This window comes from Puma concolor, chromosome D1 (genome assembly GCF_028749965.1).
Source record: "Puma concolor isolate L17-30 chromosome D1, mPumCon1.1.hap2, whole genome shotgun sequence".
Classification (NCBI taxonomy): domain Eukaryota; kingdom Metazoa; phylum Chordata; class Mammalia; order Carnivora; family Felidae; genus Puma; species Puma concolor.
Genome location: NC_141676.1, coordinates 15,282,168 through 15,426,346, shown reverse-complemented (window position 1 = coordinate 15,426,346; position 144,179 = coordinate 15,282,168). Strand labels below are relative to the sequence as shown.

The following is a 144,179-nucleotide window of genomic DNA, read 5'->3' as shown; positions in this document are numbered from 1 at the left end:
TCAAACACATCAATTCTGACAAAAGACCAAGTTGTTTTGTTTGTATATTTATTTCCACATGGTATGAAACACAAAGGGGCAGAGGAACATTGTAAAAGGGAATCATTTAAAATATATGCTCAAATTCAAGATCTGCAAGAAACAAATAATAAGGGAAATAGTGATAATGAATGAGTCAAATTTGGAGTTTTCTGTCTGATTTTGATCATAAAACCCAACTTTTGGCCTAGACCTTCAGGAAGCTATCAGAACATATTAGTTCTTGGTTCTCCCGAAGGCCATCTACTCTAGAGAAGAGTTGGCAATTAGAAGCACACTTAACTTTCTTCTCAAGGGTTCTTGTCCCTGGAAGGATTCTCTGATGCATTGGGCTTCCAGAAGGGAGACTACTATCTTGGGGCTTGGAACTCTAAGGCTAGTGAATGCATTTGTGGGATCGTATGGAAGAGGTATCCTTTCCATATATCTTATTATGAACCTTGCCCAATGTGTAACAGGGACAATGTGTCTTACCCTTCACTGCCTTTGTGGTTTAAGAATACATTAAAATACAGAGGATAAAGCAATCTGAAGTCCAGGAATAAGTGAGGATTAATAATAGCAAAACTTAGATTTAAATACTATATTGAAGTTTAATTGAGTGCCCACTAAGAGCATTTTTTTAAAAAGTTTGTTTGTTTGTTTATTTATTTATTTTGGTGTGTGTATGTGTGTGCGTGTGTGTGTGTGTGTGTGTGTGTGTGTGTGTGAGAGAGAGAGAGAGAGAGAGGCGCAGAGAGAGAGGCGCAGAGAGAGAGGGAGAGAAAAAATCTCAAGCAGGCTCCATACTGTCAGTGCAGAGCCCAACACGGGGCTTAATCTCATGAACTGTGAGATCATGACCTGAGCCAAAATCAAGACCCAGATGCTTAACCCACTGAGCCACCCAGGCATGCCAAAAGAAGTTTTGAAGTACCTATTCCTAGAGAAGAAAGAGAAGGAATCACTGTGAGATTGTCAGAGTACTGCTAAAAGTCAGAGTTTTGGACTCTTATGATTTTATGGTTCCTTTTCTCTTTCTTTTTATCCCAAAGGTAAAGCATTTATTCCTGGAGTTTTTATCATCCACACCACAGAGATGGAGAATAAAAGAAATGTGACTGAATTTGTTTTAATAGGTCTTACACAGAACCCCAAGATGCAGAATATAGTGTTTCTGGGATTTTTGATTCTATACATGGTAACACTCTCAGGCAACCTGCTCATTGTGGTTACCATTACCACCACCCAGACTCTGAACTCCCCCATGTATTTCTTCCTGACTCATCTTTCCTTGATAGACACAATTTATTCTTCTTCTTCAGCTCCTAAGCTGATTGTGGACTCCCTTCACGAGAAGAAAATTATCTCCTTTAATGGGTGTATGGCTCAGGTTTATGCAGAACACATTTTTGGTGCTACTGAGATCATCCTGCTGACAGTGATGGCCTATGATCGCTATGTGGCCATCTGCAGACCTCTGCACTATGCGACTGTCATGAGCCACAGGCTGTGCTTTCTTCTGCTGGGAGTGGCCTGGACTGGAGGATTTCTCCACGCGACCATTCAGATACTCTTTACAGTCTGGCTGCCCTTCTGTGGTCCCAATGTCATAGATCATTTCATGTGTGATTTGTACCCTTTGTTGAAACTTGTCTGCATGGACACTCACACCCTTGGTCTCTTTGTTGCTGTCAACAGTGGGTTCATCTGTCTTTTAAACTTCCTCCTCTTGGTGGTCTCCTACGTAGTCATTCTATGGTCCCTAAAGAGCTATAGCTTGGAAGGGAGGCGCAAAGCCCTTTCCACCTGTGTCTCTCACATCACAGTAGTTGTCTTATTTTTTGTGCCCTGTATATTTGTGTATCTGCGCCCAGTGACCACTCTGCCCATTGATAAAGCTGTTGCTATCTTTTATACTATGGTGGTTCCAATGTTAAATCCCTTAATCTATACCCTCAGAAATGCTGAGGTAAAAAATGCTATGAGGAAGCTCTGGAGAAAAAAAGTGACTTCAGATAATGATTAAAGAGAATCTTTGAGCATTACCTATAGAAATAATAGAGGTAACCTAGCTCAAGCCTCTTGATTTATAATTGAAGACATCAACTCTGATAAGGAGTTGGATAACACTTGCAGATAGCCACTTAAGTGCAGAGCTAAGACTAGGACTGGAATCCAGACTTACTGTCTCCCATCCCACACTCTTGTCATCACGACATACTGCTTCTTAATCCATAAATATTTACCTATTACTTGGAAATCTCAAATATCTGTAGTAGCTAAAGGATATGAATCTAGAATATTGGATTGGATTAAAATAATCTGATGTGACATGGAGATATTGGTTACTACTGATTTTTGCAAATAACAAGTTTAATGATACTCCTTTACTTTGGACTTTGGCATCAGTATAAATTCTTTTGTGAATTTTTTTGTTCATTAAGTCTTGGTTGTACGGCAAAAAGAGATACTATTTATGAAATGTCTATAAAACTGGTGTCGTATTAGGTATTTTCCATATTGTATCACTCAGGGTTCAATTAGGACACAGATCACACAGTAATTTGAACAGGAAAGTTTATGTACAATTATTCATTGTATCAGAGCATTAACTGGAAAGGGCTAGTGAGTACACTAAAGAATGCCCTGGTACTGGTAAATGAGTATCAATGGAAGGAATACATTTAGAAGGTGGAATCCCTCCCCAAGGCTGGGATTCCAGTCTTTTGGAGAATGATTACTTGTTGCCCATTGGACGGTGAAGTTCACTAGGTTGCCTTGGTCCAGAACTAGTTCATGGTAGCTGGAGAATGAAAGGCAAAAAAAGGGACTGGCAAGCTGGAGCCTCCCACTGGGAATTGGTAGCTTGAGGCAGGCGAACAAGGGACTATGGTCTGGACTGGCAAGTAGGAAACAACAAACAACCCTCTAAAGTGAAAATGGACCAAGATTGGTGGAAAACACCCCACTGTGGTGCAGATCAACTGACTTGAGAACCTGATCTCTGGGGTACCTATGAGACTCACTGGAATCTGCCTGCAGAGGTTGCACTGAAACTCATTTGGATTCCGTCCATGGAGGTGGCCGTGTCAGCACCACTAGATGTCTCTCCAGCCCCCTCCCCCAAGCACACACTGTTGGAAGCTATATAGTCAGAGCAAGGTGAGATGAGAAGCATACCCAAGGACTCATTACCCAGAACAATGCCAATAAGCTTTTCCCCTATGTTTTCTCCTAGCAGTTTTGTGGTTTCAGGTCTTATGTATAAGTCTTTAATCCCTTTTGAGTTGGTTTGTGTGTATGGCACAAGATAAAGGTTCAATTTCATTCTTTGGCATGTGAATACCTAGTTAAAAAAAAACTTTAAAAAAATGTTTATTTCTTTTTGAAAGAGAGCACAAGTGGGGGAGGGGCAGAGAGCCAAAGCAGGCTCCATGCTGTCAGCACAAAGCCTGCTGTGGGGCTTGAACCCACCAGCTGTGAGATCATGACCTGAGTTGAAGTTCAATGTTTAACTGACTGACCCACCTAGACACCCCTCCTAGTACCACTGTTTGAAGGACTGTCCTTTCCCCAATGAGTAGTCTTTTTTTTTTTTTTAATTTAATGTTTATTTTTGAGAGGGAGAGAGAGACAGAGCATTAATGGGGGAGGGGCAGAGAGAGAGAGGGAGAGGCAGAGAGAAAGGGAGGGATAAGTAGGCTCCAAGCTCTGAGCTATCAGCACAGAGCATGATGTGGAGCTAGAAACCATGAACCATGAGATCGTGACCTGAGCCGAAGTCAGACGCTTAACTGACTGAGCCATCCAGGCGCCCCTTTAATGAATAGTCTTGATACCCTTGCCAAATATTAATTGGCTATATATGTAAGGGTTTATTTCTGGGCACTCAATTCTATTCCATTTATCTAGGTGTCTGTTTTTATTCCAGTATCATACTGTTTAGAGTACTAGAGATATGAAACAGAGTAGTTGAAATCAGGAAGTGGAAGTGTGATGCCTCTAGCTTTGTCTTCTTTCTCAGGATTGCTTTGGCTATTTAGGGTCTTTGGTGGTTCCAGATATATTTTAGGATTGTTTTTTTCTACTTCTGTGACAAATGCCATTTGACTTTTGATAGACATTTTTATTGAACCTATGGATGACTTTGGGTAAATAAACATTTTATTATTACTTTTTCCAATCTATGAACATGGGATATCTTTCCATTTACTTCTGTCTTTTTCAGTTTCTTTAATCAGTATCTTATAGTTCTCAATATGGAGATTTTTCACTTACTAATTACATTTATTCCGAAGTATTTTATTCTTTTTGATGCTATTGTAAATGGAATTATTTTCTTCATTTCCTTTTTGTATAGTTTATTGTTAGTGTAAAGAAATGTAAATAATTTTTGTGTGTATCTTGCATCTTTAGTGAATTCACTTTTTAGTTGTTTTTTTTGTGCTTTTTTTTTATTTATATATGAAATTTATTGTCAAATTGGTTTCACTTTTTAGTTTTAATTTGTGTGTGTGTGTGTGTGTGTGTGTGTGTGTGTGTGTGTGTGTGTGTGTGGAAGTTTTAGGGTTTTCTCTATATATGACCATGTCATTTACAAAGAGATAATTTTACTTCTTTCTTTCCAATTTGGATGCCTTTATTTATTTATTTATTTAGTCTGATGGTTCTTGCTAATACTTTTAGTACTATGTTAAATAGAAGTGGCATAGGCTTCCTTGCCTTGTACTGGATCTTAGAGGAAAAGCTGTCAGTTTCCCCCCATTGATTATCATATTAGCTGTGGGCTTTTTGTAAATGGCCTTTTTGTGTATATGTTGAGGAAATTTCCTTCTAAATCTATTTTGTTGAGATCAACTTTTTAGCATGAAACATTGTTGAACATAATGACAGATATGTTGAATATAAATACATTTTGTGTCTCTATTGAGATCATCATGTGGTTTTAATGTGGTATCACATTGATTTATTTGCATATTTTAAACTAAACTTGCATCCCAGGGGTTAATCCCACTTGGTCATCATGTGTAATCTTTTGAATGTGTTGAGTTCATTTTGCTGAGATATAATTTTTGACTGATAAAATTTATGAGTCTTGGCATGTCTGAGAATGTATTTCTTTTATTCTTACTTTTGCATTCTATATTGCATGATACAGAATTAGTGGTTTTAGTTTTTCCCTTGAGAACATTAAAGATTTTTTTCATTAACTCCCAATTTCTAGTTTTGCTAACAAAATTCTGTTGCTAGTCTGATTTTTTATTTCTTTGATAGCCTGTTTTTATTTTATAGATTTGTATCCTATTGAATTTCTAATACACCAATTGACATTATTAGAGTTCTATTTTAGAATGTGTTTTTTTTTTGTTTGTTTTCTTTCTAAGAATCAAAATGGCTATTTGATAGACCATGAAGACCACCCATGGGTGAAGTAACACTCTCCATAGATGATATCTAATACTTTTATGGCTTTAATTGCCATCTGTATGCTCATGGTTCCTACATTTCTGTGGCCTACATCTTTCTGATATCAGAAACATATACAGTATTTAATTGTACATTGTTACTTAAACGTCATTCAACACATTAAAAAACATTCATCTTTTCTCTGTTCCACCCATCTGGTAATCTACACTAGAAACTGGGGGTCATCCATGACTTCTCTCTCAAATCTTCATCCTAAATCAAGTCCTTTTGTTTATAGTCCTAAATAGGTCTTGAACCCTTTTCTATCTCTCTGTGTTAGTCTGGGTTCCCTAGATGCAGACTCTGAGATGGGGACTTTTATGAAAATGACTCATATGGTGAAGGGTTGAGGGAAACTGACTATAGTAGGGGAAGAAAGAATGTGGTCCCAACTGGAGCTTGGCTTCAGGCTGGAGCCATGGGAGCTCTGGGGTGTATGTTGTAAGACAGGACTGGTTCTACCTTGAGTCAAAAGAACCAGCCTTTTTTTTTTTTTTTTTTTTTTTTAATACCCTTGTTCCTATCATTCATTGGAATAGAATGGACCCACTGGTGGGTCCTGGAATGATGACTCTGTGGACTGTTAGCAACCCCACCACACAGCATCAGGGGCACGGGTGCACAGGCCCAGTGCAGGGGAGTGGAGATGGACACAGTCGTGTCTGCCATCTTCATCCTCACTGGCACCACCAGTGTTCAGGCTTCCATCCTTTCATAACCAAATCATCTCTGTTACCTCTAACTGCTCTCCCGTTGCCAGTCTTATCTCCTTCAGCCCATTTCCCACACTCTAGCTAGAGTAACCATTCTAAAACTCAAATCTAACTGCACCACTCGCTGGCTTCCAAGAACTTCCGATGTTTTTGAATTGATTAGCCATATTGAATTGATCAGGTTTCCTGTGTATTCTTTTCCACGTCCTAGCCTTTGTTATGTATTCTGTCTTCTAGGACACTCTGCCAACCCCATGCCTAGTCACTCTACTGACTGACTTTTTTCCATCCATTGGGTTCTAATTTTAGGTCTTATCTGTCCGCTGGGTTCTAGTTTTGTGTCTTTTCACTAGGAACCTTCTCCGGACTCTGAAGGTCTTTGTTGTATGTCCCTCCATTGTGGTTTCATAGCACCCTGTGATCCCACTGTCTTACCATTTATAACACTTGTAATTTTCTGCTTCCTCCTGGGAGTCTTTCATTGGATGCTAAGCTCTGTGGAGGCAGAAACTTGTTCTTCTTTTATTCACCACTGAAGTGCCAGCTGCTATCAACTTGCCTGATACATTTCTTGGGCTCAAAAATATTTGATGATTAATGAAGGGAGGACAAAAGAATGAAGGGAATATGTTTTTCCTGAGATCGCTTTTTGCATAGAAAGAGCCACATATTAAAAAAAAAAAAAGCTTTTAATGATGAAATGGTACCAAAAAGTATACTGATTAACAGAGAAACATAACATAAGCAGGCCACACTCAAAAGATAATAAAATATCACTGAAAGCAGGAGAATATCAAGGTAAACTATTTGCTCATATGCTGAGAACTGTAGTTTCCATTCCTTTCTCATCCTTAGCAGAAGCAGGAGTGAAAACAAATCGAAATTTCCCCAAGAGGTTTAGCCAGAATTCTCCTTAGAGTTGAATCAGATAAAAGCGGGAAAGAATTCCCTAGCCTCTAGTACTACTTTCTTTTTATTTTTGAATTTTTTCATCTTCCTTTATACTCTCATTCATTCATTCATTCATTTGTTCATTCAATATTTATGGTGCATGAGACATTGTGCTATCTTGTAGAAACTATTGTTATATAGTAGGCAAGTGCTTTACAGAATATGACTGTATAATAAACAGAAGTTTCTGTCTAACATCAACATAGTCTTTGAGTCATTACTCTTTCTGATGGGGTATTAGCATATGAGTGATATGAGCAGTACAAAATTGTTCTGAAGCTTACAAGGGAACTTGGAAACATGGTCTAATCTTCATTACCTACTCCTCAGAGGTTAAATGGCCAATGCTTTTATGGCCCTAAATGTTAAATACCATAATGCTACAGGCAAGACGTGCAAGCAGTTATTAATGAAAAATTATTAGCTTTTTGCTATAGCTAATGAACTTATGTATATATTGTGTCCAGCGCAGTCTCTGGTTCAGTAAATGGTAACTAGTATATTCATCTGATGTTTTGATTATCATTGCCTGTTAACAGCAGTTAAGGACATGATCTGGGAAGTCAGTCAATTCTGATTACTGGCTTTCCAATGTATCCATTTTGGTAACTTCCCCTTTCTATTAGTTTGTTTACCTGTAAAATGGTGATAATAGCCTATACCTCCTTAGACTGTTATAGAGATAATTGCTCAATAACAATACTATTATTTCTTTATTATTGGAAGAAAAGCTTACAAATCCATATATATGGTTGAAGCTAGTAAAACTAAACCCCAAATTGGTAGAATTTTCTGTATATTCAAAGTGGTCCTGGGTTACATTTTTTCTCTTTTCTTGCATCCATTTCAGCTATGCTTAATGCGGATTTTATGATTCATAGTGGGTAATTTATTTCTCCATCCCTTAGGTATTCTTTGCCAAGATCATCCAAAATGTCCTTTTAACCTTTGCTTCCATTGAATCACTGTTGAGCTCCAGGCACATTTATTTCTCCCCTGAAATAGCTTTCCTGCGGCACAATTTACTAATGGCATTTTTCATCTGGGCATTTCTCAAAGTATAGATTAGCGGGTTTAGCATGGGAGTTATAATAGTGTAGAACACTGCCACTGCTTTATCAATAGATAAAGTAGCTGCAGGCCTCATATACACAAATATGCAGGGCACAAAGAATAAGACGACCACCGTGATGTGGGAGGCACAGGTGGAGAGGGCTTTGCGCCTTGCCTCCAAGCTGTGGTTCCTTAGGGAGCGCAGAATGACCACATAGGAGACCATCAAGAGGAGGAAGTTTAACAGACAGATGAATCCACTGTTGGCAGCAACGAAGAGCCCTAGAGTGTGGGTATCAGTGCAGGCAAGATTGAGCAAAGGGTTCAGATCACACATAAAGTGGTCTATGACGTTAGGGCCACAGAAGGGTAATTGGAAGATGAAGAGTATCTGTATAGTTGCATGAAGAAAGCCTCCCACCCACACCACTCCCATTAACAGGCCACACACCCGCCGATTCATGATGGTCATGTAGTGCAATGGCTTGCAGATGGCCACATAGCGGTCATAGGCCATCACAGTAAGCAGGATGCCTTCAGCACCTCCAAAGAAATGTTCTCCAAATATTTGAGTCATGCATCCATTGTATAGGGTAGTCTTCTTTTTATGGAGGGAATCTATGATCAGTTTAGGAGTATTAACAGAGGAATAGCAGGCATCAATAAAGGAGAGATAGGCCAGGAAAAAGTACATGGGAGACCCCAACAATGGGCTGGCAGTGATAGTGACCACAATGAGCATATTACCTACTACAGTGATGGTGTAGATGACAAAAAACACGACAAATATAATTTTTTGCATCTTTGGATTCTCTGTGAGTCCCAGTAGAACAAACTCTGTCACATTGTTCCTCTTCTCCATGCGCTTCACCTGACAGTCACATTACCTGAAGAGAAAACAATTTTTATTAATGCAACCTTGAATTTCTTAAACTTTCCACTCTAATATATAAAAACTTATTGGATTCTATTCAGTTGTGAGTTCTTTTGAGGTTGTGTATGTGTTGGAAATAAAGATTCTGGGTTCTTGAGAATTAATTCAGATTGCCTCCCAGCTGAACTCTTTGTTAAGATCGTGGACCTGGGGAACATTTGTAAACACACAGGCAGGAGACCACATGTGCACACTTAAATCATCCCAGATGACTGAGAGTCTAAGTCGAAATAGTAGCTTGTACACATTGTAGTAGCCGAGCCTGAAACAGTGGTAGTAGATGGATGTAGTCTACAAATGCAAGCTTTGGAATGTTCCCTTTATCTCTAGGAAATGGGGAACCATGGAAGGTAATTGAGAATATGAGTGGGAGGATGAAGAAGAATGTGAAGGGGGGGTCTTGGATATTATTCTCATAAAGATCTTTGTGTGCTTTGGGTGAAATGGACTGAGGTTCGGAGAAGAGGTGGAAGGAAGACACAGGAATCCCAATAGCAGACTATTCACAGTAGTTGAAGAAAGAGTAACAGGGCATTGGTTATGGGAATGTCAAGATTGGATACAAGAGCTATTTAAAAGTAGTCACAATGCATGTTTCCTGAGTTCAATGAATTTATCATAGCCAATAATATATACTTTTGAATGATTGATTGCTTTGTCCATGGCTTATAGTAGATGCTTTGCCTACATGGTCCGTTTTCATAGTGTAACCTGTGTGTTTGGTATTTTTTCATTCATTTTGAAGATGAGGAAACAATCTCAGAGACTAATGTTAATAATTATCCCAATGATGGTAGTATTAACTAAAGCTTACTGAGCACTTAGTATGCTCTAAGTGCTTTTGCAGACCCCTTTCATTTTTAATCCTCACTGCAAACCTACAAGAGGGGCGCTACTATCATTTTTATCCCTATTTTACATGTTAGGGAATAGAATCATAGAGAAGTTAAGGATCTTGCCCAGGATTGAGTAGCTATTAAGGGCTGGAGCCAAGATTAGGTCGGGTTATACCTGTTAATTGTTTTCCCTCCCAATTTTTAATCCACGCCCTCTATTGTTACTTTATAATAAACAATGTCGAACTAGTAATCTCTTTTTGATATGACCATGATACTTATAATTACCTCAAGGCTACTCTGGGGAAAGCTTATGTGGAGCAGTTTCATCAGCAGGCACAGACACAGCACACACAGTGACATATTGGAACTCGCAAATGTTAAGAAAAATGTGGTACTGCTTTCACTGAACATCCCTTTTATAGGGGCCTCTCCGCTAACCCTAAGTGTTTCTTACTGGGTCCCCTTCCAAAAAAATGGGCCCCCAGACTCTGTTGCAAAATATCAAAAATAATTATTGCAGTGGTTAATTGTATTGGTTTGAAAATCAGAAAGACCAGAGTAGAAGCCTTGTTCTTCCACTTGCAATTTCTTTTATCTGGGGTACATTACTTTCATACCTTATGTCCTTGTTTCCTCATCCATAAAGCAAGAATAATAATGTCCACCTCACAGGTTGCTATGGAAATTATTTGAGACACCGACCACACCGTTGGGGACACACATAGGACTTTCATTTAATTTTATGATGGTGAATGCCCCTAGGAGATAGGAAGAGTTGACAGTTTGGGCAATGAAACAGAGAAGCATTTAACTACATAACGAATTTAGGAAGGATCATTACCAATTTTACTCTCAAAGAAGCAACAGAGACTCACGTCATTCATAGCAGTTGATCCCAGCAACTGTTCTCCATGCCTGTGCTTAGATGAAACAGCTGATCTATATCATTTATTTTTCATATTTGTGTGTTTGAAATATAGTAAAATTTTGTTTTCGTTCTCGTGATTTTTCTTCATTATGAGCAGGTATCTCATGGCCAAACCATGGTGCCTGGTGTCAGAGAGCTGGGTCCTACCATTTGCTCAGTCTCTCTGAACCTAAAAAATTTTTTTGATTTTTTAAAATTTTATTTCTTTTAATTCACATCCAAATTAGTTAGCATATAGTGCAACAGTGATTTCAGGAGTAGATTCCTTAATGCCCTTTACCCATTTAGCCATCTCCCTTCCCACAACCCCTCCAGTAACCTTCTGTTTGTTCTCCATATTTAAGAGTCTCTTATGTTTTGTCCCCTCCCTGTACCAAAAATGTTTTAACTGTAAATTTAGCAAGTGATATTCATGAATTATCTTTTGAAGCATTGAGATAAGGATAAATTATTCTATTACTATGTCTTAAAAGGGTTGAAAAATAATGAGAAGTATATGTGGAAAGGAACAACCTTTAATAAAGCATCAGCACTATTAGAAAACTTACCTTATCTGTCTTAGATGATCTTAATGATATTTGGGGGTATTCAGGAACAGTCCCGTCTTCAAACTGACCTCTTCTTGTAATAAGTAACTTTCAATATGAAAAATATGTCTTTGGACACTTTGGAAGAGCCTATTCAGACAATTCACTATCAACTCAACAGTTATGAAGAAATTATATACATTGAATGTATACCATTTTTGGGGATATATCATTTATACCTCAGCGAGCCTACTAAAATAAAAGAAAGTGTTCATACGGGTCTAAATCTTTCCATCTAGCCTAAAGCCTTAAAACTTTTCCATAGAAAATCTGTTCAGTGTTTCTGGTTTTGAATTTAGAACGGACTCACTTGAACCACTATGGAGAAATGATCTATCTATGGCTTTGGTTCTGCAGGGCAAGAGGCAGACACTGTGGAGAAAACGCAGTCAAATGGTACACTCCATCCATGATGAATCTTGTCTGGGGAGGTGAATGACAACAAAAAAACGTTTTCACCTTGCCCTGTATGGGTATTTAAAGAGGTTTCCAGCAAGGTTCAGGGACCTTGCCTGGTGGCTCCTGCTTCATCTCCCAGGAATTAATTATCCTCTTTGATGGAAAGGCTTTGTCTGAGAAACAGGTATTCTAAGGAGACATGTTAAGAAACACTCATTCTTAAGTGGGCAATTGCATTCTTAAGTGGGAAATTGTAAACCTAAGCCTGTGAGTCTCCTCCTTGTCTGTATCCTGGGTTGTTATGAAAGCAGAATGGCATATAAATAGTAAGGTGCCGTAATTCCAGTGGAGCTGTGATGTAGGTTCCCTGTAGGCTCATGTCACATAGTTTCTATTTTCTTATCAATATTACACCTTTATTGGAAAACCACTACTGATTGTTTGAGAGCTAGAGCAGTGAGGGCATAAAGTCATTTTAAAGTTCTTGGCTCTAAAAGCTGTTTTTCTTTGATCTATGAAAGTATCATGAACTAATAAGATTGTGTGTATTTAGATTTATAATTTGAGGGGCACCTGGGAGGCTCAGTTGGTTAAGCACCTGACTCTTGATTTTGGCTCAAGTCATGATCTCATGGTTCAAGGGTTCGAGCCCCACGTTGGGCTGTGCACTGACAGCGTGGAGCCTGTTTGGGATTCTCTCTTTCCCTCTCTCTCTGCCTCTCTCTGTCTCTCTCAAAATAAATAAATAAATGTAAAAAAAAGATGTATAACTTGTTATGTTGACAAAATTGTGAAATAATCACCACAAGCAAGCTATTTACCATTTTCATCACTCACCGTTACTACTTTTGTGTATGTGTATGTGTGGAGTGAACACTTAAGATCTACTCTCTTAGGAAATTTCAAATATACAATACTACAGTATTGTTAACTACAATCACATTGCTGTACAATTACACATCTTGCATGACTGAAACTTTGTTCCCTCTGATCAATACCTCTCTATTTCTTACTCTTCCAGCCTCTGGCAACCCACATTCTACTCTCTGCTTCTGTAAGTTTGACTATTCCTAGTATAAGTAAGGTCATGTAGTATTTCTCTTTCTCTCTCTGGCTTATTTCGGTTAGCATAATGCTCTTCAGGTTCATCAATGTTGTCAAGAGGCAAGTTTCCTTATATTTAGACTATATAATCCACTATGTGTGTGTGTATCACATATTCTTTATCCATTCCTCTATCAAAGGACATATAGGTTATTTCCATCTCTTGGTCATCATGAAAAATGCTTCAAAATACATGAGTGCAGATACCTCTTTTAGATACTGATTTCAATTCCTTTGGTTCCATACCCAGAAATGGGATTGCTGAATAAAAAAAAAAAAAACAGTACTTTTTCAATGTTTTTGAGGAATCTTCATAGTTTTCCATAATGGCTGTGCCAATTTACATTCCCAATAGCAGTGCACAAGGGTTTCCTTTTCCACACTTGTTATCTTGTCTTTTTGATAAGTACCATTCTTACAAATGTAAGGTGATATTTTTGGTGTGCATTTTTCTGATGATTAGTGACGTTGAAGACTTTTTCACATACCTGTTGGTTATTTGTAGATCTTCTTTTGAGAAATGTCTATTCAGATCCTTTGCCCATTTTAAAATCAGGTTGTTTGTGTTTTGTTATTGAGTTATGTAAGTTCCTTCTCTATTTTGGATACTAACTGCTTATCACATATATGATTTGCAAATAATGTGTGACTTTCTCACATTTGTTGGTTATCTTTCCCGCTTGATTGTTTTCTTTGCTGTGCAGAGGTTTCTTAGTTTGATGAAATCCCACTTGTCTGTTTTTGCTTTTGGTATCATACCTAACAAAAATCATTGCCTAAAATAATGTCAACAAGCTTTTCCCCTGTTTGCTTTGAAGAGTTTTATGGTTTCAGATCTTATGTTTAAGTCCTTTTGAGTTGATTTCTGTATGTGATGTGAGATAAGGGTCTAATTTCTTCCTTCTGTGCGTGGTTATCCAGAATTCCCAAAGCACTTATTGAAGAGAATCTCATTTCCGCATTTGGAACTCTTGCCAAAGTTCAGCTGAATGTATATGAGTGTGTTTATATCTGAGCTCTCTATTCTGTTCCATTGATCTGTATGTCTGTATTTTTGCCAGCACTTACTGTTTTGGGATAGTAGCTTTGCAGTATTTTTGGAAATCAGGAATTGCAATGGCTCGAATTCTATTCTTCTTGCTTGAAATGGCATTACATATTTGGATTTTTTTTGTTTTATGTGAATTTTTATGCAAAAGCTGTTTTTTCGCTTTTCTGAGAAGGCTGATATCAAAGTAGCCAGAAATTTTAGAAGGCTCTAGATTCCAGGTATTTCTGGAACTTCAGGGCTGGTCAGAATGGAATGCTGGTCCATGCACTGTGCTTTTATTTTTAGAAATGACAACATCTGGGGTACCTGGCTGGCTCAGTTGGAAGAGCATGCCATTCTCTATCTCTCTGTTTTTAAATTTTTATTTATTTATTTTGAGACAGAGAGAGAGCGCACAAGCAGAAGAGGGGCAGAGAACCAGAGGGAGAGAGAGAATCCCAAGCAGGCTCCACATTCAGCGTGGAGCTCGATCTCAGGAACTGTGAGATCATGACCTGAGCCAAAATCAAGAGTTTGTTGCTTAACTGACTGAGCTACTCAGGTGCCTCAGAGAATGGCCTTCTTGACCTCAGGGTCATGAGTTCAAGCCCCATGTTGGGCAGAGAGATTACTAAAAAATAAGTAAATGGCAACATCTGATGAGAAGATTTAAAATTTTGATGAAGTCAAATTTTTCATTTTTTTCTTATGTTTCATGCTATTGGGTCACATCTGATAAAAGTCAACCCCAATTTTTAAGTATACATTATTATTTTTAGGTTTATCTTTGACATGTAGGTTTCTGACTCATTTTGAGTTATTTTTTGTGTATAGTGTGAGGTAGTGGTTAGTGTTTATTTTTTTATATAGATATCCAATTGATACAGCTTTATGTATGTATGCATGTATGTATGTTTGCATGTATGTAAATATGTTTATTTATTTTTGAGAGAAAGAGAGACAGAGTGCAAGTGGGGGAGGGGCAGAGAGAGGGGGAGACACAGGGTCTGAAGCAGACTTCAGGCTCCAAGCTGTCAGCACAGAGCCGGACATGGGGCTCAAATTCATGAACTGTGAGATCATGACCTGAGCTGAAGTCGGATGCTTAAGAGACTGAGCCATCCAGGTGCCCCAAGCATAGTTTATTTAAAAGTCTATTCTTTATCCATGTCAATGAAAATGGGAAGATTTCATTCTTTTTGTGGCTGAGTTCTAGTAATATTCCATTCCACACACACACACACACACACACACACACACACCACATCTTCTTTATCCATTCATCAGTCGATGGACATTTGGGCTCTTGCCATAATTTGGCTATTGTTGATAATGTTGCTATAAACACCAGGGGGCATATGTCCCTTCAAATCAGTAATTTTGTATCTTTTGGGTAAATACCTAGTAATGCAGTTGCTGGATTGTAGGGTAATTCTGTTTTTAATTTTTTGAGGAACCTCCATGCTGTTTCTCCGAGTGGCCACACTAGTTTGCCTTCCCACTAATAGTGTAGCAGAGTTCTCCTTTCTCCGCATCCTTGCCAACATCTGTTTCCTATGTTGTTCATTTTAGCCATTCTAACTGGTGTGAGGTGGCATCTCATTGTAGTTTTGATTTGTATTTCCTAGAGCGTATTATGCTAAGTGAAATAAGTCAGTCAGAGAAAGACATATGCCATATGATTTCACTCATGCATGGGATTTAAGAAACAAAGCAGATGAACATGGGAAAAAAAGCAGAGAGATAGGCAAACCATAAAATAGACTCTTAACTATAGAGGACAAACTGAGGGCTGCTGGAGGAGAGGTGGGCAGGGGGATGGGCTAAATGAGTGATGGGTATTAAGGAGGCACTTGTGATGAACACTGGGTGTTATATGTAAATGACGAATCTCTACATTCAACTCATGAAACTAATATTACACTATATATCAACCAACTAGAATTTAGATAAAAACTTGAAGCAACAACAAAAATATAAAATCTTTAGGGCAGAGATAATTTCCTGTAGTTATTTGTACATTTCGTATATTTAGCTCTTATTCTTCAAAGGCTGGCATAGTGCTTAATAGATGTTTGCATTTTGAATAGAAAAAAAAACATTCTTAACCTGTTTTCAGATAAATGCCACAAGATCAAGAAATTTTCCATAAAAGTCTATTCTTTAACCATTAAATTACCTTGATATCTTTGTAAAAAATTAATACATTTAGTTTATTTCTTAACATTCTATTATGTTTCTGGACATATCTATATGCTTGTCCTAATGCCTGTAAGAACACAATGTTGATTATAAGAGTTTAAGTGTAAGCCTTGAAATTAGTTGTAGAGTAAGTTCCCCAAGTGTGTTATTTTTTTGAGAGTGATTTGCTATTCTAGGCATTGTCAAATTTCTACATTTCTGTTTAAATTTCAGAACAGGTTTATCAGTTTCTCCAATAATCCTGTTGGGTTTTGGTTGAAATTGCATTTTGCAATGACATGGATGGAGCTCAAATGTATTATGCTCAGTGAAATAAGTTAATCAGAGAAAGACAAATGCCATATGATTTCACTCATATGTAGAATTTGAGAAAAAACAGATAAGCATATGGGAAGGGGAGGAAAAAAAAGAGAAGAGAGGGAAACAAACCACAAGAGATTCTTAAAGATAGAATACAAATTATGGACTAATGGAGGTGCATGGGAGATGGGCTAGATGGGTGATGGGTACTAAGGAGGGCACTTGTGATGAGCACTGGGTGTTGTATGTAAGTGATGAATCTCTGAATTCTACTCCTGAAACCAATATTGCACTATATGTTAACTAACTAAAATCTAAATTAAAAAAAAAGAAAAAAAATTGCACTGAAAATTGAGAAATTATATGGTAAAAATATTGAGTTTTCTATTCCATCAACATGATACATCTCTCAGTTTATGTATTTAATTTTCTTAGTGGTGTTTTCTACTTTTCATGCACAGATGTTGAATATATTCTTAAAGTGTAATTCCAATATTTCATCTTTAAAAACAGTATTAGACATAATATTTTGTTTCTAATTTCAATTTCTAATTGTTTAATGCTATTGCTGAAATATAGTTGATTTTTAAAATATAGACATGTATAACTGTGACTTGGCTAAATTCACTGATTAGGTCAATTATTTATGTTATTGCCCTTAACATTTTCTCTGTGTACAAAATGATGCCATTTGCACAAAAATGTATTTTTACAATTTTGCTTCTCCCTTCCTAATCTCTGTGTCTTTTATTTCTTTTTGTTTTCCTGTTGCAATGGCTAGGACCTAGACTACAATACATAATAGTAATGGTGAGTGGATATCTCTATCTTGCCCCCAATCTTCGAGAGAGAGTATTCATCATTAATATGATGGCCATTATAGATTTTATATATAGATGCTCTTTGTCAGGTTGAAGAAATAATTTTCTATTGCATTTGCTAACATGTAAAAAATCTTAAATCTGGGTCAAAATTTTTCGTTTTTTTAATGCATCTTTTCACGTGATCAAGTGATTCTTCTCCTTTATGCTGTAGTGACTCATATTGAGTTACATTTGAATGTCAAACCAACCTTTTATTCTTAGGACAAACTCCACATAGTTATGGTACATTATTATTTTTAGAAATTACTGATGGATTTGATTTACTGGTATTTTGTTAAAAGTCTGTTGCTCAAGGGGCGCCTGGGTGGCGCAGTCGGTTAAGCGTCCGACTTCAGCCAGGTCACGATCTCGCGGTCCGTGAGTTCGAGCCCCGCGTCAGGCTCTGGGCTGATGGCTCGGAGCCTGGAGCCTGTTTCGGATTCTGTGTCTCCCTCTCTCTCTGCCCCTCCCCCGTTCATGCTCTGTCTCTCTCTGTCCCAAAAATAAAAAATAAAAAACGTTGAAAAAAAAAATTTAAAAAAAAAAAAAAAAAAAAGTCTGTTGCTCATGTTCAAAAAGGATATTTGTCCAATTTTTCTTGTAATCTCATTTGGTATTTAGGCGCAGTGCAGGGTTCATATAATGAGTTGCATAGTGTTTTCTCCTCTATGTTTTGAAAGAGTGTGTATAGGATGTTTGTTTATTTATTTATTTAGTCAGTCAGTCAGTTTCTTATTGAACGTGTTACAAAAGAGGTTTAGTTAAAAAGACCAAAGCTCATGCATCATCACACTCCTCAGATTCTTCTCTCCTTGTACTTTCTTCTCCTCAGCTGGGGCAGTGATGGCAGAGGGAGCAGAACCTCCTGCTGGTGCAGCAGGACCTGCTGGGCAGGCTCACCAGCCCCTGTGTGTTGCAGGTGAGCCTCCTGATGTTGACATTGGCCAGGGCCTTTACAAATAAGCCTGGCCAGAAAGGTTCTATATTTACACTGACTGCTTTAATGATGGCATTGATCTTATCCTCCGTAACATTCACCTCACTGGGTGCAGGATGAAGGCTGAGGAGATACAGGTGGGCTTGGGAACCAAGGTGAGGGTGTGGGCAAGTGCTGGGCAGGCCCTGCTGGGCTTGGTGCTAGTTGCTGGATGAACTTAGGGCCTCACCCCAATGTGGCCTTACCTTCTTTGGAAGGACTGAGAACCTTAGTGGCAGCTGAGGAAAAGCAGTATTATTTATTTTTAGTGAGAAGTGAAGCCATTGGGCCTGGAGTTACTTTTGAGAAGGATTTTAACCACAAATTTAATTTTTATTTTTTTTATTTTTTTTATTTTTATTTTTTTTTTAAATTTTTTTTTTTTTTCAACATTTATTTATTTTTCGGACAGAGAGAGACAGAGCATGAACGGGTGAGGGGCAGAGAGAGAGGGAGACACAGAATCGGAAACAGGCTCCAGGCTCTGAGCCATCAGCCCAGAGCCCGACGCGGGGCTCGAACTCCCGGACCGCGAGATCGTGACCTGGCTGAAGTCGGACGCTCAACCGACTGCGCCACCCAGGCGCCCCAAATTTAATTTTTAAAACTGATATAGGACTATTCTGGTTTTCTATTTCTTCTTCTGTCAGATTTTGTAATGCTTTTCCCCAAATAATTGGGGAGTATTCTTTTCCCCAAATAATTGGCTTTTAAGTTGTCAAATTTATTGGCTTTAATTTGTCATAATATTTCGTACTATCCTGTTAATGTCTGTAGAATTTGTAATGCTGTGTTATCTTTTACTCTTGATATGAGTGATTTGGCTCTTTTTTTCTTTCTTATCCTTTCTCACCCTCCCTTCTTTCTTGTCCCCCTCCTCCTTATTATTCTAGCTAAGGCTTTGTAAATTTTATTCAAGTTTTTCAAAGAACCAGCTTTTTGTTTCATTATTTCATTTTGGTTTTCATCTTCTGTTTCATTGATTTTTGTCCTTATCCTTATTATTTCCTATCTTTCATTTTATTCATTTCCTCTTATTTCTCTACCTCTGTAGGTCAAAATCTTTGATAATGGATTTTATACATTATTTCTTTTCTAATATATACCTTTTATGGTTCAAATCTTCTTCTAAGGACTTTTAGTGCTTTTAGATATTCTGATATGCAGTGCTTTAAATTTCATTTGTTTCAAAGTATTTTTTGTTTTGTGATTTCCTTTTTTAATTGAGGTAAAACTCACATAAGATGGAAGCTACCACTTTAATCATTCAAATATTTATAATACATTGTAAATTTAGTACATTTACAGTGTTGTGCAATCATGACAACTACCAGACCAGCACAACCACCCATTCCAAGGCACCATCAGACAACAGTCCGGCGGTTTTGCATTTTCTGATTTGATTTTTGGTCAATATTTACTAGATAGATAGATAGATAGATAGATAGATAGATAGATATTACATAAATAGATAGATTTTTTTTCTTTTCTTCTTATTTCTTCCCTCCTCTACTCTGGTTTTTGGTTTGTTTAAGCAAGCATTTTTAATCTATTCTTTTAACACCTCTTCTGTATCTCCTTATTCTTTAATTTCCCCCCCCCCCTCTCTCTCTGGATTAAGCCATACAGTTTCTCTGAATCTCTGCCTGGCCATTTTCCCCCCCACTCCTGTCATTTCTCTCTTTGTATGAGATAAGACTTCTTCTACCACCACCCCCCTCTTTTAAATTTTTTCTAGGGTTACTTCAATGAAAAGATAAAAGCACACCTGGTGGAAGGTCCAAACCACCACTATGAGTAGGGAGATAAAACATCAGAGTCACAACAACAGAGAGCACACAACGCACTCCAAAAACACCTCCTGAAGCATCAGGCCCTGGACAGTGTATGACTGCTTTTTAATATAGTAGTGCTCACAGGTGCAGGACACATAAAAAAGCTATTACAACACATAAATGACAAAAACTAGCAGACCTGATCACTGAAACTTGGCACTTCAGAAGGGAGTGGCAGGAAATATTCAGTGTGCTGAATAGGAAAAATATGCAGCCAAGAATCCTTTATCGAGCAAAGCTGTCATTCAGAATAGAAGGAGAGATAAAGGCTTTTCCAGACAAACAAAAACTGAAGGAGTTTATGACCACCAAACCAGCCCTGCAAGAGATCATAAGTGGAGGACTTTGTGAGTAGAATGTTGCAAAGACTACAAAGGACCAGAGACATTACTACAAGCATGAAACCTACAGATAACACAATGACACTAAATTCATATATTTCAATAACCACTCTGAATGTAAATGGACTAAATACCCCAATAAAAAGACATAAGGTATCAGAATGGATAAAAAAACCAAGATCCTTCTATATGCTGTCTATAAGAGACTCATTTTAGACCTGAGGACACCTGAAGATTGAAAGTGAGGAGATGGAGAACCATCTATCATGCTACTGCAAGTCAAAACAAAGCTGGAGTAGCCATACTTATATCAGACAAACTAGATTTTAAACTAAAGGCTGTAACAAGAGATGAAGAAGGGTATTATATCGTAATTATGGGATCTATCCTTTAAGAAGAGCCAGCAGTTGTAAATCTTTATGCCCCCAACTTGATGGAACCCAAATATATGAATCAATGAATCACAAACATAAGCAATCTTATTGATAAGAATGTGGTAATTGCAGGGGATTTTAATACTCCACTTACAAAAATGGACAGATCATCTAGGCAGAAAACCAATAAAGAAACAATAGCCTTGAATGATAGACTAGACCAGATGGATATGACAGATATAGTCAGAGCTTTTCATCGAAAAGCAGCAAAATACACATTCTTCTCGAGTGCACATGGAACATTCTCCAAGATAGATCACATACTGAATCACAAAACAGCTGTCAACAAATATAAAAGAATTGAGATAATACCATGCATATTTTCAGATCCCAATGCTATGAAACTTGAAATAAACCACAAGAAAAAATTTGGAAAGACTCCAAATACAAGGGTTAAAGAACATCCTACTAAAGAATGAATGGATCAATCAGGTAATTAAAGAAGAAATTAAAAAAATATATGGGAACAAATGAAAATGGAAACATGGCAGTCCAAAACCTTTGGGATGGAGCAGAGGCAGTCATAAGAGGAAAATACATTGCAATCCAGGCCTAGCTCAAGAAACAAGAAAAATACCAAATAAAAAACCTAACCTTACACCTAAAGGAACTATAAGCAGAGCAGCAAGGAAACCCCAAAACCAGTAGAAGAAGAGAAATAATAAAGACTAGATCAGAAATAAACAATATAGAATTCCCACAAAAAACTAAAACAAACAAACAAACAAACAAAAAACAACCATATCAATGAATCTAAGAGCTGTTTTTTTGAAAGAATAAACAAAATTGATAAACACCTAGCCAGATTTCTCAAAAATAAAAGAGAGCACCCGAACAGATACAATCATGAATGAAAGAGGAGAGATCGCAACCAACACCACAGAAATACAAAACATTACTAGAGAATACTATGAAAAACTATATGCCAACAAACTGTGCAATATGTAAGAAATGGACAAATTCCTAGACACCCACACACTACCAAACCTCAAATGGGAAGAAATGAAAAATTTGAACAGACCCATAACTGGTGAAGAAATTGAATTCGTTATCAAAAATTTCCCAACAAATAAGAGTCCTGGGCCAGATGGCTTCCCAGGGGAATTCTGCCAGACATTTAAAACAGAGTTAATACCTATTCTTTTCAAGCTGTTCCAAAAATAGAAATGGAAGGAAGGCTTCCAGACTCATTCTGTGAAGTCAGCATTACCTTGACTCCAAAACCAGACAAGACCCCACTAAGAAGGAGAATTACAGGCCAATATCCCTGATGAGCATAGATGCAAAAATTCTCAACAAGATACTAGCAAATTGAATTCAACAGTATATTAAAAGAATTGTTCACCATGATCAAGTGGGATGCATTCCTGGGCTGCAGGGCTGGTTCAGTATTTGCAAATCAATCAATGTGAGACATCACATTAATAAAAGAGAGGGTAAGAACCATATGATCCTATTCATAGATTCAGAAAAAGTATTTGACAAAATACAGGATCCTTTCTTAATAAAAACCCTCAAGAAAGTTGGGATAGAAGAAACCTACCTTGACATCGTAAAAGCCATATATGAAGGGTCCACAGCTAATATCATCCTGAATGAAGAAAAACAGAGCTTTCCTCCTAAGGTCAGGAACACGTCAGGGATGTCCACTCTCACCACTGTTGTTCAACATGGTGTTGGAAGTCCTAGCCTCAGCGATCAGACAACAAAATGAAATAAAAGACATCCAAATTGGCAAACAAGAAGTCACACTTTTTCACTTTTTGCAGATGACATGATACTCTATGTGGAAAACCCAAAAGACTCCACCAAAAAACTGCTAGAGCTGATACATTAATTCCACAAAGTCCCAGGATATAAAATCAATATCCAGGAATTGGTTGCATTTCTATACACCAATAATTAAGCAACAGAATGAGAAATCAAGAAATTAATCCCACTTAAAATTGCACCAGGAACCATGAAATACCTAGGAATAAACCTAACCAAAGAGGTGAAAGGTCTGTATGCTGAGAACTACAGAAAACTTATGAAAGGAATTGAAACATTCTATGCTCATGGATTGGAAGAAAAAATATTGTGAAAATGTCGATACTACCCAAGGCAATCTACACAATTTATGCAATCCCAATCAAAATTGCACCAGCATTCTTCTCAGTGCTAGAACAAACAATCCTAAAATTTGTATGGTACCACAAAAGACCCGAATAGCAAAGTAACGTTGATAAAAACAAACAAACAAACAAACAAACAAACAAAAAACAAAAAAACAAAGTGGGAGGCATCACAATCCTGACTTTAGCCTGTACTACAAAGCTGTAATCATCAAGTCAGTATGGTATTGGCACAAAAACAGACACATAGACCACTGGAATAGAATAGAGAACCCAGAATTGGATCCACAAATATATGGTCAACTCATCTTTGACAAAGCAGGAAAGAATAGCAAATGGAAAAAATACAGTCTGTCTAGCAAATGGTGCTTGGAGAGCTGGACAGCAATATGCAGAAGAATGAAACTGGATTACTTTCTTACACCATGAACAAAAATAAACTCAAAATGGATGAAAGACCTAAATGTTAAACAGGAAACCATCAAAACCTTAGAGGAGAAAACAGGCAACAACCTCTTTGACCTCAGTCACAGCAACTTCTTACTTGACACATCTCCATAGGCAAGGGAAATAAAAGAGAAAATGAGCTATTGGGACTTCATCGAGATAAAAAGCTTCTGCACAGCAAAGGAAACAATCAATGAAATTAAAATGCAACCAATAAAATGGGAGAAGATATTTGGTAAAAAGATATCAAAGGTTAGCATCCAAAATCTATAAAGAACTTACCAAACTCAACACCTGAAAAACAAATAATTCAGTGAAGAAACGGGAAGAATACAGGAATAGACAGTTTTCCAAAGGAGACATCCAGATGGCCACCAGACACCTGAAAAGATGCTCAACATTGCTCATCATCAGGGAAATACAAATCAAAACCACTCTGAGATACCACCTCACGCTGGTCAGAGTGGCTAAAATTAACAACTCAGGAAACAATGGATGTTGGTGCGGATGTGGAGAAATGGGAACCCTCTTGCACTGTTGTGGGAATGCAAACTGGTGCAGCCACTCTGGAAAATAGTGTGGAGGTTCCTCAAAAAATTAAAAATAGGAGTGCCTGGATGCTTCAGTTGGTTAAGCTCCAACTTTGGCTCAGGTCATGATGTAGCAGGTTTGTGAATTTGAGCCCTGCATTGGGCACTGTGCTGACAGCTCAGAGCCTGGAGCCTGCTTGGGATTGTGTGTTTCCCTCTCTGTCTGCCCCCCCCCACCAGGGCTCTGTCTCTCAAAAATGAGTAAAACGTTAAAAACAGTTTTTTAAATAAAAAAGAATAAAAATAGAATTACCCTATGACCCAGCAGTAGCATTGCTAGGAATTTATCCAAAGGATACAGGAGTGCTGATTCATAGGGACACATGGACCCCAGTGTTTATAGCAGCGCTATCAACAATAGCTATTATGGAAAGAGCCCAAATGTCCATCAACTGATGAATGGATAAAGAAGATGTGGTTTATATATATAATGGAATACTACTTGGCAATGAGAAAGAATGAAATCATGCCATTTGCAGCAATGTGGATGGAACTGGAAGTATTATGCTGAGTTAAATAAGTCAGTCAGAGAAAGACAGATATCATATCTTTTCATTCATATGTGGAATTTGAGAAGCTTAACAGAAGACCATGGGGGAAATGAAGGGGAAAAAATAGTTTCAAACAGAGAGGGAAGTCTCTTTTTAAAGAGACTCTTAAATACAGAGAACAAACAGAGGGTTGATAGGGGGGTGGAGGGGAGGGGAAAATGGGTGATGGACATTGAGGACAGAACCTATTGGGATGAGCACTGGGTGTTGTATGTAAGTGATGAATCATGGGAATCTACTCCTGAAGCCAAGAGCACACTGTATACACTGTATATTAACTAACTTGATAATAAATTATACTTACAAATAAGATAAAAACACAACAAGAAACAAGCAAAAAGAAGAAAAACTTCAGAAAATTAAATTGAAAAACACTGTTGACATTAGATAAAAAATAAAAATACTCAGGAGTAAATCTAACAGATTATGTGCAAGAGCTCTGGAAAGTTTATACTACCTGATTTTAAGACTTCATATAAAAATACAGTAACTGACATAAGATAAACATATAGTTATGTGGAACAGAATAGAGAGTCCAAAAATAAGCTAGCATGTACAGAATTAATTGATTTTCACAAAACATTGTCAAAGCAATAATGGAGAAAGGAAAGTTTTTTTCAACAAAAGGAGCTAGAATAAGTGGATATTCATATGGATAAAAATGAATCTCAGCTTGTAAGTCACATCACATAAAAATTAGTTTGAGATAAATCCTATACCTAAAGGTAAGAGTAAAAAATATAAGTCTTCTAGAAGAAACTGGAGCATATTTTTGAAGACTTGGGTTTAACAAAGATTTCATAGTTAACATCAGTTAGTTTTAACTTAAATATCAACAAACAAACATCAAATATTTAGAAGAAAATATAGTTGAATATTTTTGTGACTTTGAGGCATGCAATTATTAAAGGAAACAGAAAAATCTTTTTTTCCATAAATAAAAGCTATATGAACACCAATATTTGAATTATGAAGTGCTGTTAATGAGAAGAACTTTAGTATAAATGCAAAGACTAGAATACATTTGCAAAAGATATGTTAGGATTATTGCTTACAATACATAATGAACTTCTACAAATTGAAAATAGAGTCAATAGAAAGTGAGCCAAATTTCAACCAAAAAAAAGATGTGGTGAATAAATATGTGGAGTGATAATCAGCTTATTATCATTTTGCAATGCCAAGGAAACCCGCAATGAGATAACATTCTACAGTCATTTAATTTGCAAAAATGAAGAAATTTGGGACTAGTATGCGATGTAGAAGATATGATTCAATGGGATGTATGTTGTATTGTTGTGGGAAGTGTATATTAGTACAACTACTTTGGAAAATAATTTGGCCTTATCTAGTAATCTTGAAGATTCACATAACCTCAATTCATAGTTTCAACTCCTAGATACATACTCAGCAATGGTGGGCATGTGTACATCTGGAATTGTGTACCAGTCTTTGTGGCAGACTTTCAGTAATACTGAAAATGTGGAAATACCCATAAATCTATCAACAACATCAGCTGTGAAGCACCAGCGGGAGCACTGCCTGAGCCCAAAGAATGTACCTCAATACACAGGAGCTATAGACTTGAATACTGGAGTTCTAGAACAAGCAGTTCCAGAGAGAGAAGGTGAGCATTTTAGTTATTCTGTGATGGGAAATAATTCACGAAGAATGTCTGAGAAGGTAGATTTCTCTAGTAACTTGAAAACAGATTCTTAAAAATTTTGGTGAAAATTTCATCTCAAGTTTGAGATCTTGTATTTTTTTTTTTTAGTTAGTAGAAATATGGCTGCCATTTATTATTCATTTGTTCATTCCTTCATTATTTCTCGTGGGTCAGTTTAATTCTCAAAACAATGATATGTAGTCCTTTTTTGAAGATAAGAAAAATTGAGTCTGAGGACGGTAAATAAGTTATTTCAAGGTAGGAAAACATATTCCTGGTACTGCTTAGATTGGAGGCTGAGTCTGTGTTTATGTGATGTCTAGGTGCTTTAAGTTGTCTTTGCTCCTCTTTCTTTTAAAAAAATTTTTTTAAAGTTTATTTCTTTATTTGGAGAGAGAGAGAGGTGGGGAGGGGGGAGAGAGAGAGAGAGAGAGAGAGAGAGTGAGAGAGAGAGTTCTAAGCAGACTCCAAGCTGTCAGTGCAGAACTGATGTGGGGCTCAATCCCATGAACTGTGAGATCATGACCTGAGAGGAAATCAAGTCAGACACTTAACCAACTGAGCCACCCAGGCACCCCATCCTTTTTTAGTCAGTTATAACTGTTTTTTTTTCAGTTGCTCAATGCATTTTTACTATTCTGCTCGAGTAATTTCCACCTACTTGATCATGACAATGAAAGCATACAGTCAATTTGTCTTATACATTTGGAAAAATAATTGATTGTACAGAACCACAAATACTCTCACTGAGATCTTGTTCATTGTTCATGTTCACCCAATGATATAGTCTGGCCCAATCTTCTCTCTTATGTATCTAGTCTAGACCTTGGGTAATGTTTTTCTGGCTTCAACTTCAACATCACTTCCTTGAGAATACCTTCCCTGAGCATTCCACCTCCATCCCAGTTTAAAGCATGTTCCCATTACACAGGCATATGGCACTGTGTTCTTTTTTATAATGCTCACCACTCTCTCCCTCTCTTCATTTTTTAATAGTTGAATTCTTGCATATGAGAGCAGATACACTAGCTGGGCTGTGAAGGCAGATTTGTCTTCTGCCACTACTCACATCTGATCCTGTGTAAATTACCTATACTCATAATACCTCAGTTTCCTCATTTGTAGAATTAAAATAATAATAGTGCCCATCACAAAGGGTACCTTGTGTAATGTGTTGGATACAGGACCTGGCATATAGCATTCAATAGTTAGTTATTGTCATTATTATTATTGAACAATACTGTGCCTGGTATATTTTAGCTGTTCCACGAACATTTACTGGACAAAAAAAAAAAACAAACAAAACAAAAAAGGAAATGTAGAATCCACCTTCTGCCTGTAGCCTGATAATTATCCTATTCCTGTAGATGAATTCTAACCCTTGTCAAAAATGTCATTCTGTAGTCAGAGGGACTATAGGAGGAAGGGAGAAGCATTTAGCTGCCGTTTTGGCAAGGACTCCTAAAATTAACTACTCTTCCCTAGGGGAAATAGCGTAGAGGTTGAGTCACTACTTAAATCAAACTGGTGCCTGTCTTGTGAGAACTGAAGGAGTTGAGAAGCAGGGCATTTCTTAGCAGAGCGAACCACAAAGGCAGTGCCTCTCCCTGACTACATCTGTGGTTAGCCACGGGGAGCTGGTGAAATGATGTGAGAAAGTGGATGCGTCCCAAAGACCAAAGTATGTGTGGCTCAGCACTGAGTATAGATGCTCTGAAAAAAAGGCTCAGAAGACTAGGCTTCAAGAGATTCCTCATCTCAGAGACTTCTAGTCAACTGCTGATGTTTTGGTAATTGGATTTACTTTTCTGGCTTTAAAAATGGCTGCCATGTTCTTAGGGCCTGTAAGTCTCACACCAAGTTCTATAGAAAAAACTTAAAACAAACCCTAAAGATAGATTTATGTGAATCCCACAGAAATAGAAATGTGCTAAGCTGCTGAAAATCTCCTCTCCAAAATCCAAATTCCTCTCAAATACAAAGTGAGTGTGTCTACTATCTGAGATAGTTTGTTTTCTGAACAAGTCAGGCCATGGGGAGAAATCCCAGTCATACACTACATGGGGAGTGTTGGTATGTAAGAGAAGCACATTTTCTTCTTTTTGATTTTACTTCAAGATTTTCTTTTCTGGAAACACTGTGCTTGTTTGTTCGTTTTTTCAAACAGTAAATTTACATAAATTAACATGACCATTACTATGGTTTCTTACATCTCTGTTTGAAGAAAGCCCTTCAGTTTAAGTATTGTTGAGTCTGCAAAGGACCAGCTCTTGACAAGACTGTAGTTTACAACCCTCAGCACTGAGTTAGGCAAAAATAACTTTTTTTTCTGACCAGTTTGTATGTCAGGACTTACTGATTTGTTGGCATTTTTCTCTGATGTTGATCCTAAGGGCCATAATCAGCAGATGAGTTTGATAAAAAGTTCAGATTTCAAGTGCAGTACTTGTTGGAAATATTACAATATACTTACCAAAGTCTTTCTTAGATGACTTTGTAGTGTGTCCGCTTTTCTCCTCTTGCCTTTTTTCCTCTTTTCCTTTTTGGTTTTATATTTTCTCCTCTTTATTTCTCTTCCCTTTCTCTCTCTACTTCCCCTTTGTTGCTCTCTCTCAAATGCTTTATAATACCTAATATTAGCTATCACTGTGGGTATAAACTTGAATAGGTCCTAAGACAAGTAAGACACAACAGTGTGCAAGGTATTTATTTCAATAGTGAACAACGTTTACATAAAGTTTCCTATTTCCTGGCAAAATCCATACTTGGTTGTAGAGTCAAGTTTGAGAGGAGTACATTATTTTAAGCTTAGAATATATCTTTAGCAAATCAATTAGTGAATAGACAATAAATCCCACAAATAAAGCAAGCCAACTAAACCAATAGTTGAAAATTTGTGTTAAAGTTTCTTCTAATCACTTGCTTTAAAATTGTTCTTTTTTAAATCTGATGGCCTTTCTTTTTGACACTTATCATGGTTTTGCTTAGTCTCCTGTTTCCTCTCACTTGGTTAGCTTACATTTTCAGAATCTTTGCCCTTTAGAGACGTTCAGAGACAATTTTGAAAGTTTTCTTTAGTGATACTCCCACGAGAACAATAAAACAATATTAACAACAATAGTAAATTTGAACTGATTGTATCTTCACAACACTCCTAAATATAGGTATATTTATTCCCTGCTTTAACAGATGAAAAAACTGAAGCACAGAGAGATGAAATAAATTGATGTTATGTAGTTAATAGGGGTGCATTCCAGTTTCCAATCTAAGTCTTTGGATTTTATTTCATTTCATTTTATTTATTTTTTTATTTGAGAGAGAGGGAACATGAGTAGGGGAGAGGGGCGGAGGGAGAGGGAGAAGGAGGGAGGGAAGGAGGGAGGTAGAGAGAGAGAGAGAGAGAGGGAGAGAGGATCTTAAGTAGGCTCCATGCTCTGTGCAGAGCCTGATGTGGGGCTCGATCCCATGGCCCTGAGATGGCAGCCTGAGCTGAAATCAAGAGTTGGATGCTCAACCAGCTGAGCCACCCAGATACCCCTATGTCTGGATTTTAAACCCATTTCTCTTTGCTCTTTAATGCATTTCTACTTTGTCCTTTCTCATTTATTTCTCCCTCTCTTTCTTTTGCCTCTCTTTTTTTTTCCTTCTGCCTCTCTCAGTGAATGCTTTATGAGTGTTTACTTTTTAGCCAGCATTGGGAATACAAAAATGAGAATAAGATTACAATTGTGAAGGCACATTTTTGCCTTCAAAGACAATTTGCCTGTTGAAGAATGAGAGAAGAGTATGAGACAATGTGGCTAGTGCCGTAATGACCATTTACTAGCTTCTCTGAGATTGGGAGAAGGTAGCAATGCCATTTTTAGTCTTGAGGAAGCTGAAAAGTTTCCAGACAGGTAAAGTAGGATAAAGTATGGCTTGTGAAAGAATCTTTACGTGTCTTTGAGTCTTTTTTTGTAAACTCAATTAGAACAAATTGGATTTTCACTGGTAAACGGGTGCAGCCATTTTGGGGATAAAATACCTATATCTTTGGGTATTTTGAATGTGCCTCATGTATGGCTACATCATGGATTGGCTCTTCCAAATTAATGCATGGTATTTTTTCTTTTCTGATTTTAAAGGTTACACAATCTTGTAGAAAATTAAAACAAATCAGGAAATTATAAAGAACAAAAAATACCACCTATATTGTCACTTGTAAGAATATATAAAACGAAATCATTGACATGGTCTTGTGCTTGTTTTTGCCTTCTGTAAAACTAGAAAAAATAAGGCATTCCATGAATATTCATTAGAAGAAGGCATCATTATTGAGGATGACTTTGAGTATGAGTATGACTTTCTTTTCAGGGAAGTCACTTGTCACCTGAACTGAACTGATGAAGAAGATGAATAATGTGACAGAATTCATCCTCCTGGGCTTGACTCAAAACGTGGAACTTCAGAAATTCTCCTTTTTTGTGTTTTTAATTGTCTACTTGGTCACCTTGGCGGGCAACTTGCTCATCATGATCACCATCAGTACCAGTAGTGCCCTCGAAACCCCCATGTACTTCTTCCTGTCTTACTTGGCCCTTATAGATGGCTGTTGTTCTTCCTCCATGACCCCTAAAATGCTCGCTGACACTCTTACTGTGAGAAAAATCATCTCTTTTACGGGATGTATGACTCAAGTCTTTGCTGAACATTTTTTTGGTGCTGCTGAGATTATCCTTCTCACAGTAATGGCCTATGACCGTTATGTGGCCATCTGCAAACCCTTGCATTACACAACCATCATGAGTCACCAGGCGTGTGGCCTCCTTGTAGGAGTGGCCTGGGCTGGAGCCTTTGTCCATGCAACCATTCAGATCCTCTTCACAGTCTGGCTGCCTTTCTGTGGCCCCAATGTCATAGATCATTTCATGTGTGATTTGTACCCTTTATTGAAACTTGTCTGCATGGACACTCATACCCTTGGTCTCTTTGTTGCTGCCAATAGTGGGTTCATCTGTTTGTTAAACTTCCTTCTTTTGGTGGTTTCCTATGTGGTCATCTTGCTCTCCCTAAAGACCTATAGCTTGGAGGGGAGACGCAAAGCCCTCTCTACCTGCGTCTCTCACATCACCGTGGTCATTTTCTTCTTTGTTCCCTGCTTATTTGTATATCTGCGCCCAGTGATCACCTTTTCCATTGATAAAGCTGTGGCTGTGTTTTATACCATGATAACTCCTATGTTAAACCCTTTAATCTATACGTTGAGAAATTCAGAGGTGAAAAGTGCCATAAAGAAGCTCCGGATCAAAAGGTGACTTCAATGGAAAAATAATCACAACAGCATAAAATCATTTCATATTTTATTTTATTTTATTTTATTTATTTTTTTTTAACGTTTATTTATTTTTGAGACAGAGAGAGACAGAGCATGAACGGGGGAGGGGCAGAGAGAGGGAGACACAGAATCTGAAACAGGCTCCAGGCTCTGAGCTGTCAGCACAGAGGCTGATGCAGGGCTGGAACTCATGGACTGCGAAATCATGACCTGAGCGGAAGTTGGCCACTTAACCGACTGAGCCACCCAGGCGCCCCATAAAATCACTTCATATTTTAAATGACAAAAAGAAAATAATATAATTTCTATGGTTCAGGGCCAAGTGGACATTATATATAAAAGTATGTTGATGTTGGCACATAAGTCCTAAGAGGAAAGGCCCAGGCAGGAAATCATTTATCATTTAAAAATATCCCATTTAGGGTCGCCTGGGTGGCTCAGTCAGTTTAGCGTCCGACTTCAGCTCAGGTCATGATCTCATGGTTTGTGGGTTCAAGCCCTGCACCGGGCTCTGTTCTGACAGCTCAGAGCCTGGAGACTGCTTTGAATTCTGTGTTTCCCTCTCTCTCTTTCTGTCCTTCCTTTGCTGGTTCTCTGTCTGTCTCTCTCTCTGTCACTCAAAAATAAATAAACATCAAAAAAATATCCCATTTAGATTTATTTATTGGTCATTTGGTTGTCAAACTTTACTTACTTTCAGAATCAGCTGGAATTCTTGTTAAAATGCACATTTCCAGGATACAGCTGTAGTGATTCTAATTCAATGGGAATGTTCTTGAATTGCATTTTAAACAAATTATGTGGATGTTTCTAAGCAGGTGATTTATACATACCCTTTGAGCAACAATGCTATAGATTATGCTTGTATCATCAGCTTATTAATGGATGATCTTGTTAAAGCAATTCCTAGGAAGTAACGAAACTAAGTTCTTCGTAAGTCATGAAATACAAGCTCACTACCTTTGTAACTGCAAAACAAAAATGTAATACTCTGTGAAGATAGAAAAGCTCTCCATATTCTTTATCTTCACTTTCAATACTTTCAAATCTTTTGCTACATCTGATCTGATTCTCTCTTTTCCTCTCTTGCTTCCAAAGGGAAGGCCTACTATCTATTCTTACTGAATTATTTGGATTACAATTCATTGTTCTTGTAATACTAACTAGTCATTTACATCAAGAACATTATTTTCATGATTTTTCTATATGAAGGAGATCTTATGTATCATTTCTATATGTATATTTGGAGGTATGTTATTGTCATTAAGAAAATAGTCTCTAAGTAAGATAGTTCTGAGATCAAAACTTACTTTTGCCACATACAATGTGGACTTCAGCAAACTACAATTCTTTGAGTGAAAGGAGAGTGATAGAGATATTATCAAGGTTAATAACGAATCCTTGTAGATCTTTTATTACCAATCACTTCTCAATAGGTGTTAGTCATGAAATTTATTACTGGAGTCACTATAACAGTACAGAACCACTTAATCTATTTTTTGAGCATCAGAAAGGATAATACATTGTTTCTTTGTACCTTCTGTGAAGTATAGTACTCTGAGCTCACTGGCCTTGTAAAATTCTGGGGGGGCTGGAATGCTTCCCAACATCCTTGGCTATTACTTTCCCATACTCTTCTATTTTTCTTATTTCTGTTGGCCTCATGCTTCCTAGACCTTGGGGCCGATCCATTTATGGGTATGATTTTTTTTTTTCTGACAAGTCTGACTTGAAGAGCCACACAGTCATTGTTTTATGAGCCCAAGGTCAGTATAGCGGGCAACCAGAATATGAACAGAATTAAGTGAGATATTTAATTGAGATATTTGTTAAGAGTAGATGGTATGGTAGGGTGGTGAGGGTAGACTCCAGAGTACATTTCCTGGGCGGAGTGTGACCTGGGAAAGTTATTTTACCTTTCAACGGTATTTTTTTTTCTGTAAAAAATGGAAACAATAACACCCATTTCATAATGTTTTGGGGTCTTCTAAGTGGGATTATATATGTTAAGTGCTTATGAAAGTTCATGGCACATAGGAAACATTATAAAAGTATACTGCAAAGAAAAAAATTCACTGGTGATGATCCAATTTTTAATACAGATAGAATTTTGCTTCTCTCTCTTCCTGAACTAGCAAGGCCCTTGTTATGTCTGGGACAGGACCTCTATGGATCTTACCTTGGTTCCTGTCTCCTTCGTGAAAAAGACATCTCGTATCATCAATACTATGTCAGATAACTTTTCCCTTGAACTTTAGCTAAGAGTGTTATTGGCTTTTAAGTTATTATTCAGCAGCTGGAAGTCACTAACACTTTAGTGACAGTTTTGGGTGATGTGGGAAGATTTGGCTTATAGAGTGGAGAGAATTAGTATTGAATTCTATCTTGTTAGTTTATGTAACATTGTGTGAATTTCACAGCTCTCAGAATCTTACTTTAATCTTTGTTCACATGTACAGTGAAATGGTAACATTTTTCAAAGGGTAGTTTTAATCATTAGTTGAGATACTGTATGCCAAGTATCTAGTGGGTACTTGTCACTCAGTGGGTACTTAATAAATGTCGCTGTCTTTGATGCTCCCTCACTTCTTTGTTTGGGTCCTATTTCTGCCTGATTTAAAAAAGCCCTCTGATTTATACATATTATTGAACTCTAGGTCTTTCTATTAGGTCATGAGGCACTTTGAAAATTCTAAGAATAAAGCCCTCAAAATTAATGCAAGATGGATGAGATTAACTCTCTAAAAAAAATTCACCTTAAAAATGTGAATGTCTCCAAAGGCACAGTTAGGTTAAGGAAGACTCCCAAATTTAATAAACTTTTTATGACCAACAAAAAAATCTGTAGGACAATAATTAGTAATTGTAGTAAAAGCGATTGCTACTTATTACGATATGGCTGGTGCTACAAAGGCAAGTTACTGTTTACTCCCCTAAGATCCCTATGAAATAGATAATGTTATTCCTGCTTTCCAGGAGAACTGAAGTGTGGAAAACTGAAATAATTTACTGTAGGTCGCAGAACTAGAAAATGCCTGAGGTGGGATTTGAGCCTGTGTAGTTTGGCTTTAGAACTTGCACTCTTAAACACTGTGGCATACATCATAATAATCACACGGATCTCATAACACTTTCTAGTGGAGGGACATAGGCGATAAGTAAGTTAATGTATATATAAAAAGTTTCGTTCAAGGAGACAAGTGCTTAAAAATGAAAGGATGTGAGGTGATAGTGCCTCAGAAGGCAAGGGACCTCTAGGTTTCGCATTCAAGGAAGACCCAAAAGCAAGATTTTACAGCATTTATCTATGTCCAAGAGTGAGAGACAGTGAGCTGAAGATCATGAGTAAAACCACCAGAGAGGAATTTCTGTACACGGGAAGGAGATTTTTATCTCACACGGATGAGTGTCCTTAACAGCTCTCTTCTGACTCAGAGATCACCAAGCGACCTTAACCTTACAATTAGTTCAGCTCTAATTAAAATCAGGATGAAGTGAAATAAAATATCGGTGCTCGAGCAACCATCTTTTCCCAGAACTTGCATGTGCTCCCTGGAAGGTGTCTACTCTGGTGGACTCTGTGGTATAGCCAACAGCATGGATCTCCACTTTTTCTCCTCCTTGTTTCTTTAACGTCTACAATTTTTTTCCCATGTGAAAGCATTTGCTTAAGTTGTACAGCTCTGTACAATCGTCCAGCCCAAACACCTCTCTGTGACCCTCTCCTGTATCGATCGTTCTTTCCCTTGTCACCAGCTTCAGCTGCAGTGGCCTGATTTTTGCCTATGGGCCTTTGAACTAGTTCTTTATACCCCAAGGGCTCTCTCTCTGGACCTTCCTCTGCCTGGATTGTTGTCCCCACTCAGTCTGCAACTCAACTGCCACCTCCTTAGAGGTCTTCTTTAACCACCACGTAAAGACACCATCTCCCTGAGTTGTTCTATGACGGCACTCACAATTTCTCTACAGCATCTTCGCCATCCGATTATCCGATTCACCTGTTGATTCTCTTTTCCAATTAGAACATAAACTCAAAGTAGACGTGTATTTCCAGCACCCGGAATAGAAGTGTCACATAGTAAATGCTTCATACATACTTACTGAATAAAAGGCCATCATCTCCACTTAACCCTTCTAAGAATAAGTGCGTTCTTAAAAGGAACCCTTGTCAACTGGAAGCTCCCGGAATTGATGACTTTTCATTCTTGGTGATAAATTGAAATGGAGAACTTTAGGTCAGTTTAATATATCAGCCGGGGGTTCTTAGCTGATGATGCAGAACCTCTGTAGCTGGCTTAAGTAGAAGGGATCTATGATACGTACTTAAATAGCTTAAGGATATTCGGAGGAGTGGGAATCACAGATTCTAGGTTGAGTTATCAGGAATAGCTTCCGGAAGCACACCTGACTGGACTGGCATGCCAGGGGAGCTGCTGCTTGTGCTGTAACCAAGGTTGCCCTGCCCTGGCTAGACTGCAGTGTGGTACTTCATTCCTGACCTCAGAGCCACTCTGATGCCTGGAACCACTTGTCCCCAGATAACTGACTTCCACTCAAAGACTTGCACAGATGCACCCGGTTGGCAGAACCCATGACATGTCTGCACCCAAGTGCAGAGGGACAGGGAAATGGAGTTCTTCGGATTCTATCTTGGGAACGTGGATACATACTTTGGAAACTAACACGTGCAGGATGCTTTTAAGAGATTTTTGGGCAGCCACACACTCTGGGTGTTTACAGTTGGGGTTGGGAGATCACAAAATGGGTTTCATTCCTCCCATAGATAGTTTTAAATGTCCACAAAATTAAAGGGTGTCCTAGTCTCTGTCCTACACAGAGGAGAAGCAGAGATAAAGGACCGCAAGGAAGTTGAGAGCAGGAAAATTGTTGGTACCATAGAGTTATTCATATGACTTATTTTTACTGAACACCTCCTCTGCTAATAACTGTGGTTGCTGCTGAAGTAGAAACACAAATGGGTAGAATTGTCCTTAACCTTGTGGCATTAGCATAGCACAGCATGTGGCTCAGTAGCACTTCTCAAATACCTCTTCTACCTTAATTTTGAAGGAAGCTCTCCTCAATAATACACAAAAATGCTTGTCTTGCTTTAGTGACTCTCATCCTTTTAAAAAGCCGCCTGAAAATGTATTGTGGACTATCATGGATCTTGCACCATGTGAAGCACTTTGCATACATTATATCATTCAATCATCATAATTTCTTGAAGTTCATATTATTCCTTTTATGTGAGAGGGAAAAAATAAAGCTTAGAGATGTTTAATGTCCTCAACAGTCATGCTACTGTTAAGTAAGAAGACTAATCCTCGTCCCCTCTGTCCAACATATTGGGAATTCTGTTGAAAATGCACAGTTGGCCAGGTTTAAAATGGTGAGCTCATTCCATTGTACCTCATATCTCTGTTTGGATCTTGGCTCCAAATGCAGGCCCCCAGGTCATCCAGCTTATCCACATGCATTTGCGTGCTTCCTCTTCCTGGACAAAGGTCACGTTGAAACAAACTTTGTTTTTAGAAAAGTTTTCAGTTTACAGTTTACAGCTATGTGAGCAGAAAGTATGGTGAATTCCCGTATAACCCTTGTCCCCACATATTCAAATTCCCCCCACTATGGACATCTCACCTGAGAGCGGTACATGTGTTACAACTGATGAACCTTTAGTGAAACATTAGTATCACACAAAGTCCATACTTCACGCTAGGGTTCCCTCCTGGTGCTATTCATTCCATGGGTCTCAACAAATGTATAATGACATGTATCCACCATTACGGTATCATACAGAGTAGTTTCACTGTCCTAAAAATTCTTTGTGCTCTGCCTATTCACCCCACCCTCTCCCCCAACTTCTGGCAGTCATTGGTCTTTTCACTAAGTTTATAGTTTGCCTTTTCCACAGTTTTTCATAGTTGGAATCATACAATATGTAGCCTTTCGAGAGTCTTTCATTTAGTAATCTACATTTGAGTTTCTTCCATGTCTTTTCCTGACTTGATAGCTTATCGTTTTAGTGCTGAATAATATTTATTGTCTGGTCGTGCCATAGTTTACTTTTTTCTTCCAAGATTGTATTCAAATTCAAGTTAGGTCACATATAGTGTAGTACTGGTTTCAGGCGTAGAAATGACATATTTATCCACTCACCTACCGAAGGGTATCTTGGTTGCTTTCACGTTTTGGCAATTATGAATAAAGTTGCTAGAAACATGTGTAGGTTTTGTTTCTTCTCAGCTTTATTAAGATATAGTTGACATATAATATTTTATAAGCTTCACATGTACAATGTGATGATTTGGTACATGTATATATTGTGAAATTATTACCACAATGAGGTAAGTGAAAACATTCACCACCTCACATAGTTACTTTTGTTGTTGTTGTTGTTTTTTCGTGAGAACGTTCAAGATCTACTCTCAAGTATATAACACGGTATTGTTAACTCTGGTGCCAAACTGATTATTAGATACTGAGAATTTATTCATCTTAAACTGAAAGTTTATGCTTTTTGACCAACACTCCCCCCTTTCACTACCCCTAGCTCCTACCAACCACTGTTCTACTCTCTGATTCTGTGAGTTCAACTTCCCTTCTTCCCTTTTGAAGGATAATTTCACAGAGCTCAGAATTTTAATTTTAATTTAATTCCTTGTCTGGAATTTCAACTTCCCTTCTTCCCTTTTGAAGGATAATTTCACAGAGCACAGAATTTTAAGCTGGTGTTGTTTTTTTCTCGCTCTCAACTCTTTAAATAGTTGACTCCATTCACTTCTTTCTTGCGTGGCCTCTGAGGAGAAGAAGTTGGATGTAGTTCATTCCTCTTCTCCTTGGGGTGGTGGTCCCAGCCTATTGACAGAAATGTTATTGCCTAGGAATGCCTGTGGCACACATCTGGGCCTGTATTGCTTATAGCAAGTCCCCACAGACATTTCCCCCGCTGAGGCCAGAGTTGTGGCTGGATTGGCCCTTGTGGTTCTTATTATGATTTCAGGACACACTTCACTGCGGCAAAGACGATCAGGGAACTTTGAGGAACAAGATTTTTTATGCACTGGTCCTGGAGCCTCCAGGGCATATCGAGGGCCACACCTGAGGAAGTTGTAGGTAGAGGGCAAAAGAACACAGACCTGGGGCTCTGCATTTATTAGGGTCTGGTGGAATGGGGTGGGTATCTAGGTTTCGTGGGTTCACTATTTATTGACTGCTTTAGAGCATGAGAGTGGGAATTAGAGGATGGAAAGGGAGAAGCAGGGCTACTCAAGTGGTCAGTTATTGAAGTTACCCAGAGCTTCCTGAAAGAGGGAACTTCATGAGTGGGGGTGACTTAATTCCTTGTCTGGTAGCTTTGTCATATAGCTGGCAATATGTTTACTCACGAGGGATGCCTTTTGAAATATGTCTTTGGCAATCAAAAACTTAATGTCAAGCACTTACACTATAATCAAAGAGCTTAATCTCTGGGATACTCACTCCTCTGTAGGTAAGATGTTTTTTCCTCTGGCCTCTGTCAAGATTTATAAGTTTATCTTTGATTTTCTGAAATTTGAATATGATTCCCCTCCATATGGTTTTTTTTGTTTGGCATTTGTCTTATGAGGTATTCTCTGAGCTTCCGGAGGCTTGGTGTTTGACATTAATTTGGGGGGGAAATTCTCAGTCATTATTATTGCTTCAAATATTGCTTCTGTTCCCTTCACTTTTTCTTCTTATTCTGGTATTCCCATTACAAGGATGTTACCCCTTTGGTAGTTGTCACACAGTTCTTGCGTATTCTGTTCTGGTTTCTTTGTTTTCTGCTTTTTGTTTTTCAGCCTGTTTTCTCTTTGATTTTCAGTTTGGGGAATTTCTATTGCCATGTCCTGAGGCAATGTCTAGTCTATTAATGAGCCCTGTCAAAGGCATACTTGATTTCTGTTAGTCTTTTTGATCTCTAGCATTTCTTTTCGACCCTTCCTTAGAATTTATCTCTTCTTACGTTATCCACCTGTTCTTGGCTTTAGTGACATAGCGGGGCAAGTGTTCTGTGGTGTATCACAGAGTGTCAGTCTTTGGGTGAGCCTGTGCCCTGGGACTGTATAGTTCACCAGGGTTTCTTGTCCAACTTCCCCATAATGTGATAGGTCTAAAAGTATCTTTACATAGAGATGTCCTTTTCAAATTTTAAAATTTGGTTGAAAACAGCAAGAATCAGTCTTGGACACAATGCAGTTGCACGACGCGATGATGTATCTGGTTAGAAGGCAAAAAGTGGCCAATGACTTTGCCTCTACTGGGGAGAAGATGCTACTTTCTTCAGAACTCTTACAACTCTTTTAGGAGGGTTGATAAATATTTCAAGAATGTCCTCTCGAGACCTTGGTACAATTAGTTTTGCCCTGTACCAGAATAAGATGGCCAGAAAATTGGAATAGTGATTTTTCTTTTTTGAAGTCACTAGAAAAGAAGTTAGTTTCTAGAGAGCAGCTTCCCTTTTAAAAAAACTTGTTGCTGACTTCTTATGTCAGATAGGTTTGTTTGCCATGATGAATTACCCTAATGTGGAAAATTTTTGTTTTTCTGTTTGCATCATGGAATTCCTTTTAAATAGGTCTACAATCAAGTAATAATAATTTTCTGAAGTGATTAGAATGTGTAGAAAATGGATGGACATAGTCATGTGAAGTCAAATTAGTTCTTAAGAACTAATGCAGATTTTGTCCTCAGTGGTCACACTGGATGGAAGAGGCATTTCCAGGACTTTATGAGTTAGTTAAAAAGTCCTCCCACTGATTGTGAACAAGCCTTCAAAAGGTAAGTCTGTAAGAGTTAGTGGAGGAAGCCAGGCTTTTCAATTGTGTGACTTACTTTATTATACAGGAAATTCTTATAAACTTGAGTTTGTAAAAAATTGAAAAGTTGGAAACTTCTTCTGGAATCACAGATTTGAAGTCAGTCAAAGTTTATAATTACATTCCTGTCACTGAAGGGTGTATGACTTTGAGAAAATTAAGTATTCAAGCCTGTTTTTTCAACTATAAAGTGGGGATAACAGTGCTTGTAATTGTAAAGACAAAATGTTATACACTGAATGTGATTCTCTATATATGTGCATATGTAGATATATATGTATGTGTGTATATGTACATATACATATATGTGTATATATACATATATATATAAGATGTCTATGTAAATATGGAAATAGCATGTGATATATGGTTGTACATAACAAGTAATAGATGTTCTTCTTGCAGTGTTAACATTTCCTCTCATCAAAATATTTTGTGCCATATAATGAGATGGAGGTCATCTAGGAAGGAATAGGTTTGTGGAAAAGTAAAAATTTATATTTTTTTAATGTTTATTTATTTTTGAGTGAAAGACAGCTCAAGCATGGGAGGGACAGAGAGAGAGGGAGAGAAAGAGAATCCCAAGCAGGCTCCACACAGTCAGCACAGAACCCAGTGTGGGGCTCGAACTCACGAACCATGAGATCATGACCTGAGTTGAAGTCAGACGCTTAACCTAATGAGCCACCCAGGTGCCCCCAAATTTATCTTAATACTTAATTGATACCCATTTGGAAATGTCATTTAGGTAGTTGTATACAGAGAACCATTCATAAATTTTTCTTCCACTTTGAATATGTAAATTACCTTAAGTGATTCTTCACTTAGGAAGCATACTTTATGCATGACTTTAGGTGTGTGTGTCTTTCATGGAATTCTCTTTCCTCCTCTCTTGTTCTCTCCTTTGTCCTTTAAAACTCAGCTAAAGTACTGCTTTCTCTGGGAAGCCCTCCCAGATCCCATGTTGATTAATGTGTTCTGGCCCAGGGCGCCCATAATCTATGTGACTATACTTATAGTGACACTTATTAAATTGATCTGTAATGGTCTGGCCACCTATGTATGAAATCACTGAGAGTAACAAACTATGTCTTATTCAACTGGGTGATATCAATGTCTTTGACAGGTTTGACATCAATAGTTTTCCATGTGCATTTAAAAAAATTTTTTTTTACATTTATTTGTTTTTGAGAGACAGAGACAGAGCACAAGTGGGGGAAGGGCAGAGATAGAAGGAGACACAGAATCCCAAGCAGGCTCCAGGCTGTGAGCTGTGAGCACAGAGCCCGACATGGGACTTGAACCCACAAACTGGGAGATCATGACCTGAGCCGAAGTCGGACGCTCAACCAACTGAGCCACCCAGGCGCCCTTCCATGTGCATTTTGAATTGGATAAATAAAAAAGATTAAGCTTATAATGCACTTAAAACTTTTCCCCTTTGTTTTAAAGGCAAAACTGTTTCTAATAACTGAAGGCAGCACCTATAAGGAATAGAAGAACTAAGTAAATGGAACCAAAGAACAATGTGACTGACTTTGTCCTCTTGGGCCTCACACAGAATCCAAAGGAACAGAAAGTACTTTTTGTTATGTTCTTGCTCTTCTATATTTTGACCATGGTGGGCAACCTGCTCATTGTCTTGACTGTTTCTTTTAGTAAGACCCTGGACTCACCTATGTACTTTTTTCTTGCTAGCTTATCATTTATGGATGTCATTTATTCCTCTTCTATTTCTCCTGAACTGATTTCAAATTTGTTCTTTGGGGAAAATACCATATCCTTCCATGCTTGTATGACCCAGCTATTTACAGAGCACTTTTTTGGTGGATCAGAGGTCTTTCTTCTGCTGGTGATGGCCTATGACCGCTATGTGGCCATCTGTAAGCCCTTGCATTATTTGATTGTCATGAGGCAATGGGTGTGTGTTGTGCTCCTGGTAGGGTCCTGGGTTGGGGGTTTTATGCATTCAGTAATTCAACTTAGCACTATTTATGGGCTCCCATTCTGTGGTCCCAATGTCATTGATCATTTTTTCTGTGACATGTACCCATTACTGAAACTGGTCTGTACTGACACCCGTGTCATTGGCCTGTTAGTGGCGGCCAACGGAGGACTGATCTGCACAATTGTGTTTGTGCTCTTGCTCATCTCTTATGGTGTCATCTTGCACTCTCTAAAGAACCTTAGTCCGGAAGGGAGGCGGAAAGCCCTCCAGACCTGTGGTTCCCACATCACTGTGGTGGTCTTCTTCTTTGTGCCATGTATTTTCATGTATGTGAGACCTGCTAAGACCTTCCCTATTGACAAATCATTGAGTGTGTTCTATACAGTCATAACCCCCATGCTGAACCCCCTGATCTACACTCTGAGAAATTCTGAGATGACAAATGCTATGAAGAAACTCTGGAGGAGAAATGTCACATATTGTAGTAAATGAGCACATCATCCACCATGAAGAGAGTTACTTGACATTAGGGTTCATTTCTTTAGAATTCAGAAGTCTTCTAAAATCTGATTCTGACTTTCCTTTCTTCAAAGAATTTATGAAAATTATAATTAACGAATGAAGTAGATGACTGTGCTGTAATAAGTGTCCCTCCCTGCTAGAATGTAAGGTCTATATCATATGTAGATCTCTTCACTTAGGAATGAGTAATGGCTTTCCAGCAACGAATCCATAAGAGGTAATGAATTTGTGAGGAAATTTTTATACGATTACACTAAGTTTTAATCATTTATGCACTTATATTTTATATATTTTCTGAGACTTAGTATTATTTTCAATTAGATTCTTGTCATAGAATTGTTTTTGTTATACTATTTAAAATATTTAATGATGTAGGGGCGCCTGGGTGGCGCAGTCGGTTGAGCGTCCGACTTCAGCCAGGTCACGATCTCGCGGTCCGTGAGTTCGAGCCCCGCGTCGGGCTCTGGGCTGATGGCTCAGAGCCTGAAGCCTGTTTCCGATTCTGTGTCTCCCTCTCTCTCTGCACCTCCCCCGTTCATGCTCTGTCTCTCTCTGTCCCGAAAATAAATAAACGTTGAAAAAAAAATTTTTTTTAAATATTTAATGATGTATAAGATGTCTTCTTTATTAAATTTCAGTTGTCTTTTTTTTTTTTTAATTTTTTTTCTTCAACGTTTATTTATTTTTGGGACATGGAGAGACAGAGCATGAACGGGGGAGGTGCAGAGAGAGAGGGAGACACAGAATCGGAAACAGGCTCCAGGCTCTGAGCCATCAGCCCAGAGCCCGACGCGGGGCTCGAACTCACGGACCGCGAGATCGTGACCTGGCTGAAGTCGGACGCTCAACCGACTGCGCCACCCAGGCGCCCCTCAATTGTCTTATATAAGAAAAGTTGAAGTGTAACAGGTTATAATAGCAAAAATGAAAACCTTACAGAATAGGATAAATTTCCTACTTATCTCTCAACACGGTCTCTAGTCCTCCCCCTTAGAGGCATCACTTAATCAGTTTCTTCAAATTAATCAGGTAATAATCTTTACAAATGCATGTGCAAATGCAAATACACATATGTGTGTTTTTTCTGTATATGTAAATGATTGCTTTTACTATGCACAATTTTTAAAAAATAAGATTTCCATTTTGCAATAGTTTTTATATAGTTTTTATTTTCTTATTTAATTGAAGTATAGTTGACATACTTTATTAGGTTCATGTGTACAACGTAGTGCTCTGACAGTTACAGGCATGACAGAAAGCTCACCATGATAAGTACAGTTACCATCTGTCACCACACAAAGGTTTTACAACAGTATTTACTGTATTTCCTATGTTGTACTGTACCCTTTGACTTATATATTTTATAAGTGGAAGTTTGTACTTCTTAATCACCTTTACCTATTTCGCCCATCCCCGCTGGTAATCATCACTTTTTTTCTGTGTATTTGAGTCTGTTTCTGTTTATTTGATTTTTAGATTTTACATGTAAGTGAAATTATCTGCAACGTTGAAGATATTCCATACCAGTCCATGAAGATCTAATTCTTAGCTTTTTTTTTTTTGTACTAGGTAATACACCCTTATAAATATATACTAAAATTAATGTATGCTTTTCCCTTCAGATTGTTCCTAACCTTTTTGTATGACAAAGAATTTTGCAATAAATGCATGTGTTTGAAGAGGTGAAAATATGAATTGCTAGGAGAGGAATTATTGATATGTGTGTTTGAGTCCATGATCAGGGAGTTAAATGTCAATATTTGTAGTTATTACCAAACTGAGGTTCTACTAACAGCCACACTGCTGCTCACAGTCCGTAAGTTCTTTCCACATTCTCAACCACCTGTACCTAATAAATATTTAAGGAATAGAACAATCTGATTAAAGGTATTTTATTTCATTTTGATAGTTTATTTTTTTTTTAATTTTTTTTTCAACGTTTATTTATTTTTGGGACAGAGAGAGACAGAGCATGAACGGGGGAGGGGCAGAGAGAGAGGGAGACACAGAATCGGAAACAGGCTCCAGGCTCTGAGCCATCAGCCCAGAGCCTGACGCGGGGCTCAAACTCACGGACCGCGAGATCGTGACCTGGCTGAAGTCGGTCGCTTAACCGACTGCGCCACCCAGGCGCCCCTTCATTTTGATAGTTTAACCAAAATCCTTTTTCTTTCAAAATCTTTTGATATAATTGAGTTGGAGCATTTTCTCATATTTAATATGGTATGTATTTAGTTTTCTGTGGATAGTCTACTAATATCTTTCTCTGGTATTTTCCTTGCTGATTTTTATGCACTAAAGATGTGATCCATTTTACTATTGTATAAGTAATTATTATTTTTCTGGCTTGTGATATTTTTAACTTTTTTATTCTATTTTTTTTAAGTTCATTTATTTATTTTGAGAGAGATTGAGAGCAAACAGGGGAGGGTCAGTGAGAAAGAGGAAGAGAGAGAGAGTATCCCAAGCAGTGCAGAGCCCAGTCCCAGGGCTTGAACCCACAAACTGAGATCATGACCTGAGCCAAAATCAAGAGTTGAACGCTTAACCAACTGAGCCATCCAGGCACCCCTTAACTTTTTATATACTATGTAGAATACTTCTGTCATGTAAACAATTTTGTCTTACATTTTATATTTAATATATATATTTTTGTTTGTATCTTGCTTAAAAAGACTTTCCTCACTTCATTCATACCAAAGTATTCTTCAACTGTTTTTTAGCACTTAATTTTTAAGCTCTTTTTTTTGGTTCTATATTAAAACTGTTGATCCATTGGGAGCTTATTTTGATATAGGAGTTAAATAAGGATTGAATTTTAGTTGTGTTTCTTAATTTTAGTAATTTTTTTTATGGTCACATAATTATCTTTTTACCATTGATTTGAAATCCTCTTATATTCTAACATCTCATTTGTGTACCCAATTCAGGATGATTCTGTTTCATTGATCTCTTTATTCATGTCCCAATTGACACACAATATAATTTTCATGATATATAACACATTTTGACATGTGATGAGACTAGTGGTCTCTCATTTCTCTTCTTTTTCAGATTTATGCCTTGTCTTGCATATTTATGTTTTGAATTCAAGTTTAAAATAAGTTTACATGTAAATAAGATAAATCATATAAGTTTAACATTAAAATAAGTTTAGAATGAAGTTAAACAGGTTTAAAATAGTTTGGTTACAAAACAAAAGTCAGTTATTAATTTAGGAAGTTTACTGCTTCCGAGTGCTGAGAACTGTTATCCCCGAGCAGGCCTTGACATTTAACAGGTCATCTCTCCTGCCCTTGGGTACTGCTTCCGTTTTCCGCTTGTGTGACTTCTCCCTTCTAGAAGTCTGCTGTTCTTCCTCCATGACCCGTAAAATGTTGCCTGGCACTTTTGCTGTAAGAAAACCATCTCTCTGAGGAAGTACATGACTTAAGTCTTTGCTGAGCATCCATGTGGCCATCTGCAAACCCCGGCAGCATGACATCATCACGAGTGACAGGGATATGACTTCCTCTTTCAGGTGACATGTAGTAGAGGCTTTGTCCTTACAACCATTTAGGTCCTCTTCACAGTGTGGCTGCGTGCAGGTGGCTCCAATGTCATAGACCATTCGTGTGTGATATAAACCCTTTGTTGAAACTTGTCTGCATGGACACAATTATACCCTTGGTCTTTTTTGTTGCTGTCAACAGTGGGTTCATCTGCCTGTTAAAATTTTCCTCCTGAAAATCTTCTTGGTGGTCATTATATGCTTCCTGAGGACTGATAGCTTGGAGGGAAGACAGAACTGTGTCCATTTGTGTCTCTCATGTCACTGTGGTGGTCTTAGTATTGTGTTCTGCATATTTATATATTTGTACCCAATCACCATCTTTTCCACTGATTAAGTCGTGGCTGTGTTGTATACCGTGGTGTCACCATGGTGACTCCCTTGTTAAACTTCTTAAATGTGTGCACTCAGAAATTTGGAGGTCAAAAATGCCTTGAGGAAGTTCTCGTGGAAAAAAGTAACTTTGAGAGATATCCATAACTTCATAAAATATGTTTGTCTTTTTAATGGAAAAAGAGATAAAAAGATAATTTCTATGGTGCAGAGACACATGAATGCTATTTGTTACAAGTGCGTTTGTTGTAACATACAGACACTATGAATAAAGATCCAGGTAGGGAATTATATATCATTTAAAAAATATCCTATTTAGGTTTATGTATGTCTAATTGATTGTCAAAGTTCAATGTACTGTGAGAATTTAGAGTTCTTGGGGCGCATGGGTGGCTCTGTCGGTTAAGTGCCAACTTTGGCTCAGGTCGTGATCTTGCAGTTCATGATTTAGAGCCTCGCATCGGGCTCTGTGCTGATATCTCAGACCCTGGAGCCTGCTTCAGATTCTGTGTCTCCCTCTCTCTCTGCTCCTTCCTCACTTGTGCTCTCTCAAAAATAAATAAACATTAAAAAAAATAAAAAAAAAGTTCTTGTAAAATGCAGATTATCAGTGCACAACTCTGGAGATTTTAATTTAGTAGTTTTGTTTTTGGATGACATATCTACTTTTGGACAAATTACCCAGGTGTATTTTTGCATACACTCTAGGTATTGTGCTATAATTTATGTTCACATCATGAACCCAGTTCTTTAAACAATTTTTATATATATAACAATTTATATATATATAACAATTTATATATATATAACAATTTATATATATATATATATATATTTTTTTTTTAATTCCAGTGTTAAGACACAGTGTTATATTAGTTTCAGGTGTATAATGTTGTGGTTCAACAATTGTATACATTGCTCAATGCTTGTCACGATAAGTGTACTCTTAATCCCCTTCACCTGTTTCACCCCTTGTCCCACTCACCTCTCCTCTGGTAACCATCATTTCCCTGTATTAAAGAGTCCATCTTTTTTATCTCTTTTTTCCCATTACTCATTTGTTTTCTTTCTCGAATTCCACATATAAGTGAAATCATATGGTTTTTGTCTTTCTCTGACTTACTTATATCACCTAGCATTATACCCTCTAACACACATACCATCTATGTGTTGCAAGTGGCAAGATTTCATTCTTTTTTATGACTGAATAATATTCCATTGTATACACATACCACATGTGTATCAATTCATCTGTCAATGGATTGACATTGGCATTATGGACACTTCCATAATTTGGCTATTGTAAATAATGCTGCAATAAACACAGGGGTAAATATATCATTGCAAATTAGTGTTTTTGTGTTCTTCATGTAAATAGCCAGTAGTGGAAATAGTACTGAGTCATATGGCAATTCTAATTTTCATTTTTTGAGGAGCCTCTATACTGTTTTCCAGAGTGGCTGCACCAGTTTGCATTCTCACCAACAGTGCACAGCATTCCCTTTTCTCCACATCCTTGCCAACACTTGTGTCTTTTGTTTTGATTGTAGCCATTCCGATAGGTGTGAGGTTATATCTCTTCGTGGTTTCGATTTGCATTGGCCTGATGATAAGTGATGTTTAGCATCTTTTCATGTGTCTATTGGCCATCTGGATGTCTTCTTTTGACAAATGTCCGTTCATGTCTTCTGCCTATTTTTATTTGGATTATTTGTTTTTTGGGTGTTGAGTTGTGTAAGCGCTTTATATATTTTGGATACTAACCTATTATTGGATATGTCATTTGCAAGTATCTTTTCTCATTCAGAGGTTGTCTTTTAGTTTTGTTGATCGTTTCTTTCCCTGTGCGGAAGATTTTTATTTTGATATTGTCCCACTAGTTGATTTCTGCTTGTTTCCCTTGCCTCAGGAGACATATCTAGAAAATGTTGCTACAGTCAATGCCAGAAAAATTACTGCCATTGCTCTCTTCTAGGGTGTTTTTTGGTTTCAGGTCTCACATTTAGATCTTTAACCCATTTTGAGTTTATTTTTGTGTATGGTGTAAGAAAGTGGTCTGGTTTCATTCTTTTGCATGTAGTTTCTGCCGAGTTTCTAGCACCATTGTTGAAGAGACTCTCTTTTTTCCATTGCATATTCTTGCCTCCTTTCTTGTAGATTAATCGCCCAAATAATCATGGGTTTATTTCTGGGCTCTTTATTATGTTCTATTGATATATGGGTGTGTGTGTGTGTGTGTGTGTGTGTGTGTGTGTGTGTGTGTGTGTGTATGCGCGCGCCAGTATTAAACTGTTTTCATTGCTACAGCTTTGTAGTGTATCTTCATATCTGGGCTTGTGATACATCTGGTTTTATCCCTTTTTTTTCAAGATTGCTTTTGCTAATGTGGGTCTCTTGTGGTTCTGTACAAGACTTGTTCTAGTTCTGTGAAAAGTGCTGTTGGTATTTTGATACTGATTGTATTAAATGTGTAGGTTGCTTTGGGTAGTATGGACATTTAAACAATATTTCTTCTCCCCATCCATGAGCATGAAATATCTTAACATTTCTTCCATTTTTTCATCAGTATTATATAGTTTTAAGAGTACAGGTATTTTACCTCGTGGGTTGAGTTTATTCCTAGGTATTTTATTATTTTTGATGCAGTTGTAAATGGGGCCGTTTCCTTAATTTCTATTTCTGATACTTCATTATTAGTGTATACAAATGCAACTGGTTCCTGTACATTGATTTTGTATCCTGCAACTTTAGTGAATTAGTTTATCAGTTCTAGTAGTTTTTTTTAGTGGAGTCTTTAGGGTTTTCATATGTATAATGACTATCATCTGCAAATAGTGAAAGTTTTACTTCTTCCTTACCAATTTGGATCCTTTTTTTTTTCTTTTTGTTTTTGATTTCTGTGGCTATGACTTTCAGTGCTATATTGAATACAAGTGGTGAAAGTGGACATCCTTTTCTTGTTCATGATCTTAGGGGATAAGCTCTCCATTTTTCACCATAGGGTATGATGTTAGCTGTGGATTTTTCATGTAAGGCCTTTATTATGTTAAGGTATGCTCCCTTTAAATATACTTTGTTGAGGGTTTTTATCATGAATGAATGTGGCACTTTGTCAAATGCTTTTTCTGCATCTATTTAAATGATCACATGGTTTTTATCCTTTCTCCTGTTGTGATGTATTGTGGATTGATTTATGAATGTTGAACCACTTGATCATACAGAATGATTTTCTAAGTGATTTATTTATTTATTTAATTATTGTTAGATCAGGATTGCTAATGTTTTGTTGAAGACTTTTGTATCTATGGTTATCAGGGATATTGACCTGCAGATATGTTTTTTATAGTGCCTTTATCTGGTTGTGGTATGAGGGTAATGCTGGCCTCATAGAATGTTTTTTGGAGTCGTTTGAGAAAAATAAGTGTTAACTTTTCTTTAAAAAATTTTTTTTAATGTTTATTCATTTTTGAGAGAAAGACAGAAGGCGAATGGGTAAGGGGCAGAGAGAGATCGGGAGAAACAGAATCTGAAACAGGCTCCAGGCTGAGAACTGTCAGCACAGAGCCCCAGCGTTCAAACTTAGGAAGTGCGAAACCCTGACCTGGGCCGAATCAGATGCCTAATGGACTGAGCCATCCAGGAGCCCCTGTATTAACTCTTATTTTTTTTTTCAACCTTTATTTATTTATTTTTGGGACAGAGAGAGACAGAGCATGAACGGGGGAGGGGCAGAGAGAGAGGGAGACACAGAATCAGAAACAGGCTCCAGGCTCTGAGCCATCAGCCCAGAGCCCGACCCGGGGCTCAAACTCACGGACCGCGAGATCGTGACCTGGCTGAAGTCGGTCGCTTAACCGACTGCGCCACCCAGGCGCCCCTTAACTCTTCTTTAAATGTGTGATAGAATTCACCTGTGAAGTCACCTGGTCCTGGACTTTTGTTTGTTGGGAGTGTTTTGATTACTGATTCAACTTCATTGCTTGTAATTAGTCTGTTCAAATTTTCTATTTCCTCCTGATTTGGTTGTGGGAGGTTATATGTGTCTAGGGATTTATCCACTTTTTCTAGGTTGTCCAATTTGTTGGCATAAATTTTTCATAATATTCTCTTATAATCCTTTGTATTTCTGTGCTGTTGGTTATCATTTGTCCTCTTTCATTTCTGACAGTAGGTACTTATTGCCATTTTGTTACTTGTTTTGTGATTGTTTTTGTGATTCTTCTCTGTTCCTTTCTTCTGCTCTCTTCTGTCATGGTTTGTTGGCTTTCTTTAGTGATATACTTGGATTTCCCTCTCTTTATTTTTTCCATCTTTATTACCAGTTTTAGATGTGTGTTTATCATTAGGTTTATATATAACATTTAGGCTTCTAGCTGTCTATATTAAGTTAATGGTCACTTAAGTTTTAACCCTTTGTAGAAAACTAAATTTTTATTCCCCTCCCAGCCATGTTTTAGGTATATGCTGTCATATTTTCATCCTTTTTTTTTTCTTTGTGTGTGAATCCCTTGACTGATTTTTACAGGTATACTTAATTTACTGCTTATGGAAGTTACCTTAGTTTATAAATTTAGCTTTAAAATTGTGGCATGTATACCTAACAGATTTACGATTTAACCATTTTTAAGTTCACAGTTTGGTGGCATTAAGTTAATTCACTTTAATGAATGATGTTATAACAACATCAACACCATTCGACTCCAGTACCTCTTCATCTTCCCAAACTGAAACTGGACACCTGTTAAATATTAATTTGCCATTACCCTTCCCTGAGTCCTAGGCATCCGCCATTCTACATTCTGTTAATTTGATGCCGTAAGTAACACATGTAAGTGGAAGCATACAATATCTGTCCTTTTGTGACTGCCTTATTTCACTTAGAATAATGTATTGTAGGTTAATGAATGTTTTGGCATGTGTCAGAATTTCCCTCATATTTAAGGCTGAATAATATTTCACTGTGTCCATATGTCTCATTTTTTTGATACATGTATCTATCTGTGGATTCTTTGGTTGCTTCTCCTTACTGATTGTTGTGAATACCACCATGGAGATGAGTGTAGAAATATTTGTTTGAATTCCTGATTTCCATTACTTTGGATATATACCTAAAAGTAAAATTGCTAGATCATATAATTAATCTTTAAGTTTTTGAGTAACTACAATAACATTTTCCATAGGAGCCACATCATTTGCCATTCTCACCAGTAATGCACAATTATGCCATGTTCTCCATAGTCTCTCTTACATTTGTGTGGTGTGTGTGTGTGTGTGTGTGTGTGTGTATCTCTTAATAGTTACCTTAATGGGTCTGAAGTGGTATTTCATTATGGTTTTGAAATGCATTTCCTAATGATTAGTGACGCTGAGATCTTTTCATGTGCTTACAGGTATATCTTTATATATCTTTTTCTGAGAAATGTCTATTCAAGTCCTTCATTTTTTTTTTTTCAACGTTTACTTATTTTTGGGACAGAGAGAGACAGAGCATGAACGGGGGAGGGGCAGAGAGAGAGGGAGACACAGAATCGGAAACAGGCTCCAGGCTCTGAGCCATCAGCCCAGAGCCCGACGCGGGGCTCGAACTCACGGACCGCGAGATCGTGACCTGGCTGAAGTCGGACGCTTAACCGACTGCGCCACCCAGGCGCCCCTCAAGTCCTTCATTTTTAATCAAGTTGTTTCTTTCATTGTGTTTTTAGATGTAGAAGTTCTTTATGTACTCTGGATATTAGCATCTATTCAAATATATTATTTGCAAATATTTTCTCCAATTCTGTCAATTACCTTTTTACTCTGTTGGTGTTGCTTGATGCACAAAAGTGCATAATATTGATAAAGTATAATTTATCTATTCCTTTTTGGCCTGTGCTTTTGGTATAATACTCAAGAAATTACTGTCAAATCCAATGTCATGGTTATTATTCCATGTTTTTTAATAACAGTGGTATAGTCTTAGCTAGGTCTTAAGTCTTTGGTCCATTTTGAGTTAAATTTTATATATGGTGTATATATTAGGATTCAAATTCATGACTATGTGGAGATGAAGTGTCACAGCACCATTTTTTGAACTGTCTTTAACCCACGAATACTCTTGACCCCCTTGTTGAAAATCATTTGAATATGTATGCAAAGCTTTATTTCTAGACTCTGTGTTTTATTCATTAGTTTATCTGTTTTTATGTCAACACCATATTGTTTTGATTATGATAACATTGTATTAAGTTTAGAGACAGGAGAATTTTCTGACTTTGTTCTTTTTGTTTCATTTTGCTTTGTTTTAAATATTAGCTTGGCTGTTTTATTCTCAGTTTATTCTTGGTTCTTAAGAGTCTCTCATGGTTTGCCTCCTTCCCCCTCTGTAACTTTTTTTGCCCCCTTCCTCTCCCCCATGGTCTTCTGGTAAGTTTCTCAGGATCCACATAAGAGTGAAAACATATGGTATCTGTCTCTCTCAGTATGACTTATTTCGCTTAGCATAACACTCTCCAGTTCCATCCACGTTGCTACAAAAGGCCATATTTTATTGTTTCTCATTACCAAGTAGTATTCCATTGTATATATAAACCACATCTTCTTTATCCATTTGTCAGTTGATGGACATTTAGGCTCTTTCCATAATTTGGCTATTGTTGAAAGTTCTGCTATAAACATTGGGGTAACAGTGCCCCTATGCATCAGCACTCCTGTATCCTTGGGTAAATTCCTAGCAGTGCTATTACTGGGTTATAGGGTAGATCTATTTTTAATTTTTTGAGGAACTTCCATGCTGTTTTCCAGAGTGGCTGCACTAGTTTGCATTCCCACAAACAGTGCAAGAGGGTTCCCGTTTCTCCACATCTTCTTCAGCATCTGTAGTCTCCTGATTTGTTCATTTTAGCCACTCTGACTGGCATGAGGTGATATCTTAGTGTGGTTTTGATTTGTATTTCCATGATGAGGAGCGATGTTGAGAATCTTTTCATGTGCCTGTTGGCCATCTGGATGTTTTCTTTAGAAAAGTGTCCATTCATGTCTTCTGCCCATTTCTTCACTGGATTATTTGTTTTTCGGGTGTGGGGTTTGGTGAGTTCTTTATAGATTTTGGATACTAGCCCTTTATCCGATATGTCATTTGCAAATATCTTTTCCCATTCCATTGGTTGGCTTTTAGTTTTGTTGATTGTTTCCTTTGCAGTGCAGAAGATTTTTATCTTGATGAGGTCCCATATTTCATTTTTGCCGATAATTCCCTTGCCTTTGGAGATGTGTCAAGTAAGAAATTGCTGCAGCTGTTGTCAGAGAGGTTTTTTCCTGATTTTTCCTCTAGGGTTTTGATGGTTTCCTGTCTCACATTCAGGTCCTTCAGCAATTTTGAGTTTATTTTTGTGAATGGTGTAAGAAAGTGGTCTAGTTTCATCCTTCAGCATGTTGCTGTCCAGTTCTCCCAGGACCATTTGTTAAAGAGACTGTCTTTTTTCAATTGGACATTCTTTCCTGCTTTGTCAAAGATTAGTTGGCCATACTTTTGTGGGTCCAATTCTGGAGTCTCTATTGTATTCCATTGGTCTCTGTGTCCGTTTTTGTGCCAATACCATGCTGTCTTGATGATTACAGCTTTGTAGTAGAGGCTAAAGTCTGGGATTGTGATGCTTCCCGCTTTGGTCTTCCTCTTCAATATTACTTGGCTATTTGGGGTCTTTTGTGGTTCCATATGAATTTTAGGATTGCTTGTTCTAGCTTCGAGAAGAATGCTGGTGCAATTTTGTTTGGGATTGCATTGAATGTGTAGATAGCTTTGTGGGTAGTATTGACATTTTAACAATATTTATTCTTCTAATCCATGAGCACAGAATGTTTTTCCATTTCTTTGTATCTTCTTCAATTTCTTTCATAAGCTTTCTATAGTTTTCACTATACAGATCTTTTACATCCTTGGTTAGGTTTATTCCTAGGTACTTTATGATTCTTGGTGCAATTGTGAATGGGATCAGTTTCTTTATTTGTCTTTCTGCTGCTTCATTATTAGTGTATAAGAATGCAACTGATTTCTGTACATTAATTTTGTATCCTGCGACTTTGCTGAATTCATGTATCAGTTCTAGCAGACTTTTGGTGGAGTCTATCGGGTTCTCCGTGTATATTATCATGTCATCTGCAAAAAGTGAAAGCTTGATTTCATCTTTGCCAATTTTGATGCCTTTGATTTCCTTTTGTTGTTGATTGCTGATGCTAGAACTTCCAACATTATGTGAAACAACAGCGGTGAAAGTGGACATCCCTCTTGTGTTCCTGTTCTCAGGGGGAAAGCTCTCAGTTTTTCCCCATTGAGGATGATATGAGCTGTGGGCTCTTCTTAAATGGCTTTTATGATGTTTAAGTATATTCCTTCTATCCTGACTTTCTTGAGGGTTTTTATTAAGAAAGGATGCTGAATTTTGTCAAATGCTTTTTCTGCATTGATTGACAGGATCATAGGGCTCTGTTATTTTATTAATGTGATGTATCACATTGATTGATTTGCGAATATTGAACCAGCCCTGCAGCCAGGAATGAATCCCACTTGATCATGGTGAATAATTCTTTTTATATGCTGTTGAATTCGATTTGCTAGTATCTTGTTGAGAACTTTTGCATGCATCATATTTTGGGGGGGGGGATTCAGGATTGTTTTTATTTTCAGAGCCTGCAACAGTTGCAACAGCTAGCTAAGCTGGTACAATCTGAAGACCATCCCACCTCCCTTTCCAGGCATTCAACCAACATAATCCCTATAAACAAGATTAGAGACCAACTGAGATGTGTCTCAATGTGTGGTGAGAGAGGGAAGAGGGCTTCCTCTCTCCTCACGTTCCTCTCCTCCCCACTTACTTTTCTAACAAGATTATTTTTTGGCCAAATGCAACTCGAACCCAGAACAGCAATCAGCCATCTCCAGTACGACTGCTTCCCTCCCCACTTCCAGAGCAGGAAGCGAGGAGAGGAGACTGGCACTTGTGTGTAAGAAAAACCTGGCTATGCCCAACAGAGCAGAGATGGTGAGGAGGCTGGTGCCTGTGGGTGGGCATAAGCAGGAACCAAATAGGCCTGTCCAGCATCCACCAACACATCCCCAGCTCCTTGGATAGGAGGTATTCCTTTGAGACCCCCATTTCCATGGGGTTAGAAGAGGGGGCAACTAGTGATGGGCCATCACTCCCTGTCCCTCAAATTCCAACATGATAAACTCAAAGTTTTACCTTCAAAATCCACCACGCTGCCTCCTGAGAAACACATTCTATATGGTCATCTGTATGCCAGCATCCATATCCCTCTCTTAATGCCCAGGGCTTCCAACCCATCTTTTCATCTTTGGGTGGCCCAGCCAACACTGATTTGATATTCTTTGACTCATAAAATGACTATTTTTAGAAAATTAAAAGCTATTCAAGAGTATCAGTAATAGAAGACACTAGGTGGGTTTTTTTTTGTTTTTTTTTTTTGTTTGGTTTTTTTTTTTGGTTTTTTGGTAGATGGAAGTTTTAATAAGCAGTAGCACATGCAAAGTTTAGTTAGATTGGCTGCAAGAGGAGTAGATGAGTAGATCTCTGGATCCTCTCACCAAAATCTTAAAGTTTACATAGCACATGACTGGGCTCAGTCATGCACACCATCCAGATGACCTCAAATACACTTTATTCTCCAAAGCTATGGCCCTTAAACTAGCTCCCACCATAGGATTGGTGTAGAATGTACTTTCCAAAGACAAAAAGGGTGAGGAGTCTCTAAATGTCCAATTGTAGCTCACAGGTCAACCAATAGTCCTGTCCTCTTAATGACCTCCTCCAACAAGCACTATGATTTTTTTCAGCAGAACCTTTGCAGGCCAGAAGTCATGGTATGACGTATTCAAAGTGCTGAGTCCTTCCAATCAGCTGGAATTATAGTTTGGAGTTTTAAACGTTGACAGACTTGGCTGGCATAAAGGCCCAACTCCTGGAGGGAAAACAGGCAAACACTTGGGGCAGACATGTGGAAACAGCAATCATGATCGGAGGATCCAAGATGGCGGAACAGCATGGAAGTTTTTTTTGTGTCTCGTGTCCATGAAATACAGCCAGACCAACACTAAACCATCCTACACACCTAGAAAACTGATTGGAGGATTAACACAACAATCTGCACATCCTGAACCACAGAATTCAGCAGGCACCTGGTGTGGAGAAGTGAACTTGGGGAGAAAAAACCCTGCGGCGGGCAGGGAGCCACTTTTGCAGGGGGAGAGAGGACATAACTCGATATTGGCCTGTAGTTCTCTTTTTTTGCTGGGTCTCTGTCTGGTTTGGGAATCAAAGTAATGCTGGATTCATAGAATGAGTCTAGAAGTTTTCCTTCCCTGTTTTTTGGAACAGCTTGAGAAGGATCGTTATTATCTCTGCTTTAAATGTCTGGTAGAATTCCCCAGGGAAGCCATCTGGTCCTGGACGCTTATTTGTTGGGCGATTTTTGATAACTGATTCAATTTCTTCGCTGGTTATGGGTCTGTTCACGTTTGCTATTTCTTCCTGTTTTGTGTGGGTGCTTGGGACTTTGTCCATTTCTTCCAGGTTGTCCAGTTTGTTGGCACATAATTTTTCATAATATTCCCTGATAATTGCTTGTATTTCTGAGGGATTGGTTATAATAATTCCATTTTCATTCACGATTTTATCTATTTGGGTCATCTCCTTTTTCTTTTTGAGAAGCCTGGCTAGAGGTTTATCAATTTTGTTTATTTTTTAAAAAAACCAATTCTTGGTTTCATTGATCTGCTCTACAGTAGTTTTTAGATTCTATATTGTTTATTTCTGCTCTGATCATTATTATTTCTCTTCTTCTGCTGGGTTTGGGGTGCCTTTGATGTTCTGCTTCTAGTTCCTTTAGGTGTGCTGTTAGATTTTGTATTTGGGATTTTTCTTGTTTCTTGAGATAGGCCTGGATTGCAATGTATTTTCCTCTCAGGACTGCCTTCGCTGCATCCCAAAGCATTTGGATTGTTGTATTTTCATTTTCATTTGTTTCTGTATATTTTTAAATTTCTTCTCTAATTGCCTGGTTGACCCACTCATTCTTTAGTAGGGTGTTCTTTAACCTCCATGCTTTTGGAGGTTTTCCAGACTTTTTCCCGTGGTTGATTTCAAGTTTCATAGCATTGTGGTCTGAAAGTGTGCATGGTATGATCTCAGTTCTTTTATACTTATGAAGGGCTGATTTGTGACCCAGTATGTGATCTATTTGGAGAATGTTCCATGTGCACTCAAGAAGAAAGTATATTCTGTTGCTTTGGGATGCAGAGTTCTAAATATATCTGTCAAGTCCATCTGATCCAATGTATCATTCAGGGCCCTGGTTTCTTTACTGATCCTGTGTCTAGATGATCTATCCATTGTTGTAAGTGGAGTATTAAAGTCCCCCGCAACTACCACATTCTCATCAATAAGGTTGCTATGTTTGTGATTAATTGTTTTATATATTTGGGGGTTCCCGTATTCGGCGCATAGACATTTATAATTGTTAGCTCTTCCTGATGGATAGACCCTGTGATTATTATATAATGCCCTTCTTCATCTCTTGTTACAGCCTTTAATTTAATGTCTAGTTTGCCTGATGTAAGTATGGCTACTCCAGCTTCCTTTTGACTTCCAGTAGCATGATAGATAGTTCTCCTTCCCCTCACTTTCCATCTGAAGGTGTCCTCAGGTCTAAAATGAGTCTCTTGTAGACAGAAAATAGATGGGTCTTGTTTTTTTTATCCATTCTGATACCTTATGTCTTTTGGTTGGAGCATTTAGTCCATTTACATTCAGTGTTATTATTGAAAGATGTGGGTTTAGAGTCATTGTGATGTCTGTAGGTTTCATGCTTGTAGTGATGTCTCTGGTGCTTTGTAGTCCTTGCAACATTTCACTCACAGAGTCCCCCTTAGGATCTCTTGTAGGGCTGGTTTAGTGGTGAGGAATTCCTTCAGTTTTTGTTTGTTTGGGAAAACCTTTATCTCTCCTTCTATTCTGAATGACAGACTTGCTGGATAAAGGATTCTCGGCTGCATATTTTTTCTGTTCATCACATTGAAGATTTCCTGCCATTCTTTTCTGGCCTGCCAAGTTTCAGTAGATAGGTCTGCCACTAGTCTTATGGGTCTCCCTTTATAAGTTAGAGCCTGTTTATCTTCAGAATTTTCTCTTTATCCTTGTATTTTGCCAGTTTCACTATGATATGTCATGCAGAAGATTGATTCAAGTTATGTTTGAAGGGAGTTCTCTGTGCCTCTTGGATTTCAATGCCTTTTCCTTCCCCAGATCAGGGAATATCTCAGCTCTGATTTGTTCAAGTACACCTTCAGCCCTTTTCTCTCTCTCTTCCTCTTCTGGAATTCCTATTATATGGATATTTTTCCGTTTGATTGCATCACTTAGTTCTCTAATTCTCCCCTCATACTCCTGGACTTTATTATCTCTCTTTTTCTCAGCTTCCTCTTTTTCCATAATTTTATCTTCTAATTCACCTATTCTCTCCTCTGCCTCTTCACTCTGAGCTGTGGTCGCCTCCATTTTATTTTGCACCTCATTTACAACATTTTTTAGCTCCTCATGACTATTTCTTAGTCACTTGATCTCTGTAGCAATAGATTCTCTGCTGTCCTCTATACTTTTTTCAAGTCCAGCGATTAATTTTATGACTATTATCTTATATTCATTTTCTGCTATATTGCTTAAATCGTTTTTGATCAATTCGTTAGCTATTGTTACTTCCTGGAGTTTCTTTTGAGGAGAATTCCTCCATTTTGTCATTTTGGATAGTCCCTGGAGTGGCAGAGGAACTGCAGGGCTCTTTTCCTGTGCTGTCTGGAGTAAGTTGCGTTGGTGGGCAGGGCTGCAGTCAGACTCGATATCTGCCCCCAGCCCACCTCTGGGGCCACAGTCAGACTGGTGGGTACCTTATCTTCCCCTCTCCCAGGGGCAGGACTCACTGTGGAGTGGTGTGGCCCCTGTCTGGGTTACTTGCACACTGCCAGGCTTGTGGTGCTGCTGTGATGTGATCTGGCCAAGGGCATATTAGCTGGGGTGGATCCGCAAGGTGCAAAGGGGTGGGAGGGGTAGGCTCAGCTCGCTTTGTGATTGGTGGTTCCCTGTGGGAGGGGCCCTACAGCACTGGGAGAGAGGCAGAACCATCGGAGGGATGGATCCACAGAAGCACAGCATTGGGCATTTGCAGGGTGCAAGTAAGTTCCATGATGGGAACTGGTTCCCTTTGGGCATTTGCAGGGTGCAAGTAAGTTCCATGATGGGAACTGGTTCCCTTTGGGATTTTGACTGGGGGATGGGAGAGGGAGCTGGTGCTGGCCACTGCCTTTGTTCCCTGCCGAGCTGAGCTCTGTCTTCCGGGGCTCAACAACTCTCCCTCCTGGTGTCCTCTTGCCCTCCCACTCTCTGAGCAGAGCTGTTGACTTTTAACATTCCAGATGTTAAGTCCCGCTGGCTGTCAGAACTCATGCAGTCTGGCCCCAATGCTTTTGCAAGCCAGACTTGGGGGCTCTGCCTTGCCCAGCGGGTTGTCCCTCCACTGCCCTGGCTCCCCTCTGCCAGTCCATGAAGGATGCACCGCTCTCCACCCTTCCTACCCTCTTCCATGGCCCTCTTGTCTACGCTTGGCTCTGGAGAGTCCATTCTGGTAGTCTTCTGGCCAGTTTCTGGGTTATTTAGGCTGATGTGGGTGGAATCTAAGTGATCAGCAGGACGAGGTGAGCCCAGCATCCTCCTATGCCTCCATCTTTCTCTCTCTTCAGCATTTTATAGTTTTTAAGTGTACAAAAGTTTTTGCCTCCTTATGTAAGTCTATTCTTAAATATTCTTTTTGATGCTGTTGTAAAAGGAATTGTATTTCCTCTCTGAGTTGTTCTTTGGTAGGATAGAATTTCAATGTATTTTCATGATACAAGTAACCTCACAACAAATTAGGTATAGAAGGCATGTACCTCAACATAATAAAGGCCATATGTGACAGATCCATAGCTAACAGGACACTCAACAGTGAAGTTTGAAAGCTTTCCCACTACAATCAGGAAGTTGATGAGAGTGCTCACACTTACCATTCCTTTTCAAAGGGCCCTGGAATAAAAATCTGTGTGAAGTTTTTAGCATTTTCTATACATAGGTCATGCCATCAATGAAGTGAGAACAAATTGCTTATAATTAATGTTTACTTAATTTTACTACCTGTAGGTGTTTCCAATGGTAGCTGCCTTCTGTCCCGTGGATCTCAGCTTAAGCATCATCTTTGAAGAAAGACCTTCCCTGGTCACCTTCTCCATAGTAGAATTCTCCCTGAGTACCCTGTTTGCTGTCTTATTAGCACTGATGAAGACTGTAATTAGTATCCTAAATTGTCCTATTACGTACTGCCTGATTCTGTTATGAGAATAGAAGGTCCATGCAGGAAGGACCTGTTGCATAATTTGCCCCCCTTTTCATTAATTGCTGTGTCCATTCTCATAGTATGGTTTCTGGAAGTAACCAGGAGCCCCAAATTAAGGAAAATAATAATTGGATAAATAGTTTTTCTGTCTAAATCTGTGAATAAATATCTACAATATCTACCACAGTTCAAGGTAGAATAAATTGAATATTAAATACAAGGAAAGAAAAACTTGCTATGGCAAGTGGGGAAATACATGATAAATTAATCTTCCCTAAAACAAAATGGGCTGAAATTTTATTTTTGACTGGCGTAGTTTTACAATGGTTCTAAAGCTATTTTTTTTTATTCTAACATCTTCCTAATTATCTGATTTCGCAAAATAGGATCTTTATATAGATATTTTTGAAAGTTTTTGCAAAAATTCCCAGTGAATTTAATTAAGCAAGAATCAGTCTTGGACACTTCCCAACTCTAGGACTTAATGAAGAATGTGGTTAGAAAGGATAAAATGTCCAGTGATCTTTGCCCTACTGGGAAGAAGATACTATACTCTTAAATTGATACACATTTTTAAAGAAGGTTTCTGTAGGCTTAAAGAATTGCCTACAGAGAAGCACAAGAATGTCTCTTAAAATATCAAGTCAGCTAATGTGACCAAAGCAACAGGATAAAATGAGGATACCTAAGCCTTTGAATGGTATTTTTCTGTTTAGAAATCAGAGGGAAAGAAGTTACTTGAGAAAAATCTGCCTGGGAAATGATTGTAGCTATTTTTCTTATGTAAGGATAGGAATTTCTTGTCTTTTTAATAAATTATCCTAATGTGATAAATTTTTGCTTTTCTATATGGCCCTGGGAATTCCCAGGAAACGATCTGCAGTGCAAATAAAATCAACCTTCTGAATATTCAGGAGACTCCATGGAGAAAATGGATAGACAGTCAAATGAAATAAAATATGTCCTCAAGTAATAATGCGGCTTTTTTGCTTTCTCTTGTCAGATTGGATGACAGATGAAATCCAGGTTGCTGTAAATGAGTAAAAGGTATTCCTTCAGATTGTAGACTTGCCTTCCCAAGGTAAGACTAATAGTAAATAGTGGAAACCAGCCTTGCGATTGTGTGACTATCTTTAATAAGAAAAAGTGAGAACACTTTGAGTGCAAGCAAACTTTGATTCTAATTCTAGTTTTATCACTTAAAAATGGGTGACCCTGGGAAAATTATTAGATGACTTGAACCTTAGTCTTTTCACCTATGAAATGGAGATTGTAGTTCCTGTTACTGTAAAATGAACTGTGATTCATTAAGTTGTGACTATGTGATTAGAATCCACTGTAGGTGTTGTGAGCAGTGGAGTGATAGATCTGATTCAGATTTAAAAAGGATCATTTGGTCTGAGTGAGGAGAATAAATTGATGGAGGCCAGAATGAAAGGGGAAGGACCTGGCAGGCGGTTAATGTAGTAGGGTAGAAGTTGTGGGGAGTGGGGGTGGGGGGAGGGAAATGATCTTATTTGTGATATGTGTGTGTGTGTGTGTGTGTGTGTGTGTGTGTGTGTGTGTACACACACATTTTGTGTTTTGGTTTTAGTGAGAGAGCGTAAGTGGAGGAGAGGGACAGAGGGAGAGAGAGGGAATCTCTATCAGACCCCATGCTCAGTGCTGAGCCCAACTGGTGGCTTGATATCGTGATCCTGGGATCATGACCTGAGCCAAAATCAAGAGTCACAATGCTCAACTGACTGAGCCTCTCAGGTGCCCATAATATGATATGTTTTAAAGGGCTTCATAAGACTTGTTAAAGGTATCAGTATGTGATATGAGAGCAAGAAAAAGAATTGTGATATTTCTTGTCCGAGCAATGACATGGAAGGTGGTACTATTTAATGAGGTGGGGTACGCCTATATTTATTGCTGAAAATTAAAAATTTAGTTTCATAAGCACTGAACTGATATTAACTTGGAGCTGTCCAAATTTGCAGATGTTACATATATAAAGTTTAAAAATTAAGGGAGAGACACAACACTGAAGTGTTTCCTCATTTATTGGTCAGGAAAAGGAGGCATATCCAAGCAAAAATGCTAAGAAAGAGGTCTCAGTGAAGGAAGAAACAACCCAGGGCAGTGATCTTCCATTCCTAATTTGAACTACTCATTTTGAATATGTCAGTTACCTTAAATGGGTCTCAAGTATTTCACTTTTGGGACTTTATAAACTGTGTGCCTTTTCATGGAATTCCCTTGGCTTGTTTTTGTTGTTCTCCCACTTTTCCTTTAAAACTCAGCTAAAGTATTGCTTCCTCTGGGAAGCCTTCTATGATTCCTGTTTGGTTGATAAATTTTTACTCCAGGATCTTCCCATTGTGCAGCCATTTTTATTTTTATTTCTTTAATTTTTTAATGTATGTTTATTTTTGAGAGAGAGAGAGAGAGAGAGAGAGAGAGAGAGAGAGAGAGAGAGAGAGAAAACAGGGGAAGGGCAGAGAGAGAGAGGGAGAGACAGAATCTGAAGCAGGGTCCAGGCTCTGAGCCATCAGCACAGAGCCCAGTGCAGGGCTAAAACCCGCAAACCGTGAGATCATGACCTGAGCTGAAGTTGGACAGTTAGCCAACTGAGCCACCCAGGCACCCCTGTTCAGCCTTTTTTATAATGGCACTTATTACCTTGTGATTATTATGTATGATATCACTGAGTATAGGAAACCATAGCTTATTCAACTTGGAAATCACAACATTGGTGAAGCATGTGACACAAACATCTATTTCCACATTCTTTTAATTGTTTGAATGAATAAAAGATTGATCTTCTAATACATTTAAAAGTTTCCCCCTTGTTTTGTAGATCATCTGCTTCTAATATGAGAAGTCAGCTCCTATGCAGACTAGATGGAACCAAGGAGCAATGTCACTTACTTTGTCCTCTTGGGTCTCACACAGGCTCCAAAGGGACAGAAGGTCCTTTTGGTTATGTTCTTACACTTCTATATTTTGACCATAGTGGGCAATTTGCTCATTGTCATGACTATAACTGTCAGTAGGACCCTGGACTCACCTATGTACTTTTTTCTTGCTAGCTTATCGTTTATGGATGTCATTTATTCCTCTACTATTTCCCCTAGATTGATTTCAGACTTGTTGTTTGGGAAAAACACCATATCCTTTCAATCTTGTATGACCCAGCTGTTTACAGGGCACTTTTTTGGTGGATCAGAGGTCTTTCTTCTGCTGGTGATGGCCTATGACCGCTATGTGGCCATCTGTAAGCCCTTGCATTATTTGGTTATCATGAGACAGTGGGTGTGTGTTGTGCTCCTGGTAGGGTCCTGGGTTGGAGGTTTTCTGCATTCAGCCATTCAAGTTAGCACTATTTATAGACTCCCATTCTGTGGTCCCAATGTCATTGATCATTTTTTGTGTGACATGCACCCCTTACTGAAACTGGTCTGTACTGACACCCGTGTCATTGGCCTGTTAGTGGTGGCCAACGGAGGACTGATCTGCACAATTGTGTTTGTGCTCTTGCTCATCTCTTATGGTGTCATCTTGCACTCTCTAAAGAACCTTAGTCCGGAAGGGAGGCGGAAATCCCTCCAGACCTGTGGTTCCCACATCACTGTGGTGGTCTTCTTCTTTGTGCCATGTATTTTCATGTATGTGAGACCTGCTAAGACCTTCCCTATTGACAAATCAGTGAGTGTGTTCTATACAGTCATAACCCCCATGCTGAACCCCCTGATCTACACTCTGAGAAATTCTGAGATGACAAATGCTATGAGGAAGCTCTGGAAGAGAAATATATCTCTTAGTAGATAAATATATAACCCACCATGAGGAGACTTATTTTTCATTGGACCCCCTTTTTGAAGAATGCAGAAGTCTTAAAATAATTCTGATTTCCCTTTTTTCAAAGAACTTAAGTTAATTATAATTAAAGAAAGAACTGGATGATTGTGCTATAATAACAGTTTCCCTTGTTGCTAGAATGTAAGGTCCATAACATCTTGTAGATCTCTTCATTTAGAAATGTGTAATGCCTTTCTAGTAAAGAATCAATAATAGGTAATGAATAGTGAGGGATTATTTATATGATTACACTAATTCTTAATTAAAAAAATTTAAAAACATTTTTTTCTGAGACAGTATTATTTTTAGTAAGACTCTGTTAGTTAACTTCATTCTTTTTATATTATTTAAAACATTAATGCCGTATAGACTTTTCTTTATTAATTTTTGGTTGCCTTATATAAAATATTGATTAATACTTTTAGTTTACATAAGAAAAATTGAAGTGTAATAGGTAGTAAATAGTAGTAATGAAAACCTTACAAAATGAGATAAAGTGTAGAATAAATTTCCTATTTATCTCTCGAATAGTTTCCAATCCTTTTCCCCAGAGGCAGTTTCTTTAGACTCATTAGGTAATAATCTTTACAAATGCACGTGTATTTAAATGTTTATATGTGAGTTTTTCTCTGTGTATGTAAATATTTCCTTTACTGTAGAATTTCTTTTTATAAATAAACTTTTAAGTTTGTAATAGTTTTATTGATTTATTTTTAGTGTTGTAATTGAAGTATAGTTGACATAGAATATTACACTAGTTTCAGGCGTATATAACATTATGATTCAAGAATTATGTACAGTATGGCAGTGGGTGGGTTTGGGGAGGAAGGGAGGTGTTGAACATTCCCTTGGAGAGCCCTCATTTTTGCAGGCCCCCAGGCTTGGGGCGCCTCTGTTTCCCATGGCAGGGCACCTGGCTTTCACTTGGCATTGTTGCACCTACACGGTAGGGGTGGTGTGGAGATGATGGGCCACAGACCCGCTGGATTGACCCTGGGACCTTGACTGAGCTTCCAAGGCCCTCCTGATGGGTCAGGAATTGGGCCATGTGTCGGGCCGGGCGCTAGGGTGTGGGGGATGCCCCGGTGCCTCCTACTGTGTGAGTTCTATCGGGGGATGGAGTACTGTGGACCTCAAGTAGGTGTATGGCTGGTGCCCCAAGGCAGCTTGGAGACCTCCCTTGGAGCCGGTCGCAAGCAGGGAGCCCAGGTGGAGAGCCAACTCTGAGGGCGTCTTTCCAGAGCAGTGCGCTACCCCGCCTGGGGCCCTGAAGCCTGACCAGGAAAAGCGGGAGCAAAACCCCGAGGAATCCCAGGAGGAAAGACCTGGAACAGTTCGCCAAGCTCCTGAAGCGGAAGAGGATCACTCTGGGATATACTCAGGCCGCAAAAGACCCTCTGCCATTTCTAGGCTCTGCCGCTCAGTTTCCAGAATGTGTATACACCGCGGCGCTGCTGCAGAATTCGGTGGAGGAAGCTGACAACCAGGAAATCTACAGCAGACTTGCAAAGCGGGGACCCTGCGCACGCCCCAGAGAGCAGGCGAGCAAGTATGGAGGAGAGAGTGAGAGGCAGCCTGGAGGACACGTTCCTGCAGTGCTGGAAACCCAGCCAGCAGCACAGCGGCTACAGGGCCCAGCAGCTCGGGCTACAGCAGGATGTGGTCCCCGTGTGGTTCTGCAACCATGGCCAGAAAGGCAACAGATCAAGCAGTGACTGTTTCCAAGGAGAGACCGCTGAGGCTGCTGGGTCCCCTTTCTCAGGGGCACCAGTATCCTTTCTTCTGGCACCAGGACCCCATTTTGGTACTCCAGGCTCTGGGGGCCCCCCTTCACTACACTGTACACCCTGGTCTCTTTCCCTGAAGGTGAAGCCTTTCCCTGGGGTCTGTCACCACTCTGGGCTCTCCCATGCATTCAAACTGATGCCAGCCCTTCCCAGGAATGGGGAGCAGAGGAAGGGGGAGAGCTATGGAAAGAGAGCCAGAGCCTTGGGATAGAGTTCTTCACTAAGAACAGATTTGGGAACACAAAGGGTGTGGGGGCAGGGAGTTGGGGGAGACTAGCTGGAGTGAAGGGGAAGTTCAAGGATACTCTTGTTTTTAATCCCCACATCACTCATCACTTTGTTCTTAAAGAAGCCTGGGACACAGTGGAAGAAAAGTGGATGTTATGAAATGCCCATGTAAAAGTGTAACTTCCATCTCTTACCCTACGGTGCTGCTACAGTATTATTGACTGTACTTCCTACGCTGTACTGTTCATTCTTGTGAGTTATTTATGTTATTATGGCCACTTTGTACCTTTTATCCCCTTCACCCATTGTGCCTATCCCTCCACCCTTCTCAGCTCTGGCAACCACCAGTTTGTTCTCTGTATTTATGAGTCTGTTTTTGTTTTTTGTGTTTGTTTTGTTGATTAAATTCTACACGTAAGTGAAATCAAATCATATGCAACATCTTGAAGATGTTCCACACCAGTCCATATAAATCCCTTAGTTTTTCTTGTATTCCATATTACTCACTTATAAGTATATATGAAAATAAACGTATTCATTCCTGTTCATGTCATTACCAACCTTTGTCTATGACACAGAGTTGTTTTTTTGTTTATTTATTTTGGGAGAGAGACAGAAAGCATGAGCAGAGGAGGGTCAGAGAGAGAAACACAGAATCCGAAGCAGGCTTCAGGCTCTGAACTGTCAGCAGAGAGCCCGGTGCGGGACTCAAACCCATGACCTGTGAGATCATGACCTGAGCCGAAGTCAGACGCTTAACCAACTGAGCCACTCAGTTGCCCCCAGAGAATGTTATAATAGTTATTTTTTGGTAAATCTATGCAGGTATGAGGTTGTATGAGAGGAATTGTTAACATACATATTTGAATCAATGGTCATATAGTTAATTGTCAACATTCATAGTTATTGCCCAGCTGTCATCCTTGAGAGGGTACAAACAGCCTGCTGCTCCCAGTCTATGAGCATTCTTCTGCCACTTCTCAACAACCAGTCCCTGATAAGTATTCATGGCATAAGGCAACCTGAATGCATTGCAGTCATTCTCATATCATTGAGTTTGACTATCTTTCCCTTTGTTTAATATGATTTCTCTCTTTTTCTGTGAATCCTCTTAATGTCTTTTATCTATTTCTTATAATTGTGGATCTTCTCCATACTGATGTTAGTGTGTACACTGAGGAAATGCTCTCTCTTACTGTTGTTTATGTAATTGTTATTTTTCTGACTTGTGATATGGTTTTGACACTTGTATACTGTGTAGGATGCCTTTGGCTGTAAGACATGTTTTTATTCATTTAATACTTATTTTTAATTTTTATATCTTAAAAAGACTTTCCTTACTTCAATCATATCAAAATATTCTCCAACAAATTTTTGGCACTTAATTAAGTATTTTTGAGGCTGTATATCTTACATTAAGGCTTTTGCTCCTTCTTGAATTTATTTAGATGTGGTCATTAAAGAGGTATGGATTTAATTGGTTTTGTAAATTGCAGGGTTTTAAAAATAGTTATGTCATTTCCTTTTTGCCATTGACTTGAAATCCTATTATGTTCTAAAGTCCCACATACACTTGGATTCCACTTAAGACTCCGAGTGCTGAGAACTGTTATCCCCGAGCAGGCCTTGACATTTAACAGGTCATCTCTCCTGCCCTTGGGTACTGCTTCCGTTTTCCGCCTGCGTGACTTATCCCTTCTAGAAGTCTGCTGTTCTTCCTCCATGACCCGTAAAATGCTGCCTGGCACTTTTGCTGTAAGAAAACCATCTCTCTGGGGCGCCTGGGTGGCGCAGTCGGTTAAGCGTCCGACTTCAGCCAGGTCACGATCTCGCGGTCCGTGAGTTCGAGCCCCGCGTCAGGCTCTGGGCTGATGGCTCAGAGCCTGGAGCCTGTTTCCGATTCTGTGTCTCCCTCTCTCTGCCCCTCCCCCGTTCATGCTCTGTCTCTCTCTGTCCCAAAAATAAATAAAAAAAAAAAAAGAAAACCATCTCTCTGAGGAAGTACATGACCTAAGTCTTTGCTGAGCATCCATGTGGCCATCTGCAAACCCCAGTACCATGACATCATGAAGAGTGACAGGGATATGGCTGTCACTCATATAGTCATATATGGCATGTGCTTTCAGGTGGCATGTGCTAGAGACTTTGTCCCAGCAGCCATTCAGGTCCTCTTCACAGTGTGGCTGTGTGTGTGTGGCCCCAATGTCATAGACCATTTGTGTGTGATGTAAACCCATTTTTGAAAGTTGTATGCATGGACCCAATCATACCCTTGGTCTCTTTGTTGCTGTCGACAGTGGGTTCATTGACCTGTTAACATTTTCTTCTTGATGGTCTCATAGGTGGTCATCTTTTACTATTCTCTGAGGACCTATATCTTTGAGGGGAGACACAAAGCTGTGTCCAACTGTGTCTCTCACACCACTGTGGTGTTCTTAGTATTGTGTCTGCATATTTATATATTTGTAACCAATCACCACCTTCTCCACTGATCAAGTTGTGGCTATGTTGTATACCACAGTGACTCCATTGTTAACTTCTTAAACCTGAGCACTCAGGAATCTGGAGGTAAAAAAATGCCATGAGGAAGTTCTGGGGGAAAAAAGTAACTTTGAGGGATATCCCTACCGTAATAAAATACATTTGTCTTTTAAATGGAAAAGGGAAAAGAAGATAATTTCTGTGGTGCAGAGGCACATGAACACTATTTGTCCCAAGTATGTTTATGTTGTTATATAGGTACTGTGAGGAAAGGTCCAGGCAGGGAATTATTTGTCACTGTAAAAATGTCCTATTTAGATTTATGAATTGTCCAATGGGTTGTAGAAGTTCAGTGTACTGTCAGAATTAGAGTTCTTACAAAATGCAGATTATCAGGACAGAGCTCTGGAGATTTAAATGTATTAGCTTTGTTGTTGAGTGACATACGGACTTTCTAAAGAAGTGTATGTAAAGCCAATGAGTTCTGCATGTACTCTTGCTATTGTGCTGTACTTTGTGTTGACATCATGCACCTTTTAATGAAGTCAACTTAGTTTTTACATTTAGTTTTTTAAAAATTTTTTAGATGTTTATTTATTTTGAAGGAGAGAGAGAAAGTGAGCAGCAGAGAGGCAGAGAGAGAGGGAGACAGAATCTGAAGCAGGCTCCAGGCTCTGAGCTGTCAGCACAGATCCCGATGCGGGGCTTGAACTCACGAGCTGTGAGATCATGACCTGAGCTGAAGTCAGACACTTAACTGACTGAGCCACCCAGGTGCCCCTTTACATTTAGTTTTTAACTGTAGTAAAATACAAATAACAGAACTTGCAGTTTTAGCCATTTGTAAGTGCATAGTTCAGTGACATTGAGTTAATTCACATTGTCATGATGGTTAATTAAGTGAATTCATGTTTGTTCTGCTAATACCAGCGCTATTCATCTCCAAAGCTTTTTCATGTTCCCAAATGCAAATTCCACTCATTAAACTTGAATTCCCTATTCCCTCTCTCTGGGCATTAGGCAAATACCATTTTATTTTCGTCCTGTATGAGTTTGGCTACTTTAAGTACCCTACCTATGTGGGATCGTATAATATTTGTCTTTTTGTGATAGTCTTATTTCACTTAGTGTAGTGAATTGTAGGTTGATGTATGTTTTAGCATGTGTCAGAATTTCCTTCATTTTCAAGAGTGAATAATAATCTGTTGGGTGCACATACTTCCTTTTATTTGTACTTTTACCTGTCAGTAGACACCTTGGTTATTTGTTTCTGGTTATTGTGAATTATACTTCCATGAATATGGTTATAGAAATATCTTTCTGAGACTGTGATTTCCATGACTTTGACAAAGTCGAATTGTGGATTATTTTTTGCTTAATTTTTTAGGAACTACCATAACCTTTTATATAGCAGCTACATCAGTTTACATTCCCACCAGAACGCACGGTTGTTCCCACATCTCCACTTTCTTACACGTGTTGTTATCATTACATTTTGTGGTAATAGCTCTCTTGTTAGATGTGAAATGGTATTGCACTATGGTTTTTAAGTGCATTTCCTAGGGAAAATGATTAGTATATTGAATATCTTTTCATTCGCTTATAGGGCACACATGCATTTTCTTTGGAGAAATGTCTATTGAAGTCCTTTGCTCATTTTTAATCAGGTTAGTGTTTGTGTGTGTGTGTGTGTGTGTGTGTGTGTGTGTGTGTGTAACAGAGAGAGAGATGTAGAGGTTCTTTATATATTCTTGACATTAATACCTTATTAAGTATATCGTTTGCAAATATTTTCTTTCATTTGTTGCATGCCTTTTCTCTCTGTTGATAATGTCCTTTGGTGTACAAAAGTTCTTAAATTTGATAAAATAATTTATTTAGTTTTTCCTTTTCTTCCCTGTGGTTTTGGGGTCATACCCAAAAAATCATTGTCAAGCCCAAGGTTGTGAACATTTCTTTCATGTTTTCTTCTAAGAGTTTAGTAGTTCTAGTGATAGTTGAGGTATTTGATCCATTTTGAGTTAATTTTTGTACATGCTGTATGTTAAGGATTCAGTTTCATCCCTTTGTGTGGACATCCAGTTTCACAGCAACATTTTTTGAACTACCTGCCTTTTCCTCATGAATTTACCTGTTGACAATCATTTGAACACGTATGCAAAGGTTTATTTCTAGGTTCTGTATTGTGTGCCATTGTTATGCCCATCGTTATGCTAATATCATGCAGTTTTTATTTGATTATGTAGCTATATAGTAACTTTTAGAACCAGGAAGCCCTCCAACTGTTTGTTTGCTTGTTTCCCAAGATTGTTTTGGCTGCTTGGAGTACATTGAGTTTCCACCAGAATCTTAGGATGGATTTATCTGTTTCAGCAACAAACTTTTTTTTTTTTTATTTTGATAGGGATTGCATTGAATCTGTAGATCACTTTAGTTAGCATTGACATGTTTTTTTTAAATGTTTATTTATTTTGAGAAAAAGAGAGAATCAGGGGAGTGGCAGAAAGAGAGGGAGAGAGAGAATACCAAGCAGGCTCTGCATCGACAGCCCTGATGTGAGGTTTGATCCCATAAAGCATGAGCTTATGACTTGAGCTGAAACCAAGAGTTGGACACTTAACTGACTGAGCCACCCAGGTGCCCAAGGCAGCATTGACATCTTAATAACATGAATTATATGATTTCAGGAATGTCTTCCCTTTTATTTGTGTTTTTTAGTAGATTGTTCAGCAACACTTTGTTGTTTTTCAGTGAAGAAGACTTTCTCCTCCTTGTTTAAGTTTATCCTAAGTATTTTGTTCGTTTGGTGCTGTTGTAAATGGAATTGTTTTCTTCATCCTCTCTGGCTTGTTCATTGGTAGCACAGACATTCAATATCTTTTCATGATTAAAAAAAAAAAAAAACCTCTCAGGGAGTTAAGATGGTGGAGTAGTAGGAGGATCCTACACTTGCCTTGTCCCTCAAACACAGGTGGATAAATATCAAATCGTCCTGAACACCCAGGGAATCAATGTGAGGCCTGAGAGGACAAACTGCGCAAGTAGAGAGAGTAAAGAGGCCACACTGAAGAAGGTAGGAAGAGTGGAGATGTGATTTGAGGTAGAAAAGAATGGCCAGTGCTACAGGGTGGAGGGAGCCCTGATCAGGAAGAGAGGGGAGAGAGAGAGAGGGAGGGAGAGAATGAGAGACAGAATGGAGTGCAGGGCATTTCACAAGGAAAACACTTCCCCAAAACCACTGTTGGGGAAAATGAGAGGGACTGTTTATCAGAAGTTTTTACAAGCAGTGAATCTCAATGTTTTAGAAGTCTGTGCTATTGCTCCACTAGGGTGGAGCTGGGTGGGCATATAGGTGCTCCAATGGGTAAGGAGGACAGAGGCCCAGGAGTGGACAGCATGGTATGAGGATCCCCTGGGTCACATTGGGAGAGATAGTTCCCCTTATTGGAGTGTATTTGGGAGAGGTGGCACTGCCTCTCCAGGGACAAAAGAGCCAGTGGGCACCACTGAGCTGCCTTGTTCATTGGCCTACAAGCAGAGATGCCTACTAAGGGAAGCTAACCTGGATGCTAGTTTTCTTTTCTGAGCTTTACCATAAAGTCCACCTCCTGCACATTTGGTGCAACTGCCCTTCTGGGACAAAGTGTCACCAGCCCCAGCCTGGTGTGATCCTCTTCCAGAGGAGCACTGCACAACAGGCTGGGTAGATAGCTCAGACATAGGGGGAAGGCAGGCATCTGAGGGAAGCCTGGGACAAACAAGAAGAGATTGTTTGCTCATCTGTTAGGGCTTCCTGTACAGCAAGGGGTAGGAACTCCCCTCTCCTTCAGCACAGAGAGACTTCAGTGAACAGCACAGTACCCACAGTGGAGGCTTAAGCCGCCTACACCAAGCCCCGAAACCTGTGTCCTGCAGGTGCTTCTGAACTAGGACAAGTGTGCCTGAGAGTCAGAGCAGTAGCAGGCCCTTCCCTGAGAAGACCAACCCAAACCCCCTGCATGCCTCAAGTTTACAGACCACAGAGTGCTGCAAAGCTTCAGTTCTAGGGGAAATAGGATCTAGCCTCTTTTAACAAGCAGACCAAAACAGACCTTGTTAAAACTCACCACACAGTGGATACATCCAAACATATGCCACTGCAGGCAAGAAGAAAGTCTTCAGAGGACTAACCTGAGGGAAAGAGCAGCCAAAACACAACAGTAGAATGTACACAGCATATGCCAGAAACACTTCCTGAAGTTCTGGGCTCTGGACAGTATATGACCTATTCTTAATATAGCCATTATCCTCAGGAGCAGGAAACAGAACAGGCTTTCCTAGCACACAGAAGCAGAGACATAAACAAAATGCCAAAATGGAGGACTCCATCCTGAAAGAAAGAACAAGAGGAGGTCATGGACAGGGATCTAATTAAAACAGATATAATATATGCCTGATCCAGAATTTAAAACAACAATCATAAGGTTACTAGCTGGGCTTGAGGAAAGCATAGAAGACACCAGGGAGACCATTACCACAGAGCTAGAAGTCTTAAAATTAGTCAGGCTGATAGTAAAAAATGCTATAACTGAGATGCAAAACTAGCTGGAGGCAATGATAACGAGAATGGAAGAAGCAGAGGAATGAATTAGTGATATAGAAGATAGAATTATGGAAAATAATGAAGCTTAAAAGAAAGGGGAGGAAAAACATTGGATCATCAATGTAGACTTAGGAAACTCAGTGACTCCATAAATCATAATAATGTTTGTGTCATAGTAGTCTCCAAAGAAGAGAAGAAAAAGTACAGAAGGTTTTTTTGAGCAAAGTATAGCTGAAAACTTACCTAATCTGGGGAAGGAAACAGACATTCAAATCCAGGAGGCACAGAAAACTCCCTTCAAGATCAATAAAAACAGGCCAATATCAAGACATATTGTAATAAAATTTGCAAAATACAAAGATAAGGAAACAATTCTGAAAGCAGAAAGGCTAAAGAGTCCCTAACCTACAAAGGAAGATAAATAAGGTTAGCAGCAAATCTGTCTACAGAAACTTGGCAGGACAGAAATGAGTGGCATGATATATTCAACATGCTGAATGGGAAACATATAGAGCCAAGAATACTTTATCCAGCAACGCTCTCATTCAGAATAGAGAGCTAAAGAGTTTCCCAAACAAAAACTAAAGGATTTTGTGACCACTAAACCAGTCCTGCAGAAATATTAAAGGGGACCCTTTGAGTGGGAGAGAAAGATCAATAGGAACAAAGAGTAGAAGGAACAGAGAAAATCTCCAGAAACACTAACTTTACAGGTAATACAATGGCACTAAGTTCATATCTATCAAAAATCACTCTAAATGTAAATGGACTAAATGTTCCAATCAAAAGATATAGGATATAAGAATGGATAAAAAACCGTCTACATGCTTCCTACAAAGGTGCATTTTAGACCTAAACACACTTGAAGATTGAAAGTGAGGAGTTGGAGAACAATTTATTATGCTAATGTACATCAAAAGAAAGCCAGAGCAACCTTACTTATATCAGACAAACTAGATTTTAAGTCAAAGATTCTAACAATAAATGAAGAAGGGCACTTTTTCAAGATGAAAGGAACTGTCTGGCAATAAGATCTAACAATTGTAAATATTTATGCACCCACATGGAAGAAGATAAATATATAAAAAAATTTAATAATATATATAAAGAAACTAATTGATAATAAAACAGTAAGAGTAGGGACTTTAACACCCCACTGATAACAATGGACAGATTAAGCAGAAAATCAAGGAAACAATGGCTTTGAGTGACCACATGGACTTAACAGATATATTTAGAACATTTCATCCTAAAGCAGTAGAATACACATTTTTTTCAAGTGCAAATGGAACATTCTCCAGAATAGATCACATACTGGTTCACAAATCAGGCCTCAACAAGTACAAATAATTGAGATCATACCATGCATATTTTCAGACCACAATGAAATGAAACTTGAAGTCAACCAAAAGACAAAATTTGGAAAGACCTCAAATACATGAAGGTTAAAGACATTCTACTAAACAATGAATGGGTTAACCAGGAAATTAAAGAAGTAAATACATGTAAGAAAATGAAAATGAAAATGAAACATGATAGTCCAAAACTGTTAGGATGCAGTGAACATGGTCATAGGAGGGCAGTATATAGCTATCCAGGCCTACCTCAAGATGCAAGAAAGATCTCAAAAACACAACCTAGCCTTACACCTGAAAGAGACAGAAAAGGAACAGCAAATAAAGCCCAAGGCCAGCAGAGGTAGGGAAATAATAAAGATTAGAGCAGAAATAAATGATATACTAACAACCGCCGCCCCCCCCCCCCCCCAGTAGAACAGATCAATGAAAATAGGATGTAACAAAAACAAACAAAACAGTATCACACATCAACAAAACTAAGAACTGGTTCCTAGAAAGAGTTAACAAAATTGATAAACCCCTAGCCAGACTTCTCAGGAATAAAAGAGAAAGGTCCCAAGGAGATAAAATCATGAATGAACAAGGAGGGATCATAACCAAGATCACAGAAATACAAACAATTAGAAAAGATTACTATGCCAAAAAACTGGGCAATCTGGAAGAAACGGACAAATTCAGAAACTCATAAACTCGCAAAACTCAAACAGGAAGAAATAGAAAATTTGAACAAAACCCTAACCAGCAAAGAAATGGAATCAGCAGTCAAAAATCTCCCAACAAAAAAAGTCCGGGGCTTTTTGTGCCAGCAAAATTCTACCAGACATTTAAAAAGAGTTAATACCTATTCTTCTCAAACTTTTCCAAAACAGAAATAGAAGGAAAACTTCCAAATTCATTTTACAAGGCCAGCATTACTTTGATTCCAAAATCAGACAAAGACCCTACTAAAAAGGAGAATGACAAGCCAATATCCATGATGAACATGGATGCAAAAATTCTCAACAAGGTATTAGCAAATTGAATACAACAGTACATTAAAGGAATTATTACTCACCACAATCAAGTGGGATTTATTCCTGGACTACAACACAAATCAGTGTGATCCACCATATTAATAAAAGAAAGGATAGGAACCATATGATCCTGTCAATAGATGCAGAAAAAGTATGTGACAAAATATGGCATCCATTCTTGATAAAAGTCCTCAACAAAGTAGGGATCCATGGAACAATCGATTTATATCTTATTCATTCACACAGTTAAAATAATGTGGAAATAGTTGTTTGTGTCATATGTTTCACAGACTTTGTGATTTCCAAGTTGAGTAAGCTATGGTTTCCTATGCTCAGTGATATCATAAATAATAATCATGAAGGTAATAAGTCTCATTAAAAATAGATGCACAATGCAAAGGTTGGTGTAGGAATATATCAACAAAACAGGAATCAAAGCAGGCTTCCCAGATGAACAAATATCTTAGCTGAGTTTTGAAGGAAAAGTGAAAAGACAACAAAAGACGGCAAGGGAATTCCATGGAAAGTTACACAGTTTATAAAGTCCCAAAAGTGAAATACTTGAGAGGCATTTAACGTAACTGATATATTCAAAGTGAGTAGATCAAATTAGGAATGGAAGGTCACTCCTGGATTGTCTCTTCCCTCACTGAGACCGCTTTATTAGTATCTTTGGTTGGATATGCCTCCTTTTCCTGACTGATAAATGCCAACAAATGAGGAAACACTCCAGTGTTGTATCACTCTCTTAATTTTTAAACTTCATATATACAACATATCCAAATTCAGACATCTCCAATTAGATACCAATTCAGTGCTTATGAAACTAATATTAATTTTCATCAATAAACATACATGTTCCCCACATCATTAAATGGTACCACCTCCATGTCATTGCTCAGATAAGAAATATCACAGTGTCCTTCATGCTTTTCTTGTTCTCTTATCACATATTGATACCTTTAACACCCTTATTAACCCCCTTTAAAATATATCACATTGGTCTACCTGGGTGGCTCTGTCACTTGAGTGTCTGACTCTTGATTTCAGCTCAGATCATGATCCCATGATCATGTGATTGACCCCTGTCAGACTCCTCGCTCAGCATGGAGCTTGCTAGAGATTCTCTCTTTCTCCTTCTGCCCCACTCTCCCACTTGTTTACTGTATCTCTCTTTAATAAATTAAATTAAAAACACAGAATGAAATATTTCACAAATTTTATCACTTCCCTCCCCTCCTCCCTTTCTCTGGCTCACTGCATTAGCCTCTTGAACGTTATTCCCTTTTCATTCTGGTCTCCATCAATTTGTTCTGATGCAGCTTAAAAATGATCCATTTTAAATCTGATTCTGATAACTGCTCACAACACTTATATGGATTCCAATCGCATAGTCACCACTTAATAAATCACAGTTCATCTTACAATAACAGGAACTATAATCTCCATTTCATAGGTGAACAGATTGAGGCTAAGGACTTCTAATTAATTTTCCCAAGGTCACACATTTGTAAGTGATAAAACCAGAATTGGAATCAAAGTTTGCTTTCTCTCAAAGTGATCTCACTTTTACTTAATAAAGGGAGTCACACAGGGGAGCCTGGATGGCTAAGTTGGTTAAGCATCCCACTTTGCCTCAGGTCATGATCTTGTAGTTTGTGAGTTCAATCCCCGTGTCAGGCTCCGTGCTGACAGCTCAGAGACTGGAACCTGTTTCAGATTCTGTTTCTCCCTCTCTCCCTCTGCCCCTCTCCCACTGATTCTCATTCTCTCTCTCTCTCTCTCTCTCTCAAAAAGAAATAAACATTAAAAATTTTTAAAAGGCTGGGGGAGTCACACAATTGCAAAGACTGGTTTCCACTATCTACTTTTAGTCTTACCTTGTAAAAGCAAGTTCACAATCTGAAGGAATGCTTTTTACTCATTCACAGCCAGCTGGATTTCCTCTGTCATCCAGTTTGACAGGAAAGGGCAAAAAGCTGCATTGTTACCTGAGGACATATTTTATTTCATTCACCTGTCTATCCATTTTTTCCATGGAGTCTTATCTTTATTCAGAAGGTTGCTTTTATTTGCACTGTCGATTACTTCCTAGGAATTCCATGGTCCACACAGAAAAACAAAAATTCATCACATTAGGATAATTTATCAAAAAAAGAAAGGAATTGCTATTCTTACATATGAAAAGTGGCAGCCAGTCATTTCTCGGGTAGACTTTTCTAAAGTTACTTCTTTCCTACCAACTTCTAAATAGAATAATGTCAATCAACTGCTTAGTGGTCCTCTTTCTATACTGTTGGTTTGGTCAGATTAGCTGACTTGATATTTTAGGAGACATTCTTGGGGTTCCAGGTTGGCTCAGTCAGTTAAGCAACTAACTCTTGATTTTAGCTCAGGTCATAATCTTGCGTTTGTTGAGTTCGAGCCACATATCAGACTGTGTGCTGATGGTGCAGAGACTGCTTGGGATTCTTGCTCTCCCCCTCTCTCTGCCCCTCCCATGATTTCTCTCTCTATCTTTCTTGAAAAAGAAGTAAAAAATACTTCAAATGAATTTTTTAATAAAAAAAAAAAGACATTCTTGTGCTCTTCCTTCAGTAATGCATTAAGCCTAACAGAAATCTCCTTAAAAATGCGTATCAGTTGTTAAAAGCATAGTATCTTCTTCCCCATATGGGCAAAGATCACCGGACATTTTATCTCTTCTAACCATATTCCTCATTAATAATTAGGAAGTGTCCAAGACTGATTCTTGCTTATTAAATTCACTGGGAATTTCCAGAAAAAAATATTTAAAAATATCTATATAACATTACTACTAGGCCAAATCAGATAAATAGGGTCAGAAAGATATGACATAAACAGAAAAAAAATAGCATTAGAACTATTATAAAACTACCGTCAAAGCACACTGGGTGGAGGGTCCAAAACATCACTATGAGTAAGGAGATAAAGCAACCACAGTCATGAAATCAGCACATAACACTCTCCAAAAAACACCTCCTGAAGGGCCAGGCCCTGGACACTATGTGACCCCTCTTTAATTTAGTAGTGTTTGCAGGTTCAGGACACATAGCAAGCTTTTAAAACACATAAGGGATAGAATGAAACTAGACCACTTTCTTACACCAAACACAAAAATAAACTCAAAATGGATGAAAGACCTAAATGTGAGACAAGAAACCATCAAAACTCTAGAGAAGAAAACAGGCAACAACCTCCTTGACCTCAACCACAGCAATTTCTTCTTTGACATGTCTCCAAATGCAAGGGAATTAAAAGCAAAAATGAAGTATTGGGACATCATCAAGATAAAAAGCTTCTGCACTACAAAGGAAACAATCAGCTAAACTAAAAGGCAACCAACGGAATGGGAAAAGGTATTTGCAAATAACATATCAGATAAAGGATCAGTATCCAAAATCTATAAACAACTCACCAAACTCAACACCTGAAATATAAGCCAGTGAAGAAATGGGCAGAAGACATGAATAGACACTTTTCCAAAGAAGACAGCCAGATGGCCAACAGACACATGAAAAGATGCTCAACGTCACTCATAATCAAGGAAATATAAATCAAAACCACACTGAGACAGCACCTCACACTGGTCAGAGTGGCTATTAGCCTTAGGAAACAGATAAAGTGAATTCCTCTGGGGAAAGAGGAATAGAGACCGTGTTGAGAGATGAGTAGGTAATTTATTCACATTTTATCCCATTATGTAAGGTGTTCTCTTTTACTATTCATTATTATCCATTACACATCAACTTTTCTTATAAAAACAAAAGTGTTACACAAAATATTTTGCAGATAAGGCAACAGAATTTTACTGACGAGACAGTCTATACATCATTAACATTATAATTAGCATAATAAAAAGAATTACCTGAAATAACAAGAATATAACTAAAATATTACTAAGTATCATAAAAAATTAAAAAACATAAGTTGATTGAAAATTAGAGTAATCATATAAAAATTTACTAAATAATCACGTATTGTTGACACCTTGCTATGAAGGTATTGCACCTTTCTAAATGAAGCAATCTCCAAGGGATAATGGACTATAGATTCTACCAGGGAGGGAAATTGTTATTAGAGCACAATTATCCAGTTCATCCTTTAAAAATAATTAAGTTCTTTGAACAGGGGAACTGAGCCATCAGCTCAGAGCCTGACGCGGCGCTCGAACTCATGGACCGTGAGATCGTGACCTGGCTGAAGTCGGACGCTTAACTGACTGCGCCACCCAGGCGCCCTATCTCAGAATCATTTTAAAAAGACATCTACATTCTTATAAAATGGCCTCCAATGTCAGATAATTCTCTTCATGGTGGATAATGCACTTACACACCAACAGAAAACACATTTCTCATCCAGAGCTTCTTCATAGCATTTGTCATCTCAGAATTTCTCAGAGTATAGATCAGGGGGTTCAGCATGGGGGTTATGACTGTATAAAACACACTCACTGATTTGTCAATAGGGAAGGTCTTAGCAGGTCTCACGTACATGAAAATACATGGCACAAAGAAGAAGACCACCACAGTGATGTGGGAACCACAGGTCTGGAGGGCTTTCCGCCTCCCTTCCGCACTAAGGTTCTTTAGAGAGTGCAAGATGACACCATAAGAGATGAGCAAGAGCACAAACACAATTGTGCACATCATCCCTCCATTGGCCACCACTAACAGGCCAATGACATATGTGTCAGTACAGGCAAGTCCCAGTAAGGGGTACATTTCACAGGTGAAATGATCAATGACATTGGGACCACAGAATGGGAGACTATAAATCGTGCTAACTTGAATGGCTGAATGCAGAAAACCTCCAACCCAGGAGCCTACCAGGAGCACAACACACACCCACTGTCTCATGACAACCAAATAATGCAAGGGCTTACAGATGGCCACATAGCGGTCATAGGCCATCACCAGCAGAAGAAAGACCTCTGATCCACCAAAAAAGTGCTCTACAAATAGCTGGGTCATACAAGATTGGAAGGATATGGTATTTTCCCCAAAGAACAAGTCCGAAATCAATCTGGGGGAAATGCAAGACGAATAAGTGACATCCATAAAAGATAAGTTAGCAAGAAACAAGTACATAGGGGAGCCCAGCGTCTTACTGACAGCTATAGTCACCACAATGAGCAGGTTGCCCACCACCGTCAAAATATAGAAGAGCAAGAATATAACACACAGAAACTTCTGTTCCTTTCCATCCTGTGTGAGGCCCAGGAGGACAAAGAAAGTTACGTTGTTCTTTGATTCCATCCAGTCTGTATAGGACCTGATTCACATATTAGATGTAGGTTTCCTAGAAAACAAGGAGGGAAACTTAAATGCATAATAAGATTAATCTTTTATTGATTCATCAATTTAAAAAAAGTAGAAGACTACCTGTTTGTGTGGAGTATTCCACTGGTGCTGTGATTCCCAAGTTAAATAAGCCATGGTTTCCTACACTCTGAAAGAGCATACATAATGATCGCCAATGTAATAAGTGACACACAGTGTAGGAATATATCAATCAAAGAGCAATCAATGAAGACATCCCAGAAGAAGCAATGCTTTAGCTGAGTTATCTAGAGCAAAAGTGGAAGGACAAAAAAGAGGACAAGAGAATTCCATGGAAAGGTGCACAGTTCTTTTTTTTTTTTTTTTTTAATTTTTTTTTTTTCAACGTTTATTTATTTTTGGGACAGAGAGAGACAGAGCATGAAAGGGCGAGGGGCAGAGAGAGAGGGAGACACAGAATCGGAAACAGGCTCCAGGCTCTGAGCCATCAGCCCAGAGCCCGACGCGGGCCTCGAACTCACGGACCGCGAGATCGTGACCTGGTTGAAGTCGGACGCTTAACCGACTGCGCCACCCAGGCACCCCGGTGCACAGTTCTTAAAGTCACAAAAGTGAAAAACTTGAGAACCATATAAGGTAACTGGCATATTTCAAGTGAGTGGATGAAATTCAGAATGGAAGGTCACCGCCCTGGAGTGTCTCATCCCTCTTTATTAGGGTCTTTGGTTGGATATCCCCCTTTTTCTGACCAATAAATGTGAAAGCATTCCACCCTTATGTCTCCCCTTAATTTTTAAATTTCACTGGGGCGCCTGGGTGGCTCCGTCGGTTGGGCAACTGACTTCGGCTCAGGTCATGATCTCACGGTTCGTGAGTTCGAGCCCGCGTCGGGCTCTGTGCTGACAGCTCGGAGCCTGAAGTCCGCTTCAGATTCTGTGTCTCCCTCTCTCTCTACCCCTCCCCTGCTCACATCCTATGTCTGTCTCTCAAAAATAAATAAACGTTAAAAAAAAATAAACTTCACATATGCAACATCTCTAACTTTGGACATCTCCAATAGGATATCAGTTCTGTACTTATAAAACTAAATTTTTCATTTTTCACCATAAATCTAGTGTTCCACAATTGATTAAATGTCATTGCTCAGACAAGAAATATCACAGTGCCTTTATGTCTTTCTTATCTTCATGTCACATATTGATACCTTTAGCAAATACTATTAATGCCCTTTAAAACATATCATAAATTTGATCATTTCCCTTCCCTCCCCACTTCTCCTGACCCACTCCACTGGTCTCCTGCTACATCCCTCCCCTTGTACTCTGGCCTCCATCAGTACATTCTGCTCATGCAGCCCAATTGATCCTTTTTAAATCAGATTCTGATCTATCACTCCACTGCTCACAATGTCTACAGTGGATACCAATCACACACTCACAACTCAATGAATCACAGTTCACGTGACCATAAGATGAACTATAATTCCCAGTTCGCAGGTGAACAAACTGAGGCTCAGATCACCTAGTTAATTTTCCCAAGGTCAGCCATTTTTAAATGATTAAACCAGAATCGGAATCAAAGTTTGCTTCATCTAAAGATGATCTCACTTTTACATAATAAAGAGAGTCACACAATTGCAAAGGCTGGTTTCCAGGACTTACTTTTAGTCTTAACTTGTGAAAGCAGGTCTACAATCTGAAGGAACACTTTCTACTCATTCCCAGCAACCTGGATTTCTTCTGTCATCCAGTTTGACAAGAGAGGGCAAAAGCTACCTTATTACTTGAGGATATATTTTATTTCATTCGGCTGTCTATCCGTTTTCTCCATAAGGTCTCCTGGTTATTCAGAAGGTTGCTTTTAGATTTTAGATCACTTCCTAGGAATTCCATGGTCCACAGAGAAAACAAAAATTTATCACATTAGGATAACATATCAAAAGGGTAGTGAACTAACTATCCTTACATAAGAAAAATAGTCACCAGCCATCTCCCATTTTTCTCAAGCAACTTCTTTGCCTCTAATTTCTAAATAGAAAAATACCATTCAACAGCTTAGTCATCCTCACTCTATAGTGTTGGTTTGGTCAGATTAGCCGACTTGATATTTTAAGAGACATGCTTGGGCTTCTCCTTAGGTAATGCTTTAAGCCTAACAAAAACGTCCTCAAAAATGTGGATCAGTTGTTAAGAGCATAGCCTCTTCTTCCCCATGCAGGCAACCATCACTGGACATTTTATTCCTTCTAACCACATTCCTCATTAAGTCCTACAATTGGAAAGCTGCCAACACTGATTCTTGCTTAATTAAATTCACTGGGAATTTCCACAAAATCTTTTAAAAATACCTATATAAAGATACTATTAGGCCAAATCACATAATGAGGGTCAGAAAGATGCGACATAAACAAAACAAAACAAAAGAAAACAAAACAAAACAGCTTTAGCACCATTGTAAGACTACTGCCAGTCAAGAATAAAATTTCAAGCCTGTCATTTTGTTTTAGGAAAGATTAATTTATCATATATTTCCCCACTTGCCATAGCAAGTTTTTCTTTCCATTAATATTCAACTTATGCTGCCTTGAAGTGTGGTTAGATGCTGTAGATATTTATTCACAGATTTAGACATAACAACTATTTATTCAATTAGTATTTTTTTTTTCAAGTTGGACCTCCTATTTATTGCTAGGAACCATGCTGTAAGTGAGGACACAGCAATTAATGAAATACGGGAAAGCATTATGCAACAGGTCCTTCCTGCTTGGAACTTACATTCTCATAGCAGAGTCAGGAAGTGAATAAGGGGACAATTTAGTAAGCTAATTAAAGTCTTCATCAGTGCTAATAAGAGACCAAACAGGGTACTCAGGGAGAATTCTACTATGGAGAAGGTGACCAGGGGAAGGCCTTTGTTCAAATTGAATGATTGATCTGAGATCCATAGGTTAGAAAATGGCTACCATCAGAAAAATTGTTACAAGCAGTAAAATTAAGAAAAATTACAAGCAATCTGTTCTCACTTTACTGATGGCATGACCTATAAGTAGAAATGCTGACAATTTCACAGGGATTTTTATTCCAGTGCTATTTTGAAAAGGAGAGGTGAGCGTGGGCACTCTGATCTTCTTTTTTTTTTAACGTTTATTTATTTTTGAGACAGAGAGAGACAGAGCATGAATGGGGGAGGGGCAGAGAGAGAGGGAGACACAGAATGTTAAGCAGGCTCCAGGCTCTGAGCCATCAGCCCAGAGCCCGACACGGGGCTCGAACTCACGGACCGCGAGATCGTGACCTGAGTTGAAGTTGGATGCTTAACCGACTGAGCCACCCAGGCGCCCCTGATCTTCTTGATTGTAGTGGGAAAGCTTTCAACCTTGCCCTGGTGAGTGTAATGTTACCGTGGATTGCTCATATATGGCCTCAATTATATTGAGGTACATTCCTTCTCTCTCTTTTTTTTTTTAAGTTTATTTATTTATTTTGAGAGAGACAGAGGGGTGGGAGAGTCAGACAGAGGGAGAGACAGAACCCCAAACAGGCTCCACACTGTCAGTGCACAGCATGACGTGGGTCTGGAGCCCACAAACTGTGAGATCGTAACCTAAACCAAGATCAAGAGTCAGACACTTAATGGACTGAGCCACCCAGATGCCCCAAGGTACATCCCTTCCATATACAACTTGTTGAGATGCTTATTTTATCATGAAAGATAATGAATATCTGTGCTACCAATGAGCAACCCACAGAGGATTAAGGAAACAATTCCTTTTAGCGCAGCATCAAAAAGAACAAAGTATTTAAGAATAAACTTAAACAAGGAAGTAAAAGTCTTTATACGGAAAACTAAAAAATGCTGCTGAAAGCTATTCTAGAAGACACAAATAAATGGAAGAGTTTCATGAACTGATACAGTTCATAATAAGATGTCAATGCTCCCTAAAATAATCTACAGATTCAATGCAATCCCAATAAAAATCCAAAAAAATATAGTTTTTGCTGAAAGAGATAAATCCATCCTAAAATTCAGGTGGAAACTCAAGGCACTCCAAGCAGCCAGAATAACCTTGGAGAACAAACAAACAAACAAACAAACGGTTGGAGGACTTCCTGGTTCTAAAACTTACTACAAGGCTACAACAAACAAAACAGAATGATATTGGCATAAATAGGGACATAACAATGGAAGAAAATATAGAACCTGGAGAGAGACCTTTGCATATGTGATCAAATGATTTTCAACGGGTGACAAGAACATTCATGGGGAGAGGACAGGTGGTTCAAAACATGGTGTGGTGAAACTGGATATCCACATGCAAAAGAATGAAACAGAACCCTTCATGTACACCATTTACAAAAATTGACTCAAAAAGGATCAAAGACCTCAACTGTCAGCTAGAACTATGAAACTCTTAGAAGAAAACATGACAAAAAAGTTCATAACTTTGGATTTGGCATTGATTATTTGGGTACAACATGAAAACCACAGGCAAGAAAAGAAAAAACACAGAAATTACTTGATCAAATTTAAGAAATTTTGTACATCACAGGTCACTATCAACAGAGAGATAAGGCATCCCACAAACAACAGACAATATTTTCAAAGGATATAGTTGATGATGTGTTAATATCCAGAATATATAACAAATTTCTACATCTCATTAATACAGAAAAACACCATTGTGATGAAAAATGGGCAAAGGACTCTATGAAATTAGAAGACAACCACAAGAAAAATTTGGTCAGCCCTCAAACACATGGAAGTTAAATAAAATCGTACTAAAGAATGAATGGTTACCTATAAAATTAAAGAAGAAATAAAAAATATATGGAAGCAAGTGAAAATGAAAACATGAAAGCCCAAAACCTTTGGGATTAGCAAAGGCAGTCTTAAGAGGGAAGTATACTGCAATCTAGGCCTTTCTCAAGAAGCAAGAGAGGTCCCAAATACACAACCTAATGTTTAGCTCCTAAAGGAGCTAAAAAGGGAACAGCACATAATCCTAAAGCCAGCAGAAGGGAAATAATAAAGAGCAGAGCAGAAATAAATGATATACTAACAACCCCCCCCCCCCCCCCCGCCGCGGTAGAACAGATCAATGAAAATAGGACCTGGTTCTTTGAAAGAATTAATAAAACTGATAAGCCCTTAGCCAGACTTTCAAAAGAAAAGAGAAAGTACCCCCCAGAAATAAAGTCATGAATGAAAGAGGAGAGATCACAACCAACACTTCAGAAATATAAACAATTATAAAAGAATATTATGAAAAATCATATGCCAACAAAGTCAGCAATCTGGAAGAAAAGGATAAATTCCTAGAAACATATAAACTACCAAAACTGAAACAGGAAGAAATAGAAAATTTGAAGAAACCAATAACTGGCAAAGAAATGGAAACAGTATTGAAAAAATCTCCCCCCCCCCCCAAAAAAAAAATCCAGGGCTAGGTAGCTTGCCAGAAAAATTCTACCAGACATTTAATTTTTTTAAAATGTTTGTTCATTGTTGAAAGACAGAGACAGAGCATAAGCAGGGGTGGGGCAGAGAGAGAGGGAGACACAGAATCTGAAGCAGGCTCCAGGCTCTGAGCTGTCAGCAGAGAGTCTTGATGTGGGACTTGAACTCATGAAGTCTGAGATCATGACCTTGTGGGACCCAAGGAATTTAACAAAAATCCCCTACCCCTGGACAAGCAGAGCAAGACTAACTCCATTTTGTGCTACACCCACCATCTCATGTATAACCCCCACATGACCTGCTTATTGCTTAAGACACTCCCCCACCCTAGTCAAGCTGCTGAGTGCACCCTTACCGGAAACCGGCTCATTTAGGAATGCAGAACCCCTAACCGCCAGAGAATGTAAACCCCGCCCTTTGCCCGCCAAACTTGCGCGCCAATTCTGACCAGAGTGATAGGCTAGTTCAAACAGTTACTATAGGGTAAATTGTAATTCAATTGGCCACCTGCGTGTGGACTGACATGACTATGCAACTTTCTGTGTGTGTTACAATCTCATTGGCCACTGGCGCCTATAAAACTGCTACGCCCCTTAACCTCGGGGTCCAAGTCCCTGCTCCGCTGTGTCGGGTATACTTGGGCCCAAGCTCGAGCTTGCAAATAAACCCTTGTGCGTTTGCATCGGTATCGGCTCCTTGGTGGTCTCTCGGATTCAAAATTGGGGGCATTACACACCAGAGCTGAAGTTGGATGCTTAAACTACTGAGCCACCCAAGTGCCCTCTACCAGACATTTAAAGAAGTTAATATCTATTCTAAAATTGTCCCTTAAAAGAGAAATGGAAGGCAAACTTACAAACTCATTTTACGAGGCCAGCATTACCTCGAATCTAAAACCAGACAAAGACCCCACTGAAGAGAATGATAGGGCAATATCCCTGATGAACATGGATACAAAAATTCTCAACAAGCAAATAGAAACCAACAGTACATTAAAGGAATTATTCATCACAATCAAGTGGGATTTATTCCTGGGCTGCAAGGGTGGTTTGCAAATCAATGAATGCAATACACCATATTAATAAAAGAAATGGTAAGAACCATATGATCTTGTCGATAGATGCAGAAAAAAAATTTGACAAAATACAGCATCCATTCTTGATAAAAACCCTCAACAATGTAGGGATAGATGGAACATAGCTCCCAATAAAGGCCATAAACAATAGACCCACAGCTTATATCATCCTTAATGGGGAAAAACTGAGAGCCTCTAAGGTCGTGAACAAGCGATTTCCACCCTCACCACTGTTATTTAGCATAGTAATGGAAGTCCTAGCCTCAGCAATCAGATAGCAAAAAGGAAATAAAAGGCATCCAAATTGACAAGGAAGAAGTTAAGCCTTCACTATTCCCAGATGACATGATAGTCTCTATAAACCTGAAAGACTCCACCAAACAATTGCCAGAACTGATACATGAATTCAGCAAAGTTGCAGGATACAAAATCAACGTGTAGAAATCTGTTGCTTTTCTATTTATTAATAATGAAGCAGCAGAAAGAGAGAAATTAAGGAATCCATCCCATTTACAATTGCACCAAAACCCACAACTTACCTAAGAATAAATGTAAACAAAGAGGAGAAAGATGTCTACTCTGAAAATTATAACAATACCGATACTGATGCAAGTAATTGAATAGAAAGAAATGGAAAAAAATTTCCATGCTCATGGATTGGAAGAACAAATACTGTTAAAAATGTCCATACTACCAGGGGCACCTGGGTGGCTCAGTGGGTTAAGCGTCCGACTTCAGCTCAGGTCATGATCTCACAGTTCGTGAGTTGGAGCCCTGTGTCAGGCTCTGTGCTGACAGCTTGGAGCCTGGAGCCTGCTTCAGATACTGTGCCTCCCTCTCTCTGCCCCTCCACCCAACTTGTGTGCACTCTCTCTCTCTCTCTTTCTCTCTCCCTCTCTCACAAAAATAAAGAAACATTTAAAAATATATTAAAAAATGTCCTTACTACCCAAAGCAATATATGGATTTAATGCAATCCCTATCAAGTACCACCAGCATTTTTCACAAAGCTAGAACAAACAATCCTAAAATCTGTATGGCACCACAAAAGACACCAAATAGCCAAAGCAATCTTGAAAATGAAGAAAGCTGGAGGCATCACAATTCCAGACTTCAAGTTGTATTACAAAGCTGTAGTGATCAAGACAGTATGGTACTATCTCAAAAACAGACATGTAGATCAATGGGACAAAATAGAAAATCCAGAAATGGACCCACAACTATATGGTCAACTAATCTTCAACAAAACAAATTGAAAATGGAAAAGATGGAAAAAGTCCTCTTCAACAGAGTGTTGGGGAAACTGGACAACAACATGCAGAAGGATGAAATTGGACCACTTTCTTACACCATGTACAAAAATAAATTCAAAATGGATGAAAGACCTAAGTGTGAGACAGGAAACCATCAAAATCCTAGAGGGGAACACAGGCAGTAACCTCTTTGACCTCGACCATACCATGTCTTCTTACTGACATGTCACTGCTGGCAAGGGAAACAAAAGCAAGATGAACTATTGGGTCTTCATCAAGATAAAAAGCTTCTGCACAGCAAAAGAAACCATCAACAAAACTAAAATCCAACTTAAAGAATTTAGAAGATATTTGAAATGACATATCTGATAAAGGGTTAGTATCTAAAATTTATAAGGAAATTATCAATTTCAACATCCCCCGAATAATCCAGTTAAGAAATGGGCAGTAAGATGTGAATAGACATTTCTCCAAAGACTTCTAGATGGCTAGCAGATGCATGAACAGGTGTTCAACATCACTCATCATCAGGGAAATACAAATGAAAGCCATGATGAGATACCACCTCACACCTGTCAGAATGGCTAACATTAACAACACAAGAAACAACAGATGTTGGTAAGGATGCAGAAATATACTGCTGGTGGGAATGCAAACTGGTGCAACCACTCTGGGAAACAGTATGGAGGTTTCTCAAAAAATTAAAAGCAGAACTACCCTATGACCCAGGAATTGCACTACTAGGTGTTTACCCAAAGGTTATAAAAATAATGATGCAAATGGGCACGTGCATCCTGATGTTTATAGAAGCATTACCAACAATAGCCAAATTGTGGAAAAAGCCCAAACATCCATTGACTGATGAATCAATAAAGAAGATTGGCATATACAATGGAATATTACTCAGCCATGAAAAATAATAAAATCTTGCCATTTACAACAATGTGGTTGGAGAGAGAGTATATTATGCCAAGTGAAATAAGTCAGAAAGACAATACCATATGATTTCACTGATGTGGAATTTAAGAAGCAAAACAGGTGAACATAGGGGAAGGGAAAAAAAGTAAGGGAGGCAAACCATAAGAAACTCTTAACTATAGAGAACAGACTGAAGGTTTCTGGTGGGGAGATGGTCAGGGAATGGATTAAATGGTGATGGGCATTAAGAGGGCCACTTGTGATGAGCATTGGGTGTTGTATGTAAAGGACGAATCACTAAATTCTACACTTGAAACTAAGATTACCTTTTTACCAAAATTTAAATAAAAAATAAATGAAAAATTAAAAAAATAAGAAAGTCGAGGGGCACTTGGGTGGCTTAGTCGGTTGAGCGTCCGACTTCGGCTTAGGTCAGGATCTCACGGTCTATAGGTTTGAGCCCCACATTGGACTTTGTGCTGACAGCTCAGAGCCTGGAGCCTGCTTCAGATTTTGTGTCTCCCTCTCTCTCTGCCCCTCCCCTGCTCATGCTCTCTTTCTCTCTCAAAAATAAATAAACATAAAAAAAATAAAAAAAAAAGAAAGTTGAATTTACATAAGAAAAACAGTCCACCGAAGAAGGAACAAATTAAATAAAATGAAATGTTTTATTTATTGTTAAAAAATAAATAAATTTAAACTTCCAAGAAGTTGCAAACATAATATAGAATTCTCACATAGCTTTCACCAGTAGCACAATAAATTAGATGCTCAGTAAACATACTAAAATGTAAGATAAAAATCATTTACTAGAATGAAATTTTAAAAAACTCTTATTGGGGAGGCAAACCATAAGAGACTCTTAAATACAGAGAAGAAAATGAGGGTTGCTGGAGGGTAAATGCGTGGGGGACAGGTTATCGGTGGCGGGCATTAAGGAGGGCACTTTTCCAGATGAACACTGGGTGTCACATGTAAGAGATGAATCATTGGGTTCTACTCCTGAAGTGAAGACTACACTCTATGTTAACTAACCTGAATTAAAAAAAAAATCTCAAAAAATTGGGTATAGAAGGAATGTAACTCAACATAATAAAGGCCATATATGACAGATCCACAGCTAATATGACACTCGAGTCAAGGTTGAAAGCTTTCCCACTACTATCCGTCACAATACGAGAGTGCCCACACTTACCACTCCTTTTCAAAAGGGCACTGAAATAAAAATTCCTGTGTAAGTTTTTAGCATTTTCTACATATAGGGCATGCCATCAGTGAAGTGAGAACAGATTGCTTAATTTTACTACCTGTAACAATTTTTCTGACGGTAGCCACTTTCTATCCTGTGGAAGAAAAGCCTTCCCTGGTTATCTTCTCCATAGGAGAATTCTCCCTGAGTACCCTGTTTGCTGTCTTATTAGCACTGATGAAGACTGTAATTAACACACTAAATTGTTCCCTTATATACTGCCTCCCTCTACCATGAGAATATAAGGTCCGTGCAGGACCATGCAGGAAGGACTATTTGCATAATTTTTTCCTATTTAATAAATTGCTGTATTCTCACTCACAGCTCAGTTTCTGGCAGTAAATAAGCCCTCCAAATTAAAAAAAGTTGTAATTGAATAAAGAGTTACTGTGTTGAAATCTGCAAAAAAAATAAAATGCCCAACCCTACTTCAAGGCAGCATAAATTGAGTATTAATAAAAGGGAAGAGAAACTTGCTATGGGAAGTGGAGAAATACATGAAAAATAATCTTCCTAAAACAAAATGACTGGGCTGAAATTTTATTCTTAACTGGCAGTAGCCTTACAATGGTTCTAAAGCTATTTTTTTTTTTTATGTCACATATTTCTGACACTAATTATGTGATTTGGCCTAATAGTATCTTTACATAGATATTTTTGAAAAATTTTGTGAAAATTCCCAGTGAATTTATAAGCAAGAATTGGTCCTGGACATTTTCCAATTGTAGGACTTAATGAAGAGTGTGGTTAGAAGGGATAAAATGTCCAGTGATATTTGCCCGTATGGGGAAGAAGAGGCTATGCTCTTAACAGCTGATACACATTTTTAGGAGGTTTCTGTTGGGCTTAAAGCATTACCTAAGTAGAAGCCCAATGATGTCTCTTAAAGTATCAAGTCTGCTAATCTGACCAAACCAATAGAATGAGTATGCCTAAGCCACTGAATGGTATTTTTCTATTTAGAAATTAGTAGGAAAGAAGTTACTTGAGAAAAATCTCCCTGGGAGATGGCTGGTGGCTATTTTCCTTATGTAAGGATAGGAGTTAATCTTGTCTTTTTGATATATTATCCTAATGTGATAAATGTTTGTTTTCTGCGTGGACCATGGAATTGCTAGGAAGTCATCTACGGTATTAATAAAAGCAACCTTCTGAATAACCAGGAGAAACTCTCGCGAAAATGGATAGACAGTCGAATGAAAAAAAATATGTCCTCAAGCAATAATGCAGCTTTTGCCCTCTTGCCAAACTGGATGACAGAGTCAAATGTGTTCCTTCAGATTGTGGACATGCCTCTGTAAGGTAAAACTAACAGTAAATAGTGGAAAGCAGCCTTTGCAACTGTGTAACTATCTTCATTATGTAAAAGTGAGATCACTTTGAGAGAAAGCAAACTTTGATTCCAATTCTAGTTTTATCACTTAAGAATGGTGGACCTTGGGAAAATTAATTAGATGTTCTGAGCCTCAGTTTGTTCAGCTGTGAAATGAGGATTATAATTCCCTTTACTGTAAGATGAACTGTGATTCATTAAGTTCTGAGTGTGTGATTGGAAGCAACTGTAGGCATTGTGAGCAGTGGAGTGATCAGAATCATATTTAAAAAGAATCCATTTTAAGTTTCATCAGGAGAACAAATTGATGGAGACCAGAATGAAAGAGGAGGGACGTGGTAGGAGGCTAGTGCAGTGGGGCAGAGGAAGTGGGGAGGGGAGGGGAATGATTAAATTTGTGATAAATTTTAAAGGCGATAAATATCATTTGTTAAAGGTATTAATATGTGACATGACCGCAAGACGGCATGAAGGACACTGTGATTATTTCTTGTCTGAGCAATGATGTGCAAGGTGGTACCATTTAATGATGTGGGAAGCATCTATGTTTATTGTGCAAAAAAAAATTAGTTTTATAAGTCCTAATTGATATCCAATGGAGATTTCTGAAGTTGGAGATGTTGCATATATGAAGTTTAACAATTAAGGGAGAGACACAATAGTGGAATGCTTCCCCATTTATTGATCAGGGAAAGGAGGCATATCCAACCAAAGATCCTAATAAAGAGGTCTCAGTGGGGGAAGAGACAACCTAGGGAAGTGACCTGTTCCTAATTTGATCTACTCACTTTGAATATGTCAGTTACCTTAAATGGGTCTCAAGTATTTCACCTTTGGGACTTTATAAACTGTGCACCTTTCCATGAAATTCCCTTTCCCTCTTCTCTTGTTCTTCCACTCTTCCTTTAAAACTCAGGTGAAGCATTGCTTCCTTTGGGAAACTTTTTTGATTCCAGTTTGGTAGATATATTCCTACCCTGGACATTTCGTGTTCTGTATTTTTATAATGGCACCTATTATATTGGTGATTATTATGTATGATATCACTGAGTGTAGGAAACCGTGGCTTATTCAACTTGAAATCCTAATGTCTATGACACATGCCACACATGTGAGACAAATAGGTACTCCTTCTAAATTCTTTTAATTGCATGAATCAGTAATCTTATAATGCATTTATCTTCCTTGTTTTGTAGATCAGCTGCTTCTAATATGAGAAGCCAGCTTCTATGCAGACTAGATGGAACCAAGGAGCAATGTCACTTATTTTATCCTCTTGGGTCTCACACAGGATCCAAAGGAACAGAAGGTCCTTTTGGTTGTGTTCTCACTCTTCTATATTTTCACTGTGGGCAACCTCCTCATTTTGGCAACCGTAACTGTCAGTAAGACCCTGAACTCACCTATGTACTTGTTTCTTGCTAACTTACCTTTTATGGATGTCATTTACTCCTCTTCTATTTCCCTCAGATTGATTTCAGATTTGATATGTGGGGAAAATACCAGGTCATTTCAACACTGTATGACCCAGCTGTTTACAGAGCGGCTTTTTGGTGGATCAGAGATCATTCTTCTCTTGGTGATGGTTTATGACCTCTATGTGGCCATGTGTAAACCCCTGCATTATTTGTGTATCATGAGGCAAAGGGTGTGTGTTGTGCTGCTGGTAGGGTCCTGGGTTGGAGGTCTTCTGCATTCAGTAATTCAAGTTAGCACTATTTATGGGCTCCCATTCTGCGGTCCCAATTCACTGATCATTTTTTGTGTGACATGTACCCCTTACTGAAACTGGTCTGTACTGACGCCCATATCATTGGCCTGTTGGTGGGCGATGAAGGACTGATCTGCACAATTGCGTTTGTGCTCTTGCTCATCTCTTATGGTGTCATCTTGCACTCTCTAAAGAACCTTAGTCCGGAAGGGAGGTGGAAAGCCCTCCAGACCTGTGGTTCCCACATCACTGTGGTGGTCTTCTTCTTTGTGCCATGTATTTTCATGTACGTGAGACCTGCTAAGACCTTCCCCGTTGACAAATCATTGAGTGTGTTTTATACAGTCATAACCCCCATGCTGAACCCGCTGATCTACACTCTGAGAAATTCTGAGATGACAAATGCTATGAGGAAGCTCTGGAGGAAAAATGTCACATCAAGTAGTAAAGGAGTGCATTTTCTACCATGAAGAGAATTACTGGACATTGGCCTGCATTTTCTAAGAATGCAGAAGACTCCTTAAAATGATCCTGACTGTCTTTGTGTCAAGTTTTAAGTTAATTATAAAGAACGAACTGGATGATTGTGCTTTAATAACAGCTTCCCTTCCAGTAGAATGTAAGGTCGATAATACCTTGTGGATCAGTTCATTTAGAAAAGTGTAATTCCTTTACATAAAAGGAGTCAACATTCCAAAGGCAAGGGAATTAAAAGCAAAAATAAAGTATTGGGAGCTCATCAAGATAAAAAGCTTCTGCACAGCGATGGAAACAATCAGCAAACCTAAAGGCAACTGACAGAATGGGAGAGGATATTTGCAAATGACTTATCAGATAAAGTGTTAGTATCCAAAATCTATAAGGAACTTATCAAACTCAACACCCAAAAAACAAATAATACAGTGAAGAAATGGGCAAAAGACATGAATAGACACTTCTCCAAGGAAGACATCCAGATGGCCAACTGACACATGAAAAAATGCTCCACATCACTCATCATCAGGGAAAGACAAATCAAAACCACAATGAGATACCACCTTACACCTGTCAGAATGGCGAACATTAACAATTCAGGCAACAACAGATGTTGGCCAGGATGTGGAGAAAGAGGATCTCTTATGCATTATTGGTGGCAATGCCAGCTGGTGCAGCCACTCTGGAAAACAGTATAGAGATTCCTCAAAAAATTAAAAATAGAACTACCCTTTGACCCAGCAATTACACTACTAGGCATTTATCTACAGGATACAGGTGTGCTGTTTCGAAGGGACACATGCACCCCCATGTTTACAGCAGCACTGTCAACAACAGCCAAAGTATGGAAGGAGCCCAAATGTCCATCAATGGATGAACAGATAAAGAAGATGTGGTGTATATATATACAATGGAGTATTCCTCAGCAATCAAAAAGATTGAAATCTTGCCATTTGCAACTACATGGATGGAACTGGAGGGTATTATGCTAAGTGAAATCAGTCAGTCAGAGAAAGACAAAAATCATATGACTTCACTCATATGAGGACTTGAAGAGACAAAATAGATGAACATAAGGGAAGGGAAACAAAAATAATATAAAAACAGGTGGGACAAAACAGAAGAGACTCATAAATATGGAAAACAAATTGAGGGTTGCTAGAGGGGTCATGGGAGGGGGAGGGGTTAAATGGGTAAGGGGCATTAAGGAACCTACTCCTGAAATCATTGTTGCACTATATGCTAACTCATTTGGATGTAAATTTAAAATACTAAAAAATAAAATAAAAAAAGGCCACTGATGGAATGGGAAAAGATATTTGCAAATGACATATCGGATAAAGGGCTAGTATCCAAAATCTATAAAGAGCTCACCAAACTCCACACCTGAAAAACAAATAATCCAGTGAAGAAATGGGCAGAAGACATGAATAAATACTTTTCTAAAGAAGACATTCAGATGGCCAACAGGCACATGAAAAGATGCTCAACGTCACTCCTCATCAGGGAAATACAAATCAAAACCACACTCAGATACCACCTCACATCGGTCAGAGTGGCTAAAATGATCAAATCAGGAGACTATAGATGGTGGCGAGGATGTGGAGAAACGGGAACCCTATTGCACTGTTGATGGGAATGCAAACTGGTGCAGCCGCTCTGGAAAACAGTGTGGAGGTTCCTCAAAAAATTAAAAATAGACCTACCCTATGACCCAGCAATAGCACTGCTAGGAATTTACCCAGGGATACAGGAGTGCTGATGCATAGGGGCACTTGTACCCCAATGTTTATAGCAGCACTTTCAACAATAGCCAAATTATGGAAAGAGCCTAAATGCCCATCAACTGACAAATGGATAAAGAAGATGTGGTTTATATATACAATGGGATACTACTTGGCAATGAGAAACAATGAAATATGGCCCTTTGTAGTAACGTGGATGGAACTGGAGAGTGTTATGCTAAGTGAAATAAGTCAGGCAGAGAAAGACATGGATACTGTATGTTTTCACTCATATGTGGATCCTGAGAAACTCAACAGGAGACCGGGGGGAGGAGATGGGGGAAAAAAGTTACAGAGAGAGACGGAGGCAAAACACAAGTGACTCTTAAATACTGCGAACAAACTGAGAGTTGATAGGGGGTGGTGAGGGGAAAGTGGGTGATGGGCATTGAGGAGGGCACCTGTTGGGATGAGCACTGGGTGTTGTATGGAAACCAATTTGACAATAAATTTCATATTTAAAAAAAGGAGTCAACAATAGGTAATGAATTAATGAAGAAATTTTTAAATGATTACACTTTTAATGAAAAACATCAACATGTTTTTTCCTGATACTTAGTAGTATTTTTAGTTAGATTCTTATCATTTAAGGAAATTCTTTTTATTTTACTATTTATAGTATTTAATGATGTATAGATGGTCTTGCTAAGTAAATATCTGTGGCCTTTTATGTAAAACACTTTGACGTTTGTTTTTATAAGAAAAATTGATGTGTAATGGATAGTAATAAATAATTATAGAGAAAACCTTATATAATGGAATAAAATGAGAATAAATTACCTACTCATCTCTCAGCACGGTCTCTAGTCCTCTTCCTCAGAGGGCGTCATTTAATCTGTTTCTTAAGACTCCTGTGATAATAACTACATTTGTATTCAAGCAACATATATATTACATATATAATGTGAATTTTTCTCTGTGTATTTAACTTTTGCTCCTATTATACAACTTCTTTCTTTAAAATAAACTTTTAAGTTTAGGATAGTTTTGTTTATTTTTGATATTTCAATTGAAAATTGTTGTCATACAATATTATCCTAGTTTCTGGTACACAACATAGCGACTTAACAATCATGTACATTAAGAAATGCTCATATCATGATATGTGTAACTTCTGTTACCATAAAAAGTTGCTATAAACATGTTCACTCTGTTCCCTATGCTGTACTTTTCATTCTTGTGATGTAACAAACTTTGTACCTTTTGTCCCTTTCACCCATGTCACCTATCCCTCCAACCTCCAGCTCTGGCAACCCCCAGTTTGTTCTCTGTGTGATGAGTCCTTTTCTGTTTTTGTCCATGTGTTCTTTTTTTTACTTCCACATATAAGTGAAATCATTTGCACCATCTTGAAGATACCGCATACCAGTCCGGAGAGATCTCTTAGTTTTTCTTGTACTCCATATTACTCCCTTATAAAATCAATAAAAATGTATATAAAAGAAATGTGTCCATTTCTATTCATGTTATTACTAACCTTTTTCTATGACAAAGAAGTTTATAATAATTACATGCTTGTGAATGTGTGCAAGTATGAGTCCCTCGGAGTGGAAATGTTGATGTATGTATTTGAAACTGATCAGAAGTTTAATGTCGATATTCATAGTTATCACCAAACTGCCAACCTAGAGTTTGTACTAGTAGCTACACTGATGCTCACCGTCTGTGAGAATACTTCAGTCCGCATTCTCAACCACCCATACCTGATATGGGTTTATGGCATAAAAAGTCCGATTAAATTGCAATCTTTTTCATATTGAGTTTACCTATTCACACGTTGGATATGATTTGTATTTCTTTTTCTGTGAATTGTCTATTCATGCCTTTACCTATTTCTTCAGTCGTTGCTCTTTTCCATATATATTTTGGTGATTGGTTACATCTTAAAGAAATGATCCTTTTAGTATTGTGTATGTAACTATTATCGTTCTGTCTTGTGATGTGTTTTTATCTTTTGTACACTATAAGGAACACTTTCGGTGTGCAAAAATTTTTTTTCATTTAGTGTGTAATTTTTTATAGGGAATTCACAGGTGTTCCTTGCTATTTATTTATTTATTTATTTATTTATTTATTTATTTATAATATAATTTATTGTCTAGTTGGCTAACATACAGTGTGTAAAGTGTGCTCCTGGTTTTTGGGGTAGATTCCCGTGGCTTATCGCTTACCTACAACACCCAGTGCTCATCCCAAGAAGTGCCCTCCTCAATGCCCATCACCTATTTTCCCCTCTCCCTTACCCCCTCAGCCACCCTCGGTTTGTTCTCTGTATTTAAGAGTCTTTTATGGTATACCTCCCTCCCTCTCTGTTTGTAACTACTTTATTCCCCTTCCCTTCCCCCATGGTCTTCTGTTAAGTTTCCCAAGATCCACGTATGAGTGAAAACATATGATATCTGTCCTTCTCTGACTAACCTATTTCACTCAGCATAATATCTTCCAGTTCCATCCACGTTGCTGCAAATGGCATCACATATATTCTTTGGAGCAAGGTCTCTTAAAGTTCCTTTCCTCTTTGGTTTTTAATAAAAAAGAAGTTTTTGTCCCCCGTCCCCCCTTTTTAAATTTAAATTTTAGTTAACATACAGTGCCATATTGGTTTCAGGAGTAGAAATCAGTGATTCATCACTTACATACAACATGCAGTGTTCATCATAACAAGTGCCCTCCTTAGTCCCCTCACCCATGTAAGCCATCTCCCACCTGCCTCTCTTTGTCAACCCATAGTTTTTTTTCCTCTATCATTAAGAGTCTCTTGTGATTTGTTTCCCTCTCTTCTCTTATCTCTCCCCCCTTCCCATATGGTCATCTGTTTGGTTTCTTAACTTTCACATATAAGTGAAATCCTATGGTATTTGTCTTTCTCACATTGACTTATGTCACTTAGCATAATACATTCTAGTTCCATCCACATCATTTGAATGGCAAGATTTCATTTGTTTTGATGGCTGAGTAATACTCCATCATATACCACACCTTTATCCATTCATCAGTCGATGGACATTTGGACTCTCTCCATAGTTTGGTTATTGTTGATAATGCTGCTATAACATTGGGGTGCTTGTACCCCTTTGAATCTATATTTTGTATCCTGTGGGTAGATACCTAATAGTGTATTAGGTCACTTGGTCATAATGTAGTTTTATTTTTGCTTTCTTGAAGAACCTCCATACTTTTCTCCAGGGTGAGCGCACCAGTTTGCATTCCCACCAACAGTATAAGAGGATTCTCCTTTCTCCACATCCTTGTCAACACCTGGTGTTTCTTGTGTTGTTAATTTTAGCCATTCTGACAGGTGTGAGGTGATATCTCATTGTGGTTTTGATTTGTATTTCCTTGATGATGAGTGATGTTAAGCATCTGTTCATGCATATGCTAGACATCTAGAAGTCTTTGTTAGAGAAATATCTATTCATGTCTTCTGCTCATTTCTTAACTGGGTTATTTGTTTGTTGCGTGTTGAGTTTGAGAAGTTCTTTATAGACTTTGGATACCAACCCTTTATCAGGTATGTCATTTGCAAATATCTTCTCCCATTCTGTAGGTTGCCCTTAGTTTTGTTGATTGTTTCCTTCACTGTGCAGATGTATATATTGATACAGTCTCAGTAGTTCATGTTTATTTTTGTTTCCTTGCCTTTGATGACATGTCTAGTAACAAGCTATTGTGGCCAAAGTCAAACAGGATGTTGCCTTGTTCTCCTCTAAGATTTTGATGGTTTTCTGTCTCACAGTTAGGTCTTTCATCCATTTCAAATTTAGTTTTGTGTATGATGTAAGAAAGTGGCCTAATTTCATTCTTCTGTATATCACTGTCCAGTTTTCCCAACACCATTTGTTGAAGAGACTGTCTTTTTTCCATTGGATATTCTTTCCTGCTTTGTCAGAGACTAGTTGACCATATAGTTGCGGGTCCATTTCTCCATTTTCTTTTTCGTTCCATTGATAATGTGTCTATATCACATTTGTCTTTTTTTTAAACTGTCTTGATGACTACAGTGTTGTAATATAGCTTGAATTCTGGAATGGTGATGCCTCCAGTTTTGTTTCTCTTTTTCATGATTGCTTTGGCTACTTGGGGTCTTTTGTGGTTCCATACAAATTTTAGGATTGTTTGTTATAGCTCTTTGAAAAATGCTGGTGTTACTGATAGGGATTGCATTAAATGTGTAGATTTCTTTGGGTAGTATATTTTAACAATGCTTGTTCTTCCCATCCATAACCATGGAATGCTTTTCCATTTCTTTGTGTCCTCTTCAATGTCTTTCATCAATGTTCTACAGTTTTCAGAATATAGATCTTCTATTTATTAATGGTTATTTATTTGGGAGAGAGAGAGAGAGAGAGAGAGAGAGAGAGAGAGACAGAGAACAAACACTGGCGAGGGGCAGAGAAAGAGAATCCCAAGCAGGGTCCATGTTATCAGTGCAGAACCCAACAGGGTTCTTGATTCCACAAACTGTTTGATGATGATCTAAGCCCAAATCAAGAGTCAGACCAGTTGAGCCACCCAGGTGCCGCCAGAGTAGAGATCTTTCACTTCTTTACTTAGGTTTATTCGTAGGTATCATATTGTTTTTGGTACCCTTGTAAATGGGATTGATTCCTTCACTTCCTTTTCTGCTGCTTCCTTATTGGTGTATAGAGGTGCAACAGATTTCTGCATGTTGATTTTATATCCTGTGACTTTGATGAATTCATGTATTAGTTCTAGCAATTTTTTTGGCGCAGTCTTTTGGGTTTTCTACATAGAAAAGCTGTGTAGAAAATAGTGTCATCTGCATGTTGTCTGCAAATAATGAAATTTTGACTTCTTCCTTGCTGATCGGATACCTTTTGTTGTTGTTCTTGCTGCTGCTGCTGCTGCTGCTGTTGTCTGATTGCTCAGGCTAAGACTTCCAGTACTATGTTAAATACCAATGTTGAGAGTGGATATTTTTGTCTTATTCGTGACCATAGGGGAAAGGCTCTCAGTTTTTCCCCATTGAGGATGATATTAGCTGTGGGTCTTTCGTATGTGGCCTTTATGATGTTAAGATATGTTCCATCGATCCCTACTTTGTTGAGGACTTCTATCAAGAATGGATGCCATATTTTGTCACATACTTTTTCTGCATCTATTGACAGGATCATATGGTTCCTATCCTTTCTTTTATTAATATGGTGGATCACACTGATTTGTGTTGTAGTCCAAGAATAAATCCCACTTGATTGTGGTGAGTAATAATTCCTTTAATGTACTGTTGTATTCAATTTGCTAATACCTTGTTGAGAATTTTTGCATCCATGTTCATCAGGGATATTGGCTTGTCATTCTCCTTTTTAGTAGGGTCTTTGTCTGATTTTGGAATCAAAGTAATGCTGGCCTTGTAAAATGAATTTGGAAGTTTTCCTTCTATTTCTGTTTTGGAAAAGTTTGAGAAGAATAGGTATTAACTCTTTTTAAATGACTGGTAGAATTAGCTGGCAAAAAAAGCCCCGGAGTTTTTTTGTTGGGAGATTTTTGATTGCTGATTCCATTTCTTTGCTGGTTAGGGTTTTGTTCAAATTTTCTATTTCTTCCTGTTTCAGTTTTGCGAGTTTATGAGTTTCTAATTTGTCCGTTTCTTCCAGATTGCCCAGTTTTTTGGCATAGTATTCTTTCCCAATTGTTTGTATTTCTGTGATCTTGGTTGTGATCCCTCCTTGTTCATTCATGATTTTATCTACTTGGGACCTTTCTCTTTTACTTTTGAGAATTCTGCTAGGGGTTCATCAATTTTGTGACTCTTTCTAGGAACCAGTTCTTAGTGTTGTTGATGTGTGGTGCTGTTTTGTTTGTTTGTTTTTGTTATATCATTTATTTCTGCTCTGCTCTTTATTATTTCCCTTTGCTGGCTTTAGGTTTTATCTGCTGTTCCCTTTTTAGCTCCTTGAGGAGCTAAACATTAGGTTGTGTATTTGGGACCTCTCTTGCTTCTTGAGAAAGGCCTAGATTGCAGTATACTTCCCTCTTAGGACTGCCTTTGCTAAATCCCAAAGGTTTTGGACTTTCATGTTTTCATTTTCACTTGCTTCCATTATTTTTTATTTCTTCTTTAATTTTATAGGTAACCATTCATTCTTTAGTACGATTTTATTTAACTTCCATGTGTTTGAGGGCTGACCAAACTTTTCTTGTGGTTGTCTTCTAATTTCATAGCATCCTTTGTCCATTTTTTTATCATGGTGGTGTTTTTCCTATGTTAATGAGATGTAGAAATTTGTTATATATTCTGGATATTAACACATCATCAACTATATCCTTTGAAAATATTGTCTGTTGTTTGTGGGATGCCTTATCTCTCTGTTGATAGTGACCTGTGATGTACAAAATTTCTTAAATTTGATCAAGTAATTTCTGTGTTTTTTCTTTTCTTGCCTGTGGTTTTCATGTTGTACCCAAATAATCAATGCCAAATCCAAAGTTATGAACTTTTTTGTCATGTTTTCTTCTAAGAGTTTCATAGTTCTAGCTGACAATTGAGGTCTTTGATCCCTTTTGAGTCAATTTTTGTAAATGGTGTACATGAAGGGTTCTGTTTCATTCTTTTGCATGTGGATATCCAGTTTCACCACACCATGTTTTGAACCACCTGTCCTCTCCCCATGAATGTTCTTGTCACCCGTTGAAAATCATTTGATCACATATGCAAAGGTCTCTCTCCAGGCTCTGTATTTTCTTCCATTGTTATGTCCCTATTTATGCCAATATCATTCTGTTTTGTTTGTTGTAGCTTTGTAGTAAGTTTCAGAACCAGGAAGTCCTCCAACCGTTTGTTTGTTTGTTTGTTTGTTTGTTTGTTTGTTCTCCAAGGTTATTCTGGCTGCTTGGAGTGCCTTGAGTTTCCACCTGAATTTTAGGATGGATTTATCTCTTTCAGCAAAAAAACTATATTTTTTTGGATTTTTATTGGGATTGCATTGAATCTGTAGATTATTTTAGGTAGCATTGACATCTTAATATGAACTGTATCAGTTCATGAAACTCTTCCATTTATTTGTGTCTTCTAGAATAGCTTTCAGCAGCATTTTTTAGTTTTCCGTATAAAGACTTTTACTTCCTTGTTTAAGTTTATTCTTAAGTACTTTGTTCTTTTTGATGCTGTGCTAAAAGGAATTGTTTCCTTAATCCTCTGTGGGTTGCTCATTGGTAGCACAGATATTCATTATCTTTCATGATAAAATAAGCATCTCAACAAGTTGTATATGGAAGGGATGTACCTTGGGGCATCTGGGTGGCTCAGTCCATTAAGTGCCTGACTCTTGATCTTGGTTTAGGTTATGATCTCACAGTTTGTGGGCTCCAGACCCACGTCATGCTGTGCACTGACAGTGTGGAGCCTGTTTGGGGTTCTGTCTCTCCCTCTGTCTGACTCTCCCACCCCTCTGTCTCTCTCAAAATAAATAAATAAATTAAAAAAAAAAGAGAAGGAATGTACCTCAACATAATTGAGGCCATATATGAGCAATCCATGGTAACATCACACTCACCAGGGCAAGGTTGAAAGCTTTCCCACCACAATCAAGAAGATCAGAGTGCCCACGCTCACCTCTCCTTTTCAAAATAGCACTGGAATAAAAATCCCTGTGAAATTGTCAGCATTTCTACTTATAGGACATGCCATCAGTAAAGTGAGAACAAATTGCTTGTAATGTTTCTTAATTTTACTGCTTGTAACAATTTTTCTGATGGTAGCCATTTTCTATCCTGTGGATCTCAGATCAATCATTCAATTTGAACAAAGGCCTTCCCCTGGTCACCTTCTCCATAGTAGAATTCTCCCTGAGTACCCTGTTTGGTCTCTTATTAGCACTGATGAAGACTTTAATTAGCTTACTAAATTGTCCCCTTATTCACTTCCTGACTCTGCTGAGAATGTAAGGTGCAAGCAGGAAGGACCTGTTGCATAATTCTTTCCCGTATTTCATTAATTGCTGTGCCCTCATTTACAGCATGGTTCCTAGCAATAAATAGGAGGTCCAACTTGAAAAAAAATTACTAATTGAGTAAATAGTTGTTATGTCTAAATCTGTGAATAAGTATCTACAGCATCTAACCACAATTCAAGGCAGCATAAGTTGAATATTAATGGAAAGAAAAACTTGCTATGGCAAGTGGGGAAATATATGATAAATTAACCTTTCCTAAAACAAAATGACAGGCTTGAAATTTTATTCTTGACTGGCAGTAGTCTTACAATGGTTCTAAAGCTGTTTTGTCTGTTTTGTTTTGTTTATGTCACATCTTTCTGACCCTCATTATGTGATTTGGCCTAATAGTATCTTTATATAGGTATTTTTAAAAGATTATGTGGAAATTCCCAGTGAATTTAATTAAGCAAGAATCAGTGTTGGCAGCTTTCCAATTGTAGGACTTAATGAGGAATGTGGTTAGAAGGAATAAAATGTCCAGTGATGGTTGCCTGCATGGGGAAGAAGAGGCTATGCTCTTAACAACTGATCCACATTTTTGAGGACGTTTTTGTTAGGCTTAAAGCATTACCTAAGGAGAAGCCCAAGCATGTCTCTTTAAAATATCAAGTCGGCTAATCTGACCAAACCAACACTATAGAGTGAGGATGACTAAGCTGTTGAATGGTATTTTTCTATTTAGAAATTAGAGGCAAAGAAGTTGCTTGAGAAAAATGGGAGATGGCTGGTGACTATTTTTCTTATGTAAGGATAGTTAGTTCACTACCCTTTTGATATGTTATCCTAATGTGATAAATTTTTGTTTTCTCTGTGGACCATGGAATTCCTAGGAAGTGATCTAAAATCTAAAAGCAACCTTCTGAATAACCAGGAGACCTTATGGAGAAAACGGATAGACAGCCGAATGAAATAAAATATATCCTCAAGTAATAAGGTAGCTTTTGCCCTCTCTTGTCAAACTGGATGACAGAAGAAATCCAGGTTGCTGGGAATGAGTAGAAAGTGTTCCTTCAGATTGTAGACCTGCTTTCACAAGTTAAGACTAAAAGTAAGTCCTGGAAACCAGCCTTTGCAATTGTGTGACTCTCTTTATTATGTAAAAGTGAGATCATCTTTAGATGAAGCAAACTTTGATTCCGATTCTGGTTTAATCATTTAAAAATGGCTGACCTTGGGAAAATTAACTAGGTGATCTGAGCCTCAGTTTGTTCACCTGCGAACTGGGAATTATAGTTCATCTTATGGTCACGTGAACTGTGATTCATTGAGTTGTGAGTGTGTGATTGGAATCCACTGTAGACATTGTGAGCAGTGGAGTGATAGATCAGAATCTGATTTAAAAAGGATCAATTGGGCTGCATGAGCAGAATGTACTGATGGAGGCCAGAGTACAAGGGGAGGGATGTGGCAGGAGACCAGTGGAGTGGGTCAGGAGAAGTGGGGAGGGAAGGGAAATGATCAAATTTATGATATGTTTTAAAGGGCATTAATAGTATTTGCTAAAGGTATCAATATGTGACATGAAGATAAGAAAGACATAAAGGCACTGTGATATTTCTTGTCTGAGCAATGACATTTAATCAATTGTGGAACACTAGATTTATGGTGAAAAATGAAAAATTTAGTTTTATAAGTACAGAACTGATATCCTATTGGAGATGTCCAAAGTTAGAGATGTTGCATATGTGAAGTTTAAAAATTAAGGGGAGACATAAGAGTGGAATGCTTTCACATTTATTGGTCAGAAAAAGGGGGATATCCAACCAAAGACCCTAATAAAGAGGGATGAGACACTCTAGGGTGGTGACCTTCCATTCCAAATTTGATCCCCTCACTTTGAATATGCCAGTTACCTTACATGGTTCTCAAGTATTTCAGTCTTGTGACATTATGAACTGTGCACCTTTCCGTGGAATTCTCTTGTCCTCCTTTTTTGTCCTTCCACTTTTGCTTTAGATAACTCAGCTAAAGCATTGCTTCCTCTGGCATGTCTTCATTGATTGCTCTTTGACTGATATATTCCTACCCTGTGTGTCACTTATTACATTGGCGATCATTATGTATGCTCTTTCAGAGTGTAGGAAACCATGGCTTATTTAACTTGGGAATCACAGCACCAGTGGAATACTCCACACAAACAGGTAGTCTTCTACTTTTTTTAAATTGATGAATCAATAAAAGATTAATCTTATTATGCATTTAAGTTTCCCTCCTTGTTTTCTAGGAAACCTACATCTAATATGTGAATCAGGTCCTATGCAGACTGGATGGAATCAAAGAACAACGTAACTTTCTTTGTCCTCCTGGGCCTCACACAGGATGGAAAGGAACAGAAGTTTCTGTGTGTTATATTCTTGCTCTTCTATATTTTGACGGTGGTGGGCAACCTGCTCATTGTGGTGACTATAGCTGTCAGTAAGACGCTGGGCTCCCCTATGTACTTGTTTCTTGCTAACTTATCTTTTATGGATGTCACTTATTCGTCTTGCATTTCCCCCAGATTGATTTCGGACTTGTTCTTTGGGGAAAATACCATATCCTTCCAATCTTGTATGACCCAGCTATTTACAGAGCACCTTTTCGGTGGATCAGAGGTCATTCTTCTGCTGGTGATGGCTTATGACCGCTATGTGGCCATCTGTAAGCCCTTGCGTTATTTGGTTGTCATGAGGCAAGAGGTGTGTGTTGTGCTGCTGGTAGGGTCCTGGGTTGGAGGTTTTCTGCATTCAGCCATTCAAGTTAGCACGATTTATAGTCTCCCATTCTGTGGTCCCAATGTCATTGATCATTTCATCTGTGAAATGTACCCCTTACTGAGACTTGCCTGTACTGACACATATGTCATTGGCCTGTTAGTGGTGGCCAATGGAGGGATGATGTGCACAATTGTGTTTGTGCTCTTGCTCATCTCTTATGGTGTCATCTTGCACTCTCTAAAGAACCTTAGTGCGGAAGGGAGGCGGAAAGCCCTCCAGACCTGTGGTTCCCACATCACTGTGGTGGTCTTCTTCTTTGTGCCATGTATTTTCATGTACGTGAGACCTGCTAAGACCTTCCCCATTGACAAATCAGTGAGTGTGTTTTTTACAGTTATAACCCCTATGCTGAACCCCCTGATCTATACTCTGAGAAATTCTGAGATGACAAATGCGATGAAGAAGCTCTGGATGAGAAATGTCGTATCTGTTGGTGTATAAGTGCATTATCCACCATGAAGAGAATTATTTGACATTGGATGCCATTTCATAAGAATGCAGATGTCTTTTTAAAATGATTCTGAGTTCCCTTGTTCAAAGAACTTAAGTATTTTTAAAGTATGGACTGGATAATTGTGCTTTAGTAACAATTTCCCTCCCTGGTAGAATCTATTGTCCATTATCCCTTGGAGATTGCTTCATTTAGAAAGGTGCAATACCTTCATAGCAAGGTGTCAACAATACGTGATTATTTAGTAAATTTTTATGGTTAATTTTCAATCAATTTATGTTTTTTAATTTTTTTGATACTTAGTAATATTTTAGTTATATTCTTGTTATTTCAGGTAATTCTTTTTATTATGCTAATTATAATGTTAATAATGCATAGACTGTCTTGTTCAGTAAATTTCTGTTGCCTTATCTGCAAAATATTTTGTGTAACACTTTTATTTTTACAAGAAAAATTGATGTGTAATGGATAATAATGAATAGTAAAAGAGAACACCTTACATAATGGGATAAAATGTGAATAAATTACCTACTCATCTCTCAACACGGTCTCTATTCCTCTTTCCCCAGAGGAAGTCACTTAAGCTGTTTCTTAAGCCTCTTGAGGTATTAACATCATTTGTATTTATGTATGCAAATTTTTCTCTGCGTATTTAAATATTTGTTTTTATTATCAACTTACTTTTTTTTACAATAAACTTTTAAGTTTAGGATAGTTTTGTTTATTTTTTATTTTTCAGTTGAAAAATTGTCCTACAATATTATCCTAGTTTCGGGTACACAACATAGCGACTGAACTATCATGTACACTAAGAAATGCTCATTATGATCATTGTAGCTTCCATCTGGTTAACATAACAAGTTGCTACAACATATTGGATGTGTTCCCTATGCTATACTTTTCATTCTTGTGATGTAATTATTTTATAAGTGAAACTCTGTACCCTTTATCACCTTCACCCATTTTGCCTATCCCTCCATCCCCCTCAACTCTGGCAACTGCCAGTTTGTTCTCTGTATGCGTGAGTTTGTTCCTGGTTTTTGTTTTTGTTTTTGTTTTTTTTAAATTCCACGTATATGTGAAATCATTTGCAACATCTTGAAGATATTGCATACTAGTCCATAGAGATCTCTTAGTTTTTCTTGTACTGCACATTGCTTATTAACATATACTAAAATAAATATATCCATTCCTGTTCATGTTTTTACTAACCTTTTTTTTTTGACAAAGAAGTTTGCTATAATTGTATGCTTGTGAATAAGTGCAAGTATGAGTTCTTAGGAGTGGAATTGTTGAGATATGTATTTGAAACAATGATCACATAGTTAAATGTCGATATTCATAGGTATCGCCAAAGTGCCGTCCTAGAGATTGCCCCAGTAGCTACACTGATGCTCACCGTCTGTGAGGGTACTTCAGTCCACATTCTTAATCACCTGTACCTGACGAATATTTGTGGCATAGAACAATCTGACTAAATTGTAATCTTTCTTATTGTTTAGTTTATCTTTCCAGATATTGAATATGGTTAGTATTTCTTTTTCTGGGAATCATCTATTAATACCTTTACCTATTTCATTCAATTGTTGCTCATTTCCATACTGATTCTTATTGATTACATTCTAAGAAAGGATCCCTTTTACTATTGTGAATGTAAGTATTATCTTTCTGACTACTGGTGTGTTTTTAACTTCTGTATACTCTGTAGAACGCTTTTGGTGTGTAATGATGTTTTCTTTAAAAACATTTTTTTTTTTTTTAAATTTTTTTTTTTTCAACGTTTATTCATTTTTGGGACAGAGAGAGACAGAGCATGTACGGGGGAGGGGCAGAGAGAGAGGGAGACACAGAATCGGAAACAGGCTCCAGGCTCTGAGCCATCCGCCCAGAGCCCGACGCGGGGCTCGAACTCACGGACCGCGAGATCGTGACCTGGCTGAAGTCGGACGCTTAACCGACTGCGCCACCCAGGCGCCCCTAAAAACATTTTTTTAATGTTTACTTATTTGTGAGAGAGAGAGACAGAGACAGAGCTTGAGCAGGGGAGGGGCAGAGAGAGAGGGAGACACAGAATCCGAAGTAGGCTCCAGGCTCTGAGCTGTCAGCACAGAGCACAGTGTGGGGCTCTAATTCACTAGCTGTGAGATCATGACCTGGGCCAAAGTCGGATGCTTAACTGACTGAGCCACTCAGGTGCCCAATGTTTTCTTTTAAATCCAATAAGGATTTTTTTTTAAAGACTCTTTGTTCATACCAAAATATTCTTCAACTATATTTGAGCACTTAATTTTTAAAGTATTTTTGAGGTTATGTATCATGCATTAGAACTTTTGTTGCATTTGGAATTTATTTTGATCTATGAGTTGAAAAGAGAGAATTTTAGTGGATTTTCTAAAATTTAAGAGTTTTTAATAGTTGCATATTTTTCTTTTTCCCATTGACTTGAAATCCTGATATTATATTCCTAAACCCCATATATGTTTGTATCCAATTCAAGAATCAATTCTGTTTCATTGATCTCTTTATTCATGTCCCAGTTGATATGAAATATAGTTGCTTTGATACAATGACACATTTTGATATGTGATGAGACCAGCTGTCCCTCCTTAATATGCTTTTTCAGAATTATGTCTAGTTTTGCATATTTACATTTCCAAATCAAGTTTAAAATGAAATAGTAAGTTTACATTTAAATAAGATAATACAAGTTTAACATTACAATAAGTTTACAATGAAGTTAAACAGGTTTAAAATAGCATAGTTATAAAACAAAAGTCAGTTATGATTTTCAAGAAGATTCAATTAGAGAAGATTAAGGAAATTTACCTCTTCCGAGTGCTGAGAACTGTTATCCCCCACCGGGTCTTGACATTTAACATTGGGTACTGCTTCCATTTTCCACCTGTATGACTTATCCCTTCTAGAAGTCTGCTGTTCATCCTCCATGACCCCTGAAATGCTGCCTGGCACTTTTCTGTAAGAAAACCATCTCTTTGAGGAAGTACATGCCTTATGTCTTTGCTGAGCATCCATATGGCCATCTGCAAACCCCAGCACCATGACATCATCACAAATGACAGGGATATGGCTTCCTCTTTCAGGTGGCATGTGCTAGAGACTTTGTCTCAGCAGCCATTCAGGTCCTCTTCACAGTGCGGCTGTGTGTGTGTGGCCCCAAAGTCATAGACCATTTGTGTGTGATGTAAACCCATTTTTGAAAGTTGTCTGCATGGACCCAATCGTACCCTTGGTCTCTTTGTTGCTGTCGACAGTGGGTTCATTGACCTGTTAACATTTTCTTCTTGATGGTCTCATAGGTGGTCATCTTCTACTACTCTTGCTCCCTGAAGACCTATAGCTTCAAGAGGAGACACAAAGCCATGTCCACCTGTGTCCCTCACGTCACTGTGGTGGTCTTAGTATTGTGTCCATATATTTATATATTTGTACCCAATCACCACCTTTTCCACTGATCAAGTTGTGGCTGGGTTGTATACCACAGTAACTCCCTTGTTAAACTTCTTAAACCTGTGCACTCAGAAATTTGGAGGTGAAAAATGCCGTGAGGAAGTTCTGGAGGAAAAAAGGTAACTGAGAGATATCCGTAACTTTATTAAATGTTGGTCTCTTTAATGGAAAAGAGATAAGAAGATACTTTCTGTGGTGCAGAGGCACATGAACACTATTTGTCCCAAGTATGTTTATTTTCACATATAGGCACTGTGAGGAAAGGTCCAGGCAGGAAATTATTTATCATTGTAAAAATAGCGTATTTAGACTTATGTATGTCTAATTGATTGTCAAAGTTTAACGTACTATTTGAATTAGAGTTCTTGTAAATGCAGATTATCAGGACACAGCTCTGGAGATTTTCGTTTACTAGCTTTGTTGTTGAATGACATACTACTTTCTAAAGAGGTGTACGTAAAGCCAAAGAGTTCTGCATGTACTCTTGCTATTGTGCTGTGCTTTGTGTTGACATCATGCACCTTTTAATGAAGTCAACTTAGTTTTTACACTTAGTTTTTAACTTGTAGTAAAATACAAATAACAAACTTGCAGTTTTAGCCATTTGTAAGTGCATATTCAGGGGCGTTGAGTTAATTCACATTGTCATGATAGTTAGTTAAGTTAATTCATCTTGGTTATGCAAACACAAGCACCATCTGCCTCCAAAGCTTTTTCATCTTCCCAGATTGAAATTCCACACTCATTAAACATTAATTCTCTATTTCCCTTTCTCTGGGCCTTAGAAGATACCATTCTACTTACTTTCTGTCTATGAATTTGGCTACTTTAAGCCCCATATGTAAGTGGAATCATACGTTAAATTGTCTTTTTGTGACTGTCTTATTTCACTCAATAAGTGAATGTATGTGTTAGCATGTGTCAGAATTTCCTTCATTTTTAAGGGTGAATAATAACCCGTTGTGTACATAAACCTCACACTGTTCATACATTTATCTGTCAGTAGACACCTTGGCTGCTTCTACTTTCTGTCTATTATGAATTATAGTGCCATGAATATAGATATAGAAATATCCGTCTGAGACTGTGGTTTCCATGATTTTGTGTATATACCCCAATTGTGGATCATATAATAATTTTTTGCTTAATTTTTTAGGAACTACCATAACATTTTCCATAGCAGCTACATCATTTTAGATTCCCACCAGAATGCATGGTTGTTCCCATTTCTCCACTTTCTTACATGTGTTGTTATCATTACATTTTTTGGTAATAGCTCTCCCATTGGATGTGAAATGGTATTGCATGATGGTTTTGAAGTGCCTTTCCTAAGGAAAATGATTAATGTAATGTAAGCACATCTTTTCATGTGCTTATAGGGCATTCATGCATCTCTTCTGGAGAAATGTCTACTGAAGTCCTTTTCTCATTAAAAAAAATTTTTTTTAATGTTTATTTATTTACTTTGAGATGGAGAGAGAGCAAGTGGGGGAGGGGCAGAGAGAGGAGGAGAGAGAGAATCCCAAGCATGCTCTGCGCTCTCAGGCGCTGCCACTTTTGCTGTAAGAAAACCATCTCTGTTAGGAAATACACGACTTAAGTCTTTGCTGAGCATCCATGTGGCCATCTGCAAACCCCTGTATTATGAAATCATCATGAGTGACAGGGATATGGCTTCCTCTTTCAGGTGGCATGTGTGAGAGGCTTTGTCCTTGCAGCCACTCATGTGAGACTCAAACTCACAAACTGTGATATCATGACCTGAGCCTTAATCAAGAGTTGGACGCTTAGCCTACTGAGGCACCCAGGTGCCCCCCTTTGCTTGTATTTCATCAGGTTCTTTTATTTTTTGAGATGCAGTACTTCTTTATATAGTATTGATATTAATACCTTATCAAATATATCATTTGCAAATATTTTCTCTCCTTTGTGGGACACCTTTTCGGTCTGTTGATAGTGTCTTTTGGTGTATAAAAGTTCTTAAATTTGATAAAGTAATTTATGCATTTTTTCTTTTCTTGCCTGTGGTTTTGGTGTCCTACCCATGAAATTATTGCCAAACCCAAAGTTATGAATTTTTCTTTCATGTTTTCTTCCAAGAATCTCATAGTTCTGTCTAGTAGTTGAGGTCTTTGTTCCATTTTAAGTTAATTTTTGTATATGCTGTGCATTAAGGGTTCAGTTTCATTTTTTTTGTGTGTGTGTGGATATCCAGTTTCACAGCACCATTTTTTTAAACCACCTCTCCTCTCCCCATGAATGTTCTTGTCACCTGTTGACAATCATTTGAAGACATATACAAAAGTTTATTTATAGGCTCTGTAGTTTATTCCATTGTTATGTCCATCTTTATGCCAACACCATACTGTTTCGATTACTATAGCTTTGTAATAAGTTTTAGAACCAGGAAGTCCTCAACTGTTTGTTTGTTTCCCAAGGTTATCTTGCTGCATGGAGTTTCCACCAGAATCTTAGGATGGATTTATTTATTTCAACAAAAAACTTTTTTTTTTTTTTTGGATTTTGATAGGGATTGCATTCAATATGTAAATTACTTTAGGTAGTATTAATAACATGAGCCACATCAGTTCATGAGCCACATGAGTTCATTAATAACTCATGAGTTCATTAATAACATGAGCCACATCAGTTCATGCCATTTATTTGTGTCTTCTAGAATATTTTTCAGCAACATTTTGTAGTTTTTCATTGTACAAAACTTTTGCTTCCTTGTTAAAGTTTATTCTCAAGTACTTTGCTCTCTTTGAAGCTATTGTAAATGGAAGTATTGTCTTAATTCCTTCTCTGGGTTGTCATTGGTAGCACAGAAATTCAGCGTCTTTCTGTGAAAACAAAACAAAACAGAACAACCAAAACCAGAAAACTCCCAACGAATTGGGTGTAGAAGGAATGTACCCCAACATAAGAAAGGCCACCTATGACTGATCCACAGGTAACATCACACTCAACAGGGAAAGTTTGAAAGCTTTCCCAATCAGGAACAAGATGAAAGTGCCCATGATCACCCCTCCTTTTCAACATGGCACTGGGATAAAAATCCCTGTGACATTTTTAGTGACATGAGGTTATTTTGCTTACTTACTATAACAGTTTTTCTGATGGTAGCCACTTTCTATCCTGTGGATCTCAGCTTAAGCATCAACTTTGAAGAAAGGCCTTCCCTGGTCACCTTCTCCATAGTACAATTCTCTCTGAGTACCCTGTTTGCTCTCTTATTAGCACTGATGAAGACTGTAATTAGCTTACTAAATTGTCCCCTTATTTACTGTCTGACTTTATTATGAGAATATAGGCCTCATTCAGGAAGGACCTTATACATGGTTTTTCCCATCGTTAATTGCTGTATCCTCACTCTTAGTACATTTCCTATCATTAAAGAGTTGCTCCATATAAGAAAAATACTTAAAAAAACTTGAATAGTGATTACATTAAAATTTATGAATAAATATTTAAAATATGTAACAACACTTCTAGGCAGAGTTAATTGAGTATTAAATAAAGTGAAGGAAAAACATTATATGACAAGTGGGGAAATATATGATAAATTAATCTTTACTGGAACAAAATAACGGCTGAAATTTTATTCTTGACTGGCAAAGGTCTCATAATGGTTTTAAAGCTTTTTGTGTTTTGTTTTGTTTTTGCTCCATGTTATATCTTATAGGCCTTCATTATGTGATTTAGTCTAGTAGTATCTTACATTTAGATGTGCTTTCAAACTTTTGCGAAAATCTGAGTGAATTATGTAATTAAGCAAGAATCAGTCTTGGACACTTTCCAATCCTATAACTTAATGAAGAATGTGGTCAGAAGGGATGAAATGTCCAGTTATCTTTGCCTGTATGGGGCAGAAGATGCTAGAACTGATAACATTTTCAGGAGGTCCTTCTTAGGCTTAAAATATTGCTTAAGAAAAAGTACAAGAGTGCCTCTCAAATTTCAAGTCAACTATTCTGCCCAAACCAATACTATAGAATGATAAGGACTCACTAGCTGAATGGTATTTTCTATTTAGAAATTAGTGGGAAAGAAATTACCTGAGAAGGTCTCCTTGGGAAATGGCTGGTGGCTCTCTCCTTATGTAAGGATAGGAATTCCTTGTCTTTTTGATAAATTATCCTAATGCGATCAATTTTTGTTTTTCTGTGTAGACCATGAAATTCCTAGGATGTAGTCTACATTGCAAATAAAAACAACCTTCTGAATAAGGAGACTCCACAGAGAAAATGGATAGACAGTTGATTGAAAGAAAATATATCCTCATGTAATAATGCAACTTTTTGTCCTTTCTTGTCAAAGTGGATGACAGAGGAAATCCACGTGGTTGGAAATGAGTAAAAAGTGTTCCTTCAGATTGTGGATTTGCCTTCACAAGATAAGACTAACAGTAAATAGTGGAAACCAGCTTTTGCAATTGTGTTGACTGTCTTTATTATGTAAAAGTGAGATCACCTCGAGATAAAGAAAACTTTCATTCCAATTCTAATTTTATCACTTAAAAATGGATGACCTTGGGAAAATTAATTAGATGATCTGATGAGCCTCAGTTTGTTTAACTGTGAAATGGGGATTATAATTCCTGTTACTGTAAGATGAACTGTGATTCATTAAGTTGTGAGTGTGTGATTGGAATCCACTGTAGGCATTGTGAGCAGTGGAGTAATAGATCAGAATCATATTTAAAAAGGATCATTTTTAAGTTGCATCAAGAGAACCAATTGATGGAAGCCAGAATGAAAGGGGAGGGACAAGGCTAGTGTGGTGGGACATAAGAAGTGGGGAGAGGAGGGAAATGATTAAATTTGTGATATATACATATATTTTTAAATGTTTATTATTGAGAGAGAGAGAGAGAGAGAGAGAGAGAGAGAGAGAGAGCGCATTGGGGAGGGCAGAGAAAGAGTGGGAGACACAGAATCTGAAGCGGGCTCCAGGCTCCAAGCTGTCAGCACAGAGCCCTACGTGAGGCTTGAACTCGCAAACCATGAGATCATGACCTGAGCTGAAGTTGTATGCTTAACTGACTGAGCCCCCTGCTGCCGGTGCCCCAAATTTGTGATATATTTTAAAGGAGGTTAAAGATTTGTTGAAGAGATCAATATGTGATATAAGAGCAAGAAAACAAGAAGGGCACTGTGATATTTTTTGTCTGAGCAATGACATGGAAGATGGTTCCATTTAATGAGGTGGGGACCACCTATGTTTGTTGCTGAAAAGTAAAAAATTGGTTTTATAAGTCCTGAACTGATACCCAATTGGAGATGTCCAAAGTTGGAGATGTTGCATATATGAAGTTAAGGGAGAGACACAATAGTGGAATGCTTCCACATTTATTGGTCAGGAAAATGGGGCATATCCAACCAGGGAAGTGACCTTCCATTCCTAATTTGATCCATTCAATTTGAATATGTCAATTACCTTAAATCAGTCTCAAATATTTTACTTTTGTGACTTTATAAACTGTGCATCTTGTCGTGAATTCCCTTGTTCTCTTTTCTTGTCCTTCCATTTTCCCTTTAAAAGTCAGCTAAAGCCTTGTTTTCTCTGGGAAGTCTTCTCTGATTGCATTTACTCTTTGGTTGATATATTCTTACCCATGATCTTTGCATTGTGTAACCCTTTTCATAATATTTTTATTAAATTGATGTGATTATTATGTATTTATCACTGAGTATATGAAAGCATGGCTTATTCAACTTGGAAATCGCAGCATCTATGAAACACTCCACACAAACAGGTAGTCCTACATTCTTTAATTGAATTAATCAATAAAAAATTAATCTTATAATGCATTTAAGTGTCCCCCCGCCCCCCACCTTGTTTTGTAGATCACCTGCTTCTAATGTGAGAAGTCAGCTCCTATGCAGACTGGATTGCATCCAGAAACATTGTAACCCACTTCGTCCTCTTGGGCCTCACACAGGATGGAAAGGAACACAAGGTCCTTTTTATTATATTCTTGCTCTTCTATATTTTGACCGTGGTGGGCAACCTGCTCACTGTGGTGACTCTAGCTGTCAGTAAGACGCTGGGCTCCCCTATGTACTTGTTTCTTGCTAACTTATCCTTTATGGATGTCATTTATTTCTCTACTATTTCCCCCAGATTGATTTCAGACTTGTTGTTTGGGAAAAACTCCATATCCTTCCAATCTTGTATGACCCAGCTATTTACAGAGCACCTTTTCGGTGGATCAGAGGTCATTCTTCTGCTGGTGATGGCTTATGACCGCTATGTGGCCATCTGTAAGCCCTTGCGTTATTTGGTTGTCATGAGGCAAGAGGTGTGTGTTGTGCTGCTGGTAGGGTCCTGGGTTGGAGGTTTTCTGCATTCAGCCATTCAAGTTAGCACGATTTATAGTCTCCCATTCTGTGGTCCCAATGTCATTGATCATTTCATCTGTGAAATGTACCCCTTACTGAGACTTGCCTGTACTGACACATATGTCATTGGCCTGTTAGTGGTGGCCAATGGAGGGATGATGTGCACAATTGTGTTTGTGCTCTTGCTCATCTCTTATGGTGTCATCTTGCACTCTCTAAAGAACCTTAGTGCGGAAGGGAGGCGGAAAGCCCTCCAGACCTGTGGTTCCCACATCACTGTGGTGGTCTTCTTCTTTGTGCCATGTATTTTCATGTACGTGAGACCTGCTAAGACCTTCCCCGTTGACAAATCATTGAGTGTGTTTTATACGGTCATAACCCCCATGCTGAACCCCCTGATCTACACTCTGAGAAATTCTGAGATGACAAATGCTATGACGCAGCTGTGGGGGAGAACGTGCACATGAAGTAGCAAGTGAGCGTATCATCCCTCATGAAGGGAGTAACTTAGCATTAGGGCCAGTCTTCTCAAGTGTTGAAGTCCTTTTTACTGTAAATGCATTTACAGTTGGAGTCAATAAATAATCTGCAATGAAAACATAAGTGAAATACAGAGTTACACTAATTCATAATTAGTTGCTCCATTTACTTTTATTACTCTTATTTTCATTCTTAATTTTATTTCTATTCAGTTTCTTGTCTTTTATTTATATTCTTTTCATTGTTAAAATATTTGTTGCTATATAGACTTTCTTCTCTATTTAATTTCTTTCCATTACATATGAGATTTTAATGTAATAGTTACTTTAAAAAAGTTTATTCATTTTATGAGAGAGAGAGAGAGAGAGAGGAGAGTGGAGGTGGGGGGACAGAGAGAGAACCCCCTACAGCCTCCTTGCTGTCAGTGCAAAGCCCTACACAGAGCTCTATCTCATGAATCACAAGATCATGACCTGAGCTGAAATCATGGGTAGGACACTTAAACAACTAAACCATCCAGGTTCCCCAACATTTTAAGATATATTTGAAAGTATAGTAGATAATAATAAACATTAAAAATAGAATCCATACTAAGGGGACATAGTATGGAATAAACATCCTCCCCATCTCTCACTGTAGTCTCCCTGTTCTATATGTAATCAGTATACTAAGAGTATCATTGTTTCTAAGACTTCTCAATTAATAATCTTTGCTAATAAAATCATATTTCCATATATGTGTTTGTGTTTATGTCTCTGTGTATAACTTGTGTACTTACCACTCAGCCTCTGAAGATCTTTCCGTATCAGTCTATAGATGTAATTCATTCTCAGGTTCCTCATACTGCCTAAAACTTCTCTATAAAGATACAGTAAAATTAGTGTTTCTAGTCCTTTTCATGTTCCTGAGCCTTTTTCTATGGTCAATAACTCTGTCTTTGTGAAAATTTTCAAGTATGAGTTTTAGAAGTGGAATTGTTCCATCATTTGGTATGTGTATTTAAAATCGTTGATAATGGAGTTATTGCCCAAATATCATCCATGAGCTTGGACCAAATTACACTACTTCCCTTGGTCTAGAAAACACCTTTTTGTGCACATTCTCATCAACCAGTGCTTGACAAACATTTATGGTATTTTAGAATCTGATTAAAGGACTTGTGTTTCATTACTTTAATTGAAATTCAGTAACTATAATTGAACTTGAGCATCTATTCATATGTTTAAAATTATTATATTATTCTTTTGTGAATTATATATTAATAACTTTTACCTGCTTTATTTGATTGCTGATCTTTTCCACGTGGATTTGTGTGATTTAGTCATACAGTGAAGAAGCTATCCCTTTCACCATTGTATGTGTATATTCAATTTGGATATGATTCAGTTTGGATATTATTATAGCATGCAGAATATTTTTGGTCATGTAGAAATATTATTACATTTATATAATCAAATCTCTTAATAATTTCTTTGGCTTTTGTATCTTGCTCAGAACATCTTTCACTATTTCAGTGTTAACAAAATATTCTTCCACATGCTTTCCAACATTTAACTTTTTCATTGTTTTGTGGTCATATATTTTACATTGAATTTTTTGATCCATCTACATTTTGATGTAAGGAGTTACTAGAGATTAAATTTTATTTATTTTTCTAGGTATTTGTACAGATGTATCCTTCTTCTCCCCCATTGCTTTGATGTCCTAAGTTTGTATTCTAAAGTATGGCCTATGCTTAGATCCAATTAGGACTCTATTATTTTCCATTTTTTTAAATTCATGTGCCATTTAAGATACAATGCAATTGCACTTTATTTATAAGACACCTTGATATCTGACAAGCCTAGTACTCCATACTATTTCTTATCAGAACTGTGTCTATTCTTTCATATTTATGTTTTAACATAAAAATTTAATAGGTTACTCTAGTAAAAACTAAGTTTAATTAATATTTTCAATGCGATTTGATTTAGAAAGAGCTAATATCTTTAGAGAATTGAGAACTCTCATCCAAAAACTGGGTAGGTCTTTTCATTTGACAAACCTTCTTTGATGTTCATATAGACCTAGTGTGTTTCTTTGTAAATGTAGTCTTTTTGAGTAAAGTTCTTTTATGCTCTTTTGCAAATAGAATCTTGTATTATGTTTTCCAAGTGTCTGTTGTTTCAGTGTAGAAAATGTTTTACCCCACTTTTAAATAAGATATAATCTTCATAGTACATATTTCATCCTTTTTAGTCTACATTCCCCCAAGTTTTGACAAATACATACAGTTATGTATGGTATGGTAAACACCATCACCATCAGTATGTGAGTGTTTCATCACCAAAAACATTTCTCCATGTATCTTTGTAGGCCCCTTCTATTCTGACCTCTAGATCCTGGCCAATTCTGATCTATTTCTATCCCTATTCTTCTATCTTTTCCAGAATGTCATATGAATTGAATCATCCAGATAGAGTCCTTTTTTCTTCTACCTTTATTGAGGTATAATTGACTAATTGAAATTGTATAGATTTAAGATGCAATATGTGATGATTTGATATATGTACACATTGTGAAGTGGTTACCACAATCAAACTCATGAACGCATCTATTACCTCACATATTTTTTCTTTTTTTTTAAATGGTAAGACCACTTAAAATGTACTCTTAGCAAATTTCAAGTAAATAACAAGAGTATTAATAACCAGAGACACCATGCTGTATATTAGATCCTCAGAATTTATTCATCTTATAACTGAAAGTTTCTAGTTTTTGAACATCATTTTGCCAACTCCTTGTCCCTGGCAATCAACATTTTCCCCTCTGCCTCTATAAAATTGACTTTTTTTTTTGCTTCCACATATAAATGAGGTCATATAGTATTTGCCTTTATGTATCTGGCTTATTTCACTTAACGTCCTCCAGGTTCATCCATGTCTCAAAAGGCAGAATTTCCCTTTTTATGACTGAATAATATTCCACTGTTTATATATGCCTCATTTCTTTGTCCCTTCATCATTAACAGACACTTTGGGTTGTTTTTGTATCTTGGCTATTGTGAATAATTCTTCAGTGAGCATGGGGGTGCAGATATCTCAAGATACTGATATCATTTCCTTTGGATATATATATACCTAGAGGTAGGATTGCTATATCATAGGAATAGTTCTACTTTTAATTATTTTAGGAATTTTCATAGTGTTTTTCACAGTGATTGCACCAATTTACATTCCCACCAACAGTTTATAAAGGTTTCACCTTTTCTACAGCCTCACCAACAAGCTTCTTTTATAAGGGTTAATTTCATTCATGAGAGCTCTGCCCTCATGATCTAATCACCTCCCAAAGGCACACCTCCTAATACCATTACATTGGACATTAGGATTTGAAAATATGAGTTTTGGGGAATACAAATGTTCAAACAATAGCTCAGGTCCAATTTCATTCTTTTGCATGTTGATATCCAGTTTTCCAAGCATAACAAAGTAACTTTCCTTTCTCCACAGTATGTTCCCAGCCCCGTTTTCAAAGATCAATTGACTGTATATACATGTAATTATTTCTGAGCTTTCTTTTCTATTCCATGGGTCTGCATACCTGTTTTAATGCCAGAACTATACTCTTGATTAACGTAATTTTGTAATATATTTTCTGATGTCTCTAGCTTTTTTCTTTCTCAAGATTGTTTTGGCTACATGGGGTCTTTGGTGTTCTTTCTGAATTTTATGATTTTTTTTTTCAGTTTCTTGAAAATTGCCATTGGAGTTTTGATAGGGATTGTATTGAATCTGCAGATTAACTTGGATAGTATGGACATTTAAATAATATTTATTCTTTCAATCCATGAACACAGGATATCTTTCCTTTTATTTGTATCTTTAATTTCTTCATCAATGTCATATCATTTTAAGGGAGCAAATTATTCATTTCCTTGGTTAAATTTATTCCTAAGTATTTTATTCTTTTTGATGGCATTATAAATGGGATTTTCTTAATTTGGTTTTTGGATGGTTAATTGCTAGTATGTATAATGCAACGGGATTTTAAAAAATTTTTTTATTAAAAAATTTTTTTAGATTTATTTATTTTTGAGAGACAGAGAGAGACAGAGCGTGAGCAGGAGAGGGACAGACGGAGACACAAAATCCGAAGCAGACTCCAGGCTCTGAGCTGTCAGCACAAAGCCTGATGTGGGGCTCGAACCCATGAACCATGAGATCATGACCTGAGCCGAAGTCAGATGCTTAACCGACTGAGCCATGCAGGTGCCCCTGCAGCTGGATTTTGTATATTGATTTTGGATTTTGCAACTTCATTGAATTTGTTTATTAGTTCTAACAGTTTTTGGTGGAACATTTAGGGTTTTTATATATAAGATCATGTCCAGTATGTAGTCTTTTCAATCTGGCTTCTTTCTCTTACTATTATGCATTTAAGAGTTATGGATATCACTGTGTTTATCAGCAGTTCATTGATTTTTATTGCTGAGTACTATTCCATCTTATGGATATATGAGGGTTTGTTTATCCCTTTTTTGGTTGAGAGGTATTGGGTTATTTTCAGATATTTGAAATTATGAGTGAAACTACTATAAATATTCATGTATGGGTTTTTGCATGAATGTAAGTTCCCATTACAATTGGATACGTTCCTAAGAGCAGGCAAGATGGGTCTTATGGTGAGTGTATAATTTCATAAAACACTTTTAAACTGTTTTCCAAAGGGTAGCATATTACCAGCAGAGAATAACATTTCTAGGTTTTCTCTACCTTTGTCAGAACCTGGTATTGTCAAGTTTTTAATTCTGTCCTTTGAATAGGTCAGTAGTGATACCTTGTTGTGGTTTTGCTTTGTATTTCCTGAATAGTTAATGATTTTGGACAGTTTTCATGTGCTGTTTTGCCACTTATGTATCTTCTTTGGTGAAATGTCTGCTCAGTTCTTTGGACTATTATATGCTGAGTTGTTTATTATTCTTGAAAGTTGAGAGTTCTTTATGGTTTTGAAAACAAGCCCTTGTTCAGATATATAATTTGCAAATGTTTTCTTGCAGTCTGTTCTTGTCTTTTCATTTTTTTAAAATAAACTTATTACCAAATTGGTTTCCATACAACACCCAGTTCTCCTCCCAACAGGTGCCCTCCTCAATGCCCATCACCCACTTTCCCCTCCCTCCCACCCCCCATCAACCCTCAGTTTATTCTCAGTTTTTAAGAGTCTCTTATGGTTTGCCTCCCTCCCTCTCTAACTTTTCCCCTCCTTTTCCCTCCCCCATGGTCTTCTGTTAAGTTTCTCAGGATCCACATAAGAGTGAAAACATATGGTATCTGTCTCTCTCTGTATGACTTATTTCACTTAGCATAACACGCTCCAGTTCCATCCACGTTGCTACAAAAGGCCATGTTTCATTCTTTCTCATTGCCACGTAGTATTCCATTGTATATATAAACCACATCTTCTTTATCCATTTGTCAGTTGAAAGACATTTAGGCTCTTTCCATAATTTGGCTATTGTTGATAGACATTGTTGATAAACATTGGGGTAGAATGCCCAATGCATTCTACAAGTGCCCCTATGCATCAGCACTCCTGTATCCTTGGGCAAATTCCTAGCAGTGCTATTGCTGGGTCATGGGATAGATCTATTTTTAATTTTTTGAGGAACCTCCACACTGTTTTCCAGAGCGGCTGCACCAGTTTGCATTCCCATCAACAGTGCAAGAGGGTTCCCGTTTCTCCACATCCTCTCCAGCATCTATGGTCTCCTGATTTGTTCATTTTAGCCACTCTGACTGGCGTGAGGTGGTATCTGAGTGTGGTTTTGATTTCTATTTCCCTGATGAGGAGCGATGTTGAGCATCTTTTCATGTGCCTGTTGGCCAATTGAATGTCTTCTTTAGAGAAGTGTCCATTCATTTCTTCACTGGATTATTTGTTTTTTGGGTGTAGCGTTTGGTGAGTTCTTTATAGATTTTGGATACTAGCCCTTTATCCGATATGTCATTTGCAAATATCTTTTCCCATTCCATCGGTTGCCTTTTAGTTTTTTGATTGTTTCCTTTGTAGTGCAGAAGATTTTTATCTTCATGAGGTCCCAATAGTTAATTTTTGCTTTTAATTCCCTTGCCTTTGGAGATGTGTCAAGTAAGAAATTGCTGTGGCTGAGGTCAGAGAGGTCTTTTCCTGCTTTCTCCTCTAGGGTTTTGATGGTTTCCTGTCTCACATTCAGGTCCTTCATCGATTTTGAGTTTACTTTTGTGAATGGGGTAACAAAGTGGTCTAGTTTCATCCTTCTGCATGTTGCTGTCCAGTTCTCCCAGCACCATTTGTTAAAGAGACTGTCTTTTTTCCATTGGATGTTCTTTCCTGCTTTGTCAAAGATGAGTTGGCCATACGTTTGTGGGTCTAGTTCTGGGGTTTCTATTCTATTCCATTGGTCTATGTGTCTGTTTTTGTGCCAATACCATGCTGTCTTGATGATGACGGCTTTGTAGTAGAGGCTAAAGTCTGGGATTGTGATGCCTCCTGCTTTGGTCTTCTTCTTCAATATTACTTGGCTATTTGGGGTCTTTTGTGGTTCCATACAAATTTTAGGATTGCTTGTTCTAGTTTTGAGAAGAATGCTGGTGCAATTTTGATTGGGATTGCATTGAATGTGTAGATAGCTTTGGGTAGTATTGACATTTTAACAATATTTATTCTTCCAATCCTTGAGGATAGAATGTTATTCCATTTCTTTGTATCTTCTTCAATTTCTTTCATAAGCTTTCTATAGTTTTCAGTATACAGATCTTTTACATTGGTTAGGTTTATTCCTAGATACTTTATGATTCTTGGTGCAGTAGTGAATGGGATCAGTTTCTTTATTTGTCTTTCTTTTGCTTCATTATTAGTGTATAAGAATGCAACTGATTTCTGTACACTGATTTTGTATCCTGAGACTTTGCTGAATTCATGTGTAAGTTCTAGCAGACTTTTGGTGGAGTCTATCAGGTTTTTCATGTATAGTATCATGTCATCTGCAAAAAATGAAAGCTTGACTTCATATTTGCCAATTTTTATGCCTTTGATTTCCTTTTGTTGTCTGATTGCTGATGCTAGAACTTCCAACACTATGTGAAACAACAGCGGTGAGAGTGGACATCTCTGTCGTGTTCCTGAATTCAGGGGGGAAGCTCAGTTTTTCCCCATTGAGTATGATGTTAACTGTGGGCTTTTCTTAAATGACTTTTATGGTGTTTAAGTATGTTCCTTCTATCCTGACTTTCTTGAGCGTTTTTATTAAGAAAGGATGCTGAATTTTGTCAAGCGCTTTTTCTTCATCGATTGACAGGATCATATGGTTCTGTTCTTTTCTTTTATTAATGTGATGTATCACATTGATTGATTTGCAAATGTTGAACCAGCCCTGCATCCCAGGAATGAATCCCACTTGATCATGGTGAATAATTCTTTTTATATGCCGTTGAATTCGATTTGCTAGTATCTTATTGAGAATTTTTGCATCCATATTCATCAGGGATATTGGCCTGTAGTTCTCTTTTTTTGCTGGGTCTCTGTCTGGTTTGGGAATGAAAGTAATGCTGGATTCATAGAATGAGTCTGGAAGTTTTCCTTCCCTTTCTGTTTTTTGGAACAGCTTGAGAACGATCAGTATTATCTCTGCCTTAAATGTCTGGTAGAATTCCCCAGGGAAGCCATCTGGTCCTGGACTCTTATTTGTTGGGAGATTTTTGATAACTGATTCAATTTCTTCGCTGGTTATGGGTCTGTTCACGTTTGCTATTTCTTCCTGTTTGAGTTTTGGAAGTGTGGGGGTGTTAGGAATTTGTCCATTTCTTCCAGGTTGTCCAGTTTGTTGGCATATAATTTTTCATAATATTCCCTGATAATTGCTTGTATTTCTGAGGGATTGGTTGTAATAATTCCATTTTCATTCATGATTTTATCTATTTGGATCATCTCCCTTTTCTTTTTGAGAAGCCTAGCTAGAGGTTTATCAATTTTGTTTATTTTTTCAAAAAACCAACTCTTGGTTTCATTGATCTGCTCTACAGTTTTTTTAGATTCTATATTGTTTATTTCTGCTCTGATCTTTATTATTTCTCTTCTTCTGCTGGGTTTGGGGTGTCTTTGCTGTTCTGCTTCTATTTCTTTTGGTGTGCTGTTAGATTTTGTATTTTATATTTTTCTTGTTTCTTGAGATAGGCCTGGATTGCAATGTATTTTCTCTCAAGACTGCCTTTGCTGCATCCCAAAGCGTTTGCATTGTTGCATTTTCATTTTAATTTGTTTCCATATATTTTTATATTTCTTCTCTAATTGCCTGGTTGAACCATTCATTCTTTAGTAGGGTGTTCTTTAACCTCCATGCTTTTGGAGGTTTTCCAGACTTTTTCCTGTGGTTGATTTCAAGTTTCATAGCATTGTGGTCTGAAAGTGTGCATGGTATGATCTCAGTTCTTGTATACTTATGAAGGGCTGTTTTGTGTCCCAGTATGTGATCTATTTGGGGAATGTTCCATATGCACTCAAGAAGAAAGTATATTCTGTTGCTTTGGGATGCAGAGTTCTAAATATATCTGTCAAGTCCATCTGATCCAATGTCTCATTCAGGGCCCTTGTTTCTTTATTGACCGTGTGTCTAGATGATCTATCCATTTCTGTAAGTGGAGTGTTAAAGTCCCCTGCAATACCACATTCTTGTCAATAAGGTTGCTTATGTTTGTGAATAGTTGTTTTATATATTTGGGGGCTCCCGTATTCGGCGCATAGACATTTATAATTGTTAGTTATTCTTGATGGATAGACCCTGTAATTATTATATAATGCCCTTCTTCAACTCTTATTACAACCTTTAATTTAAAGTCTAGTTTGTCTGAAGGGCTAGTATCCAAAATCTATAAAGAGCTCACCAAACTCCACACCCGAAAAACAAATAATCCAGTGAAGAAATGGGCAGAAAACATGAATAGACACTTCTCTAAAGAAGACATCCAGAGGGCCAACAGGCACATGAAAATATGCTCAACATCGCTCCTCATCAGGGAAATACAAATCAAAACCACACTCAGATACCACCTCACGCCAGTCAGAGTGGCCAAAATGAACAAATCAGGAGACTATAGATGCTGGAGAGGATGTGGAGAAACGGGAACCCTCTTGCAGTTTTGGTGGGAATGCAAATTGTTGCAGCCACTCTGGAAAACAATGTGGAGGTTCCTCAAAAAATTAAAAATAGACCTACCCTATGACCCAACAGTAGCACTGCTAGGAATTTACCCAAGGGACACAGGAGTACTGATGCATAGGGGCACTTGTACCCCAATGTTTATAGCAGCACTCTCAACAATAGCCAAATTATGGAAAGAGCCTAAATGTCCATCAACTGATGAATGGATAAAGAAATTGTGGTTTATACACACAGTAGAGTACTATGTGGCAATGAGAAAGAATGAAATATGGCCCTTTGTAGCAACGTGGATGGAACTGGAGAGTGTTATGCTAAGTGAAATAAGCCATACAGAGAAAGACAGATACCATATGTTTTCACTCTTATGTGGATCCTGAGAAATTTAACAGAAACCCATAGGGGAGGGGAAGGAAAAAAAAAAAAAGGTTAGAGTGGGAGAAAGCCAAAGCATAAGAGACTCTTAAAAACTGAGAAAAAACTGAGGGTTGATGGGGGGGGTGGGTGGGAGGGGGGGAGGGTGGATGATGAATATTGAGGAGGGCACCTTTTGGGATGAGCACTGGGTGTTGTATGGAAACCAATTTGACAATAAATTTCAAAAAAAAAAATAACGTCTAGTTTGTCTGATATAAGTATGGCTACTCCAGCTTTCTTTTGACTTCCAGTAGCATGATAGATAGTTCTCCATCACCTCACTTTCCATCTGACGGTATCCTCAGGTCTAAAATGAGTCTCTTGTAGACAGAAAATAGATGGGTCTTGTTTTTTTATCCATTCTGATACCTTATGTCTTTTGGTTGGAGCATTTATTCCATTTACATTCAGTGTTATTATTGAAAGATGTGGGTTTAGAGTCATTGTGATGTCTGTAGGTTTCATGCTTGTAGTGATGTCTCTGGTACTTTGTAGTCCTTGCAACATTTGACTCACAGAGTCCCCCTTAGGATTTCTTGTAGGGCTGGTTTAGTGGTGACAAATTCCTTCAGTTTTTGTTTGTTTGGGAAAACCTTTATCTCTCCTTCTATTCTGAATGACAGACTTGCTGGATAAAGGATTCTCGGCTGCATATTTTTTCTGTTCATCACATTGAAGATTTCCTGCCATTCTTTTCTGGCCTGCCAAGTTTCAGTAGATAGGTCTGCCACTAGTCTTATGGGTCTCCCTTTATAAGTTAGAGCCTGTTTATCACTAGCTGCTTTCAGAATTCTCTATTTATCCTTGTATTTTGCCAGTTTCACTATATGTCATGCAGAAGATCGATTCAAGTTATGTCTGAAGGGAGTTCTCTGTACCTCTTGGATTTCAATGCCTATTTCCTTCCACAGATCAGGGATGTTCTCAGCTCTGATTTGTTCAAGTACACCTTCAGCCCCTTTCTCTCTCTCTTCTTCTGGAATTCCTATGATAGGGATATTGTTCCATTTGATTGCATCACTTAGTTCTCTAACTCTCCCCTCATACTCCTGGACTTTATTATCTCTCTTTTTCTCAGCTTCCTCTTTTTCCATAATTTTATCTTCTAATTCACCTATTCTCTCCTCTGCCTCTTCAGTCCGTGCTATGGCCACCTCCATTTTATTTTGCACCTCATTTATAGCATTTTTTAGTTCCCCACGACTATTTTTTAGTTCCTTGATCTCTGTAGCAATAGATTCTCTGCTGTCCTCTATGCTGTTTTCAAGCCCAGTGATTAATTTTATGACTATTATTCTAAATTATTCTATTATTCTAAATTATTCTATTATTCTATTCTAAATTATTCTAATTTCTTAAATAGGTTTTGATCAATTTGTTAGCTGTCATTACTTCCTGGAGTTTCTTTTGAGGAGCATTCTTCTGTTTTGTCATTTTGGCTAGTCCCTGTGGTAGCTCCAAACTGCAGGGCACCTCCTCTGTGTTGTCCAGAGAAACTTTTTTTGGTGGGTGCGGCTGCAGTCAGAACTGATGTCTGACCCCAGCCCACTGCTGGGGCCACAGTCAGACTAGTGTGTACCTTATCTTCCCCTCTCCCAGGGGCAGGACTCACTGTGGAGTGGTGTGGCCCCTTCCTGGGCAGCTTGCACACTGCCAGGCTTGTGCTACTTTGATGGGATCTGGCCAAGGGCATATTAGCCGGGGTGGATCTGCAAGGCGTACAGGGGTGGGAGGGGCAGGCATAGCTTGCTTTGCTGTTGGTGGTCCCCTGCGGGAGGGGCCCTGCAGCACCGGGAGGGAGGCAGGACCCTCAGAGGGATGGATCCACAGAAGCACAGTGTTGGGCGTTTGCGTGGTGCAGGCAAGTTGGTGAGGGGAACTGCTTCCCTTTGGAATTTCAGCTGGGGGATAGAGAGGGAAATGGCGCTTGCCAGGGCCTTTGTTCCCCAGCCGAACTCTGTCCTTTTGGGGCTCAACAACTCTCCCTTCCTGGTATCCTCTCGCCCTCCCTGCTCTCTGACAGCAGAGATGTTGACTTTTTTTAAATTTTTTTTTCAACGTTTATTTATTTTTGGGACAGAGAGAGACAGAGCATGAACGGGGGAGGGGCAGAGAGAGAGGGAGACACAGAATCGGAAACAGGCTCCAGGCTCTGAGCCATCAGCCCAGAGCCCGACGCGGGGCTCGAACTCACGGACCGCGAGATCGTGACCTGGCTGAAGTCGGACGCTTAACGGACTGCGCCACCCAGGCGCCCCCAGAGATGTTGACTTCTAACATTCCAGATGTTAAGTCCCGCTGGCTGTCAGAACTCACAGACTCCGGACCTTCTGCTTTTGCATTCCAGACTTTGGGGGCTCTGCCTTGCCGGTTGGACTGCCCCTCCACCGCCCCTGCTCCCTCCTGCCAGTCCGTGTAGCACGCACCACCTCTCTGCCCTTCCTACCCTCTTCTGTGGGCCTCTTGTCTATGCTTAGCTCCAGGGAGTTTGTTCTGCTAGTCTTCTGGCAGTTTTCTGGGTTATTTGGGCCAATGTGGGTGGAATCTACACAATCAGCAGGACGAGGTGAGCCTAGCATCCTCATACGTCACCATCTTCCTGTCCCCCCCCCCTTTTTTAAGGCAAGCTCTATGCCCAATGTGGGGCTTGAACTCACAACCCTGAGATCAAGAGTGGTTTGTACTACCCACTGAACCAGCCAGTCAGTCACCTCCAGAATACTTCTTTTCTGTAAGGCTTGGGAGAAGTGACTCATTTTCTTTAAAATATTTTCTGAAGTGCAGAATTTCTGTGTTATGGAATCCAATTTATCATTTTTTTAAATTGAAACATGGTTTTATTGTCATACCTAGGAAATCTTTGCCTGATTTAAGGTCACAAACATCTCTGATGTTCACATTGAGAAGTCCTATAGTTTTAGGTTAAACAGTTAACTTGGTGAGCCATTTTGGATTAAATTTTATTTATGGTTTGAGGTATTGATCAAAAGTTCACTTTTTGCAAATAGGTATCTTATTATTGCAGAGCCATTTGTTGAGAAGACTATCATTTCTATCCTGAATTGCCTCTGTGCATTTGTCATAAGTCATTAAATATGAGGGTCTGTCTGTAGACTTCTCCATTTCATTGATCTCATATGTATCTTTTTTCCAATACTGTATATTGAGTCTAGAAAGCAGATAGTACAAGTTCTTAAACTTGTTCTTTTCAAAATTAATTTTGGCTATTCTAGTTATTTGACCTTTCTATATAAATTTTTGAATCAGCTTGTTAATTTTTACACACACACACACACACACACACACACACACACACACACACACACAACTTAGTGGGATTTGTTGAGAATTGCCTTGAGTCTACAGATCGATATGAGAAGATTTGAGATTTTAATAATAATGAGTGTTCAAGTTCCTGACTATGGTATATGTCTCCACATATTTAGTTTTCCTGTGTCATTTTCATCAGTATTTTGTAGTTTAAGCATCCTACAGCATATATTTATGTATTTTTTGCCTAAGGATTTCACAATTTGTATTGTTAGTTTAGATGGTGCATTTAAAAATTACAATTTCAAATTGCTTTTTTTGTTAGTTTATAGATATATGATTAATTTTTTTGACCATGTATGTATCCTATGACCTTATTATACTCATAGTAGTTGTTTTTGTAGGTTCTTTGAGATTTTCTGGGTAATCAACTATTTTGTTTGTGAATAAGGAGATTTTAATTCCATTCTTTCCAGTACGATGCATTTTATTTATTTTGCCTGTTTGCTCCCATTAGGACTTACATCTGGTGTTGAGTAGGAATGGTGAGAGAGGCCATCCTTGTTCATGATCTTAGGAAAAGCATTTAGGTTTCTGTGATTAAGTATGATGTTAACTATAGGGTTTTGGAGATGCCTCGTAACATATTGGAAAAGTTAATTTCTATTCCTAATCTGCCAAGGGTGTTTCTCATGACTAGACATTGCATTTTGTCTCCGTATTACTATTTTTTAGTACAAACTGGGTGTCTGAGGGCTGACTTTCAGTAGATTGCCATGAGAGAGCTGCTGTGCTATGTATGAAGCCTTGACCTAGAAGTGGGTCATCTATAAATGGTTTAGTACAAATTTCTCCATGAATGTGCTTTGCGTGACAGGTGAGGGGGTGGTACCTTTCTGGCCATGCCCTGTTTCCTGGGATACAGGGCTCTCAGTACCAGACCTCGGTCCCCATGTGTGGTGAGGCATACTGCATCAAAGAGGGCTAGAAAAGCAATATGCTTATGGGGATGGTTGGGGACTCAGAGAATTGGGAGTTTTCTTTTAAAATAACCTATTTTCTTGAACAGTTTAAATGGCTTTGGGATGATATTTTATTTGAAGGTTTGTGAGTAACAATTATACCTAGCATTTATTGTCTATTATTTTTTGGGAACTTTTCTAAGCACATGTATGTTTACTCATTTGTTCCTTATAATCACATGATGAGATTGATAGTATAATTGGGCCCATTTTCTTCTTGTAGAGTTGGAGGTTTTGGGGGGTTAAGTAACTTACTGATGGCCACCACCCTGAGAGAGTGTCAATGCCAGAATCAATTCAATGTGTTGTTAATCACAACCTACAGCTGCTTCTTAGGTGGAATTCTCCCAAGTGTTTGGTCCACTTCATTGATTTCTTTCACAGACATCAGTCCATTAATTTTTCTTTCTTTACCATTTTTTAGTTTAGGTAAATTATATTTCCTTAGATAATTGTCCATTTCATTCAGGCTTTCAACTTTACTTGCATAAATTGAGTGGATAGTATCTAATGACTCTTATTTTTTGCTGTGCCTGGAGATGTATCTTCTTTTTTTTTTTTTTTTTAGCATTTTGTTTATTTTTGAGAGACAGAGAGAGACAGAGCATGAGCAGGGGAAGGACAGAAAGAGAGGGAGACACAGAATCTGAAGCAGGCTCCAGGCTCTGAGCTGTCAACACAGAGCCCAATGCGGGGCTCAAACTCACAAACCCTGAGATCATGACCTGAGCCGAAGTTGGTTGCTTAACCTACTGAGTCACCCAGGCGCCCCTCCTCTTTATAGTTTTTTAATTAAAAAAACATGATAAGTCTGTCATAATTTCAGACTTATGCAGCCCTATTTATTCTAGAAGTCTGAACAACAAAATTGTAAAGGGTCAAGGGTTATTTGTATTTGGAAAGCCCAGGTTTTAGCTTTCCCTTCCCTACTTTACTTTTATTTTAGTGTTCATTTATTTATTGAGAGAGAGAGAAAGAGAGGGAGAGAGAGAGAATCCCAAGCAGGCTCCACACTCATGGAGCCTGACGCAGGGCTCAATCTCACAACTGTGAGATCATAACCTGAGTTTAAATCAAGACTAACAAGATTAACAGACTGACCCCCCAAGGCACCCCTATCTTTCTCTACTTTCAACTGATATTTGCGCCCATAAGAGGGAAATATCGTCCTAGACACAATAAAATAACAGGACAGGCAGCTTGTTTGTACCACGCATGTTGTGAGTGCTGAAGTCTCATTATTATTCTCCTTCTCCTCTCCTTCTCACAGAAAGATACTAACAGAGAGAAAATTCTAAAGAGCTGTTAGGATCCCCCTGGATTGTTCATCAGAGTAGGGACCAGTGCTGCATTTGAGGAAACTACTTGAACCTGGGTGGAGTTTTCCTGGGTACATTAGGGAGGAGTGCCCGGTACTCATTGGTCCAGGAGTGGTGCTTGTTCTCCCAGCTGGACAACCTCCTAGTTCACAGGGCAGGGCACTGGGTTGAGTAAATTACAAAGATCATGCCCCAGTAGTGGGATGTAATTAGCACTATGCTGAGCGCTGTTCCAAACCTGCCTCGTAAACATTAACAGTAAGAATTTTAAAAAATCCAAAAGAAACTAAATATTGTATTCAAGATTTTGTGTCTCTGCTAATGTGAGATATTAGTCTGATTATTTTTCTTATAATCCCCTTAATATCTTCTTATTATTGTTTCTTTCTGGTATTAGGGTTATGCTGAGTGCATAAAATGAGTCTGGAAGTATTTTAATTTCCCCACATTCCCTGAACTTGTTTATATAAGATTGGTACTATATTTTGATTAATTTTTATATAGAATCCTTGATAAAGCTGTATACGAGTGAAATTTTATTTTGGAGGGGAAGGATTTTTTTTTAGGTTTATTTGAGTAATCTATACACCCTGCATGGGGCTTGAACTCACAACCCCAAGACTGAGAGCTACATGCTCCCCCAACAGAGGGAGTCACCCTGGGAGGGGAAGAATTTTAAAGAAATAATTTAATGGTATTAGAATATTCCATTAAAAATATTATCATTTGACTTAAGTAACCTTTACACCAATGGCGGGCTGGAACTGGGAAGTGGTGGAAGTGGTCAGAATGACTGACCACTCTGGGATCCAGTGTGGCAGGTTCTACTGATTGACCCAGCCAGGTGCCCCAGGTTATTCATTTTTAATTATTTTTCTGTGCCTGTTTAGAAAGCCATATATTTCATAGCAGTGGTCCACTTTCTAATTGACAAGTTTGCCAACATAAAACCATTTATGATATTCTTTTGTTAGCTTTTTCACATCAGTAGAATGCAGTAATGGCTCTTCCTTCATTCTTGATTCTGATCCTTTTTCTTTCTCTTAGTTTTTCTTAATCCATTTAGCTAAGAACATCAATCTTATGAATCTTTTGAGGAACCTATTCCTGGATTTATAGATTTTTTCTGTTTTATTTTAATACTCTTCTACTTTCTATTTAATTAATTTCTCTTTCCACGATTTCTTTTATTTACTATTTCTATCCTACAATGTTCTCTGGGTTTATTTTGCTTTACCTTTTTTCAGGTTCTTAGGATGGAAGCTTACTTCATTTCTGTAATATCTCTTGTTTTCTAGTACTTCTACCTAAATCTCTACATTTCTTTCTAAGCACTCCTTTAGCTGTATCCAGCACACACACACACACACACACACGCACGCACACACACACACACACACACACATCTTTCATTATCTTTCTCTTGAAATTTTATTTTAAAAACTATTCACTGGTATTTCTTCTTTAATCCATGGTAATTCAGATTTATGCTGCTCAATTTGTAAATAATTCGGAAACATTGTTATATTTTTGTTATCAATTTCCAGCTGAATTTCATTATATATATTCTGTATGATTTAAGTTATTTGAAATGCATTGCAACTTGTTTTCTGGGCTCCTGTGTATCTGTTTTGGTGAGCATTCCCTGGGCACCCCGAGATAGTGGAATCCTCCCACACTCTTTTTTCCCTCCCCCCCATACTGACACGGATGCTATCAACTTACCTGTGTGCCACTATGTGACAAACTCAAGACTCTCCTTTTAGGGGAGAAGCTTGCCTTATCTACATTAGAGATGGTTTTAAATGGCTTATTATGAAATTTGTTTTCATCATCTTCTGGAAGTCAGTGCAGTGTCTGTGGGCAAAGACGTAGCTTAAACCTAACTGACACACCTTTGTCTATTTTGAAAGTCATGATTTAAAGAAGAGAGTGTTTACATGTTTTATTTCTGCCCACACTGGACATTTCCCTTTTGGTGACTCAATCTCAAGTTGTTCTTTTGTGATCCACCCCGTCCCCTCACCCCAAGGACGTGTTTCTGCAAGTCCTGTTGTACATGGTGATTATTCTGTTGGCATCTCTGGAGATGCAGGGTCTACTCTCAAAATTATGATGAAAGTCCCAATGAATTTAATTAGGGAAAAATGACTCTTGGAGATGCACCAATTGAATGACTCATCCATATGTGTTGTAGTCCAACCCCAGATAAAGTGTTTACAGATATTTGTCTTGACCTCAGAGAGTGTTTGTATCACTGTTCACACAACTGGCTTTTTCAGGAATTGAAATGATGGACTCAGAACATAATGAAGTATGTATATGAGTTATTCTCCATCATTCAGGAAATCCAAAATTTTACTGTGCTTTGTGAAGACAGGCCAGTGTAATTGATAGAGAATTGAATGTTGTCAAAGGATATTTCCCTCTTTTACTTATATTGACATAAAAACCAAACCACATAACCTTTGTTTAAACAAATCACAATTTTATCTCCTATAAAGCTGACCCCTTTTTTTAACCTCACAATGTTTGTTTAACATTCATTTGTTGTTAGAACAAATTCTGCCAACAATGAAGATTTGGGGTCTCTTTGTTCCCAGTCGAGATTCAGACTTGTTTAGGTTACAGGACCTTCATATTTGTTTTGAAAAAACCCGGCAATTTAAGGGGTAGCCTTTTTCTGAAAGACTGAAATGACTGAGACTTTCTGCAAGCATGGAAAGCATTGTTCACATGGAAACAGTTCAAGGTCCAGTGATGGTGCATGTGTTTTCCTGCTCTGTGTGCACAGAGGTGTCATCAGCGTACAAAATACATGGGAGAAGGGACTACAACCCAGACCTTGGACTGAACGGCTGTCTTAGTTGCAGGTAACCCAGGAAGGTTAACTAGATGTAAGAGTCCAGCCTAGGCTTTACATTTTAGATTTTGGTGGTACGGGAATTCACAGTCCTTTAAAAGTTCTCCTGTGTGACTCTTAAAATCAGCCATGTTAGACACTCTTTGGGATACTAACATATGTGAAGATTGACTCAGTTTTGTAATATTCTTTTAGCTGTTTTCACATACAAAGATCCACAATAAATGCACTTTCTCTAACATCTGTGTTTCTAGACATAGTTTCAGGTGTAACTATTTAGGGATATTTTAATGGGCAGATCCTTGTAAATCTCATGATAGTTTCAACTCATGTGTTCTCTGAGCATTGCTTGTTAACCTGTGAAAGTTTAGAAGATGATGTAGCATCCACATATCTTGAAAATGTGATTTTGAAGAGTCCAAGGGAACACTTTCATAAGCCAGGTGTTACTTCAATTCATGTTTCTGTTCATAGGTGAGTTTCAGCATCAGAACATACATTTGTTGGCCATTCCTTTTATTACTTGCTTATATGATTTACTCACTTTGCCATTGAGTCATTTGTCATTTACTTAAATGTTTAGAGCTCTGTGTCCATTTTGATATTAACTCTGTGTATGTCCTCTAAAATGTAAATATTTTCTCCAAAATACTTTCATCTATTGATGTTGTGGTATCTTTTTTTAAATCCTTAAGATGTTATGAAATTGTACAATACATCAATTTGTGATTTTATTTACTAGTTAAGAGGATTCTAGAATATAGATAGTCACCTCTTTTATTAACTGGGGAGTAAGTATAAATCTTGCTTTAGTTTTTCATTAAACCTTAATCCATTAAAAATTTTTTATTTGAAGAATCTCTATTGGTAAAATTGTACTAGTTTCCAGATGGAAAGCTGCTTGTAGCAACCCATTTATTTAATATTCCCCTTCCCCACAAATGTCTTTAATTACTTGTCTCTCCATTAATCTGCAATATTGCTGAGCCTAGGGAGCATGCTTTAATCAGCCTTGTATACTACAATTTCTGAAAGTAGTGGGACATAAGAAATTATAATATTTATTGGTTGAATGAATAAAAAGATTAGGTTAAAGTTTCAGGAAGTCACTAGTCATAATTATATCTATAGCTAATTTTGTCCTGAACTCTGAAATAAGGACATGCAAAAGGACATATGGAACATAGGATCAATGTAACTGAGTTTGTCCTCTTGGGGCTCACTCAGAGCCTCCAAGGTCAGAAAATATTATTTGTTGTGTTCTTGCTCATCTACATTGTGACAATGGTGGGCAACCTCCTCATTGTGGTGACCGTGGTGGTCAGTCCAACCCTGGATTCCCCTATGTATTTCTTTCTTGGTTACTTATCATTTATGGATGCTGTGTATTCAACTACAGTCACTCCAAATATGATTATAGACTTACTCTATGAGAAGAAAACCATTTCCTTCCAAGCTTGCATGTCCCAGCTCTTTATAGGACACTTGTTTGGTGGTGCAGAGATTTTACTTCTGGTGGCCATGGCCTATGACCGCTATGTGGCCATCTGCAAACCCTTGCATTATTTGACCATCATGAATCAACGGGTGTGTGTTTTGTTGCTGCTGTTGGCCTGGGTTGGAGGTTTTTTGCATGCTGTTGTTCAACTTCTCTTTGTTTACAACCTTCCCTTCTGTGGTCCCAATGTCATTGACCACTTCATCTGCGACATGTACCCATTATTAAAACTTGCCTGCACTGACACTTACGTTATTGGCCTCACTGTGGTTGCCAATGATGGGGCAATCTGTGTGGTCATCTTTACGGTCTTGCTCATCTCCTATGGGGTCATTCTGCACTCTCTGAAGAACCTTAGTCAGGAAGGGAGGCGCAAAGCCTTATCCACCTGTGGCTCCCACATTACAGTGGTGGTCCTCTTCTTTGTCCCCTGCATCTTCATGTATGTGAGACCTCCTTCTACATTACCCATTGATAAATCCTTGACTGTATTTTACACAGTTATCACTCCTATGTTGAACCCCCTAATCTATACTCTGAGAAATGGAGAGATGAAAAATGCTATGAAGAAGCTCTGGACCAGGAGAAGAAAATGAGGCAGAGGAGAAATGTATTACCTTTTTTTTTTTTTTTTTTTCAGTGAAGAGTTTGCTCCATCCAGGAAAGGATTATTTATTTGTAGTAAGTTCCTCCTCAGGTTTAAAGTTGTGCATGATGAAAAGCATTTAAGATGTAAGTACTTCCAGTGGTCAAAATATATTTCTAAGATTTTCATAATTTCTTAGGAAAGTAGATGAATAGCTTTTGCATATAAAATGTCTCTATTGAAACTATAGGTTTAAGTTCTATGTGATCAGTTATGCTGTAGTTAACACTATAAATTTATTTATGTTAGTGGACATTTTTCGCTTTTCGCTCTTACATAATTGTTCACTTTCAGAATTCATAGTGCTCTTTATATATTTCAGAGAAAGAAATTCAGAAATGGGACATAAATCCTTGGTTCACTCCTCCCATACAAAAACAACTCATATTAAGACTTGAAGTATAGATCTTATTTTTGTATCTGCAAGACATTTAAGTATATAATTTTGTTCATGTTGCTTAGCACGTTAAGGGTGAGGAGGAATGCTGCTTCCTAGGTAGAATATTAATCATAAGGAAGCTAATTGTAGAAAAAAAATCAGAACAAAAGAGATAGATATAATAAGTAAGTTTTACTCATTTTTCTGAGTGGGGGATCCTATTATCTCCTAAAATGGAATGACTTTGTTTAGTGTTATATTTCATAGAAATGATTCATTAAATTTACTACATAGTTTAGTATATCTGATAATTCTCTGCCATTTTTTCAGTGCCCCCACATCTTTTTTTTGTTTACAGGGTTTTGTAGCCTCCTATAGGGACCCAGGCCTTACCTTTCATATATAAAATTATCATAGTACATAATCCATGAGGTTTAAATATGCAACACAGAACCTGACACCAGATATTTGGGTGATATCATTGGTAAGAAAGGTGCTGACAATGGGTGCCTGGGTGGCTTAGTTGGTTAAGCGTCCGACACTTGGTTTTGGCTCAGGTCATGATCTCAGGGTTTGTGAGTTCAAGCCCCACATCAGGCTCTGTTCTGACGGCAGGGAGCTTGCTTGGGAACTCTCTCCCTCTTTCTCTGCCCCTCCCTTACTCTCTGTCTGTCTCTCAAAAATAAATAAACACAAAAAATAAAAAGAAAAGAAAAGTGCTGACGATATGGCATGCCATTCTGACCTCTGCTCTTAATGGAATGCAGATTATTAGGTAATAAAGAAGCCATAATATATATTGATTTATTTAACAGAGACCTCTTTCATAAGCCTCCCTCTCTCAATTAGGCTTGAAAGAAAATATTATCTGTCCCTACTACAGTAGGAATCATGTGGTCAAAGAAACTCATTGTTCTGCCTCTTTTACTTAGTCTGGATCCATGAGGCGCCCAGGCTATGGGGCATGGAACCTTTTCCCTGGTAAATCACAGTGTATGAGAAACTTTATATCCTGATTTTCATCCCTATTATTATTACATGAAGACTTGTTATGTCGTCGCAAAGTCTTCCCAAACATAACACTATTCTTTAAATAAGATTAAACATTTGATTTTATCAGAATTTGTATAATTAAGTCATCAACTTTTGGATGTTGCTATGCACCGAATATTAGTGTTCCCCTCGAAATTCGTGAGTTACATCCTCTATGATATGTGGTGTTTGGAGGTGGGGCCTTTGAGAGGTGATTACATCATGAGAGGAGAGCTCTCATGAATGAGGTTAGTGTCTCTGTAAAAACAGACCTGATAGAACTCACTTGCCCCTCTGCCATGTAAGGGCACAGCAAAAAGAGCCTAGTCTTGAATTCTTGATCTATTGGAGTAAGAATTTGAGTCTTTTCTTCATTAAACATATATATATATATTTTCTTCTACAAATATTTAGTATTCTTTGATATTGTTACAAATATGTTGTTTTGCTGTAACTATGGGTGTTTTTATATAAAGACATTATATTGTATTATTCTTTTACTTTTTGATTTCTTCTATTGCATCACTCTTGGAAAATTTCATTTATATTCACTGAATTTATACATTTTAACATTAAAAAAATAACTCTCAGAAAAGTTTCCTTTTATATTACTGCTTTTATTTTAATCAATTAATTTTTTTAAAGTAGGCTCCACACTGGGTGTGGGGCTTGAACTCAAGACCTTGAGATTAAGACCTGAGCTGAGATCAAGGGTTGGACACTCAACCAACTGAGCTATCCTGGGGCTCCAAAAAGCTTTCTTTTAAAATTATCTAGAATTTGCTTTTGTTTGTGATGAAGACATGTATAATCCTGTTTTCCTCAAACAGGATAAGTAATCTGCCAGTGTTATTATTAATTTTAGTAATTGAAAATTTTCTATTTAATATGTCAAATTTTATACAACCAGTAGGTTTGATTTGGGGGCCATTTCACCTCCTCTTCTGTTGCTGACTCCTCCGCCTCCTCCTTCTTTACCTTTGGTGTCATTCTTTACCACTAACATTCTATATCAGTAGTCAAGGATTTTCACTTGTTTTTATACCTCATAGGGATAATCGCTCTTAAATACTCACCCTTTCAAGTTTCTTGCCATTTATAAACATTTATTTTTCCTGATAAGCTTCAGGCTTATTTTGTTTAGTTTGAAAACTTCACTTAAAATATTTAGAATTTCATGACCCTCCACATTGATTTTGAGGAAACGGCATGTTTTAATATCTTCTTTTACCATCCAGAAAGTGACATGTATTATGAAGGCTTGTTCAATGTCTCGATAAAAATTTGTAATCATCTTCATAGAGTGTACAGGCATCTTGCCTTTTGGTTTTCTTATTTTAAAAGTGGCTTGTCTTATTTACCTTTGATTCACATTTTCAAAGAGCTGATTGGAAAAGCTTAGTGACTTTTGCTGGCATGAATTACAGCACAGTCCTCAAAGGCATTGGTGTATGTTTGTATGCAATGTTGATAGGCCTACATTTGACAATACACAAGTATATATTCAACCACAGAGATCTGTATCTGACCTCACGTAGGTACATATTCAATGATATGTAGGTCGTATCCAGCGTCATATATGTGTCTGTATGTGAACACACAGAGGTCTGTATCTGACAGCACATGGATCAGTATACGTGTATATATATGCATTTGATCTGATCACACACAGGCCTGTATCTGTCTACACACAGAGCTATATCTTTCCATACACAGGTCTGAATCTGAGCACATATGAATTTTGGCAGGACTTGACTGAACAATTCTTCTGTTCCATGTGGCACGGACTGAGGTCCCTCTTTGGTTTTCAGTAGGTTGCCTGACTTTTAGGGAGTATTTAAGATGACTTTACTCATGTAAGTGGTGCCTTGGCAGTGATGGCTGGAAGACCAGTCTCCTCTGGCCCCTTCTTCTTCTCCATGTAGCCTGTCGCTCCAGTGAGTTTGTCAGACTTGTAAAATGGCAGTTCAGGACTTCCAGAGGGAGGACACAGAAGGTCTTAAGCCAGTTAAGATCTCATCTCATCCTGACCTCAGCTTGAAGTTCAGGATCTCAAGTTGTAAATCCAGACTGCATCTGACCAAACGAAAAGGCAACCTATGGAATGGGGGAAAATATTTGCAAGTCTTATACCTCACAAGGGGTTAATATCCAAAATGTATGAAAGACTTTGCAACCAAATAGCAAAAAACAAAACAAAACAAAAACCTGGTTAAAACTAGGCAATGGGCCTGAAAAGACATTTTCCAAAGAAGACATACAAATAGCCAATAGGAACATGGAAGGGTGCTCAACATTAGTAATCATCAGGGACATGCAAATCAAAACCACAATGAGGGGCGCCTGGGTGGCTCAGTCAGTTAGTGGCAGAGTTTGGCTCAGGTCATGATCTCACAGCTCAAAGCCTCCTGAGTTCAAGCCCCCCATCAGTCTCGGTGCTGACAGCTCAAAGCCTGGAGCCTGCTTCCAATTTTGTGTCTCCCTCTCTCTCTCTGACCCTTCCCTGCAGGTGCTCTCTCTCTCTCTCTTTTTCTCTCTCTCTCAAAAATAAATAAACATTAAAAATATTAAAAGCCACAATGAGATATTGCCTCATACTTGTTAGGATGGATGTTATCAAAGAGAAAAGAGATTACATGGCTCAGTCAGTTAAGTGTCTGACTCTTGATTTGGGCTCAGGTCACGATCTCATGGTTCGTGAGATTGAGCCCCAGATCAGGCTATGTGCTGTCAGGTCAGAGCCTTCTTGGGATTCTCTCTCCACCTCTCTCTCTGACCCTCCCCTACTTGTGTGCATGCTCTCTCTTTCTCTTGCTCTCTCTTTCAAAAGAAATAAATAAAAACTTTAAAAAAAGAGGGAGTCCAGTTCGCTGTTGGGCATGTAAATTGTTTTAGCCACTCTAGAAATCTCTATGCAGATTCCTCAAAAAAGTGACATAGAATTACTATACATTCCACATATTCCACTTCTGTGTGTATATCTAAGAATATGAAATCAGAATGCTGAGGAGATATCTGCATTCCCATGTTCACATCAGTATTATTCACCGTAGTCAAGACATGGGAACAACCTAAGTGTCCATCGATTAATGAATGGAAACATAAATATATATATATTTATATAAATATATAATACATATACTATAATATATAATATCAGATATTATATAACATATATATTATGTATATATGTATATATATATATATATATATATATATATATATACACAAGAGAATATTATTAAGTAAAACAAAAAAGAAAATCCTGCCAATTGCAACACCATGAGAGGCTTTGAAGGCATTAAGCTAGGCAGAATTAGTCAGACAGAGAAAGACAAATACTGTATGATCTCATTTATATGTGGAATTAAAAACCCAGATTATAGAAGCCGGAGAATGGTGCTTGCCAGGGCCTGGAGGGTGGGGCAAATAGGGAGATGTTAGTCAAAGGGCACAAAATTTTCTAGTTATAAGATGAATAAGTTCTGGGGAGCTAATGTATAGCGGGGTACAGTAGTTAATAATAATGTATTATATAGACATAGTTGCTGAGAGAGTGAATCTTAAATAGTTTCATCCCACACCGAAATTCTAATTATGTGAGATGACATATGTGTTAGCTACTCTTATTATGGTAATCATTTTGCTTGTAAGCCAGCAATTCTGGCCGAGGTTGGCTGGATATTTCTTCTGCTTCATGGGGCATGGACTGAAGTCAGTCTGTGTTATTCATCTGATAGCTGAGGGGTCTGCAGGATCCAGGGAAGCTTCATTCCTGTTCAGAGTGGCTTTGAAATGGCGACTGGAAGGAACCCAACAGGTCCCTTCCCCTATTCAGTTAGATGCAGGACCACAAGCAGGACAATCAGACTTTTTACATGGTGCTCAGGGACCTCAGTGGTAGAAAACAGAAGGAGTCAGGTCAGTTAAAGGTTATATCCAAAACCAGCCCAGTGTCATTTTCACCATCTTATACTGGTTAGAGC

General features: G+C 38.1%; 8 protein-coding genes and 4 pseudogenes across 8 annotated transcripts; 9 read left to right on the top strand and 3 right to left on the bottom strand.

The window, feature by feature from the left end:
* The first annotated feature begins 1,117 nt into the window (after positions 1–1,117).
* Positions 1,118–2,047, top strand: LOC112864993 (olfactory receptor 4C12). Its single transcript, XM_025928024.1, has one exon. It carries the CDS (start codon positions 1,118–1,120, stop codon positions 2,045–2,047), a length of 930 nt encoding a protein of 309 aa, XP_025783809.1.
* A 6,089-nt stretch (positions 2,048–8,136) lies between these two features.
* Positions 8,137–9,069, bottom strand: LOC112864992 (olfactory receptor 4C46). The gene has a single exon (XM_025928023.2). The coding sequence runs from the start codon at positions 9,064–9,066 to the stop codon at positions 8,137–8,139; it is 930 nt and encodes a 309-aa protein (XP_025783808.1). The 5' UTR covers positions 9,067–9,069.
* Positions 9,070–18,147: 9,078 nt separating this feature from the next.
* On the bottom strand, positions 18,148–22,527 carry LOC112865177 (large ribosomal subunit protein P1 pseudogene; annotated as a pseudogene).
* An 8,199-nt stretch (positions 22,528–30,726) lies between these two features.
* Positions 30,727–31,638, top strand: LOC112865176 (olfactory receptor 4C12-like). The gene has a single exon (XM_025928213.2). The coding sequence runs from the start codon at positions 30,727–30,729 to the stop codon at positions 31,636–31,638; it is 912 nt and encodes a 303-aa protein (XP_025783998.2).
* A 10,370-nt stretch (positions 31,639–42,008) lies between these two features.
* On the top strand, positions 42,009–42,941 carry LOC112865175 (olfactory receptor 4A47). The gene has a single exon (XM_025928212.2). The coding sequence runs from the start codon at positions 42,012–42,014 to the stop codon at positions 42,939–42,941; it is 930 nt and encodes a 309-aa protein (XP_025783997.2). The 5' UTR covers positions 42,009–42,011.
* Positions 42,942–64,155: 21,214 nt separating this feature from the next.
* Positions 64,156–65,339, top strand: LOC112864886 (olfactory receptor 4A47-like). Its single transcript, XM_025927888.2, has 2 exons — positions 64,156–65,054; positions 65,309–65,339. The coding sequence occupies exons 1-2, from the start codon at positions 64,156–64,158 to the stop codon at positions 65,337–65,339; spliced, it is 930 nt and encodes a 309-aa protein (XP_025783673.2).
* A 574-nt stretch (positions 65,340–65,913) lies between these two features.
* Positions 65,914–67,036, top strand: LOC112865174 (POU domain, class 5, transcription factor 1-like; annotated as a pseudogene).
* A 5,245-nt stretch (positions 67,037–72,281) lies between these two features.
* Positions 72,282–81,840, bottom strand: LOC112865172 (olfactory receptor 4A47-like). Its single transcript, XM_025928211.2, has 2 exons — positions 80,941–81,840; positions 72,282–72,317 (listed from the first exon to the last, which is right to left on the bottom strand). Exons 1-2 carry the CDS (start codon positions 81,838–81,840, stop codon positions 72,282–72,284), a joined length of 936 nt encoding a protein of 311 aa, XP_025783996.2.
* Positions 81,841–89,663: 7,823 nt separating this feature from the next.
* Positions 89,664–95,330, top strand: LOC112865171 (olfactory receptor 4A47-like; annotated as a pseudogene).
* A 12,010-nt stretch (positions 95,331–107,340) lies between these two features.
* On the top strand, positions 107,341–108,288 carry LOC147576505 (olfactory receptor 4A47-like; annotated as a pseudogene).
* Positions 108,289–117,647: 9,359 nt separating this feature from the next.
* LOC112865170 (olfactory receptor 4A47-like) lies at positions 117,648–118,559 on the top strand. Its single transcript, XM_086679396.1, has one exon. It carries the CDS (start codon positions 117,810–117,812, stop codon positions 118,557–118,559), a length of 750 nt encoding a protein of 249 aa, XP_086535522.1. The 5' UTR covers positions 117,648–117,809.
* A 19,255-nt stretch (positions 118,560–137,814) lies between these two features.
* On the top strand, positions 137,815–138,732 carry LOC147576504 (olfactory receptor 4A15-like). The gene has a single exon (XM_086677406.1). It carries the CDS (start codon positions 137,815–137,817, stop codon positions 138,730–138,732), a length of 918 nt encoding a protein of 305 aa, XP_086533532.1.
* Positions 138,733–144,179: the final 5,447 nt, after the last annotated feature.

Bases quoted from the DNA above. Each gene is read 5' to 3' on its own strand.
- LOC112865176 (XM_025928213.2), top strand. From the start codon at position 30,727: ATGAAGAAGATGAATAATGTGACAGAATTCATCCTCCTGGGCTTGACT.
- LOC112865172 (XM_025928211.2), bottom strand. From the start codon at position 81,840: ATGGAATCAAAGAACAACGTAACTTTCTTTGTCCTCCTGGGCCTCACA. The intron at 72,318-80,940 runs ATGAGAAATGTG...CTACTAAAAAAC, and splicing joins ATGCTATGAAGAAGCTCTGG to ACAAATAAAAGGGAAGACAT.
- LOC112864993 (XM_025928024.1), top strand. From the start codon at position 1,118: ATGGAGAATAAAAGAAATGTGACTGAATTTGTTTTAATAGGTCTTACA.
- LOC147576504 (XM_086677406.1), top strand. From the start codon at position 137,815: ATGGAACATAGGATCAATGTAACTGAGTTTGTCCTCTTGGGGCTCACT.
- LOC112864886 (XM_025927888.2), top strand. From the start codon at position 64,156: ATGGAACCAAGGAGCAATGTCACTTACTTTGTCCTCTTGGGTCTCACA. The intron at 65,055-65,308 runs GAAGAGAAATAT...GTAATGCCTTTC, and splicing joins AATGCTATGAGGAAGCTCTG to TAGTAAAGAATCAATAATAG.
- LOC112865175 (XM_025928212.2), top strand. From the start codon at position 42,012: ATGGAACCAAAGAACAATGTGACTGACTTTGTCCTCTTGGGCCTCACA.
- LOC112865170 (XM_086679396.1), top strand. From the start codon at position 117,810: ATGTACTTGTTTCTTGCTAACTTATCCTTTATGGATGTCATTTATTTC.
- LOC112864992 (XM_025928023.2), bottom strand. From the start codon at position 9,066: ATGGAGAAGAGGAACAATGTGACAGAGTTTGTTCTACTGGGACTCACA.